This window comes from Nyctereutes procyonoides, unplaced genomic scaffold (assembly GCF_905146905.1).
Source record: "Nyctereutes procyonoides isolate TBG_1078 unplaced genomic scaffold, NYPRO_anot_genome, whole genome shotgun sequence".
NCBI lineage: Eukaryota > Metazoa > Chordata > Mammalia > Carnivora > Canidae > Nyctereutes > Nyctereutes procyonoides.
Genome location: NW_026575032.1, coordinates 6,544,304 through 6,666,199, shown reverse-complemented (window position 1 = coordinate 6,666,199; position 121,896 = coordinate 6,544,304). Strand labels below are relative to the sequence as shown.

The 121,896-nt window shown below is 36.6% G+C and overlaps 2 protein-coding genes across 7 annotated transcripts; both read right to left on the bottom strand.

Moving 5' to 3' along the window:
• Positions 1-2,350: 2,350 nt before the first annotated feature.
• Positions 2,351-26,706, bottom strand: SLC25A31 (solute carrier family 25 member 31). Its single transcript, XM_055317055.1, has 6 exons — positions 26,463-26,706; positions 16,706-16,833; positions 10,448-10,565; positions 8,089-8,243; positions 6,484-6,609; positions 2,351-2,737 (listed from the first exon to the last, which is right to left on the bottom strand). The coding sequence occupies exons 1-6, from the start codon at positions 26,704-26,706 to the stop codon at positions 2,537-2,539; spliced, it is 972 nt and encodes a 323-aa protein (XP_055173030.1). The 3' UTR covers positions 2,351-2,536.
• A 3,099-nt stretch (positions 26,707-29,805) lies between these two features.
• INTU (inturned planar cell polarity protein) lies at positions 29,806-114,113 on the bottom strand. 6 transcript variants are annotated; one of them, XM_055317056.1, is made up of 16 exons: positions 113,896-114,113; positions 91,831-92,366; positions 85,277-85,362; positions 74,008-74,211; positions 69,094-69,212; positions 63,157-63,246; positions 55,621-55,698; positions 51,647-51,836; positions 50,144-50,197; positions 46,961-47,023; positions 45,938-46,159; positions 44,831-45,313; positions 43,358-43,455; positions 40,137-40,326; positions 35,682-35,839; positions 29,806-32,748 (listed from the first exon to the last, which is right to left on the bottom strand). In XM_055317056.1, the coding sequence occupies exons 1-16, from the start codon at positions 114,036-114,038 to the stop codon at positions 32,637-32,639; spliced, it is 2,826 nt and encodes a 941-aa protein (XP_055173031.1). In that variant the 5' UTR covers positions 114,039-114,113; the 3' UTR covers positions 29,806-32,636. The 6 variants fall into 6 exon arrangements, with proteins under 6 accessions (XP_055173031.1, XP_055173032.1, XP_055173033.1 ...); XM_055317057.1 differs by having other exon boundaries at positions 69,094-69,209; XM_055317058.1 differs by having other exon boundaries at positions 113,940-114,113.
• Positions 114,114-121,896: the final 7,783 nt, after the last annotated feature.

Below are 121,896 nucleotides of genomic sequence, written 5' to 3'. Positions count from 1 at the left end.
GAATTTACATTTAAGTCAATCAGCTAAAGAGAACAAATGTATCATTTCTTATTTATGTAGCACAATGTTCATTTATGAACAAAAGAACTGTTTCAAAAGTTTTATTCAATTGTACCCAAGTTCTATTAATGAAAAAGCATCAACCCAGAGTAGGAATATAAAACAGGAAAAATTTCCTCTGGGCCTTCAGGATTCTTATACATATATTTTGTTGCTCTTTTGTCTTTTTTTTTTTTCTCCTAGCAAAGTCTGTTGTGAGAAAACAATGTAAAATTCACCAAAAGAGATACAGTTTTATTAAGTGTAAATAACTACAAACTTAAAAGATTATCTTTTTTTATGGAAGATATATTTTAATGAAATAAGTAAAGATGAACTGAAAGGATGAAATTTCAGGAATTATTTGGGGCATACAGTTTTAGGGTGGGAAATTAAAACTCCTACCCAAGAAACTCCTACCCTCTTCCTCTACTCAAGAAGCATTGGTAATTTAAGATGAAAAATTGTAGACATTTTAAATACACTTTAGCTATGCATTTCCCCAACATTTGTGTTAACATAAAAAAATTATTTGTGAAATCTCCATTATTACTTTGCTTACTTTAAATAATCTATAATAAATAACAGCTTAACATAATATAGGGTTTTACCTCAGTTCAGGATACCAAGTAACATTTCACTTCATTTTCTCCTAAGTATACATCTTCCAACTTCAAAACATAGACTTTCTGGTCTAGTGATTTAATAAATTCCTGTTTGACTTCTATTCAAACTATTCAAGATTTTATTTTTTAAATTTTTATTTATTTATTTATTTATTTATTTATTTATTTATTTATTCATTCATTCATGAGACACACACGGGGGGCGGGGGGGGAGGGAGAGAGGCGCGCAGGGACACAGGCAGAGGGAGAAGCAGGCTCCATGCAGGGAGCCCACATGGGACTCATTCCTGGGGTCTCCAGGATCAGGCCCTGGGCTGAAGGCGGTGCTAAACTGCTGAGCCATCCGGGCTGGCCACCATTCAAGATTTTAAAGACTTCTTTCCTCTAAGCATGTCTCTATACAAATTAACTTTTATATTTTCTTAATCTTTATATGGGAGACTATTCCTAATATTTGATTATTTTTTTGTGGGTCATCTTCCTTTTGTTATGGCAAATACAACTGCAATAGTATAGAACGAAAGGAATTTATTTTCTATTTTTTTCTAAAACTTTCACTATTATGTGGACAACTGCAAGAGGCTGAGAATTTTCAAAAGTTATTTTCCCCCTGATGACACTAATATATTAAAAAATACATTCCAGATTATTTTCCCGAAAATGTACCTCTGTGCATGAGGAAATTCACTACTCCATTTCTGTACAATCCACAGCCTCCAAAATCTTTTTATAGTTTATCCCCTCTAACTTAACATTTCTTTGCCCACTAAAATGTTAAAATCTTGGGGATTTCAAACATACTATCTTCTACAACATTTCTGAAAAACAAGACAGACTCTTGTGTAACAAACCTTGGAAATGCTGTTTTCTGTCTTTAAGTCAGTTCCAAATTCTGCCAAAAATTTTGTTATTCTCTTATTAGTGAAGTTAGACTCAAAGAAAAAACCTCATATATTAACAGTTTTAAACTTTATTATCAATACAGAGTATACTAATTTTCAAGGGTATATTTTTATTACAAGATAAATTACATTAGCCAGATTTTATTTATTTTATTTATTTATTTTTAAATATTTTATTTGTTTATTCATGAGAGACAGGGAGAGAGAGAGAGAGAGAAAGAGGCAGAGACACAGGCAGAAGGAGAAGCAGGCCCCATGCAGGGAGCCCGACGCGGGACCTGATCCCGGGGCTCCGGGATCAGGCCCTGGGCCAAAGGCAGGCGCTAAACCACTGAGCCACCCAGGGATCTCCTATTTATTTTAAAGATAAAAGCAGACACACCATTTTATATCTTTTCTTTTCCAACTACATACTTACAGTGTCATAAAGTCATCAATTTTTTATGATCAGGTCTAGAATCTGTGCTTATAACAGCTATATGATAACATAAACTATACATAGTAATACCTGAGTTGTCTTAATAGAGATGTTGTAGAAGAAAGTTTACCCCTGCCCATAAATATGATGACATCTCCTGATAAGCTTTAAGAAATATTTTTGTCATATGATTTTAAAAGATGGGAAGACTTTATATTAAGAGAAGAGCATTTAAAAAGAATATACTTTCATTTCTTAGATTTTAGTATTATAGATTTTAATTTTTCATCACAAAATAAAAGGACTTTAAATAGAAATAACATATACTACTTATAAGTAAAATGGCTCATTAAAGTAAGCTTGAGTCTAAGTAGGAAGAAACCCACATTTATCTGATTTTTAGTATTTAAAATCCTTGAAAAGGCATCTGTTTTATTGCAGAATTAGCATTCTAAAAAAATACCGACAGTAATAACACACTATCAAATTGTATACAAATGGCAGCTATGTAATTTGTATGTTTAACAAGTTAAATATACGTATTTCTTAATTTAATCTCCTGATGAACTACCTCTAATATCAATATTAAGAAATTCTTTAATTTTATCATACAGTACCAACACCAAAGCACCCCCTGTACCACGAAGAATATTGGAGAAGGCACCACGAAAAAATGCATTGACTCCCTCATGTTGGTATATCTTCACAAAGCAGTCTAAAGTTCCTTTATATTGCCGTTCAACCTCACCACTCTATACGAAGATAAACAAATAGTTTGCTGTTATTTTAATATTTTTCATCTTAAGGTATTTTTTTTTTTTAGTACTGAGGACAAATAAAATTAACACTGTGTTGAATAAGTATGTAATGGGCATATATTGAATACTGTACCCAGCGGCTGGAGAACACTCATACTTCTCTGGCACACTTGAAAACTTTTCATATATTAAGCTTAACAAATTTCAAAAGATGGTCATCACATACTATGATTTACCCTCTCACTATACTGCAACTAAGTGAGGAACTGACAGCAAAAAAGGTAACTAGAAAAATATCAACTGATTAGATAATAAGAAATACACATCTTAGAAGATACTTAAAACCTAAGAATAACCACACAACTCCTTAATGCAGCTTGAATGGTAACTTATAAGCAAATTAGTGACTTTGAAATATCAGAAAGGAAAAGCTGAAAATTAATGAGCAACCTAAACATTTTTAGAAAAGGAATGAACCTAAAGAAAGAAATAAGAAAGTAGCCAGCAGAAATTAAGGAAATAGGAAATAAATACAACAGAAAGCATACAAAGTCAGTTAGTAATTTGAAATACTTTACCGACAAATCTCTTAAAAACACTAAGGAAAAACAAGAAAAGGTTCCAAAATTATTAGAAACATCAAAGGTATCATCACTGCAGATGTTCCAGAGATTAAGAAAAAGCAAGATATTACAAACAACTTCACAACTATTTTGATAACTCAAAAGAGATGGACAGATACCTTAAAAAAGGTAATTTACCAACAGGATAAAAAAAATAAAACATTACAATAATATATGAAATTCATTAAAGTAATCCAAGCAGTTGTTTGAAATCCTTCTTATAGAAAACCAAATAAATGTCCACAGGACTTTTTATGTGAGCTGTACTAAACAGTCAAAGAACATTTAATTCCAATCTTACAGAAGTTATTTTAGAGAAAAGAAAAAGTGGAAGATTTCCCCAAGTATATAATAAGGCTTGTATAACCTTGATACCAAAATTAGAATAGGACAATTCATGAATGAAAAACTACAAGCCAAAGTCACTACACAATGCAAAACTCAACAAAAAACTAGAAAATCAAACCTAGCTAAAAATATAAAATACAGTACATAATGACAAAGCTGGGTTTATCCTAAGCATATATGGTTGGTTTAGCTCTGGAAAACAGATTAATGCAAAATACTAACACATGAAAAAAGAAAAATGAAATCATCTCAAGGGATACTGAAGAAACAGGACTACCATTTATGATTAAAAACTGTTGAAACCCAAAATAGAAAGAAATAGCCATAATATGATAAAAGATAACTATAAAAACCCCACAGCTAACATTCATTTTTGTAATTTTGAAGGCATTCCTATAAGATTAGCAAATAGGTTGCCAGTTATTATTTCTTTAATATAACACTAAATCACGGGTCTCAGCCAGTGTAAAAAGGCAAAAAAGGGAAATAAAAAGTTTAAGAATTGATAAGGGGAAGAAACCTAGTATTATTCACATATTATACACCTACATGTGTAAATAAAAGAGCATACAACTTCAAAGTGTACATATAGATTAGCATTTGTAATAGGGTTTAACAAAGTTGCAGGTTATAAAATGAACATACAAAAATTAAGGTACTATTATAGGTTGCACTGTGTCCCCCCCAAATTCATATATTGAAGTTCCAATGCCCAGTACCTCAGAATGTTACTATATTTGGAGACAGGGTCTTTATAAAAGTAACTAAGATTAAATGAGCTCCTTAGGGTAGGCCCTAATCCGATCTGGCTATCTTTATAAGAAGAGAAACAGAAAAAGGACCAAAGGAAGACACAAGGAGAAAGCTGTCTTCCAGCCAAGGAGAGAAGTCATCAGAAGAAATCAACCTGCTGGACACCTTGACTCAGACTTCTAGCCTCCAGTACTGCGAGAAAAAAAGTTTCTATTGCTTAAGCCATCCAGTCTCTGGTACTTTGTTATGGGAGTCCTAGCAATATACACATAGATCTAAAATCCCATATGCTCACAGTTTTTTTCTGAATTATTTTGATAGTAAGTTGCAGATTATCATGTCCCTTACCTTTAAACACTTCCATGTGTATTTTCTAAAAATAAGAATATTTTCTTGCATACTCAAATACAGTTATCAAAATTAGAAAATGTGACATCAAAATAGTACCACTTACCTAATCCATAGTCTATATGCAAATTAATTTTCCATTTAAAACTTTTTTCAGTGTATTAAACTAGAGTTAGATACAGATCAAGAGGGAACACACATGTAAAAGGAAAAAGGAGTAACTTTAAAAATAGTCTATGAGTGAAGTAATAATAGGTATGCTTTACCACTTCAGGTGGCCTACAGGGTTCTCCCAGGACCAATGTGTAGACATAAAATGAGGATACTGATAGTAACTAAAGTACACACTACTTAGGACAATATCTGGCACATAATAAGTATTATATTAATATTCTAGCTTTGCAGCCTCATTATTTTCAATTGCCCTCATGAAACATATCATCTAGGTATACTGAACTACTACTCAAGCCATATCTCTATGTATGATTTTTCCCCTCTGCTTAGAATTCTCTGTCTGGAGAAAAAAATGGATTTATAGATTTAACTTTTCCAAGGGGCTACATCTGATCACTTAAGCATTTTAGGTATCCTCCTTCTACTGGATTCCTGGAAGCTCTGCACATTTCTATTTAAAGCATTAACTGTATGCATTCAATACTATGCTATGAATTTGGAAGCAGGTTCTATCTTATTTTGTGTTGCCATAACTTAGCATAGATTAGGCACTCAAATATTTGCTGAATAAATGAATGTAACAAATAGAAACTGAATGTACCAAAATTTTGACTTGGAGATTTATATTTATTTATTTTAAAATATTTTATTTATTTGAGAGAGAGCAAGTGAGTGAGCAGCGGGGAGGGGCAGAGGGAGAAGGAGAGAGCGAGCCTTAAGCAGACTTATGCTGAGCACAAGCTCAACACATAGTTTAATCTCATGACCCTGAGGGATCACAACCTAAGCAGAAACCAAGAGTCAGACACTTAATCGACTGTGCCACCCAGGCACCTGGAGATTTATATTTAGAACATAGATCATTTTAAACAAGTTTTCAGGGGTGTCTGGGTAGCTCAGTCCGTTAAGCATCTGCCTTTGGCTCTGGTCATGATCCCAGGGTCCTGCGTTTGAGCCCCATATCAGGCTCCTTGTTTGGTGAGGTGCCTGCTTCTCCCTCTCCCTCTGCCTGCCACTCCCCCTGCCTGTGCTCTCTCTCTCTCTGTCATATAAATATAATCTTTAAAAAAAGAGAGCAGAAAAAAGTAAGTTTTCATCCTTGGAGTTCAAAATTATTTACTTTTATTAAACTATACTACAACAAATAATGACATACGTCAGTGACCTGTGACAGGGTTTATTCTACTTAACCTAATATTCATTTAGGATAGATGTACTAATCCAATCCCTGCCACCCCCCTCCATCTTTCAAACAATATGTTAATAGGAGTGGAAAGCATTTCTATTCTGATAACAGAAGAGGAAGAAACTTTTGCTGGATGATGGCTGTTTTGGGGTAGGAAAGGATGTAAGACAGAATACATCATGCATTTATTTTAGTAAGTAAAACAGATGACCTGCCTTTCAGCCAAAATTTTTCTAACATTTGAATAAATTATACTTGAATATCAAAAATATTGGAAAATTCAACTAAACTCACAAATAATAAAATACCTGCATCATCATGCGTCTTCTAACTGTGTCAAAGGGATAAGAGAGAATTCCAGAACATGTGGTCACAACTTGAGCAATGAAAAAGGAGACAAGAAATGGGGTTTCCTTTGGTTTTGGTAATAAGCCCTAGAAAAGAAAAACATGTCCAGGAACCATGTAAATTTTCAAAATATCTTAAATTCTCAAGTCAAGGGGTAAGTCTTATAATGAAAGAGTGTTCAATTATACTTAAAATACAATAAAACACATTTGGATTTAATGTGGAAAGATTAAAATGATATCAGGAGATCAATAAGAAAGAAATATGGCACGCATGGCTTTACTTTAAAAAGCATATCTGAAAAAAGAAAGCATACTTGCTATCACCAGAGATTTTTTATTAACGGCAAACACTAGGGGAGATAGTAGCCAGTGACCAAAAATTTTTTTTCATAGCTCTTCTTTACACAGTTGAAAAGAAATTAAATCATGCCTGATATTATCAATAGGTATTTGATAAGCAGCTCTAAAACTCTAAGCTAGTAAAGTAACACTCTTAAATTTCAAAACTACTACAGGTGATAATAGAGAAAAGCAAAAGGAGAACATACATAAAATTTTCCAAGACTAAATAAACATGCATAAGAGCCTGTTAATTTCCATTAACTTACTCTGTCTAAAAAATACACAAGAAACTAAACAAGTAACATGTCCAGACCACAATGAAAATGACCTTCCGTTACATTTATATTAATGAGGGAAGGCAGAGACAATGTGTAAAACATAAAATTTCCCTTAAGTTTTAATCTTATTTAGTAAATGATACTGACATTAATTTCACTACTTCCTTTTGGAAGTAACAGCACAGGATCTTTGTTTGTCACTTAACATAAATTACTTAACTATTCCCAGGTTTTTTCTCTTCACAATGGGGATATTAAAAGTTATCCTAGGATACTGCAAGGAAGTACTTGACAAAGTTCCTAGAACTAAGTAGTAACTCAAAAAATGGTACTCATTATTACAATCTTCCTCTTTCCTACTTTATGGAAATGCTGTTAAAATCTGGAACTAAAAGGCAAATTGCAGAACATCCTGGAGAATATAATACAGAATCTAACAGTACTCAATAGATAACTGAGCTAATACTCAATAAATGCTAAATAGTAGCATGTATTACATTTAACTAGTTATGTCCTGCCTACTTTCGAAAATGATGAGATAGTAAGCTGATTATCTGCCTATAAGAAAGTGATAATAAAATGAATGTAAAATCAGAAAAACTGTTAGAAGATGCATTTCTATTTTCTAAAGATTTGATTATGATGTAAGCCTAATTAGCATTTTTTCTATTTGTAACACGATGTATAGTTAGTTGCAAACTGCACAAAAATTTAATGTTTGGGTTTATGCTTTATTTCTAAAGTCAGATCCATAACAGTTATAATTCAATAAGGTTATGGCAAAGTCATAATTTAACAGAATTCTATGTTTCTTATTTCATCATTTATTTTTATTTCTGTAATTAAAGGTAAAAGTTCGTATCTGCTGAACAAACTACTAATTAAAACAATAAAAAGAAACAAACCATGTATTTAATATATATTAGTAAAAGCCCCAAATTACCTTAACTGTGTCATATGCTCCAAAATAGGAGGCTCGGTACACAACGATGCCCTGAACTGAAACACCAAACCCTTGGTACAAACCGACAATTCCATCTGATTTTGCTATTTTTATAATACAGTCACCTAAACCCTTGAATTGTCGCTCTTCAGGACCTAAAATAAAGCCATTTAAGATATATTAGCAACATTATATATCAGATAAACACTTTAATCAAAGTAAATTAATCTTAGTTTTAATGTATCTGAAACTGCCATTCAGAAATTTTTTCTAATAAAAAAGAACACAAATGAAAAATCCTCCCATCTGTTTAAAGAGAATTAAGATTTCAAACAGAATCCTAAAAAATTCTAACTGAAATATCAATCTCTTATCAAAGCAATCTAATTCAAGCAATTTGACTGGCTTAAAACATTTCAACAAAATTACCAGAAGCTACTAATTGGGGTTCAGAAAATACTTGGGAATGAAAAATTCTATGACTTGCTTCAGTTGAAAGGCAGAAAGATACAGAAAAAAGACAAACCTAAAAACTAGTAATTTTTAGGATCATTACCATTTTAGGTGAGTTGTCATTTTTCCAGTGTCTGCTAGCTTCATTTTTATTTTCCCTTCACCTAGAACTTCACAATTTTTAAAAAATATTGTATGTAGGGCAGCCCCAGCGGCGCAGCAGTTTAGTGCCGCGCGGGGTGTGATCCTGGAGACCCGGGATCAAGTTCCACCTTGGCTCCCTGCATGAAGCCTGCTTCTAGCCTGCTTCTCCCTCTCCCTGTGTTTCTGCCTCTTTCTCTGTGTCTCTCATGAATAAATAAACTCTTTAAAAAAATATTGTATGTAGAATATAATCTACAAGATAAACCAAATTCTCTCAATTCTGAGAGAAAAGAAAACTACAGAACTGAACTAAAAACACAATACAGGAGTTTTAGTAACTTTCTTAACAATAATAAGAAATTTTAAACTGCCAGTTAAACATGTTAGATGGAACTGATATTTTTATCTTTGCTCAAACCGCTACCCCTTCTGAGGCATTTTCTCTAAATCACTTATCTAAAATTGATGTCACTCCCTGTTCCTAAATATGTATTTCATGTCATTTATTGCTAGTGTATTTTTGTCATTCATTTTTTTATTACTTGTATCTTTCCCTAGACCATAATGTACATAAATCATGAACTCCATATTTTATATCGGATGTCTAGGTTTGTGTCTTTCATCTTATATCTGAGGAGGTGCCTAGATCACAGCAGGCACTGACACTGAATTAAGTATTTCTTGAATGACTCTGCTTTCTTAAGAAATTCTACTAAAATGGTAAAGGATTACAACAGGTTTAAAGTCATATAGGCAAGAACAGTACATGGCAGAGAATGAAACCCACAAATTTTAGCAAGATGTAAAGGAGATGGAGAAGTGTTAACTCAGCAGAAAAAGCTGAAACCTATGTTCTTGCAGAGAGAAAAGCAAGCCATTTTACTCCAATAACTGTTAGAGGAACTAAGTATTGCTCTTCTGGTGAAAGCAAAATAGCATCTGGATTCTTGAGCAGCCAAGTGACTTACTCCTCTGCCATCCTCAAAACTGAATACAAGGTGCCAGAATGAAAGGGGCCAATCGAGTTACTTCCTCAATTGCTGAAAAAAGCTTCACATAAAGATAGATCATTGTGAAATATCAAGATCAGGGATATAAGGTAATTAAAAAAGAAAAAAAAGTCACATACAAAGGATCAGCAGTTAAGGGATCAGTTTCTTAAGAGCAATATCAGAAACAAGAATCTAGAGAAATGCTTTCAAAATTGTGAAAGAAACTTTAAAGTAGAATTTTACATATGGTCAAATATTAAGAAAAAGGGTAAAACAGAGACATTTTTAGACTTGCAAGATCTCAATGTCTTCTATCTACTTGAAAAAAAAAAAAGCTCAGAAAGCTATTAAAGAACATAATCTACCAAAACAAGAGTATAACAAAAACATAGGAAGATGTGACAAAATAAGTTAAGGACAGAGGCAAAGGGAAATCTGTATGATAAGAGCTGTATATGTAACCCAGAGAGCCATAGTTGAATTAGGAATAAGCTATGGAGCAATACAGAAAGTGGCTCTCTAGGAAAAAACTGTGAGTTACAAGAAGTCTTTGTATTTGCTCTTTTGTTAGTGCAGTACTGGCCTTCACCTTCCTTCTTTTGAGGGAAAAGAAAAAAGTAGTAATCTTTAGGCCCTATGACTCTACCACTTGGTTGAGAGTAAGATTTTTAGAATGTATTTCATGTTGTCATTATAGCATAACTCTACAATGAATAATACTTCACTCAAAACACAAAGAAGGGGAAGTTAGTATTTTAAAAATCCTATACCTTTTCCAATATCAACACCTAATCGGGTTCGGGCAAAATCCAGCGGATAAACTACACATAAAGATGTTGCTCCAGCAGCTCCACCAGAAGCCAGGTTTGCCAAAAACCACCTCCAAAACTGAAACATATTAATTAAAAAGTAGTTATTAAACTATAGAATCTGTTTAAAATTCTAAATTTTATAAAACTGCTTTTTATAAACTGCTTTTATAAAGTAAACATCTATAATAATGTATATATTATCCAAAATATTTCTTTCCATGTCCATGAAGCCTTTGTTTCTTTCCAGGCAGTCTGGGAGATATAGTTTAAATGCTGATATATAGAAATTCCAAGACATTTTAATTGCCTCCAGCAAAAGTAGCTCAAATTAGCAAAAGAGGACACATAAGACAATCATCTCTGTAGACTATATAAATTTTTAATTAATACTAGTGTTAATTATGGCTAAAATATCAGGCATCTATGGAGGCTTTAGTTGTACCTTTTTTTGGTATGGGGGGCAATAATACTTCATAAAGCGATAGTTTTATTTTATAATTTTATTAGATAACCAACTCAAAAAGATTTTCAACTGCTGACAGGAAAATTGGCAGAAATAATATAATATAGTTGAGCAGCATGTAAATCAGGCTTAATGGACTGCTGAGGTTCTTTTTGATAAATTACTTAAAATGTGCCCTGCTTAGGTCCAGTAAACTGCTTTTCAACATCTAGAACTTAATGGAGAAGAAAGAATATTTGAATTGGAATGGTATTAGCATTTCATTCTTTTTTATTGCCAAATAATTTTTTTTCAAATAATATTTTATTATATAGATTTATCACTTTTTATTTATCTTTATTTTTTATTATTTAAATTCAACACCACATTTTATTTAGCCATTCATCAGTTCATGGACATTTTAGTGGTTTGCACTTTTTTGAGGCCAAGATTCTTAATTCATCTGTTTATTTCACAATACACGTCATGGGCCTTGCCCCGAATAATTGTAATATTCAATAAATATTTGTTTAATGAGGTATTAGGAATCCCACATACTGTTCTCAGACTCTCATGGCTCCTTTTCAGTGAAACTCCTAAGTTTTGTATGGGTAGCCATGTTTTATGATCACCCAGAGATAATCTGATCAGCAGACTGCATCTGACCCCAAGGTAGCTAATCCACAGTCTAGTAGATAATCTGTAACCTGGTAGAAAAAGATGAGGGGTACCAGATTCTATTTGTTGGGTATCTGACTCTAAAATTCAATACCAATTAGCAGCAAAGGACAGAAATAGAAACAATATTAAATAGCTATTTTTAGGTTTCCATCCTCTTCAAAACTGTTGCCAGCTTTAAATCCTCTTCCAATAAAAATTACACATATATAAACACATCTTTAGTGGTTTATTTTTTATTTTTATTTTTATTTTTTTTTCTTTAGTGGTTTAAAGTATTCCTTAAACATGCATGGGTCCCAGGAAGGCAGATCAATGACTTTCTGTGTGGACGATCATATAATTTATTATTCAAACCATGATGCTTCTGACAGTGGGACTTTTGAAAACATGACACAGACAGGCAAAACATGGATAAACAGTATGGCCAATCTTCTGATGGAAGGAAGGAAGGGGGAAGGAGGAAAGAATGAAGGGAGCAAGGAGTGGGAGAAAAGTATCTGTGGTGAATCATAATCTTGCAAGTAATTGTGTACCAAACAAAGTCTATCCCTCCACAATTAAGCCTGAAGATAAAATAGACCCAGAGGACATGGTATATATATCAGTATAAATCAGAGTTTCAGTTGTTATAAGTCAGTAATTTCAGATATTATTATATTGTAAAAGGAGAGGGCAAGGAGAGGAATCAGGGAAGGAGAGGTGGATAAAAGAATCTGAGGGTTTTAGAGGAAAATAATCTTGTTTATTTTTAACTGTTGACAAATAGCTACTGTGTTAATAAACTCAATGATGCGCTGAAGAACAAATGCCCTAGGATCAAGGTTCTAACAAAGTTTGGGCATGAAAAAGTGCTGGGAGAAGTTCTAGTCTTCCTTGCTGAGGGTTGTATTGGAAGCTATTAAAAGGTGGCAGAGAAACATTTTGTGCCCAGGCTCAGCTAAGGTTCACCCAGTCTAGTCACCTCAGCTGAAAGAGAAATAGAGTACAGTTGAAGGATCTGAGTTTGGGAGTTAGAAAGACCTGAACAATTGACTTGGTCAAGCGTTCTCACTTCTGTGTCTTGCTTTCCTTACCTTTACATTTAGGATAAAAATAACTACCTCAGAGGGTGAGGTGAAAATTCAATGAAACGATATATAGTAGGCATACAGCTCCCCACCATGGTTGTTGTTTTATTTTTTAAAAGTAGGCTCCACATCTGGCCTGGAGCCCAAAGTGGGGCCTGAACTCAAGACCTTGAGATCAAGACCTGAGCCGAGATCAAGAGACTGATGCCTAACTGACTGAGCCACCCAGGAGCACCTCTGCCTGAACCATGGTTATTTTTAAAAAACTTTTTATTTTGAAACAATTTCAGATTCACAAGAATCCTAAGAAATAATACAGTCTATTAAATCCTCCAACTAATTTTCCCCAACTATGTAGCATATATATAGCATAACTATAGTAGAGGAAATCAACATTGATAAAAAGCTTCTTATCCAGACTTCACCAAATTTTTAAGATTTTATTTACTTATTCATGAGAGAGAGAGAGAGAGAGATAGAGAGAGGCAGAGACACAGGCAGAGGGAGAAGCAGGCTCCATGCAGGGAGCCCGACGCGGGACTCGAATCCAGGTCTCCAGGATCAAGCCCTGGGTGGAAGGTGGCGCTAAACCACTGAGTCACCTGGGCTGCCCCAGAATTCACCAATTTTACATGCATTTGTGTATTTAGATTATGCAGTTTTATCACATATGCAGATCCATGTGACCATTGCCACAGTCCACAGTTCCATGATAAAGATCCCTTGATGCTATCTATCCTTTTACAGCCATAACCACCACCCTCTCTTCTGGCAACCACCACTATGTTTCCATCTCAATGTATTTGACATTTCAAGAATGTTATATAAATAAAATCAGAAAAAAACTTTTGAGATTGATTTTTTCCACTTAGCATCTGAAGTTGCTGCATATATCAAGTTCTTTAAACAATTGTAAAATATACATAACATAAAATTTACCATTTTAGTCATTTTCAAAAAAGATTTATTTAGGGCAGCCCAGATGGCTCAGTGGTTTAGCGCTGCCTTCAGCCCAGGGTGTGATCCTGGAGACCTGGGATCAAGTCCCATGTTGGGCTCCCTGCATAGAGCCTGCTTCTCCCTCTGCCTGTGTCTCTGCCTCTCTCTCTCTCTCTCATAAATAAAAATCTTAAAAAAAATAAAAAAATTTATTTATTTATTTAAGAGAGAGAGAGAGACAGAGAGCACACACACCCACATGCAGGGGTAGAGGGAGAGAGAGAATTTCCTCAAGCAAACTCCCACTGAGTACGGGGCCCAATGTGAGGCTTTATCTCAGGACCCTGAGATCATGATCTGAGTGAAAACCAGGAGTCAGGCACTTAACCTACTGAGCCACCTAGGGCCCCCACCCCCATTTTAGCCATTTTTAAGTGTATATTCAGTGACACTAACTACATCCACAATACCATAAGAACATCACTCTTCTTGAGGTGGCTGAGTGCTGCCTAAGTCAGTTAAGCATCTGACTTTGGCTCAGATCATGATCTTGGGGTCCTAGTTTCTGTGTGAACGTAAGTTTTCATTTTCCAGGATAAAGCCCAAGAGTATAACTGTTGGGCTGTATGGTAAGCACATGATTAATTTGTAAGAAACTATCATGCTCTTTTCTAGAGTGGTAGTTAGTATTTTACATTCCCACCAATAATATAAGAATAATCTAGCTTCTCTACAACCTCACCAACATTTGGTGGTGTCACCATTGTAGCCACTCTGATAGGTGTGCAGTGATATTTCACTGTGGTAGATCAGTCACTTTTAAACTCACATACTATATTTGCTTTTTCTATCTTTCTTGCTTCTTTTAAGACCAGGGAAGAAATCAAAAATATGAATTTTTCTTTTTTTTTAGTTCTTTCACTTCAGGGAGGTGACAAAGATGAGATAAAAATTTGATGGCCAAAATTGTAAATAAAAGGGTCATTAATATCAAAATTTAGCAAATAATGTGTAATTAAATATATTACTTAATTATGACTGAATACCTTAACACCCTAAATAATGTCTTCATAGAAATACTAAAGATGTTTTTATCTCAGGCTCCACTTTTTTTTTTAAAGATTTTATTTATTTACTCATGAGAGACACACAGAGAGAGATGCAGAGACATAGGCAGAGGGAGAAGCAGACCCCATGCAGGGAGTCCGATGTGGGACTGGATTCCAGACCCTGGGATCACGCCCTGAGCTGAACTGAAGGCAGACGTTCAACCGCTAAGCCACCCAGGTGTCCCAGGCTCCACTTTTTAATCTGAAATTTATTCCAGATACTTAGCAAGGATCAGAGTTAACTTTAAAGCTTTTAAAGCAATGTTATTTATAGTTAGGAATAGATGCCAGTAATATAAATATTCTGGTTAACTCAGGAGTTAATTTCTCCATTTGGCTTGGTCTTACAGAATTTATTTTCTTGGGGAGGTGGGGTGGGAAGTGTTCAGTAGAGTTAATTCATCAGGCCTCTATTGCCCAAACCCTTCATATACTGCGATCTTCAGGACCAGTCCCTGACCACTTCCTTCAAAATAATTTCTAAGACCTTGGAATATCATACCTGATAAAAGTCTCTTTGTATGCCAGAGGTTTGGGGCTACACCAGACAGTTTATGCTAGTATATCAATTTATGGTGAACACCAGTTTTTGTAGGCTTGGAACACTGGGCTAACTTATATCGTTTGATCTCTTAGGTTAGGGAGTGGTAGCTGGAGTCTAAGTAGCTAAGGACAGTTACATTCCATGCCTATGCAACTAACTCCCCCCAAAATCCTGGACATCAATGTTCAAGTGAGTAACCCTGTTTGGCAACACATCGTATTTATTGTCACACATTATTGCTGGGAGAATTAAGTGCTATCCATATGACTCTACCAGAAGAAGACAAATAGAAGCTTGTGTCTAGTTTCTCTTGGAATCTGTCCTATGTGCTTCTTCCCTTTGCTGATTTTAATCTATATCCTTTTTGCTGTAAAAAAATTGAGTGTAATAGTTTTTCTGAGTTCTTTGAGTTCTAGTGGATACATGAGTTGGGGAATCCCTCATATAGGTTCTGAGTCAAGAAAAGTTCCAATTATTACAGCAGTCAGCTAAAAAAGATAGGAATATTTTTCTGAGTGCCTATCATAAAGCACAGTACCATGATAAGCGTTTTACAAGTAATCTCATCTAAACACCACAAGCTTTCTTCAGATAAGAAAGCCAAAGGACCACAGAAGTGACTTTTCACAAATTCACACAGCTGAATAACAGCATGAGGATACAAATCTAGGTCTTTAAAGTCTGAACAATTTTCATTACCTTTATACCTCCCATCACATAACAATGCAAATTACTCAATAAACATTTGTTAATGAAATATAAATTATGAAGAAATGGGAATAAGTGATATGAAAAGAAATTTTAAAAGACAGCAACAAAAAATGTTCCACAAACAGCTGCTTTTGTAAAGAACCTGCTAGGAGAGCTCAGTTGGTTGGTTGGTTTTTTAGGAGAAAGAGAAAAAGAAAAAGTAAAGGGGAAGAGAGACTTTGTAAGGGTAAAGGGACACCTTAAGAGTAATGTAGGTGGTATAGTGTATGTGGAGGCAGCAAAACAAATAGAAACCAAAACAAATGACATATAGTTCATACAAGTAGGAAATTTTGAAACTGAAATTCTGTCATCAAGGGAGTGATTACCTTGAAAGAAAAGGCACCTTTTCAATAAAAAAATAATTCTTCAACTTAAATTTATTGCTTTCCTGCTTGTTTGATTGGATCTTCTAGGCACTTTAAACTCAGCCAAACAGAGCCTTAATCATTAAAATGCAACAATGTACTTCTTTAGAAAATTAATTACTTCAGATATATTGGGATACAGATCTGTGGATTGCTTTTTTGAACTTTCCTAGTGCTGTAGAATAGTGATTATAACATGTATTGTTTTAATTATTATTTCTTCTACCACTCAGCACCTTCTCCCTAAATAAAACATCATAGGTTAAGGCAAATCCCACTACTTCTTAAAAAATAATAAATATTAAAATGTACTCACCTGTTTTTCTTTATTAACTCCAGACATGAAAAGTTGTTTGTATTTGTCCTTAAAAGCAAAGTTTAGAGCTTGTGTTGGAAAATACCGGATAACATTTGCCAAATTGCCACGCCAATAACTGAAGAAGCCTACAAAAGAAAACATATTAAATATAAACTTGCATTATCAAAAAATTCCCAAAGCTTTAAAAAACTTAGTTATTTGAACTATCTAAAACTTATATCCTTTCTCATGAGAAAAAATTAAGTCTATGTGTGAATTCACTGAAGAAAACAGGCAGCGTGGGACTTCTGGGTGGCTCAGAGGTTGAGTGTCAGCCTTCAAACCAGGGCAAGATCCTGGAATCCTGGGATCGAGTCCCATGTTGGACTTTCTGCATGGGGCCTGGTTCTCTCTCTGCCTATGTCTCTGTCTCTCTCTCTCTGTGTCTCCCATGAAAAAATAAATAAAATCTTTTTTTTTTTAAAGAAAGAAAACAGGCAGTGTTAACTCCATGTACCCCATTCCAATTTTGTCAATTTCCAATAAGAAGCCTTAGATACCTAAAAATCTACAGAAAGTATTATCAATTGAATATAAGGTTTTTCCTAGTAGAAAAACAGGCACGTGTATTTATCAGAGAAGCTAGTGATTAACCCTTAACCTCATTTCCAAATAGGATATGTAATTCCTATGGTTAAACAAAATTGGTTTGTGTATAATACATATGAGAATGAAAAAGTATTAAAAGTATAAAGTCGGGGCACCTGGGTGGTTTAGTCGGTTTAACGTCTGACTCTTGATTTTGGCTCAGGTCATGGTCTCAGGGTTGGGAGATCGAGCTATGAGTGGGGCTCTGTGCTGGGTTTGGAGCCTGCTTAAGATTCTCTCTCTCTACCTCTGCCCTCCCTCCCTTTCTCTTTCTCAATTAAAAAAAAAAAAAGGAGTCTATATCCTTATCTTTACCTTCTGGAACCTAGCCAGAAAAAAGATCAATTTACAATTCAAAGCAGTCTCCAGGGGTCTGACAGAGAGAGACTGGAGAAAACTTTCCAGTTCGATAATCTTCCTACTTCAAATCTTCATAGATTGACCAATCCTTAAAATTCAGTCATTGTGTTACCTATTAATTCAGTGTTAACTTTATAATCAAGCTGCCCTACAATACAATAGGCTATCTCTTCAGCAGCCATAGTTGTTTCTACTAGGTTGCAAATTGTCCAACGGTTTGATCCGGCTATTCTGAATGGGATACCTCTAGTCCCAGCTTGGAGAATACCCAGAATCAGTCTTCTAAAGATAAAGATTCAGATGAAAATAATCTCAGTTGACTGGGCTGATATGCTTAGAAACTTAAAGTTATATTTATTGTTAACTAAGAAAGTCTTCTTTGTGGGGGAAAAAAAACAACATAGAATCTCAGTGAATCCCAAACTGCATGTAAAGCAACTGCACAGAGATAATTAAGAAGCATATTTAATAGCCAAGAAATAATCTCAGTACTCAAAACTGACTCAGTCTTCACTAGGACACTTAACACACAATGGTAAATGCTACCACTTCCTAAGTATTTAATATGTGCCAAGCACTGGCCAGAGGCTGTGTGTTACATTTAATCACCACATTATGCTTTTGACGTAGGTTCACCTATAGTACTCATATTATACATGTGTAAACTTTAAAAGTTTAAAAACTCTCTACAGACATAGTTAATAGCCAACCAGGATTTAGTCACATCTTGTGTCAGACTCCAAAACACTACTCTAGGTTTGGGTTTCTGAAGAAATAAATCTTAAAAAGTCCTAAAATTATTAAAGAATGGTAAAGAAAGCTCTTTCTTAAAAAGGAAAATATTATTAAAAAAACTTTTGAGACAATATTAACAAAAACAATAAGTTCTAATAACTTATTTTTATTCATTTAATCCCCATAACCACCTATGAAGAAGGTACTATTAGTCCTTCCATTTTAAAGATGAGGGAATGAGTTTAAAAGAACTTCTAACTTGTCCAAGGGCACTTAGAAAACTGTACTTCTGGAATTCAAACCCAAACAATCTGGCTCAATAATTCAGTCCTTTATCTACAATACTTTTCCATAAATAATCACAGTTATTTTCTATACTAAGAAAAGTCAACTTTTTCTTTAATGGAAGCAAAATAAAAATCTTAAAACATAAGAAATATAAGCAAATTATACAGGAATATCTCTTACTAGTTATGGCCATATGAAGTATGAGGGAGGTTGGTGAATCTAACTTTTGGAGGTATTTTAAGTAATTTTTAAGTTCTTCATTGCTAATGAAAACATTTAAGAGAGCATTTGTAATTTCTTAGAGGTGAGACCTCTAGAAGAGACATACAGAGAATGAAATATGATATTTAAGAATAGGACATAGTTTTCTAGACCATGGTTTATTGTAACACAACAACAGGTTACTGGCAGAAGACAAAGTCAATTTTAAAAGGATCAAAAAGAACATATTGACTGGAAAATTGCCAATATGATCAAATGGGATTTTTAAAAAAGATTTTATTTATTTATTCATGAGAGACAGAGAGAGAGAGAGTCAGACATGGGAAGAGGTAGGAGAAGCAGGCTCCACCCAGGCATCCCATTTATTATTATTTTTTAAACAAATGTTTTTTTTTTCCAACTTAAATCCCATTTGAGGGACACCTGGGTAGCTCAGCAGTTGAGTGGCTGCCTTTGGCTCAGGGTGTGATCCCGTGGTCCGGGGATTGAGTCTGGCATTGGCTCCCTGTGAGGAGCCAGCTTCTCCCTCTGCCTATGTCTCTGCCTCTCTCTCTCTGTCTCATGAATAAATAACATCTTAAAAAATAAAATAAAACGGAGTTTAGAAAAAGTGTCATGTATTAAAAAATACTAGAATTTCCATTTTAAACATGGGTTTTAAATATTAATAGTCATTTTGGAATTGGCTCACTCAGCTGAATGATACTGAGATATTATGGGTTTTTAGATTAAAAGTTATTAATAATTCTGTAATTATTATTATAGTTTGAATTAATATTTACTTCACAAGAGTGTCGTACAGGGGTGCCTGAGTAGTGTCCAATTCTTGATTTCAGCTCAGGTTATATTCTCGGAGTTGTGAGATCCAACCCCCCACTGGGCTCCACACTCAGAGGGGAGTCTGCTTGAGTTTTTGTTTCTCCCATCTCCCTCTATCCCTCCTCACTTAGCACGCACACTTTCTTTCTCAAATAAATAAATTAAAAAAAAAAAAACAGGAGTGTCATACATAAGAGCAATATAAAGGTTTGTAACTTTGGCTAATGAATTAAATATAAATGGAAGACTTTGATGACAAAGACATCTGGAAATTAATATGAAGCCATGACAAGGTGCTGTGTTTATTATGAGTCAAGGGGTTTGCTGGAGTTGGCTGAAGAATGTATCCTTTTTAGCAAAAATGCATTTGCCTGAAAAAAAAAAAAAACCTAGAAAATTCCCCAAAATAAATGTTAATATCTCAATAAAAATCTAGAAAGAAATAAATCCCTTGAAGTATAACAGGAAAACTGGCAGCTCTTAATGGGTTATGTCTGAAATAATATAATCTCACATACCTTAAATATTTTTGCATAGATTTCACAGAATTCATGGATTCCCTGAAGCTACAGTGTCAGGTTAAGAACTCCTCTTTGGGGGCACCTGGTTGGCTTAGCCTTGGTTAAGTTTCTGCCTCCTGTTCAGTTTGTGATCCCGGAGTTCCGGGATAGAGTCCCACATTGGCCTCCTGCTCAGTGGGTAGCCTGCTTCTCACTCTTTCTCTACTCTTCCTCCGACCTTGTGTTTGCTCTCTCTTTCAAATAAATAAATAAAATCTTTAAAAAAACCCTCCTGTTTTAATCTTTTTCCATAGATCACCCTTAACAAATTATTATTCCTTTCTTTGCATCTCACTGCTATACCATGCTCTTAGTTGCTTCAGTGACTCTGCTAGAGTGCATAGGGAAAGGAACCTCAAAGTGAAATTCTAAATGTATTTTCTACAAAAATATTATTTTGGGGGGGCCAGGTTTCAAGGTTTTATTCAACTATACTTTAAGTACACTTTGTATCTATGTAGGTTGCCTCAGACAGACTACAAAAACCTACTCTATGTATAATGCAAGCTAATCCCTAAATATATTCATTTACAAACGAATATCAGGAATACAGTTAGTAAATTTAGGAAAGCATACATACCAATTAAAGAGTTAAAATTTATTGAGCTCTAATTGCAATAGATATATGGTTGAATATTTTATAAGCATGACATGATTATGGGTATTAAGGAGGGCAGGTATTGTGACGAGCACTGGGTGCTGTTTGTATTTATACACCTGAAACTACCATTACCATCACTGTAAGTTAACTGGCATTTAAATAAAAACTTGAAACCAAAAAAACAAAAGTACTAAAATAGATCTGATGGGAAAATGAGAACAAGTTATGAGGCCATTTACTGGTGAACTTATTCGCCAAGAATGAGAATGCTAGAGATGTTTGGGTATATATATTCTAGGCTGGTCAGCTACAACATGTTTTGATAATATGTCTATCAGTAGAAAAAAATGTAAGCATGACTTTCAGATATGTATATACTAAAAAATCATATATATATGTATATATATACACACACATTGCACGCTTTAAAAATATACCCAAAACAAAAATTAAAGAATGAAATAAAGATTTTTCATTTAAAAACTTCTTACTTAGTACCTAGTACATAGCAGACTTGCTAGGGATAGCATTAGGAACAAATTTCTTTGTCTTATAGAGCTTATATTTTGAGGGACAGGACCCAGGGAAATAGACAATGAACAAATAAATATGTGGCTATAAGAACAAAACTAGTACATGGAGATGGAGGAGTGAGGAAGGGCTACTTAGATAGGGTGGTTGGGAAAAACTGGCCAGGAGATATTAGGGTTCAACTTAGCATTCATTTGAACAATTAATATTTTTAGGTATCTTGCTAATCATGATGTTTTTATACCATCATTTGCTATTATCTCAAGGCACCCTTAGGGTAACGTTCATTCTTAAGAACAGTATACATGAACCTATATTTCAAATAGACTTCTTGATAATTTCAAATACTCAAATAGCCTTCTCTCTATAAATCCAATTGGCAAACATAAACTATGTTTATTATATAATAATCGAGGAAAGGTGCCTATCATCCCTTCTACAGTGTGTAATTCATACTTTTTTTCAGAATGCCTTAGTATTCTATAATATATAATTTACATTTGGCCCATGCACAGGTGCCAGAGCTAACTCATATACCAAGTATCAGTCAAGTTTATTTTCCCATTTTATTTAAAGTCAATGCCTAATACTTTCTTACCATACCCCAAAATACTGTCTTCAAGATATAAAAAACCTCATAGCCAGAAACTCCTAAGAGAAAAAGGGAATTCTGGTAGGTGCTTAAAAATGAGCCGCACAGATCAGATCTTTAAAAGACTGTATTTACAATATATTAAATAAAACAATTATTTTAATTTAAAATATTCTCACATATCTGCATATTGTGCCCAGTGAAGAATTATAGCACAGACACCAAAACGTTGTTAGCTGTGCTGATATTAGTAGTGATTTGTCTTACTTTCTGCTTCTTTATGTTTTGTAACTTTCTATAATAAACAATCATTTTTTGTGTGATAAAGGTTTAAGCAGTATTAAATAAAAGTATGCAAACAAAGCTGGAAGGCCCTACAATCAACAAAAGAATAGAATAAATCTTTAAGAATAGCATCAGTCAAGATTAATTCAGAAGCTTTTAAAAGCCAAGGAAAGCTTATAAAAAGAGAGGTACCCAAAGAGAGGTTTAAAGCTGAGAGATCAAAAAAAAAAAAAATAAATAAAGCTGAGAGATCTATTCTTGGGGCAGAAAGAATGCAGAGATAAGGTAAGAAGACTGCGAGAGCATCTACTTGTTACTTGTGCCTTATGAATTTATGTCTCTCAGGTTAAAGAGAAGCCTAAAGAGAAGCTATCAGTAAGATTAGAGCAAACATGAAACACAAAAGAAACTTCAGAACATTTGAAAGGGGGATGTGTCTTGATTTTCAAGACAGCAATAGAAGATAAATTCCAGAAAATAACAATTTCAGAACTTGATTGCCTAGTAGAGTTCCAGAATGATTTACCATAGTGATTCTTAACCTCACCAGCCTCAAGTCCTCTCTACAGAATAAATATTTTACAATACATCCTTTACTATCTAGAAATAGAATTCAAAGACTGTGACCTCTTCGACAATATTTTACAAATCCATATAATGCCCTCCCTACTATATAGGAAGAGAAAATAAAGATGTTTTGAATAGAATAGGTATTTTAATTAGTAAATGGATGAGGCATGAACACACCATAGACAAAATAGTCAGATGCTTGCTTCTACTTAATAATGTTATCATTAAGATACCATTAATATTTCCTGTAAAAGGGACTAATATATTTGTGTATATATACATACAATCATCATGAATTCAATACTTAAGTGGTGACCAAATATCACAAGAACTGGTTTTCCCAATGGTGAACAACTCTCAGTACAATTTTTTTTGTGGGGGGGGGGGAGGCCAGCGGAAGAAGGAGAGAGAGACTTAAGCAGCCTCCACACACACCCAGCGCAGAGCCTGACACAGAGCCTGATGTGACTCCATCTCACAACCCTGAGATCATGTTCAACCCTGAGCCACTCCTCAGCACAATTCTGAACAAAACAAAGTATAATATTCGTCCTCCCATGGAGGCTGCTATGTATATGGACATTATGTCCCAGATCATTTGTAAGTAAATAAGAGTTAGGTTTTGGTCTTAGAAAACCATAAACAGTGGGAGAACTGAATCATTCAGCCTGCAGGGTAAGTGTTCGCTGTGTAGGATTGGCCATGTACAGCAGCAGGATGTTTATCATCCCTGGCTTTTCCCTTTTACATCACTGCAATTAAGGATTACACCCTTCTACCGTGCTGAACAAAAAATTCCCTACAAGTCTGTAAAAATGCCCCTAGATGGCAATATTATCCCTGTCGTGAATCCTAATCTCTTAGCATAGAATATACCATGGTGTGTATATTCTTTTTTTTTTTTTTATTTATTTATTTATGATAGTCACACACACACAGAGAGAGAGAGAGAGAGAGGCAGAGACACAGGCAGAGGGAGAAGCAGGCTCCATGCACCGGGAGCCCGACGTGGGATTCGATCCCGGGTCTCCAGGATCGCGCCCTGGGCCAAAGGCAGGCGCTAAACCGCTGCGCCACCCAGGGATCCCATATATTCATAACAAAAACTGCATATAGGAAAAAATATCTTAAAGTTCTGCTTATGATCATTTCATTGGAAGGAAAATGGGCACTGGAACACTATTCAGAACAATCTCTATTTACAAAAGCTATAATGAATATGTTTAGGTTTAAATATCATTTAAAACACTTAAAATATGAAATAAATTAGTGCTGATCAGCACAATCTGACCAGAATACTTAACTTTACCTGACTAAATATTTAAAGCAGATTAACTAATAAGAGAGTCCCCTACTTCTCTGAAGAGGTCTTAGAATATAAATCAAGAAGAGATAGGTTCCTACTTTCCCTTAAAAATCTTGGTGGAGGGCAGCCCGGGTGGCTCAGTGGTTTAGCGCTGCCTTCGGTCCAGGGCGTGATCACAGGGACCTGGGATCGAGTCCCATGTCCGGCTCCGTGCATGGAGCCTGCTTCTCCCTCTGCCTGTGTCTCTGCCTCTGTCTCTCATTAATAAATAAATAAAATCTTAAGAAAAATAAAAATCTTGGGGGAAAGGGGAAGCTTTGATAAAACAAATGGGAGTGGAGAAATGTGAAGCCCTATGAAAGATCTGAACTCAGCTCCCCATATGGGGATTTTAAATTTACAGCTTAGATGATGCCTTAAAAGTTATACTCCACCCAAAATACTATACCCAGCAGGTCAAGAGGAGTTGCAGCTATATCTCTGGGGAGAGAGCTTTTATCATGAAGAATAACCACAGACTTAGGAGTGGAAGAGTTTAAGCCACTTCTCTTCTTGTTCAGAATACATAATAGACCTATTTCTCTTGGATACAACTACATGGGTGGATTATAGAAAAGTCGTTAACAAATTTATTCTCTTATGCACTTAGCTAACTTAGGATCAGTTCTGCAACAGGAGGGTATTTAATGGTTAACAGAGCGGTCACTACTCCTTGTAAAGCATTTCAATAAAACTGGAAAAAAATTAGAATTTTAATTAAGGAAAAGCTGATGCAAAATACTGACTTTATTTAAAATTTTTATATTTTGCTGGGATCTCTGGGTGGCTGAGCGGTTTGGCGCTGCCTTTGGCCCAGGCCGGGATCCCAGGATCACGGGGTCCAGTCCCGCATTGGGCTCCCAGCAGGGAGCCTGCTTCTCCCTCTGCCTGTGTCTTTGCCTCTCTGCCTCCCTCTCTCTCTCTCTTTCTCATGAATAAATGTGTAAAATCTTTTTAAAAAAATAATAAAATTTTTATATTTTGCTCATCTTGGATTTTTCGCATTTTGACTTTAAAAAAAATACTGCATTAAATCATTTGTTTTTATTGAGTTTTGGCGGGGGGGGGGGGGCGCCACAAATTTGCAGAGGTAAATGCCTCTTTGGTTTCGGCCCTGGCCTTCAGTAGTTCTCAAGAATAAACAGAACCTCTTTTTACTGAATAAGAACTAGAGTACTGGGAGGCTCAGATGCTTCCACATCTGAGTAACTTTATCTCAAAAGTGTTATTTCCGGGCAATCCTGGCGGCTCAGCGGTTTAGCGCTGCCTTCAGCCCGGGGCGCGATCCTGGAGTTCCAGGATCGAGTCCCACGTCAGACTCCCTGCATGGAGCCTGCTTCTCCCTCTGTGTCTCTGCCTCTCTCTCTCTCTCTCATGAATAAATAAAATCTTTTTTAAAAAAGTGTTATTTCCACAAATATTTGAGCAATTTAAAGCACCTGTTAACATATCAGCAAAGTACCTAATGGAATCTCCCTCAATCCTACGGGGTGGGGGTGGGGGTGTCAACCACTTTTCTTCTGAGCTGGACACAACTGCACCAAGGTGTAAACCCTGATGTTAAGGAGAAAACTAAGACGAGGAGAATGTGGTGGTCTCTCCCACCCAGGACTGGCCACCTTACAGGCCTTCTCGGCGCCACAAAGTATAGCCTCTTAAATTGGTTAAGAAACTGAATTTTAGGGGATCCCTGGGTGGCTCAGCGGTTTGACGCCTGCCTTTGGCCCAGGGCGCGATCCTGGAGACCCCGGATCGAATCCCACATCGGGCTCCCGGTGCATGGAGCCTGCTTCTCCCTCTGCCTGGGTCTCTACCTCTCTCTCTCTCTCTATATATATATATATACATATATATCTATCAGGAATAAATAAATAAATCTTAAAAAGAAACTGAATTTTAGGGATCCCCGGGGGGGGGGGGTGCTCAGCGGTTTAGCGCCGCCTTCAGCCCGCGGCGTGACCCCCCGAGGACCCTGGATCGAGTCCCACGTGGGGCTCCCTGCATGGAGCCTGCTTCTCCCTCTGCCTGTGTTTCTCTCATAAATAAATACAATCTTTAAAAAAAAAAAAAGAATTCTCAACAGGTGAAGAAATAAACTCATCCCCGCCAGATGCGGCGGTGGTGCAGTCCGCTCCCCACAGCCCCCCCCCCCCGCCTCCCCGTTTCTGGGAAGGTGGCCCAGAACGGGCGGGGCTGGCACGGCTGCCTCGGGTACGCACCCTGCTCGCGGGGGATCCGCACCAGGCAGTCCATCATGCCCTTGTACTGCGTCTCGGCGCTGATCTGCTTGGACGACGCCTGCACCTGCAGCAGCAGCTTCACCCGCTCAATGGGCGCCACCGCGGTCTTGGACACAGCCGCGGCGACGCCGCCCGCCAGCAGGTCCTTCCCAAAGGAAGCGTGGTCAAAGAGCTGCTTTCCCGACTTCTTCTCTAGCCTCTTCTTCGGAGGTTCACGCTGCATGGCGGGGCGCTGGAGGTAAAGACGGGCAGCGGCAGCGGGAAACAGGCCGGAGGAAGACGACGAAGGGAGGCGGAAAACCGCTTCAGCGTCGTCCTGGCGGGAAAGTAGCGCGCAGGATGCCGGGAGATCAGCGCGCAAGGCCGGGTTCCCCGGAGCTGCTGCGCAGGCGCCTCCAACGGCCTCCCGCCTTCCGGCACCAGACACGTGACTCCCGACACGTGGCTCCTCCGCGCCGGGTGCCGCCTGGACAAGCCTCGCTGTGGGGCGGGGTCCGCAGGCCGCGGGTGCGCAGGCGCAGAGGCGCCGGGAGGGAGCCGGCGGCGCGAGGCCAGTGCGAGGTCGGCAGCCGAGACGAGGGCAGCGTCGTGAAGCAACCGTGTGGGGCTCGCCAAGGGTAGTTTCCGTTCCTAGGGTCGTTACCCTCCCATTTTTCTCTTGCAAATCGCTTCAATTTCTGCTCCTTGTGTTTGGCAGGGATTGTTTTTATCTGGTCCCGTTTTAAGTCTGCCTTTGCTGGTTGCACCCCCAGTACCTTAATTTAACATGTTCCTCATTCTTCTGAATTTTATTGAAATTGGTAGTTTTATCCGGAGCAGTGGTTCTTTATCCAGACTGACCTGAGGGGACAGGGCTCTGCTGTTTTAACTAAGATTCGGGATTCTAATGTACAAGGGGGAGAACTAAGGGCCTGTTCTAGAACAGTGTTTCACAACCTTTTTATTTTAGGACCCCCTTTCACTCATAAAAAGACCACGAGGAAGCTTGTTTTTGTGTTATCTATATATTGGTATCATTTCAGAAGGTGAAACCGAACATTTAAATATTGATTCATCGGGTGGCTCAGCGGGTTAGCGCCGCCTGCGGCCTAGGGCGTGACCCTGGAGACCTGGGATCGAGTCCCACGTCGGGCTCCCTGCATGGAGCCTGCTTCTCCCTCGGCCTGTGTCTCTGCCTTTCTCTCTCTCTCTCTCTCTCTCTCTCATGAATAAATATATAAATAAAAATTTTAAAAATATTGATTCACTTAAAATAATAAACCATGATGTAAATAACATTTTTAAGTAAAAAGTAACTTTTTTTTCAAAACAAAAAATTGAGAATAGCCTTGTTTTGTATGTTTGAAAATCTCGTTAATGCCTGGCTTAATAAAAGACAGCTGGATTTACATGGCTGCTTTTGTCCCTGCTGTGCTGTGCCACGCCACGTGTAGCTGCTGGAGAACTCCACTTGCACTGAGAGAATGAGTGGAACAAATCGCTTCTTAGTATTAAGAAAAGTTTTTATCTCACGGTGTCTCAGAAGAGGTCTTGGTGACGTCTCTACTTGACATCTATACCCATACAGCACTTTGAGAATTCATTTGGAGGCTTACCAGACCCAGGTCTGACTGGGCAAGAATAGGCAGTAGGGGTACATCTGTCCTGCACATAATGTCTTGCTCTATTTTCTTTCACCTTGCTTTTTTTTTCACTTTGTACATCCTGGGGATACTTCGGTGGTAGCATTTAATATATTCCTGATTTCTTTCTATAGCTCGTTTGATAGTTGCTAATATTGTTTTATCATCTCATAACTCTGTAGGACCAGCAGTCTTGAAACTATAAAACATGAGATGAGTTACTTTTCTGAACTTGAGGTTCTAGTTTTTTCATTTCTTTCTTTCTTTTTCTAAGATTTTATTTATTTACTCATGAGAGACACAGAGAGAGAGGCAGAGACACAGGCAGAGGGAGAAGCAGGCTCCATGCAGGGAGCCCGATGTGGGACTCATCCTGGGACCCCAGGATCAGGCAGGCCCTGGGCCAAAGGTAGACGCTCAACCACTGAGCCACCCAGATGTCCCTCTAGTGTTTTTATACTTTTAATACTACTTGTCACTAGTACAAAACCATATATTTAGACCAGGATTCCAGAGAAGGAATTTTGTTTATATTTTGATTACCTCATGTAAAACCAGCTGGTAAGTCCTACTGGTACCATGTTTGGTGCTACCTTCCTTTCTATAGCAGCTTATTCCACTCTTAACTGGCTTTTCAGCCAAATCTCTCTCCATTTTACATGCTGCTGCCAGATTAATCTTTCTGAAACAATTGCATTAATCATTATTCCTAGGCTTAAAAGATTTAAAGTTGTCTCATTGCATGAACTTCAAAATCCTTTGTGAAATCCATTGCAAATTCAAGAAGTGACTGATGTTTTATCTGCAAAAATACGAATAATGAAAGGCTTTAGTCTCCTTTAAGGGAATTTGAAATATTAACAAGCACACAGGGAAAAATTTAAGGAGGGGGAGGGGAATACTTGAGTCACACTCCAGGCAAGACTTTTTAAGTTGCCAAGAGAGGTCAAAGGGACATCTCTGGTTACAGGGAGCATACACATCTCAGAAAGAAAAAGCAAGTGTTCTCCTCTCTGGGGAGATTTTCTCTTCCTTCCTTTCTTGCCTCCCTTTCCCCTCCAATCCCACTTTTGACTCTATAGTTGACAATGTTTATAGCATATTGCTTTATGATATGCTCAAGCGTACTTCTGACATATATTCATTCATAGAAGACAGCAAAAGTGAAAGTACTTAGAAATGTAGCTTTTTTCCCCCTAAACCTTAAGAGCTATGAATCAGCTCTTTTCAATACACTGAGCTAAAAACGCTTAGCTGCATTGCATTTTATTTACTGATTTAGGGAATAAAAAAAGTTCTGGTGATTTATATGTTGATATTGAAAGTATAGAGTCTCAGGGCCTTTGAGTTATTCACTCAGATTTCCTTAGAAATCAGCATGGTTAGTTATCTCTTAGTTCAGGTCTAGGGTCATCTCAGCAATCCTTTTCCTGGCCACTCAATTTCTCACACTTCATATCCCATTTTCTTCCTTCACATTTTTTTCCTCTTAGCTTTTATCAATATATTTTCTTTATTTCTTATTTGTTGCCTGCCCTTCCCATGGGAACATCAGGGCCCTGAAGGCAGGAATTTTTGGCTGTTTTATTCACTGTTTTATCCCTGGCATCGAGAACAGTACGTGGCACGGAGTAGAAAGTCTATATTTGCTGGATGAGTGCATGAAAAGACAACACAACTGCAAATAAGCCTCCAAACCATCTTTATTAAAGACTATCAATATAAAAATAGCTTCAGTTATATAGAATATAGAAATACAACTCTACAAAATTAAATTATATTCACACAGTTTAGGTAATAGATAAAAGTTTTAGTAACATTTAATAATAGATTTTAAAATAAAGTATACATCCTTGTTCTCAAAAGTGTTTAGTGCTGAATAACTTTTCTCTGCTTTTTTTCCAACATTTTGTACAGTAGCAGGTATGATTTAGCTGACTCCTTGGTTTTTAACCAATGGATATCATCTAATAATAATAAGTGGTGGTGGTGGTAGTAGCTAGCACTTTTATAGCACGTGACATGTGCCAGGCACTATTTAGAAGGAACTTACAAAGACAACAAATAATAATTCACAATATTATTTTTAAGAATGTTCAAAGCAGACAAATCTAGTAAATTGGTTTCATAACTTTTACCATTTGTATCAGAAATATAAAAAAGTAGGCACCACAAATTTACTATCTTGTGATGTGCATCATCATTAACAGTTCCTTGGCACAAATAAGAAACTATCCCTTACTAAATAAAGTTCTCTAATCTAACAAAGAAACAAAAGAATGCTAAAGAAAGGGGAAGGAGGGAGAAGGAAGGAAGGTGTAGAATCTAAAATGTAGTTTTGGGGGGCTAAAAGATATATGATGGTGATATTAAACAGTACTTGGTATTTCCAAAAATGATAGTTCTACAATCTTTTGCATTAATAATCTGGTAGAAGGGAACATTTGCAGAATGCTAATAATGTTTCTATATCAGCTAAAGCATACTCTCTGGGGTATCTGCACCATCACTTTGTTCCCTTTTATTTAATAAAGTAGCAGATAGGCACTCTTTGGCCAATAACCAGATTGATCTTTCAGATGTGTATCTGAATATATTTGGAAAAATGGGCAGCTAGGTTTAGTTTAGTTACAGTGCTTACTTTGGTATCCATTTAGAGATGACAACCACGATGTTTGGTTTTATTTATTAAAAAATGCAATGTTTCAAAAAAAATGCAATGTCTCTGCAACAGGGTATATATCTATAATATAGCAAATGATTTTTCTCTTATTAAGTAGTCTATTTTGTCTTTTTATTTTAGTTATTGATCGGTGATCTCAAGATGCTTTGACACCAGGAAAGCAGTTCAAAAGGCCAAAATTTCATTAAACAAAACAGAAAAGCCCTTATAATGAAACCCCAGGTTTTAGTTCAGTCTTTTGAAACTCTGAGATGATTAATAGCTACATTTATTAATAAGTCTTGGTATTGAAAATAGCTCCTGGTGTTTTGGGGGACACATTAAGAAATTTTAGGTATTTAACAAATACTTTTAAACAAACTGCCTTATTACCCACATATGTACACAGAGCTAAGGCAGTGGTTGAGTCTATCTACCATCCTGACCAATACTGTGATTTTAAGGGGAGGATATTTCCAGCCATTTTTTACATTTCAAGAACCCAAGTTTCTTGCCCGGTTAAGGCTCACAAGCCACTAATAGGACAAAAGATCTGGATGAAAATCTCTCAAGCTGATTATACAGAGAGAACAGTGTTTCTTCTAAGCCACCCACTGTGTTTTACACTTGGTTCTAACACTGGAGGCCCATGTTCCAGGCGTTCAAGGAGGGGGCAATAGAGACTGACTTTAGACGTGTTGGCAGAATTTCCCTTACAGAGCTTAAGTCCTGAAGAAGAAAAAAACCCCAATATTGTAGTCTGGGGGCATATGAGACTTCAGGAGGATCCACTGGGTAAAGTGTTAATTAACAATGCAGTATTTGTTAGGTTTTCTCAATCCACCAAATTCCCACTGCCAAAGAAAATTCTTATCTCATTAGTTTTCTTTCTCTACTAAAGGTCAATCAAGTAAACTATTGTTCATTAAGGTACCTCCCTTTGGGAAAACCCAGGATATAACTAACTATATTTATAAGACAGACATTAGTATTTAACAGAAGAAGTCATCATAGGATTTCTTTAATCCAACTTTTTCAGTGTTTTTAACATGATTAGATTTTTTTAAAAGATTACATATAGCTGTCCTGAAATTTATGAACTGTATAAAATGTGTGTGCATACCTGAAAAAAATAAGTTTATGTACAAATAGTTCAAAAACTATATTCTAGTAGAGCTAGAGCTGACTGGAAAGAGTAGAGAAAATCAAATAAATAGAAAAATAAGTTAAATTTTCATTCCTCAGTTCTACCGCATGGTGAGGTATCTATTAAAATGCTTAAACTAAAGAAAAGAATTTGATCTAATAGGGAATCAGTACTTGGACATTACAAATGTAGGTACTGAGCAGTAGGCAAGAAGAAAACTGCTTTGTTACTTAAGAGGGACGTTAGAAGTCTCAATACAATCATCTCATTTGTAATGAAAATTCTGAACTCAGAGAGGTATAAACACTTGCTTATTGTCAGAGCACTAATTAATTCAGGACCTGGTCACACCCTCCAGATTTTGTGATTCTTTTACCAGATATCATTATTAGTCTTGACAACAAATATGTCCTCTATTAATTTTATATAACACACTTCACATTATTTCAAACTAGTCAATAAATTAACATTATATACTAGAATGGAAATAAGTTAACAATCCCTTCTTCATATTTTGATCAAGTATCTTTTCAAAAGCCTCACAATACTATATAAGATTTAGTGCATCAAATCCAAGAGCATATCACCTCAATATTTAACAGCATTATGTTCAAAACTGAACAGGTAAAAGAAGCTACCCTTATCTTCTTGTGTATGGGTTTCAGCAATTCTAACATGGTTCTCTGTTATATGCACAGTTGCTGTGCATCAAGAAAGCACAGCTACAGGGTTAATCCAAAGAACAATTTAAAAGCCATTTCTATGGCAATTTCTGTGACTGAATCATGAAAACAGACATAAAGTTCTTGAAGTTTGGGATGAAGAAAAAGTCTCCTGTAAAGGAAAAGAACACACTCATTTCAGAAATTCAAAAAACAAAAATCAAAGGGAAAAAACTCCAACCTTTCAATTTATTTTATTTTATTTTTCTTTCTGACAGAATTCATAGTGAATTAAAAGCCACTAATCTAAATCTATAGTAGGGGGAAATACAGCTAGATTTATTTTTAAATAAATAAAATATGCCATAAGTCAATTATTTTTATTTTTCCAGAGTGTAAAAAGCCTATTTGATCAATATATATTACCCTTCAGTTTTAAAATATTAAATCTAGTCATTATTGCTATAATAAAGCCAACTGTATTATCATCATTAAGTACAATTATTAAACATTGCCATTTACTTTCTAAATGTTAATTATTATTAAAACATTAAGTATATGATTGCTTTCTTTGTATAGTACTGAATTGGAAATACCACTGAAACTTTGATTTTTTAAAGTTAAAATTTTTATATATTTAGTGAACACTAGTATATATAAATCAAACAATTTAAATAAGATATTTTGCCTGACTTCCTTAAATCTCTCTATTCTATATAATTCTGCATCATCATAATTCAATACCTCTTGATTCTTTCTAGTTCAACTGTTGTGAATGTAGTTAAGGCTTTACCTGCATGTATGCCTAAGTTTATCTCTATTTTTTCTGTGTCCACACCACGGACCCTTTGCTGCTCCTAACTCCATCTCCCAATAGCACAGCTCTGATCACAAACTTGAGCTTATGCTGATGCTCCTCCCACGCTTGGTTGGTGACACATCACATTCACAAGGAGCTTATTAAAAATGAGTCCTACTATCCTAGATTTTGTTAGTAGGCCTGGGGTGGGGCCATAGGCATCTCTGATTTTAACAAGTGACTCAGGCGATTCTAAATCTCATGGACCAACACACAGGATTACTGCTTTGGTAACATTTGTCTTACAGTTTGGTACTGCATGGTAGGTGTCTGCATAACATTGGTCTCACCTAACTCTGTGTCCCTTCCTGCATCAATTCTTTACCCCAACTCAAAGAACTTTCAGTGCCTCAACATTTCACTCAAAATTAAATTCCTTAGTCAGAAATTGAAGGCTCTCTGCAATGGTCCTAACTTAGCTTTCTAGCCTGATCTTTCATTTTATCTTGTATATGTCACTCCCTTATCATGTTGGCAAATCGGGCTACTCAAGTGCTATATGCCTTATGATTCCCCTTATTTCGGTCTTTGTTCATCCCATCCTTTTTCTAGAATGTTTTAACCAAATCTAATTCATTTCAAACTAGATCAAATGAAATTTATAAGCCTTTCTTTGTAATCCCAATGTAGATTTTTGCCCCTTCCTATAGGATTTGGTTGTATCAACTAACTTATTCTATCTAAAAAAAAAAAATCTCTGTATATCTATAAATACATATATATTTGAGCATATTACATATTTCTTCTGGTGGATATAAGACCATTGATGCAATGATTATGACTTTATATTTGTGTTTGCCATACCACACTCTCATCACCACGTTTTCCCAAGCATAACTCCATTTACTAAAGTGTTACATATTTATCAAGTGACTCCGTGCCAGGTGCTGTTGCAGGTACCAGTGGTGGACAAGACATATACAGTTCCTGACCTCAGAAAGCTAATGTTGTAGTGAAGGGGAGAAAGACCATAAACAAGAAAAGAAACAATAACTGAGTAGCCGCTTTAATGCAGGAAAGAGATCATGGATTCTCTTTTTGAGGCTAGTACTGATCTGAATATCAAGAAGCCAGATATATGAAGGTTAAGAGGTAGAACATTTCACACAGAAGGAATTGCAGGAACAAGAATCAATGGATGTCAATGTGGCTTGCACAGTGGATGAAGAAGGAATGATAGAGGGATCCCTGGGTGGCGCAGCGGTTTGGCGCTTGCCTTTGGCCCAGGGCGCGATCCTGGAGACCCGGGATCGAATCCCACGTCAGGCTCCCGGTGCATGGAACCTGCTTCTCCCTCTGCCTATGTCTCTGCCTCTCTCTCTCTCTCACTGTGTGACTATCATAAATAAATAAAAAAAAAAAAAAAAAAAAAAAAAAAAGAAGGAATGATAGAAGGTGAAAGAGGTGGGGCAAGGACTAGGTCAGTCAGGGTCTCATAGTTGGTGGGTAGGGTGGGGGGGAGAAGGAAGAGGTGAAGAAAGGAAACAGGGAGGAAAAGTAAGAAGTAGGGACAGAAGGAAGGCAACAGCAGTAAAACTGTGGAGTCATTATCTTTTAGTGTATTACTACTATAATTTTATAAGGTAACCAAATCAGCTTTTTATTTTAATAGAAAAAGCCTTGGCAGTCAGAGAAAGACAAATACCATATGATTTCACTCATATGTAGACATTAAGAAACAAAGAAAAATAGACAAACCAAAAACCAGACTCTTAAATACAGAGAATAAACTGGTGGTTATCAGAGGGGAGGTAGGTAGGGGGATTGGTGAAAGATAAAATGAGGATTAAGGATTACATTTATCAAGAGGAGCACTGAGTAATACACAGTAATACACAGAACCGTTGAATATTGTATACCTGAGACTAATATAACACTATGTTAATTATACTCAAGTTTAAAAACAAAAGAAGAAAAAGTGAGAAGACTTTAAGAGGAATTTAAAGGAGGTACTTAGTAAATAAAACAAAATTCTAAAATGTATTAAAATATTATAGTAGTTAGAGGGACACCTGGCTGGCTCAGTTAGAAGAGCATGCAACTCTTGATCTCAATTCTCAATGTCATGAGTTGAAGCGCCACACTGGGTGTAGAGATTACTTAAATAAATAAAAACCTTAAAAACATATACTATAGTTAAATTAGCAATTCTATGCCTGTATCTTAAAATGTTTATCTCTTTTACAACCTTTCTTTCACTTTTCTAACATTTTACTTCACTTTCAAATACTTTTTTCCAGACTTACCCTACTACCCAGTAAGCCATAACTGGTGGTGCTTTTCTCTGATCTGTCCACTTTTCAGGTGAGCATTCAAACAACACACCATGTTCTCTCACAGGGTTAAGAGAAGATATGGAATTTGTAGAACCTGAATGATCTCCACCATGTAGTGCTTTCTTTTTCTGTAAATTAATATGTATTATTAGTATTAGCTGGTATTAATAATGTTATTTTAAAAATATAATAATGTTACTTTAAAATGTTTTCACATACAGATATGAATTGGCTGATCCTAATACTTAAGTGCCTAGAAGGACACCCTTCTTATCTGTGGGAAATTTTCTGGTTTATTTTTTTATTTTATTTTATTATTATTTTTTTAAGATTTTATTGTATTATTTTTTAAGATTTTATTTATTTATTTATGAGAGAGAGAGAGAGAGGCAGAGACACAGGCAGAGGAAGAAGCAGGCTCCATGCAGGAAGCCTGTCGTGGGACTCCAGGATCACGACCTGGGCTGAAGGCGGCGCTAAACCGCTAAGCCACGGGGGCTGCCCAAAATGTCTGGTTTAACCATCTCCTAAAAGAGACTTATTGGAGTATCCTTGAAATCTCCCAGAAAACATTTTGTCGACAGCTCCATATTATTAGTATTTACATTAATTATATTAGCAGTTTATAGGTCTATATTCCCCAGTAGATTATATGCTTTTTTCCAAAGCAGAGACAATATGATTTTCATCTTTGTATGTTTGAAGCAGCAGGGCCTAGTACATGGTAGGCCCTTAATAAGTAGATTACTAGGGGGGATCCTTGGGTGGCTCAGCAGTTTGGCGCCTGCCCAGGGGGTGATCCTGGAGTCCTGGGGATCCCACATCGGGCTCCCTGCATGGAACCTGCTTCTTTCTCTGCCTGTATCTCTGCCTCTCTCTTTGTGTTTCTCATGAATAAATAAATAAAATCTTAAAAATAAACAAACAAATAGGCTACTAAATTAATAGATGATTTTTTAATAAAACTAAAACACATATACTTAAAATAGTATTGTCTCCCCCTTTCATGCATACCCTCTAAATTTCCCATTGATTAAATTATTAGCAAAACAATGACTCATTTGGAATAAAAAGACTTTTTGTAAGGATCAGGCTAAAACAGTGGAGTGATCCTTGATTCTTCTCTTTGTCTCAAAATCCTTATCTAACCCATCAACAAATCCTTTTGACTCACCCTCCAAAATATATCCAGAAACCAGAAGCCACTAATCCTTTCTTGCTTTGAGAATTTCCATAGCCTCCTAATTGGCCCCTCCTCCACTCTCGCTACACTACAGAGCTTGTTCTTCACACACTAGTAGCCTGAATGATCCTTTAAAAAATGTAGGATCATGACCTTCCTCTGCTCAGAATTGTCCAAGATCTTCCCATCTCCTTCAGAACAAACCCCAAAGTCCTTAAATTTATCAGGCCATGTGCAACCTGGCTCTGCTAACCTTTGCCATCTCGACTCCTAGCACTCTCTTTCTTGCCGGCTCCAGCATTCTCAGTCACTCCTACTTCGGTGGCTTTGCACTTGCATTTGCTTTCCTATCTGGAAGCCCTACCTGCAGATTGCCACTTCACTTGCTTCCTCACCTCATTTAGGTCTCTGTTCAAATATTATCCTTACTTGAAACTTTTCCTACCTAACATATTATACTACTTGCCAATTAATTAGTCCTCTCCATTAGAATATAATAGGCAGTTAGTTAGACAAGATCTGGAGGCAAAGGTGGTGATAAATAGGTGACATGATAGAAGCCTGAGGGCACAACATCCTGACTGTGGCTTTTAACATCCAGGCCTAAATTAAGGCTTCCAACAACCCTGGGCTGACTGACCAACAGCCAGTGGAGAAGTGTGCTGTCTTCTTAGACCACTGCCCCATGGTAACCGATAACTTCATTATAATATATTTACATTGTGATTTCAACCCCTTCCTCTCCATGGAGAAAGATGGCCACGACAGTTCTGGCCAAAACCCTGTAGGGTCAGTAGTTGGGAGTAGTCTACTCCCAACTAGTAGGAGTCCCTTAGATGATTGGAAAACACGTTGGTAGGAGACCGTCCTAGCTATGACCTGTAACCTATGCAAACATAAAAAGGAAAGATCTCCCTAACCCTGATGTGACTGCCATCTCTGGGCCTGCCTGCTCTTTCACCTTGAAGGTGTACTGTCTGCTTTCTGGGACGCCTGAGTGGCTCAGTGATTGAGCGTCTGCCTTCGACTCAGGGAATGATCTCGGAGTCCCGGGATCAAGTCCTGCATCGGGCTCCCAGCAAGGAGCCTGCTTCTCCCTCTGCCTACCGGTCTCTGCCCCCTCTCTGTGTCTCTCATGAATTAATAAATAAAAATCTTAAAAAAAAAAAAAACACCCCTGCTTTATGCTTGCTACTTCTGGCTTTCTTTAGTTAAGCATGGATCCTCACAGAAGTCCTTTCAGGGAACTCAAGAACTCAGACCTCCATTCACGCAATGCAGACTCTCCCATTGGTAATAGCTTCGTGAAGAAAGGGACTTTGTTCACTGTTATATCCCCACCACCAGAGTAGTAGAGTAGTGTCTGGTGCATAGTGGATACCTAAATAGTTCAACAACATGAGAAAGGCTAATTTATATTACTATTACTGAATAAGTTAATGAAAGATTCCCTTATAGAATCTATTAGTTATCTTGAAAGGAAAGGAGAAGCATAAGACCACAAAGTACATAGAGATATATATATGGTTAAACATAACATAACATAACATAACATAACATAACATAACATAACATTTTGCTGGATATCGATTTCTGAGAGCTCAAAGAAGAAATCTTATAAGGGGCGCCTGGGTGGCTCAGTCGGTTAAGCATTGGACTTTTTTTTTTTTTTTAAGATTTTATTCATTTATTCATGAGACACACAGAGAGGCAGAGACAGAGGCAGAAGGAGAAGCAGGCTCCATGCAGGGAGCCCGAAGCGGGGCTCCATCCCGGGACTCCAGGATCATACCCTGGGCTGAAGGCAGGCGCCACACTGCTGGGCCACCCAGGGATCCCTGCGTCTGACTCTTGATTTCAGCTCAGGTCAGAATCTCAAGGTGGTGAGACTGAGCACTGTGTTGGCCCCATGCTGAGCATGGAGGCTGCTTGGGATTCTCACTCTCCCTCCCCCTCTGCCCTTACCCTAGCTTGTACGTGGCTGTGCTTGCACAAACAGGCTCCCTCTCTCTCATTCAAAAAAAAAAAAAAAAAAAAAGGAAAGAAAGAAAAAATTCAAAAAAATCCTACAAGAGTCAGAATTTTATTTTTTTATTTTTATTTTTTTTAAAGAGACCTAAGAAATCTATTTTTATTTTATTTATTTATTTATTTATTTTTATGGTAGTCACACACACACACACACACACACACACACACACACACAGAGAGAGAGAGAGAGAGGCAGAGGGAGAAGCAGGCTCCATGCACCGGGAGCCCGACGTGGGATTCGATCCCGGGTCTCCAGGATCGCGCCCTGGGCCAAAGGCAGGCGCTAAACCGCTGCGCCACCCAGGGATCCCGAGTCAGAATTTTATTGTGAATGAGTTCTAAGACATACTTCAGCCCACTTACTTTATAGCTGAGCAAATGGGAAGAGTCGAGGCTCAGTCCAGGATACCTTATTCCCCGCCCAATGTTCTTCTACCTTTAAACCCAAGTTCTTAACAATTTTAGCATTCTTTTTTTTTTTCAATTTTAGCATTCTTAACACACATATGGCTGTATACATTACAATCATTTTCAGAAGGGTGCTTTGTTTTTTGTTTCTGGCTATGTGATGTTTGACCACTGACAAGTAAACTTCTGTTTGTTTATCCTTTTCAAAAAATCAACACATACTTTTCCCTACCATTAAGATAATCTAATTGATTTTTAAAGTATATACAATATTACTACTTATCCAGAGGTACAATATTAAATGAAACTTCATCCTGGATTAAATAGCAAGCAAACAAGAACTGAACCCAGAGGCTAAAATATTTGCAACAGTATTGTGTCTATTGCTGCACCTTACCCTATTATGTTACAAAATACCTTATACTACTTATCTAATAATTTAAAGAATTATCAGACTTAACAACTAGTAGGTACTACTGTCTAAGTAATGGCTGACTCACAGATATAAAAAATGGAGGCTAATTTACATTATCAACTACCATATTCTATTCTGCTATAGAAAAACACAGGCCCACCATTTTCTGGAAAAGCAATCCAGGACATCAAACTCAGTATTATGAAACAAAGCTTTTAAGTTAAATATTGTTAGTATAATCCTTTTGGCAGTCATTATGTACTCTAGTTAGACTGAGTGACTGCTAAAAAAAAAAGTAAATAAAAGTTGTTAGTGTTGGACATATTGATTAAAGAGCTTTTAGAGTATTTAGGGATCTGAAACAAAATTGACAGAACTATATTTATACCTCTTCTACCAATGTCTGTTGGAAAATTGCACGAATGGAGAGACAACACTGATGGAAATTCTTTATTAGTTGAGGGTGGATAGAGCCACTTAGCTGTGCCACCTCTTCGTGGGTTGGAGTAATAAAGATCCCTTGCACAGTTTCTAAGGCAACATAGTGGAAAAGTGTGTTCTCAGGACCAGATGTTAATCTTGAAAAGAACAAAAAAGAAAAAAGATATTTAAGTAAACTTAAAAATATTGCTTCATTTTGAATGTTGTATGCTCCAAGCTTTTTATCTTCAATGTAATGTTAGAAGTGTAATTGGGGCAGGGCAATTGGGACAAATATTTAAGTCCCATTTTTTTCTTAACTAAAGTACAGGCTAGGGTTATTATCAATTCCTTAATGGAGACAGATATTACATGGTGTGTGAGGATAGATACACACCAATTGCAAACAACTTAATCGTTCTTTTGCTAAACATAAACAGCCCAAACTGGCTAAAGCCCTCTTTTTCCATGGTTGGTAATAAATAACTCAGCCTCTGTCTGGCCCAGATACCCACAAGTCATAAATAAGGAATCAGCCTAGAGTTGACCATATATAAGAACACCTTCCAACAAAATAAACACATTTAAATTGGTAGCATAAAAGTCAAACTGATGATCCTGAAGAAAAACAAAATTACCACCAACTGCAAAGCTGGGTTAATATTCTGGAATACTATGGCAATTACTTGTAGTATTCTACTATTCATCATTACAGTCTTCCTTCCTTTCCGTGTTCTCTTCCTGTTTTCATTTCTCCATTCTTTTTCTCCATCCTTTCTTCCCCTATTTAGATCTCAGATAGGCCAGGAGAATCTATAAATACTGCTTATTTCTACTAGTGGTAAGAAGAGCTAAAGAACAACAACAACAACAAAATAATAATAATAGTTATATACTATGTGCCAGGATAGGTGCTGTAAAATACATTAGTCTTAATTCTCATAATGATCCTGTGAGATGTTAAATAGGTAGTAACCCTCATTTTAACCATGAGGATATCAATCTTCAGAGATTTCAGATTAACTTGCTTGATTGAGGTCACTTAGCTAAACAGCTGAGTTTAGCTGTCTTTGAAGCATACTCCACTAAATCTTGCTTTTTTACTTTCTGTTGATGTCTTCTGATTGGCAATTCAAGAAAATGTACATTTCAAAGAAATGAACAGAAATGATTATTTAAAAAGAGCTATTAATAAGATTCCTTTTTTAAGGGAGGTTTAGAATTAACATTTTTGTTGTCTTTCTTAACTTTCTCTCAAAAAAGCAAACAAAAACCAAAAACCAAAATCTCCCACAACACAGTGAACAAATTTAGCTCTTGCAAATCACAAAGTCACTCAGAGTATATCTCAGTGATATCTCAGTGTATACACCAAAAGTTTAAAAATCATCAAACAAGCAATTCCCCCATGGGAATACAATATTTGTAAAAGCACATGTTAAGTCAGATTTATTCCTTGGAAAGGTCGTTCTGGCAGCAGAAAATAGATTCAGGGTAGGCTGGGAGTTGGGAGACTATTGTAGTAAAACCAGGTTTAGAGAATGGAAGCCTGATCCACAGTAGAAACAGTAAGGGCTAAATGGATTAAATAATTAGGAAAATGCAAAATAGATAGGACTTGGTTACTAAATGAACTGTTTTGTGGGTATTATTATTTTTAATATGTTATACATTCTTATTTTACAAAAATATATACATACATATTAGGATAGTATATTATATACTGGTTTATGTCATACTTTTAAAATTAACTATATAGTATCAACATCTTTCCATGCCAATAAAGAGAATAAACATTCATCTGTAGATTGTCTTAAATAGCTATGATTTACATCACATAGGAATCTATATTTAAGCTAATGAACTTGGAAAACATTTCCTTTTACTAAAGATAAGGCCAAAATAACACATACACTAAAAAAGTAAGATGTGGGCTTAATAAAATTTCAAAGCAGTACTTTTCGCTAAATGGAAGACTAGGGTTTTGGAAGGGTGCTTCAAAGCTCCACAAAAGGTTTGATTTAGATTTGTTTAAAAATGTTTTTAACTATTAAAAAAATTAATCATGATATTTGAGGCATTAAATACCAAATTTAACACATGAGATACAGATAAGTTACCTTGTTTTTGCCCTAACTTCAGAAAAAAAGCTGTTTCTGACAACTCTGTGACATGTATATTTGAACTTACTACAAAATGTTTCAATGATTAAGATGGTAACAGTAGCGAATATTTTTTGTGTGAGTTCTACTCACATGTCTGCTTATTCAAATTAAAGTGTGCAATTGAGTTTGTTACATACTAATTGATCCCACACATGATATAATTCAACATTAGTAGGCAAAGGTCAGACAAATCTAAGTTGCTGAACATGCTCCTCTCACTCAGTAACTTTTGCTTCAGAATTCCCCACTTTCCCTAAGTTTAAGGTTTTATTTCTTTTCTAAAATGAGAGACTCTGAGAGATATGCACTGAGGAAGTTTATTAGGGAGACCTTTGGGGAACAACACAGAAAGTGGGGGGAAGTGTAAAGGAAGCAGGATGGAGCAAAGGAGAAGCTGAACCACAATGCAGTCAAAACAAAGGTCTCAGCAGACAACACTTGGAACTCATAAGCTTGGATGGCCTTTTAGAGTTGTCTTGAATTTAGGGAAGGGGTCAAGTCTTTGTATTCACTTACCTATTAGTCACTAGATGTGGGCTATTCCCAGGGAGATACAGTAATCTTGGCCGAGTCAATAAACTTCCAAACAGAGCAAAGCCAGAGAGGGACTTGGCTGTGAGTAGTTAACAGCCATTACCCCCAAATACTGGGAAGGAGTACCCTGGGCTATGGAATATCTAGGCAGCAGACCACAGAATCCACCAAAGTCTAAAAATAGTAAATACTATAATTTAAAAATTAGACATACAAAAGGGAGGTTACCTGTGGAAAAGAGATAAAGGGGGACTTTCACATTTTGAAACATTACTCTGTTTTTTAAGCTCTTGTAATAGGACATGTTCCCTATATGGTACTGAGAAACATTAGTAAATTAGCATAGACACTACCTTTAATTATGTACGATGTACCATAATTACATTTTTGAATGAAATAAAAAATATATTGGATTTTACTTTCTTTAAAATTTCCTCAAAGGCATGAAGTTTAAGTGAAAAAAAGGATATTTTATAAGGAAGTTTCTTACTTCATTGTGTTATATATTTCCAGGTCTTTTTCTGAAAGGTCCTTTTTCAAGTTCCCTAAATGAAATGGATTTGGAAGAGTAGCTTTCTTTTTAGTGACCTGAAAAAATACAGTTAAGTATATTAGGTTGTATCTAAGAATGGAATCAAACGATAAATAGTGTAAAAACTGAAAATCTAAGAGAACTACTTAATATTTTTCAATGTTTCCTTTAAATATTTTTGATGTTAACTTGTACCTCTTGGCTTATCCTTTGCTAACAGTGATCTCAGGCTATGTATTAGGACATGATAGTTCTTCCTGAAAACCTACCAGAGCGATTATCAAGTTTTGTTACATTTTATTTGTACATGTACTTGTCTCCCTCTCTAGACTTTGCACTTCTCAAAGGCATGGGCTGTGTCTAATCTATCTTTGTATCTCCTCATGGCCCTTGGCATATAGTAGGTGTTTAATCAAATTTGCTGAATGGTTCAATTGTAATTCAATTTTTCTTAGGAGCTATTCATGGCTCTTTAAATCTCTTACTTCCTAAATTATGTTTCCTACTAATTTCACTGACAATGAATACAGTAAGAATGTATTTCCTCAATACATCCACTTAGGGCTCTAAGAATGCTGTATTGTTCGGAATTAGAAGATGGAATCTATGGCTATTTATGCCACGACACTCAGAATCTCATATTTTATTTGTGCCCTTTCTCAGATTCCTCTTTTTTCATGCCTTGTCTGGCATCGCCTCCATCAACCCAACTGACAGTTTCAAAAATGTTTTGAAAGAGAAGCATCATTAGAATGGGTATAAGATCCCTCACAGTGATTACTTTGGTCATCATTTGGATACATTATGATATTTTCATGGAGAAAAAACATGGAAAAAATGATAAAAACAATAAACCTGAAAACTGAACATTCTCTTTGCTTTATAATCACATATTAAATTCTTGACTATGGAGACCAGACCTTCACAGATGCAGATAAAAATAAACAAACAAAAAAAAAACCTATAAAAAACCGATAGAGTAACACATACATACACAAATATTTACATATATATTCTTATATATACATATATATATATGTTTCTGATTTTCTTTTTGTTTCTGCTGAATACTTTTTTGGTTATTTAGTCAGATCAGCCCTCTAAAATCCCCCACGACCAGGATGTTCTCTATTAACATTGTGAATGCAGAAGAAAGATGAACATAGAAAGCAGGGTAAGGAATTTCCCTACTTGGTAAGTAGTGTCAAACAGCTGTCCTGGATGCTACTATTTTATTACTTGATATAAAACAAGTTATAAATAAACAAGTAATTTTCTTTTTGGTTCTAAATCACTGGTCTGCCAACAGTAACCACAACCACTAGTTCAAATGAAGAATGATTTGCCATTAAAATTTTTCTTGCATTTATAAAATAAGAACTGGGAAGACAGCTTAGCTCCCAGAATTTACACACTTGAATGAACACCAACCTTAAGTAAGGCTCCACTTTCTTCTGAACCGTCAGAACCCTGAGATTCTCTTTGTTTCCATAATGCATCCGGGGTAGTGTGGGAGCTCAGGCCAACACCTTCTCCCCCTTCGCAACCATTGTCAGATCCTCCACTACTACGGGAAGGACTAGGCTTGCGTGTCCTTAAGGAATAGTCACCAAAAAGAATTCTTCTGCATGTTGGAGAGGTTACTACCTTGGAAGTACCTGGTAGTTTACTGAGGATAGGTGAGGTTGTCAAACTATCTAATTTTTCATGTGATCCAGTAAGGAACCAGTCAGCGCAAGACAAACAGGGGCTTGGAGAAGATGTTAGCTGTTCATTTATGCGACAATCTATTCCTTCCAGCTGGTGAAGAGTTGTTTTGACCTGATCCACATATATACAGTCTGGTCCAGGATTCCCAATAGCTTTGGATGCACAGCCTCCAGCTTGTAATAGTACACATAACATATAATGCTTCTATAAGAAAAAAATTAATATAGGTTTAGCTACATGAAAATGTTTATATGTAGCATGCATGTATAAATTTATGAATACTAAAAACATATGGCATAATCATATAATTACCAAAAACTCCTCCCTCCCTTTGTTTCTTAGTTATTCTCAACGTCTCTTGATCATCCTTGAAAACAAATATTCATTTATATTGCCTTCTCCTGGTACACCATCAACTACTACTTTCTGGCACATGACACAAGGTAGCTTTCAAAGAATCACAATTATTGGAAGTCCTTTTATTTACAATTACGTTTAATCTGATTCTATATCCTCTTCAGGTCTCTATTTCCCAAGACAAACTAGAGGGCAAAAATGAGAATAAAAGATCTTAACCTGATAAAATCTTATTCTGGATTTCATTAATATTCTCCATATTCTTCAATACTTCCAGTATTAAATGGATGTCAAAGAAAAGGAATAAGGGACATACAAAATTTTCTTGAATATCGGCATCTGACATGCTCATAATTTTAAATTATTATGGTTGCTTTCATATATATTTATAGTAAGTAGCCCCCAAAAAAAACAAAAACAAAAAACAAAACCAACCCCCCCCCCCACACACAGATACCAAAGTAAACTTACTAAGCCAACAATTAGCAAAAAATATCTGCCTTCAGGTTCCTGAAAGACTTCAGTGTTTGAGTCTGTAGAAGGTTGGAGGTGATGTTGAGGAAACACTTCTCTCCATATAACCAACTGACCAATTCTTTGTTTTGCTGCTAAAGGCAGTAGGCAGTAGTGGCGACAGTATATAGCAATATCAATAAGGTCCTCCTTAGGCAAATGACTGCATATCAAATACCCCTTGAATTTAATCACAAAGAACAAAAATCAACCAGTGATATACAGCAATAATGCCATAATATATCTAAGAGTTTCATAGGTACTTCACTTGGCTTAAAATATTCCAGTTTCAAATGGAATAAAGGTATAGTGAAAATAAAATTATTTTCCCTGAGATCAATTAGAGATCTATGGTTTATGTTAAGTTTACAATAGGTAGACTTTAGCACAAAGGAAGATCACCTGAGTAGTATAAGCCTAAGTGGCCAAATTAGAACTGAATTCTGAGTATGGAAAATGGAAAAGAGAAGCAAAAGGTAAGGTGAAGATAGACTTACTTTTCACTGTGTACCATTCTGTACTGATTCTTTTTTAGATATGTTTTAAATTGTGTTTAAAATTTTTCTGGAAATATGAAAATACTTAAATTTGATGCTTAATTTGCTGTACATGGAAGTCAACCAAGTATTAGATTTAAGAAAAAGATACATGGTTATACCCGAAGATAAGAAAAAAAGTACAATGTTGCAAAAAGAAATCAAGAAAGTATTGCTCTTTTCTTACACACCTGATTTCCTTGAATATTGTATCTCCTTTGCATATCTGCAAATGCTTTAGCATGTAGTAAAATCAGAAATATTTATTTTGTCAATATGTAGGTGCCAGTTTTGTTTCTTTTCTAAGACCTTAATTTTATGGTAATCACGTTCAAGGGAAAAGGGATAAATGTAATTTTCATGTTTGTAGAAGTTTGAGAAAATTCACTTTTGGTCTGTTCATATAGCAGTTGGACATTTATAAAAATTTCAAACTTCAACTTACCTTGTAAAATAGAGAAGATCCTAAAATTGTATACAGCCGTCTCATGTCATAGTAATCCTCAGACTAGGGGAGAAAAACCACAGTGGATTTATATTCTTTGTTTTTTTATTAGTTAAGCTACAATGGTTAAAATGGCAATTATATTGTTTAGTAACTGAACTTCTCATAGTGCCTTTTTTAGAAATGAATATACTAGGGTATTAGGGTGAAAGAAAATGTGCATGTATTTTGGACTGAAAACAATTTCATCTTTTATTCTTCTAAGATACTGTTGGTTAGTGATACCTAAGAACAGAACATAAGATTAGTTACTGTAAGAGGGATTAAAACAAGTCTATCAAGATAAAAAAGGTTCTACGATACATCATCTAAAATATGCCATATTACCAAATAATATTTTTGTTTTTTTGTTTTTTTTTAATTTTTATTTTTTTTAATATTTATTTATTTATTTATGATAGTCACAGAGAGAGAGAGAGAGGCAGAGACACAGGCAGAGGGAGAAGCAGACTCCATGCACCGGGAGCCTGATGTGGGCTTCGATCCCGGGTCTCCAGGATCGCGCCCTGGGCCAAAGGCAGGCGCCAAACCGCTGCGCCACCCAGGGATCCCCCAAATAATATTTTTGAAAGTACAATTTGATACAGCCTATTTGAGAGCAACTGATTACTATATATAAAAAAATTAAATACTCGTACCCTTTGAGTAATTTCAGTTCTAAAAATCTATAGATGTGCTCAAACAGGAGAATCAAGATTTTTGTATAAAAAGTTAGTAGCAGAGCTATTTATAATATGCAAAAGTGGAGATAAAATCAAGTTCAACAATGGAGAATGGTTAATAAAATTAGGTATGTTCATACCATAGACTATCACAGGTCTGCTAAAAAATAAGGTTGATCTATATGAGCATGCACAAAAGGGTTTTTTTTTTTTAAAGATTTATTATTTATTTATTCATTCAGAGAGAGCGAGAGAGAGGCAGAGACACAGGCAGAGGGAGAAGCAGGCTCCATGCAGGGAGCCTGACGTGGGACTCAATCCCGGGTCTCCAGGATCACACCCCGGGCTGCAGGCAGCGCCAAACCGCTGCACCACTGGGGCTGCCCCACAAAAGGTTTTATAGGATAAACTGCTGAGCAAAGAATGCAAGCTACAGAACAAAATATTCACTATGATCTAATTAAAAAAATAACACCCTCAATGATACACGTGTATAGATGTGTGCTTGTCTGTATGTAAACTATGTTCCTGTGGTGTACAGAAAAAAGCCTGGAAGAATAGGTTTCAAACTGTAAGAATAGATACAATTAGGGATAGGACTGGGGGAGAAGGATGAGGAGGGAGGACATTTGTTTTCAATAACCATGCTTGCATTTTATCCAATATGCATGTATTACTTTAATAATCTAAAAAAAAGTCAATGAAACCTAAAGGAAACTAAAAGACTAGAAATAACCTAAGTGTCTTTCAGTTGGGGAATAGATATACAGTGTGACACATTCATACAATGGAATACTACTCAGCAATAAAAGGACTGAACTACAGATGCATAATAGCATGAGTGAATCTCAAATGCATTACGTTAAGCGAACTAAATCAGACCCCCAAAATTACCTATTATCAAATTCAATTTATATGACATTCCAGAAAAGGTAAATGTCCCATGAGGACAAAAAACAAATTAGCAATTGTCAAAGGCTGGAAGTAGGGAGAGGGGTTGACTATAAAGGGGCACAGAAGAATTTACCAAATATAAATTATACCTTAAATCTTTCTTTTTTTATTATTTTTTATTTTTTTTTAAATTTATTTATGATAGTCACACACACAGAGAGAGAAAGAGGCAGAGACACAGGCAGAGGGAGAAGCAGGCTCCATGCACCGGGAGCCCGATGTGGGATTCGATCCCGGGTCTCCAGGATCGCGCCCTGGGCCAAAGGCAGGCGCCAAACCACTGCGCTACCCAGGGATCCCTATACCTTAAATCTTAAATCTAATTTCACAAAAAGTTTAGAATAGATCCTTATTTTCATTTTTTTAAAGGTAGAATTAAAAAAAATAAAGGTAGAATTCACTGTGAATTGTTTTGCCAGCTTAAAAAGAGATTTTATTATTTGAGAGATGGAGGTACAGAAAGCGAGGGAGAGAATCCTCAAGCAGACTCTCCGTTGAGTGTGGAGCCTAAAGCAAGGCTCGATCCTAGGATGTTGGGATCGTGACCTGAGCTGAAACTAGAGTTGGTCACTTAACCAACTGAGCCATCCAGGTGCCCCTGGTCTGCCAGTTTTGACAAATGGATATAGCTGTGTTATGTGTCACCAAAATCAAAATATATGACAATTCCATGAACACATCTGCCAAATTTTTTGCTAGGTATATTCCCTTGCATAAATATATTGTAATTTGTCTATTTACCCACTGATGGATACTTGAGTTACCTGAATTGTTTCATTTTTGGCTATTACAAATGAAGTTGTTATGGACATTCCTGTGCAGGTCTTATATTGATATAGATTTTCATTTCTCTTGGGTAATGAGAACAGAATGGCTGAATCATTTGGTAGGTGTATATATAGGTTATTAAGAAACTGCCAAACTGTTTTCCAAAGTAGATCTATGGGGATTCCTTGGATACAACATCAAAATACAATCTATAAAGAAAGAAAAATTGCCACCAGCCATTTCTCTTTGGAGTCTTGGTTCCTTTTAATGAGAAGTATTATTTATACACCATAGCCTGGGTGCTAAGGGCAGTCATCACTCCTGGGATGATCACTATTTCTAGATATTTTACTGGACAGAGTTAGGAAATGTATATATATTTTTAAAGATAAACTTGATTGATATTTCCAATTTCAATACATATCTATAGGGTTTTTACTTCAATATTACAATTCAATTCTTTACTTTCATATTACATGTGTGTACTTTTCTCAAAGCCCAGTTTATAAGGAATCTAAATGCAATTAATCATTATGTGTACATTAAGTAACAAATATTTTTAACTGAGTAAAACATTTTAAGGCAAGCAAAATAGATTTTGTTCATGTGAAAATACAGACGCAAAGCTATGTATCTCAAAATCATTACATGCCCACTTGAAAAATATTTAGAATAATGGCTGATTTACAAAGTATGAAATCACCATTGAGCCTTTCCTAAAATCCACTGTTTCTCTTACCAGTTCTGCAAAATCTGCAGCCTCCAAGTCACTCAATGCTGTGTCTAGCTCCATCTATGTGAAAATAAAAAAAGTAACACAAAACATTTAACTCATATTATTTAGTGATGGCTTCATAAAAGTGCTTAATAATTAGCTGAAGAATTGAATAAGTATCTTTCTCCTTTGTGATAGTTAAGAAATTTCCCAAAATAGAACATGTTGTTTTTAAGTTTCAGAATTACAGAAAAAAGTTTATGTAACATATAGTTACTTTTCAATTAAATTTCAATTATTGCAAAATAAGCTTCACTCTGTATTCAATGCAAAATAAGTACGAGGTTAAAAATTGCTTTCTAGTTTTGAGTTAGAGGAAAATAATCAATTTTAATATTCTCAATCTATTTCGAGGATTTTCCCTCCCCTCTATTAACTGTATATTTCTTAACAGATTCTTTGAAAATATCAACATTCTTTCTTGTATCCTTCCTACATTCTATATAAAAGGACTCTTAATCTTTATTTATGGATTAAAACATGAAGGCAAGAGTTCCCCTGGAATCTGGCACAGTTTAGCTTCCCTACAGAGTTATTAGAAAAATCTTACTTAGGATTTAGCTTTCGTTTCTATGGAAATTGCCTGAACTCTTTCATGTATTTGTTCCTCCACGAAGCATTCACAATTTAAAAACAGAATAAATTTAATCTGTAGTTTAATCCGTAATGCATATACGTAAATTGAAAACTACTGGCAATTAAAGCTGTCGTATATATGCGATCTGTAGAAAAGAATCCTTTTTTTTCTTTTCCTTTTTCTTTTAAACGCCAAGGCACTCTCTGCAGGACTATTTCACAAACTGTGTCTTACTAACATGACAAAAGCTTTGGAAACATTAGTCATGCCTTTCAATGCTTTCACACACTATGACTTATTACTCATTTGTGACCTACATTTTTCTGCATCTAGCAAATATTTCATGTACTCCTTTTTGGGGCTATAGTTCTCTCGTGAAAAACTAAAGGACAAAAAGAAAATTACCCACTTGTGGATTTTGATCTCACAAATACTAATGTTTAGTGGGTTGCTATTCTCACTACTGAACTCTATAGGCTAATATACAATGTTACTGTAATTGTTTCTTCACATTCCTTAAAATGACAGGCAAAATATCTTTTCTCTTAATTATTCTGTTATACCTTAGGAAAAATGACATTAAGAAAAAGAATATCTAAAAAAAAAAGAAAAAGAATATCTGACAAAAGCAACACACTATATAATTATGATTTCTTAAAAGTATTATAAGTTTGGAAGCTGCTTAAATTGTAAAGTAAGATGAAAGACCTAATTTTTATTTAGAAAGAAATATTTATCTTTGTCAGTTCACTGTACTGGATCTTCATTACCAATGGCTTCTTTTAACTCTGATCCACTATCCTGAAAATAACAAAAAGTCTAAAAAAGAGAGAAGATAAAAAATTACAAGGCAACTGGTTCTGATTTTTATTTATGACACCCAAGATTACCTTGATTTCCTGAGGAAGTGTGAGCCATCGAACTCCAGGGAGACTGTCTAAAAGCACTGCACTGGAAGCATCATATTGTTGTGCGCTTGGACAGGCACTGGATTGTAGTTTAGCAGGCTGAAGTGCTCTTTGAAAGAACAAGTTGAAAAAATGATCCAAACGAGGAACATTCTCAACCTGGCAAAAGGCACTGAAGAAACAAGAGCTGTAAGTCATAACAACATGTGAAAATGGTAGTTCTCTTGGGCATGTTCCTAAGGAAACTGGATCTTTCCCAACTACATAGGCTCTCTTCCTGACACCTTTTCCTTATGAAGAATTACTGCTCTAATGTTACTGATGGAATGTGTTAAGAAATTCATTCCTGTCAGTATTTTTTACCCAAAAACCTACTTTCAAATGTATTATATAGATGGTATTATGGAAGAATCACAGGGCTAACACAAGTGGTATATCTATGACAGAATGGGCTGAAGTACCTTTTTTGTAAAAAAAAGAAGAAAAAAGAAGGAAGAAGAAGGAGAGAAGAAAGCTGCTTTTACTTTATTTCTTTATTTAAATTCCCAATATCTTTCAGGCAAGATCAAATAATAGATACTGAGCTTTGTAATAGGACATATCTGGCTTTGAATCTTACCACTGCTTTTACCACCGGTAAAATAATCGCAGAAAAATCATCTAACCTTTCTCTGAACTTTTGTTTCCAACTCTAAAAATGGGGATAATACAACCTGACTCACATGTGAAGTACATAATAAGTACTTCTTACTTACTGAATACAGTAAGCACTTAATTAGCCTAAGTTATTTCTCCCTTTTTCACTAATGAAGGCAACACTATTGAAGAAATCAAGGAGAGAGAGAGAGACAGAGGTAAAGAAGAGACAGACTAAACACTTGGTTTTAGCCATGCAAAAATAATATAGCATTGCCTGCAGCCATTCATTGGAATAGCCCACTTCAAAACACAGTAACTAGTATATATACCATTAATACATCAGAATAATAATCATGGATTCATTCAACAAATTGCTTGAATGCCAACTATGTTCTAGGCACTATTCTCACTGTTGGAGGTATAATAGTAAAAATGTCAGGACAAAAGATAAGGTCTCTGCTTCTGTGGAGCTCACATTCTAATGGAGAAAGACAACAAGTGAAAAAAACAGTAAAAACATGAACTCGTACAAAGAGCCATGCAGAAAATAGGATCATGTGAATGGGTGGTGTGACTGGTTGGCTAATTTAGATAAAAAGTTGGGGAAGAGTCTTTGAGAATGGGCATTTAAGCTGAGATCCCAATGTCAAGACCCAGTGAGAGGAAAAAGCACAAAAGCCCTAAGTTGGGAACAAGCTTGGGCAGGGTACCAGCAGAACAGCACAGAGGGGTGGGTGTGGTTTGAGATCCGAAATCAGAAAGGCATGTAGGAGACAGATTATAATGTACAAAGATCACTTTAACTTCATTTGGAAACTAAGGTGGCAAGAAAACCAGTTGGGAGACTGCTGTAGAAGTAAGAGATGGTGGTGGCTGGACAAAGTAACAGTGAAGATGGAGAGAAATGAATGGATTTGAGATGTGTTTTAGAGACAGACTGTTTAGAATTAGCTGAAAGTTTGGCTGGGAATAGTGAAGGAAACATCTTTAATCTGATCATAAACTAAACTTTGTGAATATATATTTTCTGTGCCTCACAGAAACTAACCAGTTTACAACTTAAAAAAATAATTAAGTCTTTGGACTTTTTAGTCATCATAATTTTTCACAGTGTGCCTTTAATATCTTTCATAATTAGAAAAAAACTTATTAGAAATTGCTACAAAATGACAACTAACAACATGTTGGATCCACACTGCTTCTTGGTCTTTTTTTTTTAATTTTTATTTATTTATGATAGTCACAGAGAGAGAGAGAGAGAGAGAGAGAGAGAGAGAGGCAGAGACATAGGCAGAGGGAGAAGCAGGCTCCATGCACTGGGAGCCTGACGTGGGATTCGATCCCGGGTCTCCAGGATCGCGCCCTGGGCCAAAGGCAGGCGCTAAACCGCTGCACCACCCAGGGATCCCTGCTTCTTGGTCTTAAGAACTCAATGGATCTTCACATTTACTATCTTAGTTTGCCTTTCAAATTCTCACTAGACTAAGAAACTAAAATTTGCTGCCAATTTGGTGATACTTCCAGGTATATGGAAACTAAATTTCAAAACGAAATTCACAGAAAGTAAGAGTCCCTCTGCCCCCAACCTAGTTCATTGGAATTTGCAGAACAGCCTGAACTGAGTGTCTTAAAGTATGCAATTCATTGCAGGAATTTAATCTTTAATTATCTCTGATTTTATGAAAACAAAAAGCTTTAATTAAGGCAAAACATAGCAAGGTTTGCTCACCCAGTGTAAATTTAAGGAGATAGTTTACAACTGTACCCTTACTCTTCATTGGTTAAAATTTCCTTATTAATAAAAGGTAAAAGCACTGTTTGTGGTTGCCTGGCCTTTTGTAGTTCACACATTTAGAAAATGCTAATTAGTAACTGGGTTTGAGAGGGACGTGTCTCCTAAGAGGCTCTCAGAGGAGAATTTACAAACTAGACAATCCCAAAGGCACAGCCACAGAAAATTGTTTCAGGCTGCTTTGAGACTAGTGACAACAAAAAAGATCCTCAACAGACAGAGAGCTGACACCACCATGGTTTGGAAAAACATAAACAGCTTTTGGATTTTTATATTGATAGATTCCTAAGATTCCTAATTTCAAAGATTCCTTTGAAAGAAAAGGTATCATTTTAGCTCTCTGAAGTACTGGAACTTAGAAAAACCCCACAAACAGAAATATCTATTTTTCATCTGCAATTTTATGGGTTCAAATGTTGAAGTTACCTCAAACTGCCTCCTTCAGATCAAGAAAGATGCATCATATTGTACTGCAAGGTTAAAAAAGCAAGAAGCAGGAAAATATGCATAATATGAGCCCACATATATTAAAAAAAGAGTATGCACACCGTATTCATATTGTATAGAAAATAGGTGAAATGATACACATGAAACTAGTCAATACCTTCTTTACTGTGTCATTTAATAGTGCATTTTTTTTTACCAAAAATTTTTTTAACTAAGAAGAAATCACATTTTAGGATAGTGAATTTGACAATGCTCTTGTAAAATCAGAAGAAAACACAACTTACTTAAAATCTTACTCTTTTCTGTATCTGTTCTGAAATGCTCTTTCTTACATTTGCTACTACGGAAATACATCAAATCAGAATATAATTGTTGTTCATCACTATTCACATTATTTCACTACACTAACATGAGACCAGAAATGAAAAAGCAATGGATCATGCCTCAAAATGTAAAATAAAGCCAGTAATAAAAGATGAAAAAATCAGAGGAAGAAGGAAAAAAAACAAATAACTTGCCAACCAAGAAAAAGTATTAAGTACAAAAGGAATTTAGAATCATATACTTAAATCTTGAGATTCATTTTTTTTTATTTTTATTTATTTATGATAGTCACAGAGAGAGAGAGAGAGAGAGGCAGAGACACAGGCAGATGGAGAAGCAGGCTCCATGCACCGGAAGCCCGATGTGGGATTCGATCCCGGGTCTCCAGGATCGCGCCCTGGGCCAAAGGCAGGCGCCAAACCGCTGCGCCACCCAGGGATCCCTTGAGATTCATTTTTTAATGAGCATTGATATCTTCATTATTTTTTATATTATTTTTATTAACTTTAAATTTCAGTATAGTTAGCATACAGTGTTATGTTAGTTTCAAGTGTATAATATAGTAATTCAACAATTCCATACAATCAGTGCTCATCACATCAAGTGTACGCCTTGATCCCCATCACCTATTTTCCCTACCTTCTCACCTACTCCCCTCCCCTCTGGTAACCATCAGTTTGTTCTCTGTGACTAAATGTTTTTTTTAAATACAAACCAACAAAAAACTTGAGATTCAACTCACAGAATTACTTACCTATCTAAAGAACCATACATAAATTTTAAGGTTTGGGCAACATCTTCTATCATATTCCTTAGCTGAGGAAGAGGAACTCTAAAAAAAGCAAAAATGCATTTGTTAAAAGAAGCAGAACATCTTTACATTTTATGTGTAAAGAATGTGAAAAGTCTGTGTGTCAACTACTATTAGTAAAGCTGTGTAAAAAGGTTGTTTACTGCTTTAGCAGTTGAAGACTCCGATGTCTAGATATGGAGTTCTAGCATCGGTCAAGTAGGGACTTTTATACCACCACCTAAACAGAAGTTATTTAAGCCTCTTTATGGTTTAGGTTCCTCATGTCTAAAGTGGGGCAACAGTCACTAAGCCCTTCTCAGGTTCATTTTGAGAATTACATAAAATTAATGCATATAAAGTAGTGCAGTACCTGGGCACACAGAAAAAAATGCTAAATTCTTGACATTTTCCGGTATTACCCAGATCTCAAGTGAACCTCCAACTTCTTTGACAATACACTTCTAAGTGAAATAGAGAAAGGAAAGAAATAAATGGACTTAACATTGTTTTCAATGGAGCCTGATAAAAATTCTACAGAGTAGGTCTTATTATGCCTATTATATAATGGGTAAGTGGAGGTCTAAAAAATTAAGTAACTTGTGCAAGGACACAAAGGGAGTGTCCAAAAAGCCCTCCTGTGGGCAACCATCTTCTTAGCTCTGAAGTTATTCTCTTTTACTATCTCACAAGGATTTCCAGGTTGGGTTCCCATTATTCACTGCAGCCATCATAGGAAGACAATCCCTACTCCAAAAACATATGTCCCTGGGTTATACTCCCAATCTGGTTTTTCTGTGGTGTAACACTCTTCTCATTTTGCTTGTAAAAGGCATAGTGGCAAAGAGGGGGATGCACAGACGTGGTATTAAGACAAATGAGAAAAAAAAACCCCAGGGAGGCCACTTCAAGCACAAACCACATGCACAGGATTGGAGGTACAAAGACCTCTCAACTGACAGTGAGGAGGTGCTTGCGCATGATCTCTTAACACTCTATTTCTCAGTTTGAATGAATTAGGAGAATAATTCCTATCTTTCATGGTTATGTGAAACAAGATGGAATGAGGAATAAAGTTGGTACACAGTAGAATAAAGGAGATCTTCAAATTCATTACAATTTATAAGCCAAGTTCTCCAGGATAGGAATAACTAATATTTAAGGACACCCTCTATGCACACCACCCAGTAATAAAGATTGGAAAATTGGCTAGAGTATCCCCTATGTGGCACAACTTTGATCTGGAGCACAGCTGTGATAGCCTGTTTTTAGCTTCAGAGTAAAGCACCTCCTGGAAACTGTCTCTATCTGCATAATTAATTCGGCTGGTAGCATCAGAATTCAGAATGTGGCTGAGCAGCCTCTCTAGTCAGTTCCTTAGCTGGGCCTTTCTTTTCCCTGTCTACACTATGTTTTAGCTCACCACTGCATTAACTGTTTTCTTTCTTCTACCTTTTGGGCAACTATAAAAGTGGAAATACAAATGTTTTACCACAGTATTACAACCTAAAGTAACTTATAATGGGTGTTCTCCAATTCTTGTAAACCCATATTTCAAAACAACTCAAGTTTTTCATAATCCAACTCACTAGCATAAGGCAGTACCCTAGCAGGGTTCATAAGAGTCTCTTTTTAGACAGAAAAATACAAATTAGTTGGTTAAAGAGAGACACCATGTAGTAATATGTCATAGCATCATTATTCTTCACATTAAGCATTTGAACCACAGAGGAAATACTTGGAGAAATGAAAATGAAAATACAATGGTCCAAAATCTTGGGGATGCAGTAAAAGCTGTTTAACCAACCTTTAAGACAGATCCTGAGAATCACCCAGCTAAGTTGCTCATGAATTCCTGACTCACAAAAATACTTATGAGATAATAAACGTCTACAAAAGTCCCTAAGTTTGATGTAAATTGTTATCCAGGAATAGATAACTAATACACTGCTATATAATCAAAGAAATCTGGTTAACAATGTTAATAATAGAAAATATTCATATTCATGTTCAGATTGGCTGTATAATGCATTTTTTGAGGTCTACTTTATTCTTTCTTGGGAAACTTAAAGTAACACCAAAAGAAAAGTTATCTAAATTGGTATTCTCTAAAATTGTGTCATCCACATACTATAGTATTTATTTTGATATTTGATTATTATTTGGTAGACGATATATGATGATTCTATGGACCAAAAGGTTAACACTAAAATGTGTTTATAGCTTAACAGAAGTTGCCAAAAAATTTTTTAAAGCAAGGAAGAGGGGATCCCTGGGTGGCTTGGCGGTTTGGCACCTGCCTTTGGCCCAGGGCGCGATCGTGGAGTCCTGGGATCGAGTTCCGCGACGGGCTCCCTGCATGGAGCCTGCTTCTCCCTCTGCCTGTGTCTCTGCCTCTCTCTCTCTCTCTCTCTGTCTATTATGAATAAATAAATAAAATATTTAAAAAATAATAATAAAGCAAGGAAGAGTCTAAATTCCAAGTTTTAAAATACCATTGAATAGGGACATAAGACTAGTCTAACATTAGTTAAATCCTTCTCCTTGGGGCTGTTCTCCATATTCTTATTCCATTTCTCCTCAGCTTTTAGTGTCTTGTGACATTAGGGAAGTAATGTAGTAGAAAGAATTCAGACTCTCCTTCAATTACCAATTCTGTTTCTTGCCAGTAATGTGACCTTTGGCAAGTTATTTAATCTTCTCTTGGTTTTACTTTCCTTATTTATAAAATGGGGCCAGAGATCATGAAGTACATCTGGAGCCGATTTTAAAGATTAAATGAGATTAATGAATGTAAAGTACCCAATGCAGTCCTTGGGTTCATGGTCTGCTCATCATAAATGCCAACCCAGTTTTTACCTTGAACTATAAAAATAAGATATATTTCAAAATACATACAAAAAGTTAAAAAGGAGAACATGATAATTAAGACAAAACATTAGAGAAGTTACTCTATTTTTTTAAAATATTTTTTTTATTTACTTGAGAGAGAAAGAAAGAGAGTGAGCACAGAGAAGGAGAGAGAAGCAGACCCCCACTGAGCAGAAAGCTTGATGCGGGGTTGGATCCCAGGTCCCTGGGATCATGACCTGAGCCAAAGGCAGATGCTTGACTGACTGAACCACCTATGCGCCCTGAGAAATCACTTTAAAGTTAAATATTTGTTGCAGCTGACCCTTGAATAGTGCAGGGGTTGGGGTCCCAACACCCCAGGCAGTTGAAAATCCAAATATAACTTTTTAACTCCTCCCAAACTTAAGTACTAATAGCCTACTGTTGACTGGATGCCTTATTGACAACATAAACAGTTGATTACCACATATGTTGTATGTCATATGTATTATATACTGTATTCTTACAATAAAGCAAGCTAGAGAAAACATTATTAAGAAAATTATAAGAGAAATGCCATAAGTTTGTATCATCTGTTTAAGATGAATCATCTATTTGCTAGTTCCTATGTCAATACTGTCTTCTATAATATAAAAAACTATAGATGTTACATGTATTACTAACACTAGATGTCCAAAATGAAAAGATATTAAAAATAAATTCATATTTATTTACATACAATTCGTGCATTGATAATGAAGCAGGAGCAACATGATTACTTTATGGTAGCCTAGTGTAATTGACAGTGTTGCTTCATGACAGCCTAACCCATACACTAGAGAACGAATCATAACATTTTTAGGGTATACCATGTTATATTCATAATACAGTACTGGAAATGCTTACATTTTTTTTAAAAAGTCACTTACCTATGATGATAGATTGATATGCAGTTTTCCCCCATTATAAGAAAGAGAGGCATACTATTTGGTCATGTAATTTTTTGAAAACAAAGTTATAAAACAGTAAGAAAACTAACACATTATTAATTTTATATTAAATATCAATCACCCTAAGGATAGATTATTCCCTTCCACCAGAGTCTTATACGTGGTGGTCTACAGGATGTCTACTTAGATGATGATGATGACACAGTTCTTGCTGTACAATTACTAGATTTTCAAATGAAGACACATATATGTATAACAGATACGTTTATTAGCTATATGTATGATGATTACTTGTTATTCATTAAGTGAAAGTGGGTCATCATAAAGATCTTCATTCTCATCATCTTCATATGGAGTAGGCTGAGGAGGAGGAGGGGTTGGTCTTGTGGTTTCAGGAGTGGAAGAGGCAAGATGTGGAGGTGAAAGGATAGGCAGGCACACTCAGTGTAACTTTACAGAAATATCTGGTAATTTCTCTGCTTTTTCATTTCTCTGAAAACATCCCTGTATGATATCAAGCCTTCTTAAACCATTTGCTTTATTATCCATGCCCATATCATAGAAGGGTCCACGTCATAAAAGAAGTCAAAAGCAGTCCTGAAAAATCAGAACCCTTCTGCCAGATTGTCTAGTATCCATTTGTTTTCTGGCACTGCTTCTTTTATGTCTTCTCCCTCAGCATCTAGCACTGGTTCAGAAGTACTCATTTCCATCCATCAAGTCATCTTTTATTCATCCCTCTGGTGTAGGATCCCTCTATTAGCTATTGAATTTCTCTAAGATCTCTATCTTGAAACCCTTCACCTCCCCTGGCCTGCCCCCCTTTTTGCCATATCCACAATCTCTTTCATGATTTCCTTGACTGGCTCTGTCAGAAATCCTGTGAAGTCATGCACAGTATCTTCTCCAGCAGGAATTTATTGTTTCGGGCTTGATGGCTTTCATGGCCTTTTCCGCAACAGCAATGGCATCTTCAATGGTGTAATCCTTCCAGACTTTCATGATGTTCTCTCCATTGAGGTTCTCTTCCATAGCATTGACAATCCTTTCCATAGAGTACCATGTGTAAGGAGCCCTAGAGGCTGAATTGGAGATGTTGTGTTTGGGGGGCAATATATTAAAATCTTTGGTGTTGAACTCATGGGGTTCTGGGTGGCCAGGGTCATTGTCCAATATCAAAAGAATTTTCAAAGGCAAAGTATTTCCTGACTTTAGGGACAAAGTTTCAATGGAACCACTCCAGAAAAAGGGTTCTCACTGTCCAGGTTTTCTTGCTATACAACCAAAAGACTGGCAGCAGGTGTTTATCTTTTTCCTTCAAGGTTTGGGGTTTAGGAACTTTACAGATAAGGGCAGTCCTGATTTGACTGTAGTTGCACAAAACAGCAGTTAGCCTATTCCTTCCTGCCTTATATCTTGGTGCTCACTTTTCTTCTTCACTAATGTCCTATGCAACCAACATTTTTCCCCCCAGAATAGGACACTTTTGTTGGTATTAAAAACCTTGAGGCAGATATCCTTTCTTTTACTGGTTTTCTTTTCTTTTGTTTTTTAAGAATTTTTTAAAATTTATTTATTCATGAGAGATACACACACACAGAGGCAGAGACACAGTAGGACACAGGCAGAGAGAGAAGCAGGCTCCATGCAGAGAGCCCGATGTGGGACTCGATCCCATGTCTCCAGGATCACACCCTGGGCTTCAGGCGGCGCCAAACCGCTGCGCCATCGGGGCTGCCCTCTTACTGGTTTTCTTTCTTTTCTTTTTTTTAATTTTTATTTATTTATGATAGTCACAGAGAGGGAGGGAGAGAGAGAGAGAGAGAGAGAGAGAGAGAGAGAGGGCAGAGACACAGGCAGAGGGAGAAGCAGGCTCCATGCACCGGGAACCCGATGTGGGATTCGATCCCGGGTCTCCAGGATCACGCCCTGGGCAGGCGCCAAACCACTGCGCCACCCAGGGATCCCCTACTGGTTTTCTTAATGGCATCTGGGAACTCATCTTTTGTCTCTTATCAGCAGAACCTGCTTCTCCTGCTGTCTTGACATTTTTTAAACTAAACCTCCTTGTAAAATTGTCAAGCTGTCCTTTGCTGGCATTAAATTCTTCCACTTTGGATCCTTCACCTTATTTTTGCCTTAAGTTGTCATATAATGACTATTTTTTCTCAAATCATATTAGAGTCTATAAGTGTGCTTTTCTCATAGCAATCCTATGCCTACATAAAAGCTGCATCTTCAATACAAGATAAAAAGATATATCACAAAAAGTGCAGTGTTTTGCACCTGCTGGCATAACTACAATGACAGCTTCATGAATTTCCTTTTCTTTTTCACAATGGCCCACATGCTGGATTTATTTATCTTGAAATGGCGGGCAACTGCAGTTGCAGACCTCAATCTACAGTATATATCAAGTAATTTGACTTCGTGTAATGTCATAACTTTTCTCTGCTTCTTGGAAGCACTTCTAGCATTACTACTAGCACTTCATATGAGTCTCATGGTGTTATTCAAGGTTTACAGTATTGCACTAACACTAAACACAATGAAAAATATGCAAGAACTGTGAGAAATCACTTTTTTTACTGTAATATACAATTTACTGGAAAGACCAACTGGTCACATGGAGATGATCAGTGTCACAGAGAGTTGCAAGCAGATAATCATAAGACTTGAGCTCACTGTAATAGCAATAGGAGGTGGCTGCAAAATTATTACAGCAGTGTGCAATATAGTTAATTTTATGTGGTTATGATTTAATACTGCATCTTTACATTTGTTCACATTTCTCTCAACTGTGAACTGCTCCATCTAAGTGTTTGTATGAGTAAGTTTTGATAAATGTTAACTTTTAATAATAAGACTTATGTATATTGTATGGTAGTAATGATAATAAGAAAGACTAGTATCTACATGTATTTAATGCATTCATGATATTATACCTTTTTCACAATTTTTTCAATATTACTAGGCTACACAGTTCATCTTTAAGTTTTTTCATACTGTTACAAATCTCCAAAAAAATCTTTCAAAATATTTATTGAAAAAACCCCACATATAAGTGGATCAATGCAATTCGAACCCATATTGTTCAAGGGTCAAATGTATTTTGCCAAAGGTGCTGAATATCAGGGCCAAATACCGAAATTTCTGCTTGACCTTTAGTTCTCCAAAATTCCCAACAGTAAAAAACTGTGAACACATAAAATCCAAATCACAATCTTGTCAAAAGTTTGAGCAGAGGAGGTCTTCTCTCAGCCACCTCTCTACTGGCCAAATCTCAGAAGGAAATGTATTAAAAGCCCTGCCTTACTAATTGTTCCCACCACTTTTCTGTTTTTAATGAATTAATTATTTTGAGAGAGAATGAGAGCAAGCAAGTAGAAGAAATGGCAAAGGAAGAGAAAATTTCAAGCAGGCTCCATGCTCAGCACACAACCTGAGCATGGCCTGATCCCAGGACCCTGAATTCATGACCTGAGCCGAAATCAAGAGTTGGACACTTAACCAACTGAGCCACCTTCGTGCCCCTTCTCTGTATTCTTAATTCTAAATTAACATGGTAGCTACCGCACTGTTGCAACAAATCTTTAAACGGTAAAACTGTTTGAAGGAGTTTGTTTTTGACAAAAATGGCATAACTTTAATGAAACAGACTTTGTTAGCAGTATTTTAGAAATGATTTTAAGGTTAAAAAAAAAAGGTCTCAACTTACTCTTCAGCAGGCAGGCCAATTAGCAACAACTTGTCAGATTCTTTCCAATAAGCCACATGGATTTGTCTCCCATTCAAAAGAAGGGATGAGCTAAGAAAAAATAGAGTGAAAGTAAAGTTAGAATATCTTAAATGTCATAAAATTATAAAGTCACTCATAAAAGATTACACATGGTTTAAGAACTGCATGCTTAATGAAGCAAATTTCTTGGCATATACCTAACTGCCACAAAGAAAAGACAAGTAATTATATAACAACAAAAATATACCCTGAAATATTTTTTTAAAACCTACAAAAAGCTCTAGGTCAAACAAAAGTAGACCTATTACAGTAATAAGTACTGAAATTCTTTCACTAACATTAGGTGATTGTATGCTATTTTTCTCAAAAGAAAGTTTCCAATAGTAGGCCAATTTTTTTTAAAGATTTTATTTATTTATTAATGAGGGACACACACACAGAGAGAAAGAGAGAGAGAGAGAGAGAGAGAGAGAGAGAGAGAGAGAGACAGGCAGAGGGAGAAGCAGGCTCCATGCAGGGAGCCCGACGTGGGACTTGATCCTGGGACTCCAGGATCACATCCTGGGCCGAAGGCAGGTGCTAAACCGCTGAGCCACCCAGGGATCCTAGTATGCCAATTTAACAAATATTTTCTCACTGCTTATTTATGAACATGATTTATTAAGATAAACTACAAAGAAAGGAAGACACGGTCTCGGCTCACAAGATAATAATTCAATACAGGACACAGATAAATAAACAAGTAACTAAAATGTAAGTCAGATTTAAACATGTTCTCAAGGGAACTTTTTTTAAAAAAAGTTTTATTTATTTATTCATGAGAGATACAGAGAGAGTGAGAGAGACACAGAGACATAGGCAGAGGGAGAAAGAAGCAGGCTCTCCTGCAAGGAGCCCGATGCGGAACTCGATCCCGGACCCTGGAATCATGCCTTGAGCCGAAAGCAGAGGCTCAACTGCTGAGCCACCCAGGCATCTCTCTCAAGGAAACTTTTAGAATAATGTATATATTCATTGTGATGATGGTTTCAGGGTCTATACATCTCTGTCAAAACTCATCAGATTGTATATTTTACATATATGCAATTTACTGTACTTTAATCAAGTTGGAAAACAAATTAAATATGTTCTTTAAAGAGATATAGTAATGAACTATGAAATCATAGAGAGCATAATGATTCCATCCTGTAGTGTGAGTAGGTGGTGGGAAGAAAAGAAAATAAACACATATTCAGTGTTTTATTTCTTTAAATGAGAATACATGTATTAGGTTTTATTTGTTGAGTCCTTTGGATATAATGTACCTTTTATACTGCAATAGATCAGTGTGTAGATTTTAAACATGAATTGCTAAATAGACTTTTTTCAAAAGGAATATTACTTTTGCCTTAATAAAGCTTACATATATATATGCTTTTTGACAAATATTAGATTCTTTGTATAGTCATACATTAATATCACTATAGATTTAAAATAGTGTGTACAATAAGACACACATATTGCTAAGGAGTCATTTTCATATTTATTGTTTCCAAAAAAAATTTTCTACCTATTTTTAGTTTCCCACATGTTTAATCAATATCTTATCATTAATAACAAGACCTAAATATCAAATAACATCTACCCTTTAAAGTAAAAAGAAATAAATCAAATCCACACGGAGAAACTTAAAACAAATTTTATTTCCAAAAAGATTAAAATGGAGGCCTGCACCTTGAAAACATCATACTGAGAAGCATCACAAGTAACCACATATTATGATTTCATTCACATGAAATGTCCAGTACAGGTTTTTGTTTTTGTTTTTTTTTGCATGGCATGCAAATATTCTAAAATTGACTCTCATGATGGTTGCACATATCTGCAAATATACAATCACCAAATCATGCACTTTAAATGGGCAAACTGTAAGATAAATGAACTATATCTCAATAAAGCTGTTTAAAAAAACAAAAGGAGTTCAGTAATATGTTTTTTTTCCCACATCATTAATTTATATGATTTCCTTTAATGCTGAAATGTATTATTTTTTACTATTACTGTTATTTTTATTATAGTCAAATGCATACTATTTGCTAGACATTATGATTCTTTTAATCTAATCCTCTAGGCATTACCATCACTATTTTTTTTAGTTGTTAGATTTTTATTTAAATTCCAGTTATTTAATATACTCTGTAATATTAGTGTCAGGTGTACAATATAGGGATTCAATACTTCCATATATTGCCCAGAGCTCATGATAACATGTGCATTGCTTGATCCCCATCTCCTAGTTAGCCCACCCCCTCCCTACTATGTCCCTCCTGGTAACCAGCAGTTTGTTCTCTGTAGTTAAGAGTTTGTTTCTTTGCTTTTCTCTCTCGTTTTACCTTCCCTTTGCTCGCTTGTTTCTTAAATTTCACAAGTGAGTGAAGTCACTTGGTATTTGTCTTTCTCTGACTTATTTTGCTTAGCATAATACTCTCTAGCTCCATCCATGTCATTGCAAAGATAAAGACTACACTAAAAAAGAGAAATACAGGCCAATATCTCTGATAAGTATAGATGCAAAAATTCTCAATAAACTACTAGGAAACCAAATCCAACAATACACTTAAAAAAAGCATTCACCATGATTAAGTGGTGGATTTATTCCTGGGTTGCCAGGGTGGTTCAATATTGGAAATCAATCAATGTGATTGATACATGACATTAATAAAAGAAAAGATAAGAACCATATCATTTCAGTAGATGCAGAAAAAGCATTTGACAAAGTATTATATTCACTCATGATAAAAATCCTCAACAAAGTAGGTTTAGGGGGACTATACCTCAATATCATAAAGGCCATATATAAGAAAAAACCCAGCTAATTATCATCCTCAAAGGGGAAAACAGAGCTTTTCTTCTACTACCAGGAACAAGACAGGGATGTCCACTCTCATCACTGTTATTTAACATAGTACTGGAAGTCCAAGCCTCAGCGATTACACAACGAAAAGAAATAAACGGCATCCAAATCAACAAGGAGGAAGTAAGACTTTCACTATTTGCAGATGATATCATACTCTGTATTGAAAACCCAAAAAATTCCACCAAAAAACTGCTTCAACTGATATACTAATTCAGTGTATCAGCAGAATACAAAATCAACATACAGAAATATGTTGCATTTCTCTACACCAATAATGAAGCAGCAGCAGAAGAAATTAAGGAATCAATCCCATTTACAATTGCACCAAAACCCATAAGATACCTAGGAATAAAACTAACCAAAGATGTAAAAGACCTGTACTATGAAAACTACAAAACACTGATGAAAGCAACTGAAGACATCACAAAGAAATGGGAAGACATTTAATGCTCATGGATGGAAAGAACAAATATTGTTAAAATGTCTATCCTACAATCGATACATTTAATGCAATCCCTATCAAAATACCACAGCATTTTTCACAGAGCTAGAACTATCAATCCTAAAATTTTTATGAACCACAAAAGATCCTAAATAATGAAAACAATCTTGAAAAAGAAAAGCAAAGCAGGAGGCATCACAGTTATGGACTTCACGTTATATTACAAAGCTGTAGTGATCAAAACAGTTTGGTACTGCCAAAAAAACAGACATATAGATCAGTGGAACAGAGCAGAAAATGCAGAAATGAACCCACATCTATATGGTCAGTTAATCTTTAACAAAGAGGAAAGAATATCCATAGGGAAAAAGATAGTCTTCAACAAATGTTATTGGGAAAACTGGTCAGCTACATGCAAAAGAATGAAACTGGACCACTTCCTTACACCATTCACAAAAATAACTCAGACTGGATTAAAGACCTAAATGTGCGGGACACCTGGATGGCTCAGTGGTTGTGACTTTGGCTCAGGTCATAATCCTGGGGTCCTGGGATTGAGTCCTGCATCAGGGTCCCCGCGGGGAGCCTGCTTCTCCCTTGGCCTATGTCTCTGCCCCTCTCTCTATGTTTCTCATGAATAAATAAATAAAATCTTCAAAAAAAAAAAAAGACCTAAATGTGAGACCTGAAATCATAAAAGTAGGAAAAAATATAAGCAATAACTCCTTTGACACCAGTTGTAGAAATATTTTTCTAGATAGGTCTCCTTAGCAAGGGAAACAAAAGTAAAAATAAACTATTGGGGGGATATCATCAAAATAAAAAGCTGCAAAGGATACCATCAATAAAACTAAAAGGCAACCTATGGAAGAATGGGAGAAGATATTTGCAAATGATATATCTGAAAAAGGATTACTATCCAAAATCTATAAGGAACTTATAAAATTGAATGCCCCCAAAATGAATAAACCAATTAAAAAATGGGCAAAAAAAATGGGCAAAAGACATGAATAGACATTTTCCCAAAGAAGACATCCAGATGGGCAACAGACACATGAAAAGATGCTCAACATAAATTACCATCAGGGAAATCCAAATCAATACTACAATGAGGTATCCCCTCACCCCTGTCAGAATGGTTAAAATCAACAATAGAAGAAACAATAGGTGCTTGGGGTGGAGAAAAGGGAAACTTCTTGCACTGTTGGGAATGCAAACTGGTGCAGATACACTGGGAAACAGTATGGAAGTTCCACAAAAAGTTAAAAATAGAACTACTCTATGATCCAGCAATTATACTACTAGGTATTTACCCAAAGAATACAAAACCACAAATTCAAAAATGATACATATACCTTGATATTTATAGCAGCATTATCTACAATAGCTAAATTATGAAAAGTTCCCAATGTCCATTGACTGATGAATGGATAGAAAAGATGTGTGTGTGGGGATGTGTATATAAATGGAATATTACTCAGCCATAAAAAATAAAAATCTTGCCATTTGCAATGATGTAGATGGAGCTAAATAAGTTAGAGAAAAAAAAGTATCATAAGATTTCACTCAACATGTTTTTTTGAATGCAAATTTAGACACTAAATGTAGCCTCAGTTACTAAAGTCTTAAAAATGAGCCCTATGATTAAATATAACTTTTATTTAGGAAAACAAGGGAATTCTTTCTACTGTATTGCAGATCTTATCTTTTAAAATCACAGAAGTGTCATTTTTATCAGAAGACGGTAAAAGTTAAAGCCTTAAAAAATCCAACTTTATATTTTATGTATTATGGGGCTCTTAAAATCTGAGATAATGTTTTTGTAAAGCCTAAAATTGTTGAGTTAAGAAAGAAAAACGGGTTGTAATCCCTAGATTTTATTAAAACAAAAACAAAAACAAACTCAAAAGTTTTGAGCACTCTCCTCCCATAACTTAAATGTGGCATTTCAAAGTCAGGGCTTAATAAATCAATGTGGAATGGGATATGTGGCTCTATAACTGACTATATGGTGTATTCTGTTTTTCCAAAGGTTATTTCACAGAAGTCTTGCTTTTTTATCATTGAGTGAACTTGCACAGGTAATACTGCATTCTGACTCCTCTTCTTAAAGTGTTTATGTTTTCTTTTTCTGTCATAGTTGTAAACAGACTATTTTGAACTACAAGAAAAATTCAGTGTTCAGTCATTTTTACCAATCAAAAAAGTATTGCCTAGCAAGTTAATAATCAAGAGAAAAATATGTAAAAGCCTAGACTCAACATAATGCCATGCTTAAGACATACCACATTCATGAATAAATTCTAAACTATAGGTGATTTGTCCAACTCTGCTATGTAGTGTGCCAAAACACCCCATCTACAGCTGTATGGAGAACCTATACCTCTATATAGGTGACTGGTAGAAATAACTTCGGTGAGAAACAAAATACCTGCAGATATCACATTTGCTGTATAGTTATCTATATGATAGATATAAGTATATTTGTATAATAGACACTTATCTTAGTATTTTGTCAGAACCAAGGTACAGAACTTGCAAGAAATAGAATTAAAGTTAAATTAAAATCAATTCTTACCTAGTAACTTGTGTCCCAGTTACATTTTCCAACATGTCACAGAGTGTAAGAAATATTCCTCTCACATTTTTAAGTTTCTGAGATGCATCAGATACTGGACAATGATAAAGAATTTCCTGCTATTAAATGAAAACAAACACAAATGATCAACCCCCCATATATTTCAACCATTATTTTGGTAATGGAAAGTTCAGATTTTACTATTAAGAAAAGAACAAAAAAACGAATCCTTTCAACTTCAGAGGTAGTTTAATCCAAACAAACACAAAGAGGGAACTATGTCTGGAATTTTAACACATTACCTAGTATTTAAAACACTACGTCTGAAAGTAAGTTACAGACTGTCAAAGCTGGTTATAATACCAAAACATATACTGAGTAGGACAATGATTAGTTAGAATAATTCAAGTAATTTCACTGTTTTAAACTTTAATCTCCTTTACAATAAACTCTCATAATAATATTTTTCATTATACAAATTTTCGTATCTCCTCTGGTAGCATATCTACACAGATGCCACATGTAACTATGAGAGTCTTTAAATTTAACTACTTTCCTTATTGACATTTAAAAGATGATCTTCATCATCTTTGGTGAAATCATCATTAAATCTTTACTTAAACCCAAGACAATACTACAGTTAAATTTACAAACTAAGTATATAAAATTATAGTAGCACAGATAGAAAGTAGTATTATGATGTTATAATATCTGTCTTATATTTAAAAGTGTTTGCCTACCACAAATTAATCTGAGTTCAAACTTTTAAAGAAAGCACATTATAAATTATGGAAAAGGGAACCCTGGGTGGCGCAGCGGTTTAGCGCCTGCCTTTGGCTCAGGGCGTGATCCTGGAGACCCGGGATCAAATCCCACGTCGGGCTCCCGGTGCATGGAGCCTACTTCTCTCTCTGCCTGTGTCTCTGCCTCTCTCTCTTTCTCTCTCTGTGTGTGACTATCGTAAATAAATAAAAATTTAAAAAAAATTATGGAAAAAAATAGATCTAGAAGATAATTTTTAAAAACTTAATATTTTTTTTATTTTTAAGAAGAGCATGTTCCCAGTAAACAGCTTCACAAAATAAATTTCAAAATCAGGATGTGCATTGTGCTAGAACTTCTATACAAAAGGATGAATCAGTCTGTATCTCACTTTTTTGTTATGACTTAAAACAACATGCTGTTTTTCTCACAAGGCAAATTAAAAGCTGGCAATATAAAAATTTCTAAATAGAAACCATAGAGAATTCGGAGTAGCTCCCAGTAATGCTATTCAATATTTAATATCCCTAAATATTAATACAGCTACTATGGAAAGCCCAAACTCCTAAAATACATTTTTTCCTTGGTTCTCTCTCTAAAGCGTTTTCTACATCTTGTTTTGGTCTCTCTTTACAAGAAATAATTATGTTGACTTAGTGTCCATGTCTTGGCAACTTTTACATTAGGACAAATATAAATGATAAACTGGACACACCTTTTTTTAATACTTATTAAGCACATTCAGTACATGCAAATTGCTATAGAATATGTTGGTCAAATACACTCTGCCTAACACTCAAATTTTCTTGCAATATTTCTAAGATAAAAACAGTTATAAAAATTTTGTCTTTAGAAATTAAGCCAAACATCAGTTAAGATCTTCAGTCATGCTTACTTAACATATTTAAACCTTGAATAGTATATACACATTGCATTTAGCCAAATATTAAATACCACTTTAAACAAATAACTATATAGTAGTCTTTGATTAGGTTCTTGAAATTTCCAAATCTTATAACTCTTTTTTCCACCTCTGCAGCAACCAGCCCAGAAAGCCTTACTATTAAGGACCTGGCATACTCTACAGTTCCTAATCAATTTAATTAGCTGTATTTTTAGGTACTTGTTAGTAGCATGCATTTGCAGCAGCTCCCACTCTGTACAGTAAGAATAAAAAGCCTCTCCTAATTATAGTGTTGATAGAGAGCTGTCAGCAGACAGAGACCTGTTCATTTGAGAAACATCTACACATTTTCCCATGGAAAGAAAGGCAAAGATGACAAAAGGCCTCAGTGGTATTCTGTTTCAAGATGACCTATTAAGTTTCAGGGTGCTACCATCCCAGAATTTTGTTGTGTGTTTTATAGAATAAATAGTTAATTTTCTCACTTGTTTTAAAAGTATAAAAGACAATTAATACATGCAAGAACTCAGAATAATTAATTTTAGGTCCCTATATTTTCAGAACACAGAAAATTACAAAAAATACATGTAAGTAAATCCCTTCTTTTCCATTTCAGTTACTGATGAAATTTTGTTATACGAAGATGCAACACAAGGAAATGCACGCCTTGGATAAAATGGCTTTGGCAATGAGAATAGAGCCTGCAAGGACTTCAGGAGCAAAGAAATGTAAATTAGTAAAAACTTCTTAGATCTCACTTCTGTTTGAAGCATTATGGTAAAGTAAATGCTTTGAGAGACCCTCATGCTGTAAAACAAATAGAGTTATGGCTAGAACACAACTTGTTGAACTGCCGCATATGTAAGAAGTAGAGAGGCTTCTAAGGACATCTTCTCCATACCCTTTCAATCCCCTTCCCTGGAACTGCTTTGCAAGCTGCAAAGCAAGCAAATTCTCTTTACTTCAATCCCATCCCTCAGCTGGGACTGGTGGGCAGAAGGACAGAGGCAGGGATGTCTTGAGGGTTGATGCCTACAATAGTGTCAACCAGGGCACTGAGTATTGGGCTAACCTAGGACCACTGTGTTAAACCCGGACTCTTATAGAGGCCTGAAGTACCCTAGGTCAGTAGCAGAAACAGAGGAAGCAAATTCTCTCTGGAGGAATTCTTTCCCACTTTCCAATCATAGGACTCCCAGAGATAAAATCGAGTAGTAAGTCTAGTCGGTGATCATCAAGGACACAAGAAGGCAAACCACCACACATCAGAGTCCTCTTAGGACTTAGAGATGGAAGAATGGGCAGATACAGAATAGAAAAGAACACAGAATATGTATGAAATACTTAGAGAAATAAAGTATAGAATCACACTAAGACAAGCAAGCAACAAGAGACTAGGCAATATGGAATATGACCAGGAATATGGCAGATTTGAAATGTAGATTAAAGACTTTTCAGGGGGATCCCTGGGTGGCACAGTGGTTTGGCACCTGCCTTTGGCCCAGGGCGTGATCCTGGAGACCCAGGATCGAATCCCACGTCGGGCTCCCGGTGCATTGAGCCTGCTTCTCCCTCTGCCTGTGTCTCTGCCTCTCTCTCTGTGACTATCATAAATAAATAAAAATTAAAAAAAAAAGACTTTTCAGGAACTCCTAAAAATGAGATTTTTAAAATAGAAAACACAATAGAGAGATTAAAAACAGTTTGAACATAGCAGAAGCAAGAAATCAAACAAAGAAAATAAAAGATTCCTTATAGAGGAATGACTGATGGTAGACTTAACCGCAATTACTTAAATCAGAAGACAAAGGAATACTATCTTCAAAGAGATTAGAGAAAATAACATTCTACCTGAATAAGCAATGCCATGTGTCAACTTCATCTTCTTCCTCACTACATAGAAAATCTACATTTTCTTACCACCTTGCATTGAGAGAAGTTCATATAACTAGTTCTAGGCACTAGAACATGGGCAGAAGTGGTTTAAGCTAGGACTCTGAAGAACTGTCTCATGGGATATTAGATGCTTTTTCTCTTTTCTCCTTGGTGAACTAGATGCAAACAATCCAATGGAGGACTCTGAAGCCTTTGGAAATCATGGAACTGCTAGATGAAGGGCTCCAACCACTGAGCCACATGAGCAGGAACATTTATATTGAAATGAGAAATAAACTCCTATTATGTTAAGCCACTGAGACATCAGGGTTGTTACAGCAATTGGCCTATTCTGACTAATGCAATGTAGAATTACAAAGCACCTTTCAAGAAGAGGTGAAAAAAACACTATCGGGTAAGTAACAACAAAAAGAATTCACCATCAAGAGACTTTCACTATAAAGAAATGCCTAAAATATGTCTTAAGAAGAAGAAAAATGATCAAATAAGGAAAGTCTGAAATGGAAGAAAGAATAGTGAGTAAAGAAAATGGTAGAATTTGTGTAAATTTAAAGGTTTGTTTGAAGTATAATGCATAAACCGTACATTTTATAATGTATTACTTACATGTTTTATAATGTATATAGTAGAATAATAATAAATAGTAGTAGGACTAGTATAATTATCCCCAATTTCTGAAATTAAAGAATAACAGCATGGGGCATCTGGGTGGCTCAGTCGGTTAAGCATCTGACTCTTGATTTCAGCTCAGGTCATGATCTCAGGGTCCTGAGACTGAGCTCCACATTGGGCTCTGAGCTGGGTGTAGAGCCTGCTTAAGATTCTCTCTCTCCCTCTCCATCTGCCCCACTTCCCTAATCCCTTCTCGTGCGTGTACACACTCTCTCTCTAAAGTAAATAAAAATAAATCTTTTTAAAAAATGATAGCACTAAAATGCTGAGGAAAATAGTATGTGAAGAGTGGATAGTTGGAAATAAGGTGTACTAAGGGCCTTGAATTATTTTGAAAAAGAGTTAAGGTAGTGTATAGAATCTGCTAAGACAAATATAAGATTTTAAGAGCAATCACCAAAAAAAATAGAGCATAGAGCAACCAATGATAGAGAAGAAAAATACTATGGAATAAGTAGCTCAAAAAGAATTCTTTAAAGAACATGGTAGAAACAAATTCCAATATTTCAGGATAATCTGTATAAATGGATTCAATTAGGCTTGTCAGAAGACTGCTTGCTATGTGTAAGAGACATATCAAAATCATAAAGACAAAGAATAACTGAAAAAAGTGATTATTCACTTGAAAGGCTATAAAAGAGTCTTATTCTCTTTCTTTGCACTTTTGAGAAAGCACTCACCTCTTCCTTTGATGTTTCTGAGTCAAGCTGCAGTGTGAGATACATAACGATGTGAGGAGTGTTTAGGATATTTTGCTGGATACCTTCAACTTCTTCTCCCCATAGAAGTTTGACTAAATCACTTGTGTTAGACTGTGCCTTTTTCTGTCTTGGTTGAGTTGTTTCCTTTTTCACAGCATATGCATTTTCAAATGTCAGTTTTACCTTAACAAAACAATGTGTTAATTTTTCAACAAGAGAAGGTCAGCTGCAGTTTTCACAAAGAAGGGTCTGTACATGCACAGACATTTAGGTATGCTGAATACAGCTAAAAATCATCCTAGAATATGAGCTCTTTGATGGCTAGGAATATGTATTCTATTTACATTTGTATTCCCAGCTCCTAGCCTAGTTTTTGGCATATATTATTATTACAGAATTTGGCACATATTATATTTATTGAGTAAATTTATAATTCTCTGTACAAAAATTTATTTATTTAATCACTGTATTCTAAGTTACTGACAACAAAGAAATGCCATGGAAAAACAAAAATTCATAAGATCATATAATTTCAAAAAGAGGAACACTGTATTATGAATGCTGATAGCTCATCTGGGAAGGGTAAAGGAAGAGATTCAGGATTAAGAGGAACTGCATACAACCAGATTAGCTTTTTTTCCAAGTGAGGTGATATCCAAATATTTTTCTCTTAGGCATTCCTTGTAGTCCTTTATTTTTTATTTTTTTATTATTATTATTATTTTTTTTTTATTATTTACGATAGTCATACAGAGAGAGAGAGATTGGCAGAGACACAGGCAGAGGGAGAAGCAGGCTCCATGCACCGGGAGCCCGACATGGGATTCGATCCCGGGTCTCCAGGATCGCGCCCTGGGCCAAAGACAGGCGCCAAACCGCTGCGCCACCCAGGGATCCCCCTTGTAGTCCTTTAAAATAAAGACCGAGGAGAAAAAAAACCTACCAACATGCTGGATCTGGGACTATGAGCCTGAGAAAATTACCTATCAGTTTTACCAAGGTAGTTTTATTTTCACAGCCTGGTGTCATCAGAGAAGATTGGTAAGAATCTAGAATGTGGCCATGTTCCAGTTGTTGAAAGGTAGCTTCCATTTCTCAATTACTTTTCCTTGAAAAATGAAACTGTGTCTAGATGCCAGTTGGCCAAAAATAACTTGTTCATTTTAAAGAAGCATCGATGTGTGTCTTGACTAAAAGAAGTTTTCACTAGATACAGCTAATTTCATGTAGTAAGAACACTATCATAAGTTATATAACCACAAAGTAGTCCTGATGTTTAAAATCTTATCAAAATACAGATAAGTAAAACAGGATATTCTAACTGTAATAATCCATAAGTTTCAAATTTAAACATTAAAGTATAATGACTCTTAAAATTAGATTAAATTTTAAGTCAAAAGATAAATTCATGTTTGATCAAGAAAAAAATCTACTCAATATATGTATGTTACATCATCACACTGTATTTTTAAAAAAAATCATGTACAACCTAAATATATATAATTTTTATTTGTCAATCATACCTCAATAAAGCTGGGGATGGGAAATGTCTAGCCAGTATTTAAAAGCAGATAAACTATACACATTAAATTCCATTTTAGACAAAAATCTTTAAAAGTTATCATCAAGATAGGGGCACCTAGGTGGCTTAGCGTCTGATTCTTGATTTCAGCTCAGGTCATGATCTCAGGGTCTTGGGATCAAGGCCCACATCGGGCATAGAGGGGAGTCTGCTTGTCTTCCTGTCCCTCTGCCCTTACCTCTGCTCACTGTCTGTCTCTCAATCTCTCTAATAAATAAATAAATCTTTAAAAAAATGATTATCAAGATAGTAATAAATAATCTCTAATTTTTAATCATTTATTACAAGAGATGCCATTTTAAGGCCAACTTTATTTAGTTATTTATTTATTTTTTATTTAAGTTCAATTTGCCGACATATAACACCCAGTGCTCATCCCATCAAGTGCCACTCTCAGTGCCTGTCACCCCATCCTCCCCACCAGTCTCCCTTTCCATTACCCCTTGTTTCCCAGAGTTAGCAGTCTTTCATGTTCCATCACCCTCACTGATATTTTCCACTCATTTTCTCTCCTTTTCCCTTTATTCCCTTTCACTATTTTTTACATTCCCCAAATGAATGAGACCATATAATGTTTGTCCTTCTCTGATTGACTTACTTGACTCAGCATAATACCCTCCAGTTCCATCCACGTTGAAGCAAATGGTGGGTATTTGTCGTTTCTAATGGCTGAGGAATATTCCATTGTATACATAAACCACATCTTCTTTATCCATTCATCTTTCGATGGACACCGAGGCTCCTTCCACAGTTTGGCTATTGTGGACATTGCTGCTATAAACATTTGGGGTGCAGGTGTCCTGCTGTTTCACTGTATCTGTATCTTTGGGGTAAATCCCCAGCAGTGCAATTGCTGGGTCGTAGGGCAGGCCTATTTTTAACTCTTTGAGGAACCTCCACACAGTTTTCCAGAGTGGCTGCACCAGCTCACATTCCCACCAACAGTGCAAGAGGGTCCCCCTTTCTCCACATCCTCTCCAACGTTTATTGTCTCCTGTCTTTTTAATTTTCACCATTCTCATTGGTGTGAGGTGGTGTCTCATTGTGGTTTTGGTTTGTATTTCCCTGATGGCAAGGGATGCGGAGCATTTTCTCATGTGCTTGTTGGCCATGTGTATGTCTTCTTTGGTGAAATTTCTGTTCATGTCTTTTGCCCATTTCATGATTGGATTGTTTGTTTCTTTTAAGGCCAACTGTATTTATGTATGTATGTATGTATATATGTATGTATTTATTTATTTATATTTGTTTGTTTTATTGGAGTTCAATTTGCCAACATATAGCATAGCATAACACCCAGTGCTCATCCCATCAAGTGTCCCCCCTCAGTGCCCGTCACCCAGTCATCTCCACCCCCCGCCCACCTCCCCTTCCACTACCCCTTGCTCATTTCCCAGAGTTAGGAGTCTCTCATGTTTTGTCTCCCTCCCTGATACTTCCCACTCATTTTCTCTCCTTTCCCCTTTATTTCCTTTCACTATTTTTTATATTCCCCAAATGAATGAGACCATATAATGTTTGTCCTTCTCTGATTGACTTGAAATATGATAAATACTAATACAGCCATTCTTTTTAAAAATAAGATTTATATATTTATATTTTTATAAAAGATATTAAGCATATTATTTTTAAAAATTTATTCATAATCCTACCAGCCCATTCAACTGTTAGTAATATACTATAAAACAAATTTGTCCTGATGAATAAAACCTTCCAAAAGACAAAAATCTAAATACTGTTTTTTGTTGACAAGGAGTGACTATTTATGATTATATTCAATTTTGCTTCTCTATAGCTGTCTGTGGCATCTCAAGGGCACTAAATTATCTGTCTACCTAAAGTGAATTAAGTTAAATAAACATCTTTTCTAAAATAAGTCTCAGATTTATTTTATTAACAAGTAGAAAAGAGACATGAGGCCTAAATTCATCATATGTATATATTCAGAGTAAAGATAAACTAGGTTAAGATCAGCAGTAATCTGTATAGAAAATAGGAGGGGAGAAATTCTTCATAAAATTTTCCTGAGGCCTTAACAAAACATGTAATATTCCAAATGGAAAAGATCAGCCTTTACTAAATTTTTTGTTTGCTATAAACCTATTGAAAAATGGGCCCTCAATACTACAACAGTGTATCAAAAAAGGCTGAGTAGAAATTTGGGAGGAAAATAATAAGCAAACTAAACAATAATAAAAAAAAATTAGAGATCCTATATGGGAACAATCAAGCATTATCTGATGAAACTTAATATATAGTTAAGGTCAGAGACAGCTGAAGAGACACTGTTTTAGAAATGATCTTACAAAGATGAAAAAGAATATTTTGGTGTGAGTTTTGACCTAAACGAGAACAACTAAGCATTAGCCTAAAGACTACATTCTCAGAGTTGTATCTATTCTAGTAAGTAATGCTCAAAATGTGTATACATAAATAGAAATATAAACATAACCACAAACATAAAATCCTTGAACAAGGACCTCATGAAGTGGGCAGCCCTGGTGGTGCAGCGGTTTAGCGATGCCTGCAGCCCAGGGCGTGATCCTGGAGACCCTGGATCGAGTCCCACGTCGGGCTCTCTGTATGGTGCCTGCTTCTCCCTCTGCTTGTGTCTCTGCCTCTCTCTCTCTGTCTCTATGAATAAATAAGTAAAATCTTTAAAAAAAAAAAAAAAGGATCTCATGAAGTGAATGGCTTGGTGGTCGAGGGCCCTTTTACTGGAGAATGAGGATTTAAGGGTGTCCAAATAAAATACACGGGAACCTTTGGTGGTGTTCCTTGAAAATGTGAGAAATCTAAGAATTTTAGGAAATCCTGAACCCAGAGCTTATGACAGGTTAGATGTCCTCAGCATTAGTCTTTGGTGAGGAGGTATGTATATGAGTGGAGAGGATGGGGAGAAATCTGACAAAGCAAGCATAAGATGAGTTGCATCCTAGGGAAGTTAGGTGTCACAGAGACAGGTTGGGTCTGTTGGAGTATCTGTGAGAGCTTTGCATACCAGTGGTAAACAAGGCAAAAGGTGGTCTTCAGAGAAAGAAATGTGCCTCACAACAGGGAAAGCATCTTTCAGCTGAGATTCTTGTGGGTAGAGAGGTCAAAAGATCAACTGTGACTCACCAAAAATGACAAAGGGAAATGAGGTGGTAAACTCAAAATAAAAATTCACTAATTTTACTTTGGGCAGCAGTGACAACCTAAAATTTAAGACTAGTTTGTTATGCTTAGTGAAAAATGACATACTTGAAAATGAACTAATGTTATACTTGGCAAACAACTGCACTTCTTTTTTGTGGTGTAAGGACGCTTTCTCCTCACCATGTTAAAAACTCAAACAAATACACTCACCACAGACCCATCCATTAAAATTCTTTTAAGAACTATTTTAGCCACCATTCTTCAGATTTAAGTAAAGTCAGCTCCATAATGCAAAGATAATTACACTTCAGCAAGACATTTTGAAAAGTTTACATGTTAAGTAGCTTTAAATGTCAGGATATCTGGTTGCTTTGATAAAATAATAATGGATGAGACAAATAACTAAATCAAGAGTTATGCGCTATTTTTAAAAAGGGGTTGATATACATAAATATTAAGGAATATATTTTACAGAAAATTTTATTAAGAAACATCTAGAGTGGAGTGCCAGGGTGGCTCAGTTGGTGGAATGTCCAAATTGATTTTGGCTCAGATCATGATCTCAGGGTCATGAGACTGAGCCCCAAGTCAGGCTCCACACTTAGCATGGAGTCAGCTTGGTGTTCTCTGTCTCCTCCGTCCTTTGCCCCTCCCCCAGCTCATGCTCTCTCTCTAAATAAATAAATAAACAAACAAAATCTTAAAAAACCCCAAATAAATAATCTAATATAAAATAGTTTACATGAAACTTCTTATAAAAGGATTTTCTAGGATGCAGTTGAGTGTCTGCCTTCGGCTTAGGGCATGATCCCGAGATCTGGGATCGAGTCCTGCATCAGGCTCCCTGCAAGGAGCCTGCTTCTCCCTCTGCCTATGTCTCTGCCTCTCTCTCTGTCTCTCATGAATAAATAAATAAAATCTTTAAAAAAAAAAAAAAGGGGGTGGGGGTTTCTGTTGTTCCTCTGAGGACATTAACCTGTGACATGTTTCATCATTCCTCATTGCCTGTCTCCCTCAAAATGTTTTTTTGTGTGTGCAATTTGCCAATCGTTTCTTCCTTTCCTTCCAGTTCAGGAAATGATGTGCCTTTCCCTGGATCAAAAGACATGCCCTCCATAACTCATCACTTCCAAAATCTTGTTTCTTTAATTATCCCCTCTCTACTTCTATCTTCAACCCTTCCATTTAACAAGCAATGTCTCTTCAGCCTCTGTCAAACAAACAAGCAAATTCTTTCTTTCCTACCATGCCATCCTCTTCACAGATGGGAACCAGAAAGGTTGTTAGAATCTGAAGCAGCTCCAAGAGTAGACCAGTCTCAACTCTGCCCCATGGTTCTCATGGGGTCTCTCTTACAGCATCTATGCTGCTATTTGCCTGTCTGATTCTTTCTCCTTTGTCTGGCAGATGCTTTGAATATTCCTCAATCAAAATTCTGAAGAAATTGAGTCAGACTCAACAAATGATCTCTCCTTGATCCTCTTCTCTTTTGGGCAATCTCACTGAGTTATTCAAGATGAAACCTGGAAGGGATCTTGGACTTTTCTTTATCTTGTAGGAAGTATTGTCCTTTTTGCCTCACATTATTTTAAATCTAATCTACTCCTTCCTCATATCCACAACAATGCTCTGCTTAGGCCTTTATCACCTCTCTTCTGGATTGCAGTGAAGGTGGTCACCTGGTTTCCCAACCTCTAGTCCCATTCAGAGTGAAATATTCCTAAAAGGCAAATCTGATCAAGCCAGTCCTCCACTTTAAAATATCAACACAGATGGTACTTCTGGGTTCTGAGAATAGAGATTTACAAATTTATTTATTTTTATTTTTTTCCAGTCTATTTCCTAGTATTTCCACAGCATATATATCACTTTTGTGGAACAAGGCAATAATAAAAATTAAAACATTCCACCCAACCATCATCTCCTTTAAAAAGACTTTTCCTGGGACGCCTGGGTAGCTCAGCACTTGAGCATCTTTCGGCTCAGGGTGTGATCCCAGGGTCCTGGGATCCAGTCCCGCAACAGGCTCCCTGCAGGGAGAGCTTCTCCCTCTGCTTATGTCTCTGCCTCTCTCTTTGTGTCTCTCATGAATAAATAAATAAAATCTTAAAAAAAAAAAAAAAAAGAATTCTCCCCTTCTCCTGGACCTAAAAAGTACTTGAGAGGTAAGAGTCCAAGACTAATGTTCTACAGGCTAATCTCCTATAAAAGGAGTTGTCTTCCTCCAAAGCTCCAGGAAAACAAGCCATGGCCCAGTGCTTAATACAATCAATCCTGGTCAACTGCAAAATTTGAACCCAGGCTCCCTGATCAAGCCGGGAATGGGTGGCATATACTATAATATTTATAATTATGTGCTTGTTAAATAAATGAGTGCACAGAGCTGCAGCAATAAAGGTCACAAAGTTAGTAATTAGAAGGGCACTTGCATCTTTGTTCTTGTCACTTTAGATATAAAACCTTTTTCTCAAACCCACAACTTCTTACTTAAAAAATTTCAAACCTACAGAAAAGTTGTAAGAACATAATAATTGCCCACGCTTTATTTCTCACCCAGTTTCACCCATTGTTAACATTTTGTCACATTTGCGTTTCTCCTTTTCTCTTACTCCCCTCTCCTTCCCTCCTCACCCCCACTTTCTGTATTCAAAAAAAAAATTTGGCTGAATCACTTCAGAATTATCTGCAGACAATTTAATGCTTCATTGCTGAATACCTGAGCACATATCTCCTAAGGATAGGGACCTTCTCCTACCAACCAAATACAATTATCACACTTAGGAATTCGAATATTAAATATAATACTGTTCTCAAAGTCTGTGCCCAAATTTCCCATATTGTCCCAATATAGCTGTTCCCCACTGCAATCCAGGATCAATTAAGGATTAGCTAGCTACTGTATTTAGTAGGATGTTACTTCAGTCTCCCTTAGTCTAGAACAATTCTCTAGCCTTTTTTTTTCTTTCAGGACAGATAATATTTTTGGAGAATCTAAGACAACTATTTTTGCAGAATGTTAAAACTTGGCTTTATTTTTTTTCTTTAAGATTTAATTTCTTTATTCATGAGAGACACAGAGAGAGAGAGACAGAGACACAGGCAGAGGGAAAAGCAGGTACCCTATAAGGAGCCCGGTGTGGGACTCGATCCCGGACCCCAAGATTATGCCTTGAGCCAAAGGCAGATGTTCAACCGCTGAGCCACTGAAGCATCCCAAAACTTGGCTTTAAAAGAAATTATTTGGGCTTTTTGTACCTCACCTAGCAAGTAAGCTTCACCTCTGGATTTCATTCTGGTATTCTGAATTTATTTATAACAGACTCATTTAAAAATCAAGCACAGAACTGCAGAGTTGGAACTGGGCTCAGATACATTTGCTCAAATCTCTTCTGATTGTAGCTGAGAAAACTGAAATCCAGAACAGTCTAGCAACTTGCTCAGAGCCAGGTTTAAATGGAGCTCTGACCTCATTCTACCACATTACCGCATGGCAGATGTAGCTCCCGAGGACATGCTCTGTCAGATGACAAGAAGCTTTCAGACCATTTTTATACACCGAGTAGAAGTTTGAAATATTGCCATTAGATATTTCCAAATTTAAATGTTAAAAAGTCTCATACAGTAGTCTTTATAAATAAGCATTCCTCTTCTCTGACTGCTTGAATAACTGTTTCAGATGCCAAAGACAGAAAGCAAGTAAAGCAACTTTTTCTGGGACCTCAATTAGTCTGGCCCTCAGTTCTGGCCCAGCAGGGATGGGGATCCACCCAGGTTGTGTGAAAAATGGGAAAAGATCATGCGCTGGAGTCAGTTTCAGCTCCCTGAGTCATTAATTCTGCAACCTTGGAGAAATCATTACATCTCTCTTAGATTCTTTTTCTTCACATATAAAACAGAAATACAATTATTGGTATCTTACAGACTGTTATGAAGAATAAATGAGATTACTAAGAGAAATGATACTAGCAAAACACCCATGTACTGCTTGGTATGTACAAACACTAGTTCCCTTTCCAATTCGACTCCCACCTTCCCTGAACCTCCTAGTTTACATGGGTAGTAGGGACAGGCTTATACTTTACCTCCCTTCCAACACTAACGATTTAAGAAAAACATAGTGTACTAATTAAACATTATCTCTGGCTAAAGGAATTTTAACTATGTTCTAAATCATTATTAAGGAAACATTATGCTAAATGCTGGTGCTTACTTTTGAGTATGACACAGCTATAATACCAATTCTGCTAGTAAAAAATATGCATATATGTTTATACTCAAGGGGTTAAACTAGAATAAAATATTCCAAAATATTAATCATGAATATTCTCAGATGGTGGGATTTTTTTGTTAAAGATTTTATTTATTTATTCACGAGAGATAGAGAGGGAGAGGCAGAGACACAGGGAGAGGGAGAAGCAGGCTCCATGCAGGGAGCTTGACGTGGGACTCGATCCTGGGTCTCTAGGATGCCCTGGGCTGAAGGTGGTGCTAAACTGCTGAGCCACCCAGGATGTCCAGACGGTGGGATTTTAAAAGATTTTGTCTCTTCTTAACATTTTTCAATTTTTACAATAAGCATGTATTACCTTTATAATAAGAAAAAAGTTTATTTTCTAAAATAATAAAAAGATTTTAATAATATACATCTTATGATAGGATTATATTCTCCAATTATATACTGTCAAAATCACTGTGAACTTACATCAGGAAGGCAAGAATGTGCCAGAGTGATGGAGTATAACATACTCTGAATATGATAAATTCAAGCAATTCAAAACTTTTTCTTCCATTTTCAAAACAAACTGCTGTTTTTTTCATTTAGGCACAGGGTGTACATACTGGCACGTAAGAGCTGTGTGTGCGTGTGTGTGTGTGTGTGTGTGTGTGTAAATATAGAACCACACTTAATGCAGCAAGATGCTCATGCCATAAAAGGCAAACTGGGCAAACAGCAGATACACGACTCCTATTTCATACTTAACGAGGACATGCAAATATGGGTGGAATTGTACCAAAATATTTAAATCATTATTTCTTCCTTTTTTTTTTTTTAACTTCTGAGTGTGCTTAGCTGAACTTGTACATGTTAGTTAAACATCAGTAAAATGTGACTTCACTGTGAACATAATTTGGGAAGACAGAAGAGACACGGTTGAACTCCGGCAACAGTGGCAGGCACCTGCAACTGATGGAGGTGAGAAAGCAAAGACCCTGACCCGGGGCTCATGTGCAGCCAGTTTACTGGGGGAAAGCTGAGTTAGTTGTTACAATACTGTAATTCTTCCTTAGTGATTGCTAAGTAGCTGCTGTCTGAGCCCCATTAGGTGCGCTAGTACCCTGGCTCACCCTGGGACCTCTCCACATCTGGGACAACAGTGTACCCTATTTCAGCACGATGGCTGCTATCTGCCTGATTGTTAATATTTCAAACACCACCCCATCTCTACTGGCATATCTCTATCCATTCCTAGGCACTGCCGGTCACTGGCTATACCATGGTTATTCTAGCACCTTCATTTTGCACTTCCAAAGGTAGCTACTTGGATAGAGCATCCATGTGTGTCTTTGGGGCGTGTATATTTGTGTGTGTGTGTGTGTGTGTGTGTGTGTGTGCATGCACGCACGCATGTGTGTTTTAAGAAGAGAAAAAAAAAGAGAAAGAAGAGAACATAAGAATGTTATTTCTTAGAAAAAAAATAATTTCATCATGGGTCCTATCATTTCAGAATTTCAAATCAGATGCAGGAAGATTTTGATTTATCCGGGATTCTGTTCTTTTTCCTGATCAATCCAGAAAGTGCTTCATCCTCTCACAGTCTGATGGAATATCTAACCTATCTAAAACATATCATCCTCCCTATCCCTCAAAAGACAAAAACTAATTCCTGATACTAACAGGAGCAGAGCATTCATAAAAAGAAAGTACAGCATTTTCAAAATACATCTAATGACCTAAAAATGTCATCATCTATGATACGAAATGTCAATGCTTAGACTATCAAAATAATATTATAAAAGAGATTTCTTTTTACCTACAAGGAATGAAAAATAACTCACTAGCTCAATAAAAGCTCAGGAATAAGGCTAAACTAGATATCAGGAAAAAAAATCAAGAAAATAGTATAACTAGTTTTTAAAATAAACAAAGCCATGTTAAAAAAAAAAAACTTCACAGGAATAGTGATTTTAATAAATCAGAGAAAAGAAAATTCCATGACTAAAACGACTCCTCTAAGAACTGGATTTTCAACATGTATAGTACTTATAATAGCAGGTTGGTCATGATATATTTTCTTATTATTGTCATTATTCCTGCTTTACATAGGAGTTTTATTTGTAGATATTTTATCTATTTAGAATAATCTCCAAAAGCTAAAAATGTTAACAAGAGCTAAAATTTTTTACATAGTCAAGCATGTAAGTGTAACTCACCTTATACATGATAATTTTCAGAATCTTAAAAAAGAAAACATTACAAGTTGTCCTTATTTTCTGTAATCCATCATAAAATACAAAAACCGTTCATACCTGCATAGGTCCAGGAATGCAAGACAGAACTCTCTCTATGTTCTCAGAGGTCACATCAACATCGTTCACAGCAACAAGGACATCACCTGAAAACAGAATAACAAAGGTTGTTGTATGACTATCCAAACATTAAAAACTAACTAAAACTTAGAACATTTTTTTAAAAAGCATCGATTCCAACCTCTTCAAAGTACTATGGAATTCATTATGTATTATTATATAGCTCATAGCAGCAGAGCTAAGCTCCCATTCCACTCTTTTCTTATATTATAATGCAGCCCAATGTTATGCCATCACTAAAGACAACCTATGGATATTTAAAGAGATGAATATTCTCATTTCGGATACAATTGGGAGGATTATGTCAACTCAAAGGACAAATACAAAATTTGTAGCATAAACCAAGTACTTACACAGTAAAAAAATTTGGCTGAAACTGTAATTAAATCCATGTGGTACATCATAACTCAACATGCTGCAGCATTCACTGTTATTATTGATCTGTGTCTATACACGGCTCTTTGTTTCAAAGGCCCCAACCATAACAAAATTCACAGCATGTTTTGGTAAAAGCTTCTTTTCCACGGCTTTTCTGTAAATGTGTATGTTTATCAAACTTTCATAAAATAAAGATCAGTGTTAAAATGGAAATTACTTTTATAACACAGAGGTAATATCAATATTTTTAATTAATAGAAATATATATACACCAAGGTTATTTTCTATCATTCCTAAATATATCATTAGGAAATGGACCAAATAATTAATATTCACCTAACAGATATTTATTGAGCACCTACTGTATACCATGCACTGTTCTAGGCACTACAGATAGAGAACTGAATAGACAAAAATCTCTACTGTCACAGAGCTTCATACTCTGGGGAAGACGGATAATAGACATGTATACAGATAATAGTGTTAGTAGACAATTCTCCATCAGTCCCTCATGTTTTTGTACATCTTGTAAGGCAAGGCACTGAAAGTCCTGGTTCTGGATTATTATTTCAAGAATGTTTGTGTAGTGAACAGCCCTGAACAATAGAGCTACTGTTGTGGGGAGTAATCATCTGAAAACATGTCTAACAAAGCTCTAAAAGCAGGAGACATACATGTATTGTCATAACAGATATGAAAATTAATTAGAGTGAGTGTAGTATACATATTTTTAAGTGTTTAGTAGAAAATTTTCTCTTTCTGTAACAGAAATATTATATCCACTTCTCATTCTCTAACTTCTCATTCTCAGCATCTCTGTGACTCAGAAGTGGCAGGCTTCCTGGACATCGTATCACTGCAGTGGGCAGCAAAGTTCTTTCTTAACAAGCACACAAAAGTCATTAGTATGCCCTGCCAAAGGCTGAAAGGAAATGAACTGCATGAATTGGTTTGAACTATTAGATAAGAAATGCTCTGCAAATTACTGATGGAAAATTTTATCAAGATACATTCAAAAGTTAAATAAAATAGAAAGAGGTGAAATCAGTTTATCACAGTGCTTAAATCAATTCCTCAATGTAAAATTAATCATTTGAGAAACTCCAACAATTTCTCAGCATCTACTTATATCAAATGCATACTGAAAGGCACCAAGGGCTATGATAACATATATGCCAAAGTTTGTTTACTGCTCTACTTATACTATATACAAAATGAATATATAGTTTAAGAAATTATTATTATTCTTTAAAGATTTTCAGAGAAAGAAATGATGTGAAGGAGAAGAGACAAATACGGCAGAGATATTTTAAGAAAACTGAAACACTGGGGTGGCTCAGGTGGCTCTGTCGGTTAAGCGCACAATTCTTGGTTTTGGCTCAGTTATGATCTCGGAGTTGTAAGATCGAGTCCCAAGCTGAGCTCCATGCTCAGCTCAGAGTCTGCTTGAGACTGTGTCCATTTCTGTCAGCCCCTCTCTTAGCTTGCTCTCACTCTCTAGATAAATAGTCTTTTTTTAAAAGGGGGAAAAAGAAAATTGAAATGTTTCAAGTTTTACAGAAGGTGAAAATGAAAATATGTATCAAATAACAACATGTAAAATATCAGAGAATAAAAACCATTCATTAGGTGCTCACAAAAAACTGAACCTATCTTTTTAAAAAAGCACTGCAAATGTTTAACTGGAAACAAGCGGAATGTCCATCAACAGTGAAATGTAAAAATGAATATACAATGGAATATCACATATCAAAAGCCTGGATATTTCCCAAGATTATAAAATAAAGAAAATAAACACAAGAGAATATACCCTATATTTTTCTATTAAATGAAGTTTAAGAAGACGTAAAATTAAAAAAAGAAGAAGAGGAGGAGGAAAAACCAACTCTGTTGATAGAAAACTTGACTTTCAGAAGGGAGGAGGTATTAACTGGGAGGAGGCACTATGGAACCTTCTGGGTACTGGAAATGTTCTTTGGGTGGTAGTTACACAGGCATATACATATGTCAAAATTCATTCAATGTATACTTAAGATTTGTCCATGTTATGAATGTTATACCTCAAAAAGATTTCTAAAAAGTAAAAAAACTTCAAAAAATTTAAAAGAGAAATAGCACAAGTGTGTCATACAAAACAAAGTTATTCAGTGATCACAGGTGAGAACCTTAGAAGTTACACAAAAAGCACTTAAAATAAAACTTCTACTGTTAAACTAATGTGTTTAGAACATTAATGTGTGATTTCTTTAACCCTATCCTTTCCAATCCTTAAAAAACACCTACTTAAACTAGCAAAACTGGGTCATCTTGATGAAAAAAAAATCACCAAGGTGATACATAATTTCTAGGATGCAGGTAAAAAGAGGATTTGCTTTGGTTTAGGGATACAGACTGGCTACTTTGTAGTCAAGGAGCAATCAGCTGTCAAACTTTTTTTTTTTAAGATTTATTTATTTGAAAGAGAGAGAGCACCTGCGTTCACGTGCATGGGGGTGGGAAGGAGCAGGGAGGGGCAGAGGGAGAAAGAGAATCTCAAGCAGGCTCCACACCCAGCATGGAGCCCAACACGGGGCTTGAACTCACAACCCTGAGATCATGACCTGAGCCAAAATAAAAAGTCAGATATTTAACTGACTGAGCCACCCTGGTGTCCCTCAGTGGTCAAACTTTAAGAAAAACTCAGAAATAAAAAATAGGGAGTTAAGTCAGCAGAAAGAACTGCAAAAATGGCACCAGAAAATGCAGCAAAGCCCCCAGAATCCCAGCAAAAGAAGAATCAGAATAGAATATGAGTTCTACTGTCATGAAAGGGAAAGAATGAAAACAGTCACCAGTCTCACTGTGTTGGCCAACACACTTTAGTCAAAGGAGGGTCATTCTCCAGCTAAGACAATGGCAGAAGTCACCCCAGCATACTGCATTACCAGGACAAAGTTTTCAAGATCCTCCTGCATATGGGGTTACCTCACAGTTCAACCACAGAATTCAGTGTGAAATGAAACTATGAAAGAAACAAATGAGAGAATTCCATCCTGTGGGATTATCAAAGTCACCATGACATTATAAATGTCCATTATTTATTCCCAAAGTATGTGACTTTAAAAATATACAACATAACCATAAAATTAAACATCTGAAAAAAGAAAAAAACATTTATAATGACTCCACACAAATCCAACTCTACTAGCATTTTGCTGCATTTATATTTATTTCTAATCATTTTCCCATATTTTTCTACATAGTATGTGCATTTATTCAATAACTGTTTTTGAGGGCTTATTTATCAACCAAACCTTTTGCTATGCATCAAGGATGAAATAATAATTTTATTCTGACAATTTTTTCTACATATTGGTAAATCATAAACTCTTCCATTATGAAACTGAAATGATGAACTTCATTTTTTTGCCTTTTTATTGCTACTCAATACACATGCAGAAAAGTGCACAAACTGTAGTAGTACAACAGTAAATTATCAAAAAATGCATATTTATGTAACTACATTCAGGCCAAGAAGTATACTCTGAGCATCATGTGTATCTTTAAATTATTTTAAATATAATCAACAGGACTATATAGTAGTCTCTCCCTCTCTATAGTTCATTCTCTTTCCTCCCACACAGATGGTATCCTAGAGGATTCAGCAGACTGGAGTGAGGATCAGGGGAAAGTAAACATGGAATAGGACATTCACTGATCATAACCACCTCTCCACTAGGGTTCAAGAGAAATGGGCAAAAAGAATTTTAGAGATTTGTCTACAAATCAGTTCAATTAGGTCCTGAACAGAGGCCCCAGATAAATATAGGCGTTTCCCATCTTGTGGTATCCTAAAATTATGGTGGTTGGCAACAACCAGGCAAGATTTCATAAGCATGAATTCTGGCACCCTCTGAAAGAACAAAGAATAAACCTTAGAGACATTTTACAAAAGAGGAAGTTGAGCACCTGAGAGAATGTAAGCATGCATTAGCTATCTGTTACTGCATAACAAATAACCCCAAAACTTAGGCATTTATTTATTTATTTATTTATTTATTTATTTATTTATTTTTAAGATTTATTTATTTATGATAGACATAGAGAGTGAGGCAGAGACACAGACAGAGGGAGAAGCAGGCTCCATGCTGGGAGCCCAACGTGGGACTCGATCTTGGGACTCTAGGATCGCACCCTGGGCCAAAGGCAGGCGCCAAACCGCTAAGCCACCCAGGGATCCCCCAAAACTTAGGCATTTAAAACAACCACCACCACCTATTATCCTTCTTGGTTCTGGGGCTGACTGGGCTTAGCGGAGATTCTCACTCAGGGTTCCTCATGTAGTTGCAGTCAGATGGTGGTTGGGGTTGGAATTATCTGGAAGGCTTCTTCACTCATGTGTGGTAACTGATGCTGCAGGGTGGCTGAGACCTCAGTTGGGGTGATTAGCTGGAATACTACTCGTGGCCTCTTCATGTGGACTACCCTTGCTCACACAATGGCAACTGGACTCCAAGAATACTAAGCAGAAGCTGCATCACCTCTTATGATTCCACCTCTGAAATCACATAGTACTAGTTAAGCTGTAGTCCAGGCCCACAGGGGTAGAGAGGGGAAGACCCAAAAACTTAACTCTCCATGGAAGGAGTATCAACATGACGTTGTAAGAAAGGAATAGGGAGATCTTGTTGCAACCATTTGGAACACCCACTGCATAGATGTCCTTCCTATGTGATTTTGCCCTTGTAAACCCCTATCATTGTACTTATCATACTATGTGAAACTGTCTACCTACTTCTTTTTTTTTTTTTTAAAGATTTTATTTATTTGACAGAGAGAGAGCAAGCACCTGCAGGGGGAGCAGCAGAGGGAGGGGAAAAAGCAGGCTCCCCACAGAGCAGAGAGCCCCACGTGGAGCTCTATCCCAGGACTCTGAGATCATGACCTGAGCCGAAGGCAGATGCTTAACTGACTGAGCCATCCAGGCCCCAGTCTGCCTCTTTCTGACCCATCTCTTCCATCACAGTATGAGCTTCTTAAGAAGTGTAAGTGGATCCTTAATCTTTGTATTCCTGACACTTGGCAAATGTTCAAAAGTTTCATTGAATCAATGAACAAATGCAATTTAGACTAAGAAATATTTTTAAATGTTTCTAAAGTAGCTATAAAAGTTTATCTAAATTTTTTTTTAAAGATTTTATTTATTTATTCATGAGAGACACACAGAGAGAGAGGCAGAGACACGGGCAGAGAGAGAAGCAGGCTTCCCGCAGGGAGCCCAATATGGGACTCGATCCCGGGACCCCAGGATCACGCCCTGGGCCCAAGGCAGACACTCAACCGCTGAGCCACCCAGGTGTCCCAGTTTATCTAAATCTTATAGGCTGAGTCAACTTAAAAGACCATGAGTTTTTAAATCTGTTAATAACTTAAGTTTCATTAACAATATATTTTCACATTTGACTAAATCAGCTTTACCTAAGTAATAAAGTTGCTGTGACTCAAGCATTATATCCAACGCTAAAAATGTATTAGCAATACAAAATGCTCACCTCAATATATATTCAGAATGACTTTTGGATTTTTTCCCCTTAAAATTGATGAAATGTTTTATGACAAGCACCCTTAAAAGGAAATTTATGTATAACATCACTGTTGCTAAATATGCCAAATGAAACAGCTTAAAACCACGCCAAGAACTTAGTGTACTCAAGTGCAAACATACAATTTAAAAGTATTTTTATTCATAAATTACATATTTTTATATCATGCTGTTGGATATAGGTCATTCAAATCTAAATTATCATTGTAAAATTAGCTTATTTTCTTTCTCTTGTCAGCAAATATAACCAAGATGAAATATAATTATATAATTCAAAACTCAAAAATTAGTTAAGCTATTCCTTGGCTTAAACGAGGCACACGCATATTCAACTCACCAAAATCCTTATTTAAGAACACCATGGCCTTCCTTGAAGTACACCATGCTTAACAATTTCACTATTGTCCCAAATATCACCAAGCAGTCCTTAATCTGTTGAGACTTTGGATAGAATTCTGTTTTGATCATGTCTCACAAAACATCATTAATCATGAATCTCTGCACACAAGAACTGATATTTACCAGCAACACTTACCAATTAATATCTGACCACTCTTCATAGCAGATCCTCCTGGTAGCAGGCCATGGACCACAAGTCTCTCTCCACTGCCCTGTTTCCCACTTTTTTTCCAGCTCCACTTGGTCTGATGAATAATCCCAACCAGTACTTCCAGAAGCTTGAGCTGCTCTTTGGCTTTGGTTACAGTTAACTTTTTGGGGTTTACATAAATATTCACATCTTTATACCGCTGTTGGACAACAACTCCTGTTTTTGGGTTGGACTGATGCTTTAGAATGGACACTGGCTCATTGTCATTGCTATTTTTTTTATTGTAGCGCTTGGGTAAAAGACTTTTACTTTTTAAAATTTTGGTAAACCGCTTCAGCTTAGGTTCATACTTTTTTCCTTCTTTGTAATCTTCTTCAATTATAATTTCATTTTCACTGAACCGGACATGGTTCACAGTAGGAGTCTCAGGAAGGAGGCTTTCTTCTTCATCTTCACTCAATTCCAAATAAAATAATTCTCCATTTTTCTGCACATTGTCCAGCCATTCAGGTTCAACATCACTATAAAAAAGAGAAAAGATATTCTGAATAGCAGCCAAACATAAGAAAAATAGTTATGTCTTTTGGGCATGGGCACGCAGGGAGGTGGGAGGAGGTGAAAATTCTTTGATTCTTTCAAAGTCTCACTATTTCTGATTTACTGTAAGCATCAACATTATTTCCTAGAACACTTTTTAAGAGTCTTGAAGAAATGGAGTTGGAGGAGAGGGAATCAAAAAAGCATAGTGAGGGCAGCCCAGGTGGCTTAGCGGTTCAGTGCCACCTTCAGCCCAGGGTGTGATCCTGGAGACCTGGGATCGAGTCCCACGTCAGGCTCCCTGCATGGAGCCTGCTTCTCCCTCTGCCTGTGTCTCTGCCTCTTCCTCTCTCTCTCTCTCTCTCTCTCTGTGTCTGTCATGAATAAATAAATAAAATCTTAAAAAAAAAAAGCATAGTGATAGAAAAGAAAAAAAAAGGAGATGGCCTCCTTCTAGAACCTAAGATTTTTTTTTTCATTTTAATTCAGCCCTTGTAAGGTTATTGCTCACTTTACACCATTTCACTGGACAATAATTTACATTAATAGTTGATTGTTTAATTATATCCAGATATAAGCCATTTGGAAATTGGACATAAAAACATCCTGTTTGTTGGGATCCCTGGGTGGCGCAGCGGTTTAGCGCCTGCCTTTGGCCCAGGGCGTGATCCTGGAGACCCGGGATCGAATCCCACGTCGGGCTCCCGGTGCATGGAGCCTGCTTCTCCCTCTGCCTATGTCTCTGCCTCTCTCTCTGTGACTATCATAAATAAATAAAAATTAAGAAAAAAAATTTAAAAAAATAAATAAATAAATAAATAAAACATCCTGTTTGCATAGAAATTATTTAGTATGTTTATGTTAAAATGAAAACTAAAGCCTACTGTTTCTAATAAATTTGTTTATACGATAAATTTTCAAAACATTCATCTCACCATAAACTAAAATCTTTGCTAAAAACTAGTTTATAATCACAGTTGATAAAGATCGCTTCTACAGCTTAAAATTTCCATTAAACTTGTTTTTTATAAATAATTGTAGTAAGAAAAGTAAACCGCATATTACATAATTTGTCATGTGATTGTTAAAAAAACTTTTAACTGAAGTAGGCCATTGATAAAAACAAAAGTACTTCTATGAAAATGGCTGAAACAGCATTACAAAACAAAATGCTTATCTTAAGGTAGCAATCCTAAATACAAACTCAACCCTGCCTGTTCAATGTAATGAACACTACCTTTCAAACTGCTATTTTTAAAATAAAACTGGTTACAGTGGAAAATAAAGTATGTAAAGAGAGTATTTCAGAAACACCAGCTGTAATATTCTGATGTAAAAGGGTGTAATTTGTGTTCTAATCATTCCATCAAATAGAAAGACATTTCTGTTTTCTGCACTATTTATTAGCAACTCTTATTCTTTTAACTTAAAAGCCAACTATTTCTCTAGGAGCACTTGGGTGACTCAGTTGGTTAAGCGTCCACCACTTGAATTTGGCTCAGGTCATGATCTCAGGGTTGTGAGATCCAACCCCGTGTTGGACTCTGTCCAGTTGTTGGGCTTTTTGCATTGGGATGGAGCCTCCTTAAGATTGTCTCTCTCTCTCCCTCTCCTCTGCTCCTCCCTTCTACCACCCAAACCTGTGCACACTCTATCACTCTCTAAAAAAAAGTCAACTTCGCTCTAAAAGTTGTGAAAATTACTTTTAAAAAAATGTATTACTCTATTACTCAACTCTGAAACTAACCACTGATCTCATCTGTGGTTGGAAATTTTCAACTATATATTAATGGTTTAAAAAAAGGCATATCCAGGGCAGCCCCGGTGGTGCAGTGGTTTGGCACCGCCTGCAGCCCGGGGTTTGATCCAGGTGACCCTGGATCGAGTCCCGCATCGGGCTCCCTGCGTGGAGCCTGCTTCTCCCTCTGCCTGTGCCTCTGCCTCTCTCTCTCTGTGTGTGTCTCTATGAATGGATAAATAAAATCTTTTTTTTTTTTTTTTTAAAAAAGGCATATCCAGCCCCATATATAAAACTAACATTTCTTTGGCACTTATTGGTTCCTAATTGTGGCATTATTTTAGCACCATTTAGCATCAGGTTTTAACCATTTATCAGATGTTTCAACCATATCTATCTGTACCCACAGAAATTAGTATTTACTCTGAAGAATCTAAATATTTCCAATCTAGATAACTATGTACCATGATTTAAAATGGTACAATGTACATATCATGATTACACATAATTACATATGAAGATATGTATCAGTTTAAACACTGAATGAAATTATTTGCTTTATAATCTCACTCTTTTAATCTTTAAAATTTGAATGGAAAACCATTTTTTGGCTATGACTTAAAGATATTTGCAGCTTGCAGGGAGCAGGCACAGGGCATTCAATCATGGAGCAAATGAACAGTGCAGGGCACTTGGAAAGTACTAGAATTGTAATGATTAAAAAACATCAGTTCCTTCCCCTGTCTAGTGGAGAAGAGAAAGTGAGAAAGAATTCACAACAATACATATGGTAAATGAAAGACAGAGGTCATCTAGTTTAGCCTGGGATTGAGGATCAGGGCAGGGAGAATTTCTGGTAGAGGAGACACAGAAGTAAGTTTTAAAAGAGTAGGTGGTTGGTGATGGGGATATGGGGAGCTGAAAGAGAAAAGACAACTCCAAGCAGAAGGAACAGCATAAACAGAGGCCTTGAAGGACTGTCTCCATGCCCATGTGGACAACTAAAGCTAGTCTGGAACATACCTCAACATCATAAAAGCCACATATAAAAAACCCACAGCTACTGTCATCCTCAAAGGGGAAAAACTGAGAGCTTTCCTCTATAATCAGGAACAAGACAGGGATGTCCACTCTCACCACTGTTACTTAACATAGTACAGGAAGTCCAAGCCTCAGCAATCAGACAACAAAAAGAAATAAAAATCAACATCCAAACCAACAAGGAAGAAGTAAAGCCTTCAATATTTGCAGACGACATCATACTCTGTAGAGAAAATCCACAAAACTCAACCAAAAAACTGCTACAACTGATATACCAATTCAATAAAGTTGCAGAATACAAAATCAACATACAGAAATCTGTTGCATTTCTCTAAAATAATGAAGCAGCAGAAGGAGAAGTTAAGGAATCAATCCCATTTATAATTATACCCAAAATCATAAGATATCTACAAATAAACTTAACCAAAGAGGTAAAAGATCTGTATTCTGAAAACTATAAAACATGTATGAAAGAAATTAAAGATGACACAAAGAAATGGAAAAATATTCCATGCTCATGGATTGGAAGAACAAATATTGTTAAAATGTCTACTACCACCCAAAACAATCTACACATTTAATGTAATCCTTATCAAATTACCACCAGCATTCTTCACAGTTAGAATAACCAATCCTAAAATTTGTATGGAAAAAAAATAAATAAATAAAATAAAATAAAATTTGTATGGAACCACAAAAGACCCTGAATAGCCAAAGCAATCTTGAAAAAGAAAAACAAAAACAAAAAAAAAAAAAAAGAAAAAGAAAAACAGGGGCACCTGCGTGGCTCAGTGATTGAGTGTCTGCCTTTGGCTCAGGTCAGGATCCAGGATAGAGTCCTGCATCAGGCTCCTCACGGAGAGCCTGCTTCTCCCTCTGCCTATATCTCTGCCTCTCGCTCATGAATAAATAAAAAAAATCGTAAAAAGAAAAAAAAAAAAAAGGAAAGCTGGAGACATCACAATTCCAGACTTCAAGTTATATTACAAGCTGTAGTAATCAGTATGGTACTAGCACAAAAACAGACACGTAGGTAAATGGAATAGAATAGAAAACCCAGAAATTGATTCACAACTATAAAGCCAACTAATCTTTGACAAAGCAGAAAAGATATCCAGTAGAAAAAAAATAGTCTCTTCAACAAATGGTGCTGGGAAAACTGGACAGGAACATGAAGAAAAATGAAACTGGACCACTTTCTTATACCATACACAAAAATAAAGTCAAAATGAATGAAAGACATAAATGTGAGACCTGAAACCTTAAAAATCCTAGAAGAGAACACAGGTAGTAACTTCTCTTAACATTGGCTATAGTAACTTTTTCTAGGTAGGGTCCCTGAGCTCAGCAAGAGAAACAAAAGCAAAAATGAACTATTGGGACTACATCAAAATAAAAAGCTTCTGCACAGCAAAGGAAACCATCAACAAAACTAAAAGGCAACCTATGGAATAGGAGAAGATATTTGCAAATGATGTATTTGATAAAGGATTAGTATCCAAAATATATTTAGAACTTATCAGGGCAGCCCGGGTGGCTCAGCGGTTTAGCGCCGTCTTCAGCCCAAGGCATGATCCTGGAGACCCAGGATCGAGTCCCATGTCAGGCTCCCTGCATGGATCCTGCTTCTCCCTCTGCCTGTGTCTCTGCCTCTCTCTCTCTGTGTGTGTCTTTCATGAATAAATAAATAAAATCTTAAAAAAAAAGAACTTATCAAACTCGACACCCAAAAAACTAATAATCCAGTTAAGAAATGGGCAGAAGACATGAATAGACATTTCATCAAAGATGACGTACAGATGGCCAACAGACACATGAAAAGATGCTCAACATCACTCATCATCAGTGAAATACAAATCAAAACTACAATGAAATACTACTGCACAACTGTCAAAATGGTTAAAATTAACTACACAGGAAACAAAGATGTTAGCAAGGATGCAGAGAAAGGGAAATCCTCTTACACCGCTGATGGGAACAGAAGCTGGGTAAGCCACTGTGGAAAAATATGGAGGTTCCTCAAAAGTTAAAAATAAGAGCTACCAAAACTAGAAAGAACCCATCAAAAAGAAGAATTAAAGACCAATATCTCTGTAAAAATTCTCACCAAGATACTAGCCAATAGGATCCAACAGTATATTATGAGGACTATTCACCACAACCAAGTGGGATATATCCCCAGGATGCAAGGGTGGTTCAACATTCATAAAACAATCAATGTGATAGATCACATCAATAACAGAAAAGACAAGAATCATATGATCCTCTCATCAGATGCAGAGAAAGCATTTGAAAAAATACAAAACCCATTCCTGATTAAAACTCTTCAAATTGTAGGGATAGAGTGAACATTTCTCAATATCATAAAAGCCATTTATTAAAAGCCCACAGCAAATATCATTCTCAATGGGGAAAAACTGAGAGCCTTTCCCATAAGATCAGGAACACGACAGGGGTGTCCACTCTCACCACTGCCATTTAAGATAGTACCAGAAGTCCTAGTAATCAGACAACAAAAAGAAATAAAAGGCATTTAAATTGACAAAGAAGTCAAACTCTCTCTCTTCACAGATGACATGATACTGTATACAGAAAACCCCAAAGACTCCACCCCAAGATTGCTAGAACTCATACAACAATTCAGCAATGTGGCAGGATACAAAATCAATGCACAGAAATCAGCATTTCTATCCACTAACAATGAAACTGAAAAAAGAGAAATTAAGGAATCAATTCTATTTACAATTGCATCCAAAACCATAAGATACCTAGGAATAAACCTAACCAAAGAATTAAAGGATCTATATTGTAAAAGTTACAGAACACTTATAAAAGAAATCGAGGAAGATGTAAAGAGATGGAAAAACATCCCATGCTCATGGATTGAAAGAAAAAATATTGTGAAAATGCTTGTGCTTCCCAGAGCAATTTACACATTCAATGCAATCCCTATCAAAATACCATGGACTTTCTTCATAGAATTGGAACAAATAATCCTAAGATTTGTATGGAACCAGAAAAGACCCCGAAGCCAGGGGAATGTTGAAAAAGAAAACCAAAGCTGGGAGCATCACAATGCTTAACCTCAAGCTGTATTACAAAGCTATGATCATCAAGACAGTACTGGCACAAAACAGATACATAAATCAATAGAACGGAATAGAGAATCCAGAAATGGGCCCTCAACTCTATGGTCAACTTATCTTTGACAAAGCAGGAAAGAATATCCAATGGAAAAAAGACAGCTTTTTCAATAAATGGTGTTGGGAAAATTGGACAGCCACAGGCAGAACAAAACTGGACCATTCTCTTATACCACACACAAAGATAAACTCAAAATGGTTGAAAGATCTAAATGTGAGACAAGAATCCATCAAAATCCTGGAGGAGAACACAGGACACTTTTTAACCCTGACCATAGCAACTTCTTGCAAGACACATCTATGAAGGCAAGGGAAACAAAAGCAAAAATGAACTATTGAGACTTGAAGATAAAAAGTATCTGCACAGCAAAAGAAATAATCAACAAAACTAAAAGACAACCCTACAGAATGGGAGAAGATATTTGCAAATGATATCAGATAAAGGGCTAGTATCCAAGATCTATAAAGAACTTATCAAACTCAACACCCAAGAAACAAATGATCCAGTCATGAAATGGGCAGAAGACATGAACACATACTTCCCAAAGAAGACCTACACACAGCCAACAAACACATGAAAAAATGTTCCATATCACTTACCATTAGGTAAATACAAATCAAAACCACAATGAGATGCCACTTTACACCAGTGAGAATGGCTAAAATTAACAAGACAGGAAACAACAAATACTGGCAAGGATGTGGAGCAAGGGGAACCCTCTTGCACTGTTGGTGGGAATGCAAGCTGGTACAGCCACCCTGGAAAACAGTGTAGAGGTTCCTCAAGAAGTTAAAAATAGAGCTACTCTATGACCCAGCAATTGCACTACTGGGTGTTTACCCCAAAGATACAGATATAGTGAAACAAAGGGGCACCTGTACCCCAATGTTCATAGCAGCAGTGTCCACAATAGCCAAACTGTGGAAGGAGCTACGATGTTTTTTGACAGATGAATGGATAAAGAAGATGTGGTCTATATATATATATATATATATAATAGACTATTACTCAGCCATCAGAAAGGACGAATAACTACCATTTGCTTTAATGTGGAACTGGAGGGTATTATGCTGAGTGAAATAGGTCAATCAGAGAAGGACAATCATCATATGGTTTCACTCATATGGGGAATATAAGAAATAGTGAAAGGGACTTATGAGAAAGGAGGGAAACTGAGTGGGAAAAAATGAGAGAGGGAGACAAGCCATGAGAGACTCCTAACTCTGGGAGACAAAGGGTTGCAGAAGGGGAGGAGAATGGGGGCATGTGGTGACTAGGTGATGGGCACTAAAGAATGAACACTGGGTATTATACTATATGCTGGCAAATTGAGTTTAAATAAAGTATTTTTAAAAAACAGAACTACCTTATGATCCAGCAATTGCACTATTAGGTATTTACCCAAAGGATACAAAAATATTGATTTAAAGGGATACATGCACCCTGATGTTCATAGCAGCATTATTTACAATAGCCAATATATGGAAGCAGCCCAGAGTCCATTAAATGATGAATGGATAAAGAGGTGGTACGTGTGTGTGTATTATACATATGTGTATATAGCAGAATATTATTCAGCCATAAAAAAGAATGAAATCTTACCATTTGCAATGATGTGGATGGAGCTACAGAGTATTATGCTAAGTGAAATAAGTCAGTCAGAGAAAGGCAAATACCATATGGTTTCACTCAGAGGTCTAGTTTAATAAGCAAAAGAGATGACCATAGAAGAAGAAAAAAAAAAGAAAGAAAAAGGGAGAGCCAAAGCATAAAACAGACTCTTAACTACAGAGAACAAACCAACATGTTGGAAGAGAGGCGGGTGGGGGATGGGCTAATGGGTGATGGGCATTAAGGAGGGCATTTGTTGTGATGAGCACTGGGTGTTGTATGTAAGTGATAAATCACTAAGCTCTACTCCTGAAACTAATTACACTGTATGTTAACTAACTGGATTTGTAATAAATCTTGTAAACATAGAAAGGAGATAAGAGAAACAGGAATAAAGATGGAAATGAAGGTATGAGACTTCTGAAAGAAGGCAACATCTATAGCAAAAGGAAAATGAACTGAGAAGTAAAAAAAAAAAACCTGGGTCCAAATTCTGTTCTATTGACATTTTTACTTTTCTTTCTATTTTTTTATTAGAGACCCAGAGAGAGAGAGAGAGACGGAGAGAGAGAGAGGCAGAGACACAGGCAGAGGGAGAAGCAGCCTCCCTGTGGGGAGCCGGACATGGGATTGGATCCCAGGGCTCCAGGATCACTCCCTGGGCCTAACGCAGTGCCAAACCGCTAAGCCACCAGGGCTGCCCTTTTTTTTAAGATTTATTTTTACTTTTCTAAGTTTTAGTTTTTCTTTTTTAGAAAACAGACTATAGGTACCTCGCATGGCTGTTATCAACTGTAAATAAGAATATGTGCTTGCCATGATAAATGTCAAATACATGTTGGTTCCTTCCCTCTTCCACAACAGGGTAAAAAATGTAGAGAAACTTAACAACTTTATTAGATACAGCACTCATACTTCTGCATTCTTCCAACCCCTGTCAATAAACGAAGATGTCTCCAATGACTTCTATTTGCTAAGTTCCAGGCTAAGTGCTGTTGGCATAAGAAACAAACTAGATGTGGCTTCTATGGCTCCCATAATTCAGTATTCCTGAAAGATTCCTTATTCCTACTCCAGATGATTAATTCCTATTTAGATTAAGCATCAAGTGCATAAATGATTAAAGTGTTAAAAAGCTTAACAGAGTTGTAAAGATTGTACTCTCAAGTTAGTTCTACTAGAAGGGGATGTATTAAAAACCCAACCTTTCATTACAACTATTATTAATAACACATTAAAGAAATTAATATTATATGTTGATACTCCTGCTCCAGGAGATGGAGCTTAATCTTTCTTCCCCTTTAATGTGAACTAGATTTAGTGATGCACTCTCAAAGAACAGAGTATGGGAAGTGAGAAATAGTAACTTCACAGTGAAGAAACCTTGCAGACATTACCTTAACAAGCGATCCAGGTTATGAAAAACATGGAACAACTAAGAAACTGTCAGAGACCACAGGAAACTAGGGAAACTTAATGACTAAATGCAATATGATATCCTGGATTAGATCCTGGAACAGAAAAAGGACTTAAGTAGATAAATGATAAAATTCAAATAAAGCCTGGAGTTTATTTAATAGTGGTGTACTAATGTTAATTTCCTAGTTCTGGCAAACATACCATAGTTGTGTAAGAGGTTAACATCATGGGAAACTGGATGGAGGATATATGGGAACTCTCTGTACCATGTTTGCAACGTTTCTATAAATCTAAACTTATTCCAAAAGAAAAATGTTTATTTTTAAAAAGGAATTAACTCTAGGGGCACCTCAGTGGCTCAGTGATTGTCTGCCTTTGGCTCAGGATGTGATCCTGGGGTCCTGGAATGAAGTCCTGCATCAGGCTTCCCCCAGGGAGCCTGCTTCTCCCTCTGCCTATGTCTCTGCCTCTCTATGTCTCTCATGAATAAATTAAAAAAAAAAAAACTTAAAGAAAAAAAGGAATTAACTCTAGCAGCTTTAATTCGGATTTTTAAATACAGATTTTTATAAGTATTCTTTAATCTCTTTTCTGAGATCCTACGGTACAAACTGCAAAGCTGTCATTGTGTAAATGTCTTTTGATGAGGTTATTTTGTTTATTCTACTTTTCACTGTATATTTATTGTCTACTTGCAAAGTTTGAGGACACTTTTAATTGGTTTTCAAGGCTCTAACTGCTGTAGTAAACATGAGCAGAGTCCTTCCCAAAGAAAGATTTGCTAATTCGCAAATAACCAAATTCACTTACATAAACGGTGACATAACTATATTAAAGAAAATAAACTTCAGATAATGCTAATAAGTTTCTCAATCCATATTCAAGAATTATACACTGATAATGTTTTTTCTTCTAAATTACTGAATCTCTCAGGTCTTTTTTTTTTTTTTTTTTTTAAAGATTTTATACATTTATTCATGAGAGACAGAGAGAGAGAGAGAGAGAGGCAGAGACACAGGCAGAGAGAGAAGCAGGCTCCATGCAGGGAGCCCGATGCGGGACTCCAGGATCAGGTCCTGGGCCAAAGGCGGTGCTAAACCGCTGAGCCACCCAGGCTGCCCTCTCAGGTCTTTATTTACATTGTCAGCACGTTTTAGCAATTGAAATGGTATTAGTATTTTCTTGGTATCTAAAAGAAAAGCTCTAAATAGCCAGACCTACTGGTTCATTTCTTTAAGAAAAACAGACTTTTGCTAACTACTCCAAACCTGTTACAGTGTATTTTTTTCCTTTTTAGTGAGCAAAAGTACCAAAGTGACCAAAACACATAGTTACATGGTGCTAATATGTACAGCCTGACAATTCTAGGAAGAGAAAAACCACACACAATAAAAGTATCATAACATGAATATGGATTCTATCCGATATTTGCTCAGCACTGGTCTGTCCAATATTTTTCTATGTTTGCTTTTCTGTGCTCTACCAGCAATATCTAATTTTCATCCTCGAAGTCTTTTGATTGGTCAAAGTCTATGCTAGATGTTATAACAGCTTGAGGGGAGGGGTGGGGATGGGCTGGTGTTCTTTCTAGCCTAGCCACAGTCACCACTGGAACAAATATGAAGCATGTTAGAGAAAAGGAAGGAATCAGTCAGTAAACTACTGGGTACTCATTGCAGGAAATAAATATTTACATCTGGAACACATCTCCATTGGAACTATGTTAATAATGACCCCACTCCCAGGACCACATTCCTTACCTCCAACCCCTTCAGCTAAATGGAGCATGTTTACATATCACTAGGTTAGGGATAAGATTTGACCCTGGCAGAACTGAAATCATAGACCAGAAAAACATTGTGTGATAGGGCATTTTTGTACTTTTAAAGGTGTCAGATGGACACAGGGCTCATTACCTAGCTAAAATGCAAGTGCTCAAGATGAAGTACAAAAACTGCTATAGGAGAGTTGAATTTGAAGAAATTAAGTCTAAGAAGGATCAAAAAAGGTTGCAGGAGAAGGTAGCACTTAAGTGGGACATTGAATGATTTTCACAAGACAGGAAGAAGGAGCATTTCAGAGAGAACAAAGTACGTACAAATACAGGTGAAAGTGCACAAGAGGTATGAGAATGGGTGTGTATTTCAGTGTAGTAATGTTATGCACTGAATGTTTGTGTCCCCCTAAAATGTGAATGTTGAAACCCTACTGCTCAGTGTGATGGTATTAGGAGATGGGACCTTTGGGAAGTAATTAGGATTAGATGAGGCCACGAGGATGGAGCCCTCATGAATGGAATTAGTGCCCTCATAAGGGTCATGAGAAAGTTTGCTTGTTTGTCCTGCTCTCTGCCATGTGAAGATACAAAGAGAAATCAGCAAGCTGTAACCTGGAGGAGGGTTTTCACAAGAACCTGACCATGCTAGTACAGTGATCTTGGACTACCAGCCTTCAGAAATAAATTTCTGTTGTTTACAAGCTACTCAGTCTATGCAATTTTTAAATTTTTTTATGTATATATTTATTTTGAGAAAGATAGTGTGGGCGGGGGGGAGAGAATCTTAAGCAGACTCTACACCCAGTCCAGAGCCCAATGTGGGGCTTGATCTCACAACCCTGAGATCATGACCTTAGCCAAAATCAAGAGTCAGACACTTAACTGACCCACCTAGATGTCCTATGCTATTTTTAAAATAGCAGCCTGAGGTAAGACAAGTAGGAATAAAGAAGACTTTAAAGAAGTAAGATTATCAAAGATGCGATCAGAAAGACTAGGGGCAGATCTAAAACAGCTTGAAAAATCATCCTAAGGAATTTGGAATTTATTTGGGAGGCCACTGAGCTTTTGAGTACTATAGAAAAATGATTTAGTGTGTGTGTATGTGTGTGTGTGTGTGTGTGTGTATTTAGAACAGTTTTACGTTCACAGTAAAATTGAGCTGAAGGTAGAGATTTCCAATATACTCCCTTTTTCCCACATACATAGCCTCCTCCATTATCCACATCCCCCACCAGAGTGATTCATTTGTTATGCTGGATAAACCTATAGTCATATATTATAATCAACCCAAATCTATAGTTTAAATTATAGTTGACTCTTGGTGGTATAGGTTTAAGTATGAGTTTAGGTAAATGCATAATGACATGTATCATCCACCATTATATTTTCACATAGAGTAGTTTCACTCCCTAACAGAGTTATCCTATTACTTAAACTTTAAAATAAAATTATTTTAATATTTTTATTTATTTAATTTTATTTATTTATGACAATCACACAGATAGAGAGAGAGAGGCAGAGACACAGGCAGAGGGAGAAGCAGGCTCCATGCACCGGGAGCCTGATGTGGGATTCGATCCCGGGTCTCCAGGATCGCGCCCTGGGCCAAAGGCAGGCGCTAAACCGCTGCGCCACCCAGGGATCCCTAAAATAAAATTATTAATGAAGACCCATAAAACTTCTCAATCAATACCAGGAAGATAGTTTTCATGTTAAAGAAAAGCCATAGGATCCCTGGGTGGCTCAGAGGTTTAGCGCCTGCCTTTGGCCCAGGGCACGATCCTGGGGTCCCGGAATCGAGTCCCACGTCAGGCTCCTGGCATGGTGCCTGCTTCTCCCTCTGCCTGTGTCTCTGCCTCTCTCTCTCTCTCTCTATCATGAATAAATAAATAAATAAATCTTAAAAAAAAAAAGCCATGTATTTGATGAGAAATATATAGGAGCCTTCTTCCTTCTTTCCCATATATTTCAAATTGTTCAGAAAAAATAATTTTGAATTAAGAAAAAAAGAAAAGCATGTCTTTACTAGGTCATCTACACAAAGATTTCATAGAAATGCTTGCACATTCAGCCTTTAGTTTTCTCTTTAACTACACTGCCCCTTAAAATATGTAGTATTCTCATCCTGAAGATATAGAGGAAGTTATGAAACCTCTAACAAAGATGAGAAAACTTGTTACAAGAGACATCTCATAAAATGATAATTTATAACCAAAAACTCTTCTAATTCTGAACCCCTCAGGGCAAGCAAAATAAACCTGTAAAAGGATATTTGCCTTCCTCTTAGAGAATCTACTACTGTTTGTATATATCAAATCACCACATTGTATACCTTAATATATACAATAAAATATATACAATTTTTGTCAGTTATACTTCCATAAAGCTGGGGAGAAAATGAAAATCAGGTTGGATTAACCCTCTTCCAAATCAAATACGTCACCTCTACCATCAATCTCCTCTTTGTCCTGTCAATTCCTCATCATCAACTGTTCACAATTTTCCTGTTCCTAGGATTTAAGCAAACCTTCTCTCAGTTAATGAAAGTCAGAGTTAAGTAAACACTCTCATTCCCATTTTAACATGTGAAAACTGATGCTTTTAGAATTCATGTGACACATTAAGGTCATATGACTAGTGGTGGGGATTAAGAGTAGGGGTAACAGGTTGGCTGACCCCTACTCTCAATCCAATACTCATTACACTGAACCAGGATGATTATTTGAGGCAACTTTTTTTAAAAAATATTTTATTTATTTATTCTTGAGAGAGAGAGAGAGAGAGAGAGAGAGAGGCAGAGACACAGGCAGAGGGAGAAGCAGACTCCATGAAGGGAGCCCGACGCGGGACTCGATCCCGGGGCTCCAGGATCACACCCTGGGCTGAAGGCAGCACTAAACCGTTGAACCACCCAGGCTGCCCTTGAGGCAACATTTTAAAGAAATTTCATTATAATTGAAGTGGTTGAATTATTTGCACAATACAATCATCAGTGATCAAGCCTGACATATGATTAGATATATTTTATAACTTAGCCTTCTCTTCCTGATCATAGGGATGACCTGGTTAAGGACATGGATATTTGCTTCATTTTGTTTAGTTTCACTGGGATTATTTATGTATGTGTTTAACTCTATTTTTTTTAACTTATTTATTAATGAGAGACACAGAGAGAGGGGGGAGGCAGAGACACAGGCAGAGGGAGAAGAAGGCTCCTTGCAGGGAGCCCAATGTGGGACTTGATCCCAGGACTCCAGGATCACACCCTGGGCTGAAGGCGGCGCTAAAACGCTGAGCCACCGGAGCTGCCCTTTAACTCTATTTTTTATCCAAACTGCCACTATATATCTTTCTGTAGTAGGTTCTCTAAGAGAAAAATGATTTAGAACTGCATTCTAGAAAGCAAACTGTATGAAAAAAGACTGGAATTAAAAGATGAGGCATCTAGATCAGTCAGAAGGCTACCCCTCTCTTATTTGGGAGAGGCAAGTGCTTTAAGTCAGGCAGTGCCTCTGAAAAAAGAAAGAAGGAGGGGTGGATATCAGAAAAGGAAGTCAACAAGACTGGAGACTTATTAGATCTAAAGACATTAGCAAGGAGAGAGTGATGTCAGTAAGGCAGGCAAAGCTAGAGGAGAAACAGGGAAGATAATGAATTATCTTCAAACATGCTGACTTGGGAGTAGAAAGAAGAGTAGCAAAGAACTGCCATTTTTCATCATAAACTTAGTTTTATATACTGTTTGAATTTTTAATCTATGTAATTTGATAAAAGAGAAATTCAAAGAAAAAAGTCAGGGTTCAGCACAGGAGAAGAAAAAAGGAATTATCCTAAATTGGATGTTAATACAGTATATGGCATCATGGACTTCAAAACATTTTGATTCTTCAAGTATATCATTCCCATGTTAAAACCCAAGAGAAGGATAAATTTTGGTACATTCATACAATGGAATTGTTTTTAAAAAGCTTTATTTATTTATTTATGAGAGACACAGAGAGAGAGGCAGAGACATAGGCAGAGGGAGAAGCAGGCTCCCTGCAAGGAGCCCAATGTGGGACTCAATCCTGGATCCCAGGAACACGCCCTGGGCTGAAGGCAGACGCTCAACTGCTGAGGCACCCAGGTGCCCCTATACAATGGAAATCTATTCAGAAATTAAAAAACAATGAACTACCTATAGGCAACAACATGGGTAAGTTTCAAAATTATTATGAGTAAAAGTCAGACAGAAAAGAGAGTCCATATTGTTCCATTTTTACAAAACTCTAGAAAATACAAGTTCATCTATAATGACAGAAAGCAGATAAGTGGTTATGAGGAGTGAGGGGGTAGGAGCAATCTAAAGGAGGTGCACGGGGAAACTCTTGGATGTCATGACTATGTTCATTATCTTGACAAATGTATACATATAAAAACTTCTCAAACCGTATACTTTAAATATATGCAGTTTATTTTTATTTTTTTAAAGATTTTATTTATTTACTCATGAGACACAGAGAGAGAGAGAGAGGCAGAAACACAGGCAGAAGTAGAAGCAGGCTCCATGCAGAGAGCCTGACATGGGACTTGATCCTGAGTCTCCATGATCAGGCCCTGGGCAAAGGCAGTGCTAAACCACTGAGCCACCCGGGCTGCCCATGCAGTTTATTTTATGTTAAAACAAAACAAAACAAAACAAAAAAAACCTCAGGGACACCTGGGTGGCTCAGCAGTTGAGCTCCTGCCTTCGGCCCAGGGCATGATCCTGGAGTCCCAGGATCAAGTCCTCCGCATCAGGCTCCCTGCATGGAGCCTGCTTCTCTCTCTGCCTATGTCTCTGCCTCTCTCTCTGTGTCTTTCATGAATAAATAAATAAAATCATAAAAAAAACTCAGAAAAAAACAGTAAAAACCATATTACCCTTCTTCTCCAGTCCTTCTCATTTTCAGTGAAAGTTCATTAGCTTTTTACAGCTAAATTCTCTTTTTAAATTATCCCTCTTTCTATCAGTCAAGGTTTTAAAACTACAGTAATAATAAAAAAAAATCTCTTTGAAAAATCAAAAGTTTAAGTAATAAAATTGATTGACCAATATGAATTAATCAATCTTATTCCAGTAAGTTGGATAATTTGAAAACCACAGAAAAAGGATGCCAAACCCAAACCCTAACCCTAACCTCAACCCTGACCCCTAAATCTAACTCTACCCCTAACTGGTAACCCCTAAACTTTACCCCTAACCCTAACTCTAACCTTTGGAGAAGTCTCTAAGCTGCAGGATATGAGGCACATATGCCCACCCTAATCCTACCTCTCAACCTAGTCCTAACCCAAACCTCAACACTAGCCCTTAGCCACTAACCCCTAACCCCACACCCTAATCCTGGGCCTATCCCTCTGGAGAGGTCTCTGAACTACATGGTAATAGTCACATGCCCTCACCCTGGCCCTAACCCTTATTCTAGTCCTAAACCAAATCCTAATCCTAGATCTGAGGGGAAAAAAGATTTAGGTGACACACACACACACACACACACACACACACACACACACAATGGAATACTACCCAGTTGTAAAAAAGAATGAGATCTTGCCATGTGCAATGACATGGATAGAACTAGAGTATTATCCTAAGTGAAATAACTCAGAGAAAAACAAATACCATATGATTTGACTCATATGTGGAATTTAAGAAACACAACAAATGGTGATAAAAAAAAAAAGAGAGAGAGAGAGAAAAGAAAGAAACAGAGGCAAACCAAGAAACAGACTCTCAACTGTAGAACACACTGATGGTTACCAGAGGAGAGGAGTGCACTTCTGATGAGCACCAGATGTTGTACGAAGTGCTGAATCACTATATTATATACCAGAATCTAATACCTGGAATTAAAATAAAAACTTAAAAAAGAATTTGTAGTGTTTCTGAAAATGGATGTGAAAATAGAGATCAAAACAGAAAAAAAGAAAACCACAGTAAAGAAACTTGGCATTACTGCAAGTAAATGTATGATTTCCATTATTTCAATACTGAAACTAGTCAATGATATTCTCAACCCAACTCATCCACAGGTATTATCCCTGAAGTTTCCCCAAGGACTTGCCAATGTCTACACTAATCTAAAATTATTTTCCTCTTATATTCTTTTTTTTTTTTTTTAGATTTTATTTATTTATTCATCAGAGAGAGAGGCAGACACACAGGCAGAGGAGAAGCAGGCTCCTTGTGGGTAGCCCAATGTGGGACTCAATCCCAGGACCCTAGGATCATGGCCTGAGCCAAAGGCAGATGCTCAACTGCTGAGAAACCCAGGCGTCCCTCCTCTTATATTCTTTTTGTTTCCCTCCTCTTATATTCTTAAACTTATTAAACCTAGTATTTCACTAGAATGTACTCTAAAGTAATTTTACCTCAAAAATGGTCACCTTAATGACAATTACATGCAGAAACTGGTTTTTAGTTACAAAGCATGTATGAAATAATAAATTATGCCGATAATTAACTAAAACATGGAAAGTTCAGAGTATTTTATATGAATCAATGAGTAGCATTACTTCCTTAATAACCTCTGTGTAAGCAGTGAAAAACAATGGGCAATTCCTATCTCTTAGCTTTGATGAGAAAGATCAAGTTTACATTCGTGTGCCTTTGATTAAGAAGTGATCTTATCCAGGGGCTCCTGGGTAGCTCAGTCAATTAAGAGTCAACACTTGGTTTTGCCTCAAGTCATGATATCAGGGTCCTGAGATCAAGCTCCGAGTCAGGTTCCACACTCAGCGAGGAACCTGCTTGAGATTTTCCCTCTGCCTGCCCCCCTGCTCAAGTGCATACTCTCTCTAAATAAATAAATAAAATCTTTTTTATTTTCTTTTAAAAAAGTAATCTTGTCCAAACTGGGAAGACCACTTCTGCAGTGGTGACTCTGCAGGTTGGAGAGGTAAATAGGAACAGAATAGAATGTGTTGAGATCAGCATATCAATTCTCACGTCCTACACATCAAGAAGGGCCAAACACAAAACCTGAATTCTTGACAGGAATTGAAACATAGACCAGCAAAACATTTTGCAACAGAGATTTACTGTACTTTTACTATTAGAAGAATAAAGACACTGGAACATCCCAAGTAATGAGCGAATGACTCATGTGGAAAGCTTAATGCCCTTTAAAAATATATACACATATATAATATATATAAATATTTATACATGTACATAAAATACATATTTACATGTACTTTTAATCTTAAAATGTTTTGAGATAACAAGTTTTCCTAAAACAAGGTCCTCAGATTGCTCATTTCCTAGGAAACAGGGCTAGCTCATTTACCTTCATCCCATTAAAATCAGGACATGCCACTGGCAATCCAGCCTCCTAAATTCCTACACTGAAACACTGAGCTGTGTGGCCGCGGGAAAATTACAGATTCCCTCCCAGCTCAAAGTGTGTGACTCTAAGATGTAGAAAGAAACCAAGAGCTTGATGATTCTCACAAGGTCTAGGATTCCCACAGCAAGACCAAGTAATACTTCCCGTAACCCATTCTTTCCATCCAGTGCCTCAACCATCATAACGTTGTAATTATTTTTTAAATGACCACAAATTACACAAAATACTTGATATCCTCCTCAAGAATATAATCGGTCCTGGGGCAGCCCGGGTGGCTCAGCGTTTTAGCGCCTGCCTTCGGCCCAGGGCATGACCCTGGAGACCCCAGATCGAGTCCCACGTCAGGCTCCCTGCATGGAGCCTGCTTCTCCCTCTGCCTGTGTTTCTGCCTCTCTGTGTGTGTCTCTCATGAATAAATAAATAAAGAAAACCATAGCTGGGGGCATCACAATGCCAGATTTCAGGTGTACTACAAAGCTGTGGTCATCAAGACAGTGTGGTACTGGCACAAACAGACACATAGATCAATGGAACAGAATAGAGAACCCAGAAGTGGACCCTCAACTTTATGGTCAACTAATATTCAACAAAGGAGGAAAGACGATCCACTGGAAAAAAGACAGTCTCTTCAATAAATGGTGCTGGGAAGATTGGACAGCCACATGCAGAAGAATGAAGATGAACCATTCTCTTACACCATACACAAAGATAAACTCAAAATGGATGAACTCAAAATGGATGAAAAATCTAAATGTGAGACAAGATTCCATCAAAATCCAAGAGAACACAGGCAACAGGCTTTTTGAACTTGGCCACAGTAACTTCTTGCAAGATACATCCATGAAGGCAAGATAAACAAAAGCAAAAATGAACTATTGGGACTTCATCAAAGTAAGAAGCTTTTGCACAGCAAAAGAAACCGTCAACAAAACTAAAAGACAACCTACAGAATGGGAGAAGATATTTGCAAATGATGTATCAGATAAAGGGCTGGTATCCAAGATCTATAAAGAACTTATTAAACTCAACAGCAAAGAAACAATCCAATCATGAAATGGGCAAAGACATAAACAGAAATCTCACAGAGGAAGACACAGACATGGCTAACACGCACATGAGAAAATGCTCTGCATCACTTGCCATCAAGGAAATACAAATCAAAACCACAATGAGGGATCCCTGGGTGGCGAAGCGGTTTAGCGCCTGCCTTTGGCCCAGGGTGCAATCCTGGAGACCCAGGATGGAATCCCATGTCGGGCTCCCGGTGCATGGAGCCTGCTTCTCCCTCTGCCTGTGTCTCTGCCTCTCTCTCTCTCTCTCTCTGTGACTATCATAAATAAAAAATAAAATAAAAATAAAATAAAATAAAACCACAATGAGATACCACCTCACACCAGTGAGAATGGGGAAAATTAACAAGGCAGGAAACCACAAATGTTGGAGAGGATGCGGAGAAAAGGGAACCCTCTTGCACTGTTGGTGGGAATGTGAACTGGTGCAGCCACTCTGGAAAACTGTGTGGAGGTTCCTCAAAGAATTAAAAAAAAAAAAAAAGATCTGCCCTAAGACCCAGCAATTGCATCTTTGGGGATTTACCCCAAAGATACATACAGATGCAGTGAAAGACCGAGACACCTGCACCCCGATGTTTATAGCGGCAAAGTCCACAATAGCCAAACTGTGGAAGGAGCCTCGGTGTCCATCGAAAGATGAATGGATAGAGAAGATGTGGTTTATGTACACAATGGAATATTCCTCAGCCATTAGAAACGACAAATACCCACCATTTGCTTCAACGTGGATGGAACTGGAGTTCTATTATGCTGAGTGAAGTAAGTCAATCGGAGAAGGACAAACATTGTATGTTCTCATTCATTTGGGGAATATAAATAATAGTGAAAGGGAATAGAAGGGAAGGGAGAAGAAATGGGTAGGAAATATCAGAAAGGGAGACAGAACATGAAGACTCCTAACTCTGGGAAACGAACTAGGGGTGGTGGAAGGGGAGGAGGGCGGGGGGTGAGAGTGACTGGGTGACAGGCACTGAGGGGGGCACTTGATGGGATGAGCACTGGGTGCTATGCTATATGTTAGCAAATTGAATTCCAATAAAATTTAAAAATTAAAAATAAATAAATAAAATCATATATATATATAAATTGGTCCTTAACTGAACAGCTAGAGCACAATAAGCAGTCATTGGTGACTGCTTCTCCCTTACCCTGCTAAAGATAATGGTAATTTTTTTTTACATATTCCTACGGGAAAGTAATTACCAAGTGACTTTTACTCCTGAAAACACATTAGATACTTGTAATCATTGCTCCTAAATAACGCACTTAAAGTGCCATCCTAAAACTGACTGGTGTGGGCAGTCCATTATGGGAATGGTTGAATGGTTGAGGTTTTGGCACCTACACCTTTTCACCGTTACTCATTCATTTCAAACCACCACTAATTTACTTTTAAAAGGAAAGAAAGGAAAGAAAGAAAGAAAGAAAAGAAAAGAAAAGAAAAGAAAAGAAAAGAAAAGAAAAGAAAAGTCTTAATCCGTAGCAGTAAGGAATAGATTCCTTCAAAAGTGAAGCAGCATTGGGTCCTACGAATCAAAGGAACCTCTGCATTATTATTAAGGATTAAAAAAGTGGAAAAGAACACTCCTTTTTGTATTTAAAAAAAAAAAACACATTATGACACGCAGCAGAAAACAAGAAAACCATGAGAACGTACGGGAAAATACAGCAGAAATACCCCCAAGATTTTGAGAAGTTGTCCTTGATGTGAAGACTAAGGAAGGAGGGGAGGGGGGAGTATTTTCTTTTTCTTTTTTTCTTTTTTCTTTTTTTTTTTTTACAATAATCTATCCATTTTTATAACAGAGTGGAAAAAAAATCTATAGGGCTTAAATAGTTGATTAGTAAAACCTGTAGGGTATCCCTGCACTAAAAATCACGAAGATCCTGGGGATCCCTGGGTGGCGCAGCGGTTTGGCGCCTACCTTTGGCCCAGGGCGCGATCCTGGAGACCCGGGATCGAATCCCACGTCGGGCTCCCGGTGCATGGAGCCTGCTTCTCCCTCTGCCTGTGTCTCTGCCCTTCTCTCTCTCTCTCTATCATAAATAAAATTAAAAAAAAAAAAATCCTAACGCCAGGGAAGACACGACGATAAGCACCGTTTTGTGAACCTCGGAACCCTCACGAGGGGAGCCTCCTCGGCGGACGATCCTAAAGAGCCCACAGAAGCAAAGGCCGGCCCGTCCCGGCGGCTCACCATACCGCACCAGAATCCCACTTATGACAGAACCTCAGACAATCCCAACGGCGCTAAGCCTCCGGCGGTGGCCCCGCCCCACGCGAACGCTCCGCGGCCCCACAGGATGCACCGGACTGTCCCTCTTCGAGCCCCTTACACGTAATCGCTACTCGCTGAGGAGTAGGAACCCGAGGAGCTGACCCGGTCTTCACGATCGCAATCCTCATCTTCTTGGGAAGACGGGTCTTCAGGGAACTCATCCGGGCTGCGACGCGAGCCACACGAAACCGGAGACGCCATCCTCAGGCGTGCAAGAGCTGCAAGCCGCGTGGTTCAAACCTCGCAGCTCCGGCTCGCCGTAGCCGCCATGTTGTCTCCGCGAGGCGGGCGGGCGGGGGAGGGGCCACGTGACCGCCCATCCTCGGCTGCAATTGGTGGCCGCTCGGGTTGCCAGGGCGACGAGGAAGCTTTCCTGGAGCGCGCGAGAACTACCGAAAGAGGCCTGCGAGGTGAAATTTCCAGGGGGGGGGGGCGTCTCAGTCGGAAGAATTTAAGTGATTGAAGCTTCACCGCGTAGGGTCTCCTAAAGGCACTTTTGGAGCTGCATAATGTAGTAACAGCGGAGACCCACTGGGCTGCTGGTGGTGGTGGTGGTGGTGGTGGTGGTGGTTTTCCCCTTTTTTCTTACAGTTTGCACTTTACCCTGTGTTTCTATGCGCAACAGGTGCCCAAAGCCGTAGAGGCACTCAGCCTGGGGTTTTCTTGAGGTAAAGGTAAAATCTATAGGACTGGGGCAGCCCCGGTGGCTCAGCGGTTTAGCGCCGCCTTCAGCCCAGGACGTGACCCTGGAGACCCTGGTTCGAGCCCCGCGTCGGGCTCCCTGCATGGGGCCTGCTCCTCGCTCTGTCTGTGTCTCTCTGCGTCTCCAATAAATAAATAAGAAATTAAAAAAAAAAAAAGTTAACTCCTCTCTCCCTTTCCTCTGGGCCTCGGCTTTTGAGCAACGCCCTCCAGATGTTAACGTAAACGCGCTCCATTGTTTCTTTGCTTTTCACACTCTTTTGGCAACTGCAAACATTTTTTTATAGTTTTCCCAAGCAGACATTCTAGAGTGCTTCAAATGGGTGGCAGTGTTGTGAAATCACCTGCAGGTTCGTTTTGCAGCGCAAACTTATGATTTGAGGAAGTGTCCTCATCCTGGAGTTGGAAATGTACACTGATCGATTTTATCGGTGATTTGCGAATACCTACATCAAGCATTTTTTTTCCCTGAATACAAAATGATTTGAGAGTCGGCCATTTCTCAAAGTACTTGTTCTATCCATACACTATGCTCAGTATTCACATACTGTGAAACAAATATCCTTATACTAAAACAAAGAAACTGAAGCATTAGTCATCTTCATGGTCAATCGACGACAAGGCAACAAAGAAAAATTGAACCTAAGTCATTAACTGCTAGATTATGTTTCCTCCTCGGGATTCAGGAATTCAACTATTATAGGTCTATTCTAAGAAAATAAAGGACGCAAAAAAAATTCTGAAATTTGTGAAAGTGGAAGGAGGAAACAATCTAAATGTTCAACAGGGAAAGGTTAAATAATGACATGAAATATGAATATTATGCTGATACACGTTTTCAAAAAGTAACGCATGGGGGATATACTCATGGTATAGCAAGTAAAAAATGATATAATTATGATCTCAATGAAGAGGTGCTGGAGATTCAACTTAAACTACATGGGTATTTTATGACATAGTGGTAAGTATAATGAAACATGCAGAGTTCTAAGGAATACCCAAGGGAAAACAGACTGGGGTGTAGAGGGCCACAGCAAATTTCTTAGAGGAAGTCTAAACTTCTCTTGTTATTTTGGAGTACCGCGTTTCAAAAGGTAGTGGGAAATGAGTCCTGCCATGGCCCAAAGTGGTTATATACATGGAGAATTCTAAAGAACCTGATCAGTAGCAGGCTAATAGTATTTAAACTTTCAAGATGCAATTTAGTTCCATTTGTCTCATTAAACCACGTACATTTGAATATCCTAAGTTTTTTTGTTGTATAATTTCTAAATGTACTTTTCTAAATATACCAGCTATTGAATATTCTTTTGCACTTTAATTCAAATTAATTTTTTAAAAAGATGTTTATTTATCTATTCATGAAAGACACACAGAGGGAGAGGGAGAGACACAGGCAGAGGGAGAAGCAGGCTCCATTCAGGGAGTCCAATGTGGGACTCCATCCCAGGACTCTAGGATCATGACCTGGGCTGAAGGCAGCGCTAAACTGCTGAGCCACCCAGGGATCCTCTCAAATTTATAATTTTTTTTAAATTTTATTTATTCATGAGACAGAGAGAGAGAGAGAGAGAGAGAGAGAGAGAGAGGCAGAGACACAGGCTCCCTGCAGGGAGCCGGTGGATCTCAATCCCTGGTCTCCAGGAGCAGGCCCTGGGCTGAAGGCGGGGCTAAACCCCTGAGCCACCCGGGGTTCCCTATAAAATGGTTTTTATCTTATAGAAGAGCTATAGAGCACAGAGCTTATACCTGTTTATTTAAAATTATAATTTTAAAAAGTTTAAGTCATCCCCGGAAATTCACAACAGGGATTTTTTTTTTCCCTTAAAAAAGGTCTATATATTGCTCAGATTGGAGAACTAGTTCATAAAGGGATAATGGGGCAAAGGAGGTTCTTGAGGTGGCAAGAGAAGATAGCATCTAAGGCACAGATGGAGGGATATGATCTTGCTGACGTGACTTCCTTAAAACTGATTCCTAAAGAAGGGCACAAGTGTGGATGCTGATTTGCCAGTTTTAGTCAGGAAGCTGAGATACTCTCTATGTAATGGTGTTTATTTTCTCAGGTAAATAGAAGTCAACCTTGCCAGCTGAAAAAGATAAAGGAAGTAATGGGGTTAGAAGTTTGAAGAGAATGGATCCAGGAAGGAAGGGGAAACAAGTATTTTTATCAGCACTGAGACCCTCAAAAAATGTTTTAAAATGAGAGAAACAACATTATTTTTAAAAGTTGGAATCATTAAAACATACATATTTCTTCTCACCACAATATCAAATGTTAAAAATTACTTAAGATTCCATTCCAAAATTAAAAAATGCTTGGGGTACCTGGCTGGCTCAGTTGGGAAAACATGTGACTTTTGATCTCGGGGTTGTGAGTTAGAGCCCCATATTGGGTGTAGTGATTACATAAGTAAATAAACTTTTAAAAAATGCTTTAGGCAGCTATCTAATAAGTTGCACTTATTTTAAAAGCATCTTATTGGAAGTTTAAAAAAAGGACATTTAAAATTTTAACACAAAAACATATTTTCTTCATATAAATGACACTGTAAATTAAGAAACAAAACAGGTGAACATAGAAGAAGGGAAGGAAAAATAAAATAAGATAAAAACAGAAGGAGGAAAATCATAAGAGACTCTTAACTATAGGAAACAAACTGAGGGTTGCTGGAGGGAAGGGGGAAGATGGGTTAGTTGGAATTGAGTGATGGGCATTGATGAGGGAGGGCACTTGATGTCATGAGCACTGAGTGTTATATGCAACTGATGAATCACTAAATTCTGCCTCTGAAGCTAATGATGAATCACTAAATTCTGCCTCTGATGCTAATAACACACTATGCATTAACTAAATTGAATTTAAATAAAAAATTTTAAAAATAACACTTTTTTCCTCTATAAACATCTAATAATTTCATACCTTGCTCATAAACCTTCAATGCCACCCCATCAGAGAATAAAAGTCCAAACTGCATAGTCTCTTAAAAAAAAAAAATCCAATTCTACAAGCAATTGAGCACCAATGAGGAATTAGATGCCTTATTTCCTGCATTAATCAAGTTAATCAAATGTGCCCAACCTGTCAGATCAAAAGATCCCCTGGGGTTCATGTTAAACTGAGAGATTTTAAGGCCTTCCCCCACTTCAACAGGATCAGAATATCCAGGGAAGCTGACCTGGAAATCTCAATTTTAAACACATTCCACTGCCCCTCAGTGATCCCTAAAGTTAAGGTAAATTTGGGAAACACTGCCCTAGGCCTTCCCTCACTTCTAATATCATACCTGCAGGCCCACTGACCATTTACCTAACAGGCTAAATCCATTCCCATCTTTTGACTTTGAGCCTGGCAGGCAGACCTCTCCCTGCTCCAGAACCTACCATCTACATAATCTTGAGCAAATCAACCTCTCCAAGCTGCATTTATCTATGGATTCAGATAGTGGTACATACTTCATAGGACTGTTTGAAGTCCAATAAGTTAATGCATGTAAAATACCTAGCACATAAACTATCAATAAAACTTAAAAGCTATCTTACAAATCATTTACTTACATAGTTCTTTCATTGCGGAATGCTACTTATCCAAATTACTACATTTTCCTTCAAGATTCAGTTCTATGAGTACCCTTTTAAAGAAGACTCCTACACTCTTTCCCTATCTCAGTGACAATTCCTCTTTCCACCTTCCCCTCATAATATATATAATAAAATTCTGTTACAAGTACCAGTCTGCTTAGTATCTAAATTATTTAGGAATGTGTCTATCTTTGCTACCAAATGACAGATTCCTGGATGATATGACTGGATCTTTTTTGTTGTTGTTTTTCAATCTTTCATCTACACAAGGTTGAATAGGAACAGGAAGTGCCACATTAAAGTATCTCTTTTTTTTTTATTAAAGATTTTATTTATTCATGAGAGACAGAGAGAGAGAGAGAGGCAGAGACACAGGCAGAGGGAGGAGCAGACTCCATGCAGGGAGCCTGATGTGAGACTTGATCCCAGGTCTCCAGGATCACAGCCTGGGCTGAAGGCGGCGCTAAACCACTGAGCCACCCAGGCTGCCCTAAAGTATCTTTTAAGAAATATTCTTCACACTAGATATGTCTCTGAGTTATGTTAACTTTGTTGGCTAGTCTATTTCCATATGTTAGTTTAATAGACAAAAGGTTACTACTTTGCTTGATCTTCCACAAAAGAAGAGATAATAGCAATCACTTTATATTCTTATTTAAATTTTCAGGGTGTATATTAACTAATCATATTTCTAATTTTATATATCATATTTGTACTAAATCAATATCTAACAGGCTTAGATATACTGGAGGGGATGAAGAACAGAAAAAAATAACATGCCATTTTCAGGGCCTTTTAAAAAAATACTTTGTTTCATAATAGCAATTTCAGGAAGACTTAAAGACTGGAGTATATTCTCAATTTCTCTTTTCCACAACACAGATGGCCAACCATCTACTGAGCACTAAAATATGTTTAGTTTAAAATATATATGAAATAAAGTCCTTATCTTTCATAGATTACCATCTCAATTGGGCAAACAATACAATTCTGACATAAAATACACCATACACCAGATAAGAACATAATTAAATATTTAGTATCTTTAGCGGGTTTAACAGCTCTCTGCCTAGTAGTAATGGAAACTAGCAATGAGAAGTAAACAGGGCCACATGAGGTCATGTCCATTAAAAACTTTTAAACTGAAAGGAAAAATGCAATGTTTAGCATAGTTAGAAACTAATTTGTATCATCTTAATTGTGAATAGTGAAATAGTTCACGAGCTATGTGGTAATACTGACAACCCCAACCATTTTAAAAATCATGAATAAATAACTTGATAGACCACCAAAATAGCATTTTAAAAACCGAGGCTTCACAATATGAGATTTTTAAGATTTGGGATTGAGTCATCTAAGATAATATTTCAGCAATCCTGTGTTTATAGAATTGCATTATGATCTAAAATTCTAATTTTTCTATGTAAAAACTGAATTACCTGTAAAAATGTATGGAACTTGTTCCATAGAGATCATGCATTCTCTATTTGAATAATAATGAAATACAGATGAGAATACAGAGGTAAGTAAAAGTAACTGAAGTAGATGGCACGAAGCTCAAGCCCAAAACCCTTCATTTACTCCTACTTAACCTCATTTTATACTTTCATTTACAAACTATAAAAAATTTGGTGAAACATACTACTGCCTTAGATCAGTAGCTGCCAACCAGAAGGAAGAAAAGCCTCCTTAAAACAGGAATACAACTGCTGCAGAAATTGTTGATGGCTGACAATCTGCCAATGAAGAGGAAAGTAGGAAGCAAAAAGACACAAGAATTATATTTAAAAAAAAATCATAGCTTATAAATGAAGTGCCAGGTGCACCCAAAAGCACCTAAAAAAGGAAAAGAAAACTGCATGGCCGAAGCCTACAGTAATTTGATAATATGTGAAAATGCTTGATAATTCCTGAGTGCCATGCATTTTCTAGCCAGAGAAGCCACATTCTCATCGTGATTCTGGCACTAATAACTGAGTGAATGTGGATGAAATCAGTTTCATCATCTGAAGACAGAAATAATAATCCCTGCCTACTGTACAGGGTTGCTAAGAACCATATGAGATAAGCCTTGGAATCTAATGCCTACACCTAAAGAAATAGACGGTGTGTGTGCTATATGCTATATTTAAATTTTTTATTTCATTAGTTTTTTTAGTTTTTACTTTTTGAATTTAAGGGATATTTTATTCATCAGGAATATTATCTAATTGGGACACCTTTGTCCCTGATACGTCTGGATATTTGAGGTATTTTAAATATGCATATTTTTGCTGTTGCCAAAAGTCTGAAGTTTAGGTCATCAAACATTTTCAGAAACTTACTTCTAGCTCATTTTTTTTTTTGCTGGCATAGATGTCAGACCACACTACCACTCTGTCTGGGACCAGTTCCCTATATTAGCCATTAGGCTTTGGGCAAAAGTCACTTAGCTGACTTTTCTGAATCTTTAGAAATAGCTATCATTCTGTGTTTCATTTTAATTTTTTAGGATAGTTTTTGACAGAACTTTTATAGAACACTTACATATCTGAAATTCACACCACCACCCTGTGAGGTGGGTATTATCCCTTTGTATTACAGAAAGAACAGGAAAATAAAGACAAGTTAAAAATCTTGCAAGTCACACTACTAGTATGCAACAGAAACAGGACTCCAAGGGAACAAATAAATTCCAATAGCCTTTTGCATAGATTTTTTTCAAAGTCTTTGCAAAATACTAATGAGCCCTAATATAATGATTTGGGTACTTCTTATAATCAAGATGACACAAATATGTGTTAACTTACTTAAGTAAAAGTAACTGAGAAACAATATTGAAGCACTTCCTTGACTCCCAACAACTTATATGTAACTTCTAACCAAAAAGTGGGACAGCTTTTTTGCTCCAGCAATTGTTATTTTAGTCTTAACCATATTTTGTATCTGACACCTCATGCCGAGAAAAGTTTGCAACTTTGCTTCAATTTTGGTTTGGCTGAAGTATCTTTTTCAAAAGCACAGCAATTTAATGCTTTACAGTTTTAAAACCATATTTGCAGGGATCCCTGGGTGGCGCAGCGGTTTGGCGCCTGCCTTTGGCCTAGGGCGCGATCCTGGAGACCCGGGATCGAGTCCCACGTCGGGCTCCCAGTGCATGGGGCCTGCTTCTCCCTCTGCCTGTGTCTCTGCCTCTATCTCTCTCTCTGTGACTATCATAAGTAAAAAAAAAAAAAAAAAAAAATTAAAAAAAAAATTTAAAACCATATTTGCAACAGAAAACACACAAGTAATTAAATAAAAACTTATCCTTTAAAATAAGATATAAAAATAAAATAGACTAGTTTGCTATTTTTTCTTGTCTATGAACTTTCTACGGCTCAAGGCTATTAGTCTCTTTAATGCAATTGCCAAAATGTTGCGGATATCTTACAAGGGATGTTTTAAAGGAAAAACATAAACATTTTGTAAAACTGATATAAAAAAATAGGCCATGCTCTGGACTAGTCAATGCTAGCTATAGTAAGTAGATGAACATGGTTTACAAGTTATCTGGTTTCTCTAATTTCTATTACATTATATCTAAATTTATAAATACAAGTAAAAGACATTTGAGGAAAGGAACTTATGTGAAAATATAGTCCATTAAATGAAAGAGAAATCTCTATAGATGTCTCAATTTTTAAATATGTTTGAAAACATTAAATAATAAATAACCATTAATAAAAACGACACACTGCCAAAACAAAAAGACTTTCATGTAATGTTGAAAACAAAGCACTGTTAGCCATGATAC

Coding starts and splice junctions, on each gene's coding strand:
- INTU (XM_055317056.1), bottom strand. CDS start 114,038: ATGGCGTCTCCGGTTTCGTGTGGCTCGCGTCGCAGCCCGGATGAGTTC. Junction 92,367..113,895: donor TCAGCGAGTAGCGATTACGT/GTAAGGGGCTCG, acceptor TCTTTTTTATAG/TGATGTTGAACCTGAATGGC. Junction 69,213..74,007: donor CAGAAACATCAAAGGAAGAG/GTGAGTGCTTTC, acceptor TTCATTTAATAG/CAGGAAATTCTTTATCATTG.
- SLC25A31 (XM_055317055.1), bottom strand. CDS start 26,706: ATGCAGCGTGAACCTCCGAAGAAGAGGCTAGAGAAGAAGTCGGGAAAG. Junction 16,834..26,462: donor GCGGATCCCCCGCGAGCAGG/GTGCGTACCCGA, acceptor TTTCTTTTGTAG/GCTTCTTCAGTTATTGGCGT. Junction 2,738..6,483: donor GAAGACGCATGATGATGCAG/GTATTTTATTAT, acceptor ATCTTCGTATAG/AGTGGTGAGGTTGAACGGCA.